Genomic DNA, 135000 nt, shown 5'->3' with positions numbered 1-135000 from the left:
TTAAAAGATTTTAATGGTTACTACTTTAGAAATATTAAAATTGACGTTAGGGTGTAGCTTACGTAAGGGTGTAGTTTACATTAGGGTGTAACGTACGTTATAGTGTAACTTACGTTAGGGTGTAGTTAATTGCTTTAAAAATGTTGATATTCCTTTTTTTTACACTAAAATACTTTCGAGTGAGAGTGCGAAAAAATATACAAAGATCGTATTTAATTGTTTTTAATATTGCATGTTTTTATAATGAATGTAATTTGTAGTCATTTTTATCTCATTTTTCCAACTATTGCCTAAAAATTTTTCAAAATAATTTTGAAAGACATCTTCGAACTGCTTTTTATATTTCATTCAGAGCAAAAGTATTGATTTTGACTGCAAATAGCATTATTTTACTTTTTATAAGCTAAATAAAATTATAAGTGAAGGAGGAAGGGGCTGATAAATTTTCATAGTGTTGCTTGTGAATATAGCAACTGAAATCAAAACTGTAATTGATAAAACAAACTTAAATACTTATTTTTAAATACATATTGCAATAATTCTCTATTTCAAAAACGAAAGTAATAGTTATGGACATTCAAAGCTTATTTCATAAAATCGATTCAAATGAAAATGTCCTACAGAATTTTCAAAACACTGACGGTGAGAGAAAAAAGGAAAAATTACAAATCCAAGAAAAAAAATTCAAGCATTCAAACAAAATTGTTATTAACGAAAAATTTATTTGGTCGAAATTTTGATTTTATCTATAAAATTATAAATTTAATTGATAATTAATATTTAGATTATTTTCTAAATATCAATTAAATTTGATACCTACAACTGACACATACAAAGACAGTTTTAAAAAACTTTTGTCAATCGCTTTTTTGCTTTTTAGCCCTACTCTTTACTTCTGTTAACTGCAAACTTTACTTTCTGTTAACTTCAAAGTTAGTTACATCATCATCATATATCATCATATATATATTTTGAAAAATAATTTCATGGATTTTTACAAATAGTAATTCTACTAAACTTAAGTAAACACCAAAAATATAGATCTTTATATATATATAATTAGTAATAATTGTAAAAACAGTAATTATAACATTAAATATAATACTTATAGTAATAAAAAAGAACCACAATAATAATAAAAAAAACAACAACAATAACAATTATAATAGTAATTATAATAACAATAATAATCAAAATAATAAGTGACTTGTTTTTATAAACACAATAGTTAAATATAAATATATACATAACAAAATTAATGGTTTCTCGCACCCTTGTTTAGAGTAAATTTGTTTATATATATATATATATATATATATATATATATATATATATATATATATATATATATATATATATACATTTTGTTGCATTTAATATATATATATATATAATTTTTGTTGCATTTAATATATATATATATATATATATATATATATATATATATATATATATATATATATATATATATATATATATATATATATATATAATACTTTAAAATGCGATTTATATTTTATATTTCTATATGAATAAAGTTAACTTCTCCCTTAGCTATACTACAATGCAAAAATGATAGAATGCCCGTATAAGTGTTGGGGTGCATAATATTACGCATGCTCTGATAAAAGACACGCCTAAGTGAGATTTGGCAAGGTTTGTGTAGAAAGTTTATGCATCTCCTTCATCCGTTGAAAGCGAATGCCTATTTATGTAATTGTGGAACAATTTCATTTTTGGTGCAACCTGGAATTCTATTCTTTAGAAATGTATTCTCGAAATATACTCGTGGAAATATATAAAACAGAGGTACTGAAGGTCACACGCATTTACCGCGTTGCACGTAGTCATAAGTATTCCACACTTAGCATTGGCGACCGCATATATTTTTCGTTCACCTTTTTTTTAAATTATGCGTTCGGGAACTTAAACTGTCGTAATCCCTGTTTTTCCAACACTCCAAATCTTTTTTTTGTGTGGTTATTAAGGTGCTCCCAAAATTCATTACGGTCTTCTCACAGAGCACCGCGGAAGAGCATTTAACAGGAATTCACGCCTCCTTCCTTACCAATTTTGCTCATTGGGTTAGAAATGGCGTCAAACCTCAAGCCTCTTAGTTCCGAGTCAGAACTTTAATACTGCGCCACGGCTGCACCGTCTGATTCAAGTATTGACGAGGCAAATAGTAGAACTTTTGTTACAACACTTGAATATTGGTTTGAAGTATTTCTACAGAGCCGACATTCGTTCGATTGGTGTAGCTTCTGGTTTCTAAAGTAATAACTCCTGGTTTCGTTTTAAAAATTCAGTAAACCAATTTCAGTTCTTAATTACAGTATTAAGATGCAAATACAAATATATACTAAGAAAAAATCTCAAGTGAAGATACCGTTAAAAAGTAAAGAATAAAAAAATGAGATTTCTCTGAAACCACAAATGCTATTTATTTTTTTATTTTTTTATTAGTTAAATGTTACTTCCTTATCTTTAATTGTGTTGATAAACTTTTGTTTACAAGTCAATGATTTTCGAAATGTTTTGGAAACAAATTGAGGTGCGTAAAAATGTTGTGAATTTTTTTTTTTTTCATCGATCTCTTATTGCTTGATTGCTAAATGTACAAATGTCCCAAAATATACAGTCATAGATATTATAAATAAGTTCAAGACAACTCAAAGCTTTGAAAGAAAAACTGGAAGTGGAAGAAAGAAAACTTTCTATAAATCCAAAAAGGTAAAGTTGATTCTCAGTTCAATAGCAAGAAATCCGAACCAGTCACAGTGACATCTAGCAAGAAAAAGACATCGTGTTCTTATATCAAAAAAATACTTATAAATGTAGGAGTTAAAGCATTTCATAAGGAAAATACACCTAACCCAGTGGGCACAGTACGTTTTTAAAACGTTCTTTGGACGTTTTTATTAGGTTTAAACCTTATAAAAACGTCTAAAAAACGTTTTATAAACGTTTTACAAACGTACCGTGTGCACTGGGAAGAGTAACTTAAAAGGGAAAATTAAAATAATTTGATGCGCAAAGAAGGTGGTTAAAATAATGGCGGATAAAAGTATGTGCATAATTGAAGACGACGAAACATATTGCAAGGCGGATTTTTTACAACTTCCTGGTCAATAATTTTACTATGAGAACAAAGAAAAACTTGTCGATAATCAATGTAATTGATTCACCTCCAAAATAGCATACATACAAACATTTGATAATACGCATTCATACACATACATCCATTCATTGTTTTTTTTTCTAATCATAGATTTGGACGACCCTTTCTTTAATAAGATTTTTCCGAACTTTACCGAAAACTTATATGAAGACTCCGAGGTTTATCCGGAATTGAGCCGTACCTCATTTTCGATTTTTTTATACAATATTCTTTTAAAAGTTGTTCCGTTGCTTTTGAAAAAAAAATTCAATGAACCTAAAGTGTACTGATTGCTTTTAAACTTTCCATCAGCAGATGTTCAGGCTTCCACTATTTTTTTGTGCAGTGTTGACCTATTAAGTCTACATATTTCGGTAACTTCTCGTTCACTAAGAGTTTAATTTCGGACGTCCTTAACTGCTCTGACCATTGGTTCTGGTGACCATCGACCATTTTTTTGACTCTACCATAAAATAGTTTACGGTTTCTTGGTAAAAACATAAGAACTAATTGATTTAATTTTTAACATCTTTATATAAGATTATAAAAAATAACTTGATTACCTCTTAGTACAGTATACTTTAATTGTATGCGAACAACAAGCTTTACCGTTAAACAGGATCGGCAAAAACTTGGGTTTTGAGCAAAAACTCAATTAAGCTGGACTTTTGGGTACACTTTTGGGTTATTTCTACAGTTTGTTATAAATCTTTAGTAACAAAGTTTGAATAATTTATAGTTATTCAAAAGCTATTTTTCATTTTTTACAGGTAAATTGTCTCAAACAGTTGCTTAACTAATAATCAAATGGAATTTTTTTTTCTAATAAAGAGCTTTTTTGAAATAGAGTTATCATTTTAAAATTTTAGTTATATTTAAAATATTAAGTGATCAACCAAATAGAGCAATTATTATTACATTAATTGTTATTATTGAAACGAGAGCATAAGTATAAAAAATAGATAGATGTTGAAAAAAGAAAAAAGGAAGCGCTAATAATTCCGCTGAAGTATTTAGCAATATTTCAGTTTTAGAGTCAAGGCTATCTACATCTTCAGCATCAAATAAGTCTAACTAGTCATAAAATAATGCGCAAGACTGTTTAAGGTGTGTTAATGATTCTTGTTATTCGTAAATTGTTTAGTCAAACGCAGTATTGCCAACACATTTAAGAATTCTCAATTCACACTAGGCATATTCATTAACTTGTCAAAGGCTTTTGATACTGCTAATCATCATATTTTAATTAAAAAACTAGAGAGCTATGGTATAAAAGAAAAAACCCTAAATTGGTTCAAAGCTGCCTAAGTAATCGCAAACGTTTGTTTATAATAAAGAACCTTCATCGCAAATAATAACAAATATAACATGTGGTGTCCCCCAAGGGTCCATACTTGGGCCACTGTTAATTTTATTATAAATAAATAAATGATCTTTACAAAGCTTCTAACTTAACGACCGTAAATTTTGCGGATGATACGAATTTAAATGATACCAAACTTAATTTCTCTCTCTCGGCATCAGAAACACGTAGCTCGCATAATTCATTTTGCAAATCGTTTTTCAAGCTCGACACCGCTTCTTATAAAAATGAAAGTTTTAAATATACATGAACTAAATATTTTTAATGTTTTATGTTTTATGTTTAAATGTAGAGAAAATGTATCTCCTAGTGTATTTATATATCTCTATAATTTGAAACCTAAAAACAAATATGAACTTCGTTGTAGTAAAAATATTCAAGAGCCATTTTGCATAACAAAAATTGACCCGTTTTGTATTTCTTATCGTGGTCCATTTCTCTGGAATAAAAAAGTATTACCTAACTTTGATTTTTCTTTCAAGTGGTCTTTTTCTTCCTTTAAAAAGAAATTAAAAGAAATAATATTTCAACGCAAAACATATTCATCTATTTTTGGTATTTCAAGTTAATATGATTTAATACATATTTTTGTTTACTGTATAAAGAATATAATTTATACAACTTATATTTAATACTTTATATTATAATATTATTCAATATTGAGAATGTTATATACCTATATTATAAAATATTATGTTAAAACTTGTTTAACATTTGAAGAGTTTTACAACGCATATGTAATTTTTTAATGTACGAATTATTTTTATATAGATTGTAAAGGGCTTCATGATAAGATCATGTGATCTTCTGGAAGTCCTACCACTAATATATTCATTGTAAATTTACCTTGTTCATATCATTCTGGAAAAAAATTACAAAAAAAAAAAAACTACACTGACGGTGCAACGGCAAACATCCATTTCTAAATTTGTTACTACAACAACTAGTAATCAAAAGACTAAATTGGATTTGAAAGTTGCAAGGGTTTCCCAGTTGCAAAAAATTACATGTAATCAAATTTAAATAAAAAAAAGATGTAGAACTTTTGTTCAAGTTTACTACCTTAGTCAATGAATAACTTTTCACCTCACGGTCAAGCACTTCTAGATTGATTGACAATGAAATCACATCAGTATTTATTAAAGGATACATTTAACATAATCAACTTGGTAAGCAGATCTAAATACCTTTGTAACAATTGAAATACTTTCTATAATATTCAATGATTGGTTCACTCTGCGTATTTGGACCAGCACCCGCCTAACAAGAAACTCTAATAATGGTCAGTTAAGCATCCAAAAATATAATAAAAAATATTACAGGAAATCTTACTTCATAAACTCGGTAATAAAAAAATAAAATTGTTTACTAACCTAAATAAATACTAGCCCTTTTCATAGCTTTATTTAATTTAAATAGCATTTTTCAAATTTAAGGAACTTTTGAAAAAACTGTCCCTCACTATCATTTTTTTTCTTTTTTTTTTGTTAAAAAATGCAAAGTACTTAAAAAAGTAAAAATAAAAAATAAAAATATAACTATAACAAGAATATAACAAAATAAATATACTTAAATTTGTAGATAAAACAAATATCAAAATAACATGCGGTAAATGCCGCTTGCCATTTTTCCAAATCGGAAAGCGACAATTACGACATTTAATCTCAAGCATTATTTACCGGCACTTACCGCTGAAGCGGTAATTAATTATAATATAGTCATATATTTTATTAATTATATATTATTTATATATATAAGTAATTATAGATATAATTTTATTTTAAAGTATATTTTAATTAAATATATAAAAATTATTGCAATATAATTATATATACAATAATTATATATATAACTATTTAAATTATTTTCTTACCGCTCAAGCGGCAAATAATCCTGAGATTAATTGCCAGCAGCGCGAGTAATGAAGCAATTTATATGTAACTAATATATCTCGTCAGTGATATGGTAGTAAGGAAAAAACAATTTAAATTATGTAAAGTAATATTTGTTTATTCTATTTATTTTTATAAATTATTTTCCAGTATTGATAAAAAAACGAAGATCGTTTTTTATATAGTACATTGCTTGCCCAAACCAAAATCCTTAGTCGATGAATCTACACTTTATACACGTCTAATCTAGGCAGTTTCGTGTGGTGGCCCTATTATTTAACTGACTAAATTTGGTCTCTAAAGTTGGAAGCTTATTTCGCTTTTTTGCAGCTTACACACTGCACGCTTGAGAAATAAATTAAATTAAATATATATGCGAGTGACAGTATAAAAAACTCTTTTTTCTGTTAACTTGAGAAGGAAAGTCAAACAGCTTATATGAACCGTTTTCATAAAATTTTGAAAGGTAATTTTACAGTTTACAGAGCAAAAATAAATAGATAAGTTTCATAAGCGCAATACTTATGTTTACAATAAAAAAATTTAGTCATCTTTAGAAATAGTTATGTAACGTGTATAAAAAAATATAAAAAAACAACCTTAGCAAGTTAGTTTAATTAGCAATAATAAAATTTTACTTCGCCAATACTGCACTTCACAATTCTGCACTTCACAATACTGCACTTCACAATACTGCACTTCACAATACTGCACTTTTGGCTTGCACATACACACCGGGTGATGACCTACTATCGATAGTTTTTAACATTTAGAAATTAGTCTTAAAAAAAGAATAAATTACCTGGCTGTGATGGCGTTTCCAGTAATATAGTCATCTCAAACAAACAGTGACATTACAAAACTTTATTGTGACAGACATTGTAATACTACAAACTATAAGTTTGGTAAATTTTGTAGTGCTTGATATACATATATATATATATATATATATATATATATATATATATATATATATATATATATATATATATATATATATATATATATATATATATGTATATATATATATATATATATATATATATATATATATATATATATATATATATATATATATATATATATATATATATATATATATATATATATATATATATATATTAGGGGTGTATTGATGTATCGGTATGAACCATGGTATAAACCATATTTATTAAAATAACCCAGAAGGAAAAAAAAGGCTAAAGACTCAAAAATAAAACCAGATTTAAAGCAGATTTCCTTAAGTAAACCAGAAAAAAAATTTCAAGCAAAACTTAAAAAATCAAAAACTATATTTGAGAAACTTGGCTTGAAAGAAACCCAGATGGTTACTCTGCTTTCCACAAGGAAAAGTCATTGTAATTTTTTTGGCGCCAAATAAATAACATTTTATTCTTAATAATTTATACGCACTTTAAAACAATTTAACCTTGTTAAATCAACTCATTTTTACGCCGACACCTTTTCATTTTAACGCTAAAACCATTTTCTTAAAAAGTACGAATTTATTTTGGCTTCAACACCTATTATATGACCATGAGCACCTATATAGTTGTTTATATATATTTATATATAAGTTAAGTATGTTATACTACCATTTTATTAAGCGTGGAACAAGCTTTCATGCTTCGCTTTTTAACGAATTTTTAACTTTATCTAATAAGCGTTTTGAATTTGTAGTAATGTAATTGATATTAAATAAACGTAGTTGAGCCTGTTAAATTAGTTGCTGAGCCTTTTAAGGATTGTACGAGCGTTTAATGTAACAAGTGTCTTTGGTGATATAAGTTAAAAAGTAACACAAGATTACTAGTGCTGCAACACTTTTTTAAGGAACAATGTATTTTTTAAAATTTTAAAAATTATAATTTTCAAGTTACAAACTTAAGTGTTAACTAAACCATTCAAAAAAAATCATCAAAAATATTCAAAACCATTAAATTTTTTATATATAACTTTATGTAAAGTTTGGCGTACGATTCAAGCTTTATAAGTATACGTTGATTAAACCTTGATTAAAGGTTCAATATTGACTATTAATAGTCAATATTGAAAACGTTTAATCGACGTTCAATTAAAGGGTTTTAATTTACGTGTATTAAAAATATTTTAATGTATACGTTTATTAAATATTGAGCAAACATTTATATATTGACTTTGTTAGCATGGACGTTGGCAACTTTTTTAGACTGGGGAAGGGAGGGGAGGGTTAGGGGTTTAAGTAAAAGTTAAAGTTAAAAAAAATTTTAAACATACGAAGGTTTAAACGTTTATATAGGAGATCTGTGTATAAAAATGCAGTAGTAGCGGTTGTTAAAAGGCTAGCAAAGGATGTGTTCTCTACAGTAGAGGCTTTATTATTACTTCTTTCTATGCAAAAATGGTAGTATCATCAACTTAGATAAGTTGATAAGACATTAGTTCTTGATTAGAAAGAAGTAATAGTGCAGTGCGTATCTATCTTTTCCGATTATTCCTTTAGTCGTTTAAGTCTCTTCACTTCCGTACAAGACATTTTCTGTTTTAAAGACTTATCTCTAAAGTAAATCATCGGAAACATTGTTATGAAACTTTACTACAATTATGACAAACCTCTTTTGAGTCTGAAACTTAGAAATTTAAAAATTTTGCATAAAATTTAAATTGCTTTAAGAAATGCGAATACAAACGTTTTTATAACGATTTAGGGTCATTAAAATGAAAGAACGTAAGAGCAAAAAAAGTTCTAGTAGCATTTCACAACTTTAAGATAAAAATTTTAAGAAAAATGAATTTAATATATTTGAATATATATAAAAAAATACAATTATTATTATAAAATTTCTAATAAAGTATTAATTTAAGTTATTAAAAAAAAATGGCGGTCAATAAAGTCTTATATATTAAACTTATATTTTCCCAGTAAACTTAATCTTTTTTCCAGTAACTTATTTCCAGTACAAAACTTTTTTTTCCGGTAGAATTAACTAGTAAGATTAAGTGTTAGTATCAGATTACTAAAATTTAGACAGATGTCCAGTAAAAAACTAAAGCTTATGTAGAAGAAGTAGGTACACATATTCCTTTCTATTTTACAACTGTCTAAGTATAGTATTTTGTATTATATAGGTTCGCGCATATTTGATTATATTGCGTTAAAAAAGTCTAACCAGTTGAAATTTGTCGTTTTATTCAAGAATCGCCCCTCTTGACATCATGATCTTGGGTTAGAGAGTCTAAACAACTTGAATTTGTCGTTTTATTTAAGATTTATCCCTGGTAACCTTGCCTAAAAATTATCCATTTTACTTTTAGTATCATGATTCTGGGTTAAGAAATCTACTTAATTGAAATTTGTGGTTTTGTTAATAGTTATTCCGTTGCGATCTTGTCCGAAAGAATTAACTTTTGACAATGTGATTTTGTGTTAAAAAATCTAACCAGTAGAAATTTGTCGTTTTATTCAAGAGTCGCCCCTCTTAACATCATGATTTTGGGTTAAGGAATCTAGCCAACTGGAATTAACCCAAAATCATGATGTTAAAAATAAAAATGATAATTTTTAGGCAAGGGTACCAAGAAGAAGTCTTAAATAAAAACGACAAATTCCAGTGGACTAGATTCCTTAACTCAACATTAGACTTTTTAACGCAAAATCACAATGTCAGCAGTTAAATTTTTCAGGCCAGATCGCTATAGAATAATGATGAACAAAACGAGAAATTCCAGTTGGCTAGATTCCTTAACCCAAAATCATGATGTCAAGAGAGGCGACTCTTGAATAAAACGACAAATTTCTACTGGTTAGATTTTTTAACACAAAATCACATTGTCAAAAGTTAATTCTTTCGGACAAGATCGCAACGGAATAACTATTAACAAAACGACAAATTTCAATTAAGTAGATTTCTTAACCCAGAATCATGATACTAAAAGTAAAATGGATAATTTTTAGGCAAGGTTACCAGGGATAAATCTTAAATAAAACGACAAATTAAAGTTGTTTAGATTCTCTAACCCAAGATCATGATGTCAAGAGGGGCGATTCTTGAATAAAACGACAAATTTCAACTGGTTAGACTTTTTTAACGCAATATAATCAAATATGCGCGAACCTATATAATACAAAATACTATACTTAGACAGTTGTAAAATAGAAAGGAATATGTGTACCTACTTCTTCTACATAAGCTTTAGTTTTTTACTGGACATCTGTCTAAATTTTAGTAATCTGATACTAACACTTAATCTTACTAGTTAATTCTTCCTTACTTCTCTCAGGCTATTACGGCTCAAAGTGTTCCAACCAGTACACGAGCCCTGTTCGTGTACGAAATTATACACAAATATATATATATATATATATATATATATATATATATATATATATATATATATATATATATATATATATATATATATATATATATATATATATATATATAGGAAATTTTATTATACTAGAACTGATATTAAATTAATGGAAAAAAAGTATTATCTACTGGAAATTAAGTTAATTACTGGCGGTTTATTTACTTACAGGAGATTTATTATTTTCTACTGAAAATACTTTTTTTTTTACTGGAATTGGTCGAAAGTGAAACCGTGAAAAAAGCTATTTTTTACTGTTCATTTAAATTGTTGCCAAAAAAAATCATTAACTTAAATTAAGTTAATTTAATGCAACGTTGGTCATTTCGAAAATGAAAATCAAAATCAATCTGTATAACATAAAAACATAGAATATAGGAAAAAAATAGATATAGAAAAAAAATTACATAGAATATTATATATATATATATATATATATATATATATATATATATATATATATATATATATATATATATATATATATATATATATATATATATATATATTATATAGAAAAATTATAGAGAATAGAAAAAAAATGGATTTAGAAAAAAATGAATATAGAAAAAAAATTAACTTCTTTTCGCTTTTAAACTTAACTTTAAACTTTATAGGACCTGCTACATTTTAAATCATTACCTGCTGATTTAACATTGCCACCAACCTTCTAAAGTTATCATGAATTATTAAAGTTTAACCTTATTCATGAATTTGGGATAATAATGCAGAACATTAATTAATACTTTTAATTGATTACAACTATAAACCTAAACATAAAAATTGCTACTAGAACACAATGATATAATTAATTGATTTAGACCTTTATGCAAAATAAAAAATAAATGTTTGAGATTCAAGTAATTACTAGTTTATGAAATGAGTAACAAAACAAAGTTATAGAAAACTTTAATTTCCTTATTATTTGTATATAACTAATCAGTTGGAAACAATGTTACAGATATTAAATTAAAATGTTTCTATATCAGATTCAAATTTACTAAAACATATTTAGACTTGGAAAAGATAAAATTTACAAAAGAAAAGTTGTAATAAAGTAAAAACTGTATAAATTGTAAAAATACGTATTTCCATTATAAAAGAAAATGTTGGTAACTGATGTTCCAATAAGTCCAATAGAGTTATATTCATGCATTTACATACATATTTATTAAAAAGAGTTCTACTTTTTCATCAACATTGATGCTTTATCAAACTTTGGTATGTTCCTTATATGCTGTTCCACTACTTGGAAAAGGCACTGCTTTTGATTTTCATCCCGTGTTAGACTTTGATTAAAGTCAGTAACTAGTTTAACTGACCTTTCCGCTAAATCGTTGACAAAGTTTAGGTCCTTTAATATCCTAAATATGTAGTTAAATTTATAATTTTTTGACCATTCATTGGGGTATAGTAAAAGCTACTTAGTATTCACCTTCAAAAGATCAAAAAGAAGCCTGGAATTTTTTCCAATTAGAGAGCTCACTTTCACGTTTTGATTCATTTGTGGCATTACTGGCACTCCAGTTTCAATATTTTTGTCGTTTATTTTTTTCAGAATTGTTGAAGCAATTTTCTTTTTTTCATGGGTAGACTCAGATCCTGAAAAGAGGGCAAAGGGTGCAACTTCTTCACTTAGGTACCATAGGTGTCTTGATTGAGCTATCAAAGCTGCTTCTGCTACTCCTGGGTCAATTTTTTTAAACATTTGCATGTTCTTCCAAAACTGTAGGTTGTTGATAGGAGCATCTATGGCGTTTGAAGATGTCAACCAAACTTTTACATAGAATAAACTTGTAAATAGGCAAAAGCGATGCAGTTTCTGAATCATATTTTTATCATAACCTAAGTACTCACTGAATGCATACATTTTAGCTGCATATAGAATGTTTGCCATCCATCTAGCGTGATGGAAAGCTTCTGGATTAAGCCATTGTTCTCCCTTTTTCACATTTTTCTCACCAAGGAGTAACAACGTGACATAAATGCATTCCCTATAATCATTTCTTATAAATGTATGTTCTTGGAGGGACAGTTTAAGAAAACTTATCATATCTTCTTTGTGGATTTCAACGAACGTTCATTTACGTCCAGCAATTAAAAGTTGTCATTCTTTTAAGGGATTGTGTCCCAAGAGTTCTTTAATTTTAGAAATTCTATATTAGTCGGGCCTGTCGTTGGGCCAAACAGGTGTTTCCATACGGACGACAAAATAATCTCAAAGATATGGTGGCGACATGGTAAATAAAACAGCTTAGAATTCAACTTTTTTTCTAGAATGGCAGAAACTCCATTTTTCTATCCTGAGTTGGAAGCTGTGGTATCAAATACCATACCGATAATAGATATGTTCAACTCCAAGTCTTCAATGAGATCAAAGCTTGTCTCTGCTTGGACTAATCCTATCCCATTCATGATTTTTGGAATGCCCAGCAACTTTCCTTCTACATAATTTGGTGCACCTGCAACTAAAACTGCCAATCGTTCCCCATCCCCTTCATAATTTTTCTATCCCAATGAATTGTTAGACAGTCCGGCTTGATAAAGTCAGATTTGATATTTTTCGCAATGTCTTGGCGATTATATTTACTGGCATTATAGGAACTTGTCTTTGATAGTATAACACTACTACAGGAAGCACCTCCTTCTGTCGCAATAGCACCCAAAAATGCTGTTCTTTGTCCCAAGGACAAGTTCAGCCTATCAGCGGTTTGGCAAATGTTTGGATTCAAGAATGGATTTTTTGGCAATAGTAGCTGAACCTTATTTTCAGTATCGGTTATTTGATTATTTTTCAAGGTTTTCTTTTGATCACTTTGCATTTTTTTCAAAAGTATTTCACTGATGCTTGCTTCATTTGAGGATGAATCGCAATCTTGATTTGCTTCACTTTCGGACCAACTTAAATGTTTAATATTTGAATTATTTAGGCCTTTTTTTACCAATGTTGCCCTCTTTTGCTCTGTTTTGGTTTGTTCATCTTTTATTGTTAGTTTCTTTGCGTATTGATTATCTGGTGTTCCCAGTTTTTCTCTTTTGTTATCTTTGATCGCAATTAAAAACTTAATGTCTTCTCTTTTTTGTCTATCGTTCCGTAGTCTGTCTTCCCGAATGGTTTCTTCCGCGTTAATGTGAGCAATCAAAACATAGTTTTCAAGCATTGCTACAAAATTATTTTGTTTAGTTTCATTTGATTTTTGGCCTTTTCTTTTTTGAACGTTCCTGTATTCATCGTGCAATTTAGTTATTTTTTCTTTGACCTTTCCTTTGGGTTTCAATACCGGTCTTATGCCAGACTTCTAGAACTGCTTCACATACTGCATCAGCAACAATTGAATTTGATTTTATTGATTTCTCAGTTTTAAAATCACAGTTCTTAAGGTAAAAAAATAATTTCAAAATATCCCCATTAGTAGGAATAATTGTTTGGCTTAAATCAATAGAATTTTCTATCAACCAAATATTTTGTAACTGTTGTCTTCTTTTCGATATTGTTGATTCAGCCATGTCTAAAGCAATCACCAATCATATACTAACAATATAGTTAAGGTATATATATGTTTTATTCATTTATATTATAATATTTATATTATACATATAAATTGTATTCATATTAGGTAGTTGTTTAAACTATATTAAGATAAAACTAAACCCATCCAAAGGAAACAAACGTAACATTAAACCCATTTTTGGATTCAACAACGAGGGGATTGAGTGAAAATGTCAATTCATGTTATAACACGATTTTGCCACATACAATCCTGTTAATTACTATACAATTCACTAACAATATAATATATATATATATTCAACTTACAATTAATTCTGTTGATATATATATATATGTTTGTTTAGTGTTTACCAACTTAAAATGTATGGTATAAAAAATTACATTAAATATAGGCTTTTATATGGTAAAAAACCATTAAAATACATAAATTTTATTAATTCTAGTGCATGGTGGCAACCTTAAACATTAATTCAGGCTTAAAAAAATTTAGCAATATGTTTATATAAACAACAGAAATGGGAAAATTGCCAGGGAGCAGAAAAAATTGAAAAAAAAATTTTCTCGATTGAATTACGGAACGTCCTAAGCACCATGTTATAATATATATATTTTTAATATACATATATTTTTTTAATATATATATATTTATTTAAATTTTTTCCAAGAGTAAAAAGTATAAAATTAGAAATAAGATGAATCTTTACAAAAATTTTAACATTAAAATATCATCTTAATTAATAAGTAATACCATAATCATCTTAATTAATAAGTAAAACCATAAATAAATTAGATAAAACAGACAAACAAACAAACAAACAAATGAAAAATACAAACAAAAAAACGAAAACAAAAAAAAAAGAACTCAAAAGTTAAAAAAAAAATGTGATTAATGATAATGATTAATGCCAGTAATTATTTAATTTAGTTTTTGAACTTACTGGGTCATTAAATTTTAGATTAACTCTTAAATTGAAATTAATTAAAAATATTTTATTTTACTAATCTGTTTTAAAAGAAACAAGATAAATCAACGCCTGTGTGTAATAAACATAGCTTTGATTTAATTTTTAGCTAATTAAGCGAAAAATTATTCTCGGCAACGTTGTCAAAATCGAGAGCCATTTTTGTGAAAAAGTTTTTCAAATATTGTTGCCAATGATTGGATAACTTTTCCACAAAAATGCCCAGCAATTTTAAATTGAATAAGAACTCAGTTTTGAATAAGATTTTGGTACAACAAGGTTGTTTATGGAAAATCTATATGGAGAATTGTCATGGAGAATTCTATAAAAGGTTCAAAATTTTTTTATAGAAAAGCGAACGTAGAGAATCGGTTCCAATTGTTTACAATTATTTGCGGCATTTTTATTTTTAGTTTAATTGCAAAATATTTTTCTTAACATATTTATAAAACGAAATTTTTTATAAATGTTGTAAGGTTGTTTATAAATACATTTATTTAATTAAATGCCCTCCAAGCCCCCACTTTTCTACCGCCATGGTTAGTCAATATTCCAAAAGTTTAATCAACGTTCTAATAAACGTATACATCAAAAGGTTTGAAAAGTAAATCTAAATAAATTGTCTAGTTTTAATTAATACTTTTTAACCAAATTTCGATTAAACATTGATAAATTCTGGACGACTCTGTATTTACTGGGTAAATAAATAGCAACAGGATGTTCAAAGTAAACAAACCAAAATATAAAACCATAAAACAAAATATTGATTCATCGCAAACAATATTTTGTCATAAAATTTTCTTTTTAAAAAAACAATAACATATTGAAAGAAATGAATCAGAATGTTATCTTTGTAATTTTTTTAGCATTATTAAGTATCTGCATTGTAATCATCAATAGTTTGTGTATTTACGTTATTTCAACTTCTAAATGTCTCCTTAGAAACCCACCGACACTCCTAATTGCAAACCTTATAACAATACACTTGACACAAGGAGTAGTAGTTTTGCCTTTATACGCTGTATTTCAAGTTTACGGTGAGAATGGATGGCTTTGCGATACATATCGCTTTACCTATATGCTCACATTCTACGGTTCTTGTATTAGCGTCGTTTTATTAGCAACTGATAGACTGCTCGCTATCAAAATGTTATCAAACTACCAGGCTACAGTCACAAGAGCTCGTGTTATAAAGTTAATCATATTTTGTTGGTTATATGTCATGGGACTTTGTCTTATTCCATTTATTCCTATGAAAAAAGCAAAAACAGTTCTTCTGACTACTCAGTGCAATTACAATCAGCCACAATATTGGTCCATTTTAATGCTAATTGTAAATACATTGATTGCTTACATTTTTATTGTATCAACCTATGCGCTGGTCAGACAAAAATTAAATAAAATGAGTACTTTTTTAGCTGAATCCAGCAGCAAAAATCGTAGCCAAGCAAAAAACTTATTTAAAGTTCCAAAAACTACCCGTATAGTGTTGGGATTGGTTTTGTGTTACGCAATTACCTGGGCACCAACAATTATTTACTTGCTCATACAGCATTTAGAAATAGCGCCGAATATTTTTAATAAAAACTATTATCAATCAAATATTGGAACGCTGGTTTCATTTTGTGTTAAGTATATCAATTTTTTTGACGCTATTGCTGCACCTTTTATATACTGCTTTAATCACAACGAATTTTATTCAAAACTTAAAAAAAAAGTTATTATGAGAGTTCCAAAGAAAAAAAGTGAGATTGGGTTAAGAAATATACATTCTTTGTCTATAACGCAAGAACAGCCGTTTAAAACAAGTTAGTTTAACAACTTATTTTGCTCTCAATTTTTTTACCATTTGTTTTTTGAAAAAATATCTGATTTAAAAGCATCAATAAACATAAATAGTGCACCACATAAAATGAGTAAAAGAAGAAAATTAATAGTTTGCTTTGTTTTCTGTTGTTTGTTTTTTTTTTTCTTATATAAAAATTCATTATAATTTATTAATTGTTTGATGGAGACAAGAAATCTTTTAGTGAAAAGCTATCCGTTATGTATGTAATGTTTTTTTTTTTTTTTAACTTTCAGGTGATTTAATGACGACAGAATAAAATGAAAGATCAATTTTGATAATATACTTTGAAATTTATAAAAAATTTTAAATGATATTTTCCAAAATATAAGTTCAACGATATGGAAAGCGGTGCGAAAATCTTACGCGTTCAGTAAAGTGTGTAAACAGTGCGCACTTTAAAAAAAGTTTTTTTTGATTATGTAAAAATTACGTTTTCATCTCGTTAAAAGTAATTCTAAATCCTTTTTAAAGCTTTAGGTCATATTCTAAACTCAGATTAATCAATAAACCAAGCAAAACTCGAAATTTTACATATATTTACCTTTTTTTTTAATACTGCCTCTATCATATATACTATACTATACATACATACACTTATATAAATTACACGAAATGGGCGTGCTTCGTAAGCCTATCAATAGCTAGCCGACGAGTATTGATGGGATTACGGAAGGAAGCTAACTAGCGCGACGGCAAGAAGAATAATGCCTTGTTGTAATTATTATTATAGTTGACTAAACTTTGCTTTAAGCAATTGACACCGATAGCACTGACAATTTCGTTTAGAAGTGCTCTGAGAGGTGAGGCCAGTTTTAATATATTTTGTCTCATAGTCGAAGATCGTTTTAAGCAGTGTTTTAGAAGCCCGATGCTGGATGCGTTCAATGGAATTTATGTATCTTTTAGGGTGCGGACACCAAGCGTTAACGGTTGAGAAAAACAAACTTGAGATGTGGGGTATATAGGTGGTGGGAAACTTTTTCCATTTTTTGCATCTAAGCTAATGAAAGTGTGTTTTAAGACTCCAATGATATTATTGGTCTAGACAGAGGCAATTTTGTTTTAAGTAGTTGGATATTTGAAACTGTAGTCCTTTTTCGAATATTGTTGACTCCAATTCTATTTTGATGACTTTGCCGTTAGCGTCGTGCGCTACGTGTGAGTGTGAGTAACAAGTTTTTAGCTACAAGGTGCTGCATAATCTCTTCTTTTCCCATTTTTCCCATTATTTTGCATGCTACAGTGGTAATAGAGATCAGCCTGTAGTTTGTTCTGTACAGCCTGGATCTTTTCTTGAAGAAAAAGTTGCGTTACGTTTGCCAAAAACTAGCAGATGTAGAAGTAACTTGAAAAGGTTTCGTTAAATTTAGTGTCTAAACTAGATTCGACGCCAGTGGTTAGATTGATCCAGCCGATATGCCATTTGACGTAGTGGGAACCGACTTTGCTGGTAATTACCAAAACGTTAATATTTTTGTTGACCACGCATAGGAGATAGCTTTCACTACTTCGTCACTGGCCGAAGCGTTGTTGATAGATGGACAGTTGTGTAGTAGAAAATGGCCAATTTTGCTGGCGTTAATGCTTCTTTTGACATATACGCTATATACTCTAGAAAAAATTATTTTGACATATAATTTTTTCTAAAGATGTTGTGGTTTAAAAGGTGCAGATGGTTTGCAAAACCAAGGACGGGTTGACTGCGCCAAAGCAAGTTTGGTGACAATGTTTTGAGAAGTAAATGAAAGCATGTTATTCATTGTAAGTAAAACAGTTATGTGTTGGATTTTTCAACTTTTGCCTGGTTGGTTTCGGCTATTGCGAGAGCTTCTTTCAAGTTGAGAAACGGGTGCTTTTTCTAGCCGCTGACATTGATTTTTTTGATGATGTCAAAAATTTAACTCTGATGGTGCGGATGACAAAAAGAAAGGGCTAACCAAGTTTACCGTTTGCTTTAAGGTCGTTATTGAGCTTGTACTTTTTTTTAATTAATTTGTTGAAAAGCTCTTGTTCTGAAGGAGTTCGATCTGGCCGTATGAATACACTTTTGTATGCCACATTGGAAGCCAAATTTTCCACAATAGTTAAAAAACCGTTCCGAGTTTCATTGGTTTCAAGTTTGATTACAAGAGACGATGGAGCTACTTGAATAAGTGTGGCAGCAGTAAACGAAGTAGATGTATTCGGCGGTGATTTGTTGTTTTTTGGTAGAATTGGCGCGTGAAATGCATCGAACAACTTTGAAAGAAGCAGAGTAGTTTTTATAATGTAAAGATTGTTTTCTATGTTATTTATTATGTAACTTTTTTTTTAAAGCGTTTATGATAATAGATTTATTGGTTGACCCAGTTTTGGCTGATTGAAATGACTGTAGAATTGGTTGAGAGTGTGAAGTGGATGGATAATCTGCCTATAGTTAGCAAGTTGAATTTGCAAGTTTGTGTTTGCTTTTTTAAAAGCTGCAATTTTTTCAATTAGTATTTTTGCTGTTGAGGCAAGATAGCGGATCATAGCATCGCATCTTTTAGATAGATAATCCCCCTAGCCATTTCCAGGACCGACCAATTTTCAATCAGGTCTCTTGGATTTATAGAATGTAGAATAGACTTTATTTTGTACAACTCATTGGCGCACATGTTGAAATGTTACGATTTTAATTCGATACGTTAGCGAGACTCACTGATGTGAAGCTTGAAGTCTATGGTTAGGATAAGTGTTGATGTTGGTTAAATGAATAGTTGGTTAATAGATTGGGTAATATTTAAACTTTTTGTTGTTGTTTTTTGTTTTTATAGTCTTTTGCTTTATTATTATAGTTTTGATTTATAAATAAGTAACCTTTTGATTTTTTACGTTTATTTTTTAAGGCATGTGACACAGACTGTGTAAATTAAATCGAAAAATCTTTTTCCAACAGGGTAATGAAGAAATAGTTACATATTTTCTATCTAGGTAAACCTAGGTAAAAAATACTGCCTCTGAGTATAGTCTCATTTTAAATATATATATATATATATATATATATATATATATATATATATATATATATATATATATATATATATATATATATATATATATATATATTTATATATATATATATACCTCCCTAAAAGTACCTACAATCTACCTAACATTTTATGATTTTTTTTTTTTTATGTAACATCTCCTTGTTTTTATAACTGCCCCCTGCCCCCATCTGATATACACCATTCGCAGACCCTCTCTTTTTATCCGTTTACGTACTTTATGGACAGTCACTAAGTATAATTCTCGTTCCGGTCGGAATTCAAAATTCATACACCTATGACAGATTGAGAACAAGATTGTTTATCGTTTTGGCGAAATCATCACACTCATACACCTATGACAGATTGAGAACAAGATTGTTTATCGTTTTGGCGAAATCATCACACCAAGTATCCACTCTTTGTAATGCTGGCAAAAGAAACATTTTAGCATTTCAACTTTTTTTCCAACTTCTTTTCCAACTTTAAAGGAGCATTTTAGCATTCCAACTTCGTTTTCAACTTCTAGTGCATCAGTGTAATCAATGTTTTAAATAACAGGATTAATTCTAAATTTAAAAAAAGTGATTTAAGTTGTTCCAACATGAACATAACTCTCTTTATTTATGACAATATTAACTTTATGTGAACTTTAATTGGTTAAAAAAAGATAGTTTCGTCTTAATTTAGAATTATATATTTTCTTTTTTTGTCAAACACATTACCTTCCTTAGTTTGAGCAACTTGCTTAGCCAAAAGCCAGCAGTTTTAATCTTCAGCCAGTTTCACTTAGTTGACAAAGTCATTCAGCTTTAGCCATCTTTTATAACTGCTTGCAAGCAAGTTGTATGTTCTAAGCATAGCTTTAACCACAAATTACTAGTTAGTCTTTCCAAGCAGGCACAAGTACGTTTATTGTACGTACAATGTACGTTCAAAACTCGTCCATCCGTCCGTGAACTAAAACAGAACTTTCAAAAATAATTTTGACGTCTTGAACCCAAATAGCGATTAAACTAAAAATATTTATAAAAGCTTAGCCGTATACATAATAAAAATCGTTGCTATCATCTACTATGATTATCATTTTTACTATACTACTACATATATTCTTATATATATACTATTATTAAGGTAGCTGTGAAAATACAAGGACAAAATCTCCTTAATCACAATTGAGCATTTATAAGTCGACATTTAAATATTCTAAACTCTTATTTAGCGGCATCTGTAAGTGCTCTTGAAATATCTTTGTTAAATTTAATTCCAGGTTGCAATAATAAAGATTCACTCAGTTTTTTTTTAAATTGATTGCAAAATAGTACACCAGCATTTAGCAAACCTAAAGGAAAAAAACTGCTACAGGGTACTATGGTCTACCAGCATTTATAATAAAAAAAATTAGATGCAGCTATTTTGCCAAACATAACAGTATTTACTAAAAAAAAGCATTGATCCAAGCTATTTTTCTATAATATGGAAAAAAGCAAATATAATACCAATCTGGAAAAAAAAAAGAATTGAAATTAAAACCAGAGAGTTATAAACCTATTTCAATACTCCTGTATTAGAAAGAATGTTTGAAAAGATAGAAGTTTGAAAACAGTTGTTGTAGTATACAGTTACAGTCTACTTTCTGTGATATGAATAAGACAATTTAGTTTGCTGACGATACTACACACTCTAAGGAAGATTTGGACGTATGCACTAACAAAGAAATTGGTCCATACAACTTATAAAATCAAAGATTTGTATAATGTACAACTTGTACAACTTATAAAATCAAAGACTCTGTACGTCTTGTAGCCTCACGATAAGTTTGTCAAAGAAACAGTTTATAATATTAAAAACCCTAATCTGAATAACCTACGGATGGTAGTAGACGATTGTATAATCAATCCAGTCAAATCAGTTAAATTGTAAGGAGCAACTCTTGATTGGCATTTTATCTTTGGTACTCATATAGATAATGATAAAAAAAGTGTCATCGTATCTTGGGAATTCTTTCGAGAGCCAGTCAGTGCCTAACTAACTCTTCTGAGATTGGCTTATAAATCATTAGTAAGATCTCAGTTTGAGTATTCTAGTGTAATTCTATTATCTGCAGCACCATCACAGTTAAAAAAACTGAACATATTTCAAAAAACTGTATAACGAATTATTTGCGGTGCATACCGAGATGCTTATTCAGCCCTTCTTCTTATTAAATTAAAACTTGTATCTTAGAGCAGGCGTATGTAGTGGTTAGCGCACTTGCCTTAGAAGCTAGAGATCCGTGGTTCAACGCCACCACTGGGCAAGTTTTATAACATCGGTAAAGAAGGAGGCTTCCTTTCTAATGCTCTTTCGCGGTGCCCTGTGATAAGACTATAGGGGCTTCTTGATGTACCTTAAATAAATTTAAAATAATAATAATAATAAACTAGACTCGTTAAAAAATAGAAAAGAAAAGCATGTAGCTGAATTTGTTTGTTCTATTGTAACTAGAAATTATCCTCCAGCTTTTTACGATCTGTTTGAAGATCGTTCTGAGGCGCAAACTTATAAAGAAATTTGCTCTCGTATTAAAATTGGTCAGAGACAATTTTTTGTAACTGGCCATCATATATTCAATAGTAGTTGACCAAGCTCAGAAAAAAAACAGCTACAAAAACACAAAATAATACATAATAACAATCATACAAAATAATAATAATAATAATAATAATAATAATAATAATAACTAAATTTAAAAAAATAATAATTGTTATAATGTTTCAGTGAAAGATTTAACCTTCGAGCAGCGGAAAAAAGACCGTTAACTAAAGTTAAATGAAACTAAATTGTAATCAAGCGCAAAAGAAAAAAAAGATAAGCTATATAGGACCAGAAAATAAAATATATATTTATATATGATAGAACATTCTGTAGAGGCATTGGGATCTTGCTGTTATTGAAAAAAACTTCAACAACAACAACAACTTGTGGAACGGAAGAAGGATCTGGTAATTAAACTATTGCAAATAAAACTCTTAACTAAACGGCACTGTATCCAGTAGGTATGTGATTAAAAAAAATTAAACTTGCATGGTATTAATTTTAAAGATATCATTATAAGCTGGTAATAATTAACAAAATGAGACTACCTTTTTTCTTTTCATTGTCATTTTAAAAAGTTATAAGTATTTTAAACAAGTTGTGACAGTAAATTTAAGAAAGTTGTACCGTAACATGGGGTTACTTTAATTCACTTTATTGCAATTTTTAGATTTAACGATCAATTTTTTCAATTTTTCAAATTTTTTTTTTAATTTTTTTTTTTATTAAAAATATTTTTAAAGACGTCAACCTTTAATTCGAGCTCATTGATTTATAAAATAAATTATTAACAGATATACTTTTTAGTTTTTCAAAATGTGGCATAATATTACCCTGGATTGGTGTTTCTTTAAGCCATGTATACTTGTTGCGCTGTTTTGTTTCATTTACTTACAAATTACTTAAGTAAATACCTTCATAATGTCAAAGCAAATACTTACTTAAAATTTACATCAAGAAATACTTCTGTTTTGTTTAAATAATTGTCCTCAGATCAATTTGAAGCAAAAGAAAAATGGAAATTATAAAGAAAACTTTGTATATTGTATTAATTTTTTCTATTCTTTGCAGAAAAATATCTGTTTATAATAAAAAAATAGCTAAATTGGTAGGTAGGTAACAACTCTATATAAATATTTAATGTTTAAAAATAGTTATTTTAGTCTGATTTAAAGGCACGTAGCCTAGACTTATATTTACTGTTAGATGTTGCACTAGAGATATCACATTTAACTTTTTTTCGTTTCTGGGGTGCTTCTAGGGCATTTTTGATTGATATAATTTCTAATTCTTCTGAGTCAGGACAGATTCCTTTTCCTGGTGGAACATTTAGTTTTAATATTGAAGTTCCAAGGTCTGCACGGTTGTCGTTCAAATGACGGATAAATGCTTGTGAAATAAGGTTTAGATTAACAGATGATCGATCCTGCACCGGCAACCGATTAATAAGAGGTTCTTTATTGCAAGGTTAAACTCCACACTTAGCAAAACCTGATATTAAATTTTCACTTGAAGTGTCTTTTATTAATTCCCACACCTTTTTTTTAGTTGTGATGGAAAAGCATCCTTTTGGAAGCAATGTTGATTTTTTACCTGCAGGTGATTCTTTCCATGAATTCAAAACAGTTTTCCATTTACTTTTTAGTGACCTAAAATAGGCAACATCTAGAGGCTGTGTCAAATGTGACGAGTTAGGAGGTAAACACACAAATACTATGTTAGTTACTTGACACAGATTTAAAACATTCTGACTAATGTGTGATGATAAATTATCCCCAATGAGAACTTTTTTCCAGTTGTTTTTTTTTGTATAGGAAGCAGGTAAGCAGTAAACCACTCCTCAAATGTGACACTATCTAACCATCCATGTTTTGTGCGATTGTACCTAGTTCCATGGGGACCGTTTTCAGTCCACGTTGACCACAGATTTTCTGATCCAGCAGCGTTGCCGCAAAATATGACTAAAATATTGGACTTTGATGAGTTAATTACTGTTTCAGGGTATTTACAACCTCTACGACAAATAATTTTTTTGCGGCCTGGGTCATCACTTAGGTTTGTTTTGTCATAGTTGTATATATTTTCTGCTTGCACATTTGTAACAACTTGGGAGAAGTTTTCAATAAACTCACTTAAGGTTTTTTCGTTAACAGCAGCCCGATTACGTTTTATATTAGCTGCCAACCGCGTGGTGAGCATAAGTTGTCTTTTTAAAAATAGTTTACTCTATTCAAGTCCTGGAAAATTGTTTCAAAACTGTGGAATGGTTTTGTTTTGGGAAGAGAGATAATCCTTTACAATAAATCTAAAATCCAATTCATCAACAAGGAATCCAAACTCAGACACTGCCAAGATGTGAGAAACAAAAGCATATTCTTCCAAAACAGTAAATGTTGTAGGATATCCTGGTTGTAGGATATCCATTGTGTTTTAGCTTTAGTTTACTTTGGATAGTAGTTCTAGATATGTCAAAATGTTTAGATGCTACTCTCTGACTCATTCTGCCTTCATTAAAAGCACTAAGGCACTGTTGGAGCTTCTCTTGAGAATAATCTACATATTTTCTGGAGCCCGGTCTCCTAGAATACATTCTTGGCATTTTCATAAGCTGAAATATAAATCAATCAATATATTTTACCAACAACAAAAATACTGTTTACAGTATAAAATACAGTTTTTGTAAAATTATTACAATACTATTATTATGAATAAAAAATGTAAACGAATTTTTGTGAAGAGCAATTAATATTGCAAATAGCAAGTAAAAACTAATTCAAAGCAGAAACTTAACATGAAGAGCAATGAGTATTGCAAATAGTAATTAAAAACTAATTCAATGCAGAAACTTAACATAATTCAAAAACAGACAAACAACAACAATAAAAAAGTCATTAACATATATTATTAATATATATTATATTAAATGTTTAATATAATATATATTATTAATATATATTATATTAAATGTTAATGACTTTATATGATGATGCAAGGCATAAAGTGTTACGGTAAGTAATTTAACCAAGTTGTGACCATAAATTGTAATTATCAACTTAAATTAATTATAACTTCCATAAAAATAAACCAATTAACATAAATTTGGTATTAATTAACATAAATTTGGTGTTAATTGAAAGCTGAAAAAGTAAGAAGTAGAATTGAAAATTATGTGTATAAAATCCTTTAAATATATTAATTATTAATTAAGTAATATAGAATAATTAAATGATAGAAAAAAGCCAATCAAAAATCATTTTTAGTAGCACGTGACAAATCAAAACTAAAACAGTTACGACATATTAAGGATTCAGAAAAAAAGATTTAACTACCAAAGATGCCAAAATTGGTACCAAAGGTACCAAAATTGCCGGATTTTATAGTATATACAGTTACCCCACTATTTTTGACCACTTAAGCTTTTTTTATAGTTTGAATTTGTTTTAAAAGGACATTAAAGAAGCATATTTTATTTTGTAAAACAATATCTGTAGAATAAAATGTTTACTTTAAATGCGTAAACATTTAAAAACGATTATCCTAACACAAATAAGAAAAAAAAACTTTTTGCGAAATGTTATAAAAAACACAATTATGGATCATGAACAATAGTGACTACAATTATGGATCAGAATAGACATATTTATGGATCAAAAAAGTTTAAACGAATATTGTATTCTTTATTTTAGTTTTTAACTGTAAAACAGTGAAAATTTAGTTTTTAGCAAATTTCTTCTTTTTTTCGCTTTTTCTTATTCTTTTTGTAGTTTTGATGCCTCTCGTTGAATTTTTCAAGCCAATTTTAAATGTGAACATCGGTGATTTTCTAACCAGCTTTTTTGAGAAATGTTATTGTGTCTTCAGTTTTCTGTTCTTCTTCGGTGGTCAAAACAGAATCAGGACCAAGTTTATTAGTCTCGATGATACCAAAAACATTATATCGCAAAGTTGAGTAAAGAATTGCAAACTTTGCAGCAGTTTCTCTGATTTATTTGGTTCTCTTTGCAATTACAACTAATTAAGACAGTTGGTCCAAAATGTAACTCCTCTCTGAAGACTTTGTTTGCTTGCTAGAACCAAAAAACAACATAAAAACTAGTTTCTTCATATTTTGTTTCGAGTGATCCATCAATGTTTACTTCTCATTAGAAAAAACACAAAAATCAAAAAGTTTTATCGTAAAATGAAGTCATTGTATTGGGTTTTCCAGGCCAGATAATTGAAAAACAAGTTGAACATATCTTTTAGCTTTCATTTCTGTCATTTATTACCATTAAAAAGATATGGTTTAAGCAAAAAAACACGTAATTAAAAACTTCGCTTTCTTAGTAGAACAATGACGTTTGAGCTGTTACTTTTTAACAGCTCCTAATATTTTGGCGATTTTCTTCTTTTTTTGAGTGGTAACAATAACAATTACGCATTCTAATTGTGCGTTTTCATTCATTAATTAATAATAAAAACATTTTGAGTGGATTAAAATTAATTTAATAAGCAAAATTTACAATTGAAAATTAGACTGATCCATTTTTGTGGATGATCCATAACTGTGGATGATCCATAATTGTGGATGATCCATAACTGTGGATGATCCATAACTGTGGTAGTTTTTCTTGTTGAAGTTTTAATCATTGTAGAGAATTAATTCTTACTTCGATGTAGAGAACAAACTTTTACAAACTCTTTGTTAGTTTTTTTGATCAACTTTTTTAAATTGACTTAAGTATTATATATTTGTAAATACTTTAAGTATTATATATTTGTAAATACTTTAAGTATTAATAATACTTTATAGCATTTTAAGCTGAAATGAAAAACTAAAATGTAAAGAACATAAAAAACAACTATTTCTTAAACTCTCATTAATTTTATTAATATTAGTAAAGCAGATGATGATTTTAACGCATCTTGAAAAATTTGGAAACACTTTTTTATGCAAATTTTGGCTAACGCAAAACGGAAATTTACGCACCCCTATATCCAGCTTATGAGGGGCTATCCATAAATGATGTCACCATTTTTTAGACAATTTTTGACCCTTTCCCCACCCCTCTTTTGTCACCGGTTGTCCTTTTTTCCTATACGCCCTTAAAAAAGATGTTATAAAATTGGGATCCCCCCCCCCCCTTTCTCTTTCTTAAGCAAAGTTCGTTCTAGATTTACGCATTTTTTACATAAGTTACATTTTTCTATGTTTAAATATTATACAGTAGCTTATTGAGTATTTCCACGTTTGTTTCAGTTGTTTGTTCTTATTGGCCTTTCTAAAAAAAAAATGTTATATTACTCATATTCTATATATTAAATTTAATGAAAGTGTGTCATGGGAACTTGCCTCACTCTTCGTCCATCAAATAATTTTTTAGATAATCGTCAATTGGTATAAATGGAATAGGGCAGTTCAATTCGTCTGAAATAGTCGCATCATTCGGAATATTAAGGTCCTCTGTTTCAATTTCGTCATCATCAAGCCATTTAGCAAAGGCTGTGTTCTGTTCTACCGCAATTACGGCCATTAACTCTCTTTTGCACTTGACAGCAATGCGAACAGGTCTAACTCGCAAAAAGTTAATAGCCATTTGGTTAATAAAATTGGAATGAGTAATGCTGACATGCTTTTTTAACATGAATTCGGAGGCAAAGTACAAGTTACAATGCTTACAGATTCTGTAAGATAAACTTGATTGAGACATAAAAGGCTAACCATTTCTGATCCTTCGAGAAGAGATGACTAGCATCAAGCTCTGTCTTGCCGTTGTGATCAACTAAAATAGAAAACTGCGTCATTCATTTTCCAAGCCCATCTAGTTTGATTTCAGTGCCTGCGTAGAGAGATAGAATGAGCTTGTGCTTTGCGGAGATGACCAAATCATGATCAGAAAGAGAAACTCAATATTCCACATGCATTAATAGAAAACGCTTGTTTGTTAGCAGCGGTAATTCCAATTGGGATCCGAGCTTTATTGTTTTGACTTATAAACCACACATACTTAAGGCCTAAAAAAGAGCAAACTTCTTCCATATTCCTTATAGTTGTTGTACAAAATTGATTACCTACGTGACCAATTCCAAGACGTGCACGTATGTAATTAATTGTAATATGATCAAAACGAATTTTTTTTCTTTAGTTACGATAAATAAAACATTATGTTGACTTCATAAAAACACATGTTTGCCAAGTTTTCCATGTTATCAAAACTAAAACTAACATGACGTCCTTCTCTGATAATCCGGCCATCCCCCTTCCCGTTGTCTTTTTTTGTCCTTTTTATCTTGATCCCCTCCCCCTATTTGCATGACTTCTTTTATGGATGGCCCCTAATAATAATAGTAATAATAACTATATTGATAATATCATGTTATTTCTGTTCATTACTATTTATTATAAATTCACTTTTATTTATCTCTTTTTTTAATTTACTTTCTTCGATTTTTTTTTGCTTGATTTAATTTGTTCTTTTAGGTGTAAATTAGTTGACTAGTTTTTCAACAATATGAATAGCATTTATTGATGAAAGTTTTAAAAGTCATTGAAAACATTTGTTTTTGTTAATCTGAACCCGCATACTTTCTGAAAATGAGAACCTTTGCACGGTCAATGTTGAGAGAATTTTAAAAAGCATTAATAACTTTAAATTTTTCATAACTTTAAAAATTCATGTTGTAAAAGCTTCAGTTAACTTATTTCTCAATTCATTGTCATTTTGCTATAAACATTAAGTTTTTATTCTTAAAGTTGCCATAATGTTACATTTTTACGTAACTTTCCATTTACAGTTTTTACTTACAAAAACAGTCGCACCGAATTTCAGCATAATGATAGGAAACCATGCAGTTAGAAGAGTATCACATTTGTACTGCACCAACAAAAGCTGCTTGTTCTATTCTTTTTTTTTAATGTATAATCTGATTCTCTGGTAGAGGACCTGAAAACAATCTCTTGAGAGATCTGAAGACAATCTCACTAATGAAACACTCCATTACTCACGAAATTGGTTTTGGAGCCGAGGTATGGCGGTATTTAAAAACTTGTTTGTTTTTTCATGCAAAACATGATGAGTAATTAAACACAATCATGCTTTTTATGAATATATTATTTAACTGACTTTATAAGCATTTTGTCTTCATCATTTATGTGCGCATAGTACTTTTTTGATGTTATAAGGTACAATCTAACAGTTACCAACTTTCATGCGGAAATCTGGGGTTTAAAACTCTATGTATTCAGTGATTCATACATGTTTTTATAATATTAAAATAAGTTTAGGATCAACAGTTGGGTCTGGAATTTCTTCTGATATAAAATTATTTTCTGCTATTTATAGTTTACTGTCATTTACAAAATGCAAAAAAATGAATATATGTGGCCAAACGCGTTTTAAAAACTTAATATCTTTCACATAACATATAACTTTGTCTATAGCTCCTTGTTTAAAAATATTACCAAAAAGGCACTTAATTTTATTTTAAATATCTAAAGACATTAATTTTCATTTTAAATATTCAAAATACTAAATTATGCCCGCTATTAGCTCTTTTGTCTAGGTTTAATTTTTTACTAGTTTTTTTGTTTTGGATTGCAAGTAATAGTTATAAATAGATTTGGTTTATATCTTTAATTCTGCCGTTACATGTTCAACGTTTTTTAATTTCTCTTGGACGTAAGAAATATGAAGAAGGTAGCGAAAGTCGAGTAGCCCCGAAGGGTGGGTCACTCCAGACACTTGGTGTACATCTTAAACTATAGAAGCTACGTGATTTTAAATACTATAAAAGCATTATTTGAGTAAAAATATGGCATATGCAAAACACCTATTATAATATGCTAAAGCATTTGCCTGGGAGTGCAAAATATTGTTTCCCACCTCCAGAAGAGCGATGTATCATAATATTTGATTCACATATTAATATACCTAATTTTTATGTAAACTAATAACTTTTTATTGATTAAAGATACACTTTTATTTACAATATTTATTAAAAAAAAGTTCGTTAATACTTTAATTCACTGATTTTAAAACTAATATTGGTGAATGAGGTATGATTAGGTGGTATCGGTCACATGTCTAGATGGTGGTTCCGGACAAATTAATCCGTTTACATATTAAAAATAAGCACATTTTTTATGTAAATAATAATACATTTAACATTATACACAAAATCTCAATAAAAAGACCTAAAAAAATTTTCATTAGTAAAAGTCTGTTTACATTTCTAAATGGCGATATTTTCTTTCGCATTTCTTATAGAACACAGGCAATTTTTTTTTAAATGTGTTGAGATCAGTCTAATTCTAATTAATTAGTTTTCCTTCGCACAGCCTTAAATTAGATAAAAAATTAAAATAGCTTGTTAAGTATAATGAAAATCGTCGCGTAAAAGATCTTAAGATGTCCTACTTCTTTTTTTAACATAAATTTTGCGTTTCGTAAATTGTGGACCATTTCTTATTCAAATAAAAGTTCGTTTTGATTATTTTTGATAAAAGGAAGACTCTGTTATTTAACTTTTACATATGCATCAACATATGCTCAAAAGTTTTTCTACATTTTGAGCATATGTTGATGCGTAGAAAAACATTTATATTTCATCATAAAGTATAAACGTTTTTCTAGCAGCAAGGCTAAAAATATAGTAATGAGACAAAGTAACACAAGGTTTAAGAGTTGTTGCATGGTCAGGGATGTATTGTAGATTTTGCCATTCTGTATCACTTCACATGGAAAAAAAGTTAAACATCATAGGATCTTGATTGGTAGACGTAGATGAAATCATTCTTAAAGGCTGACAACGAGTTTATATAACAATTTCCCGGATGCATGTTCAGCAATAAATTATTTTTATAAACATAGTATTTTATAAAATAAATATTTTATAATGAATTGCAAATTATGGGTATTATGAATATTTTGTTATAAAAAAATTAATACCAAAGTAATGAAATAATAAAGGTCTAAGAAAGTTTTTTCATTTTTTGTTATTTAGATGATATTTTTGATACCTTCCGTTAAAAATTTATCAAAAGTGTAATTATTTGTAAAAGATTAGCCTTAGCTATTATTTAGGATTGACTAAATTCTAATAAATAAATTTTTCAATATTGACCCAACGCCCTTTACTTTGAATACAAATAAAAAACGAAAATATAAAAGAGTTAAAAAATTTTCTTTGTTTATCTCCTACATTAGTTTACAAATATAATTATATATATATATATATATATATATATATATATATATATATATATATATATATATATATATATATATATATTTATATGTATATATAATTATATTTGTAAACTAATGGAGGTACACCACCAACACAACAATCTACTTTTAACTTTCATCAATTTCTTTTCCAAAAGTGCCAACACTCGTTATTACCTTCGTTCCAATAGTAATTTAAACCTGTCTGTCTCTAAAGACCGTTCTCATTATTACGGACATAAATCTATAAAATATCAAAGCATTAAAACTTGGAACAACCTTCCTTATGAACTAAAAACTCTAAATTTATTCTCAACCTTTTAAACCAGTTTATTCAACTTTTTATTAAAAAAATACAGTTAATTTTTTTAATTTCTATAATATATTTTCTTGTCATTACTATTGCTTATTGTTATTTTTATAAATATTTACATTACTATTATTAACTACTTTTAACTATTATTACTAATATTATAGTATATTATTAATAATATTGTGATTACTATTATTTTTATTATTAGTATTATTAACATCGTTATTTTTATGCTATAAAGTTTATTATTGTTATTATATATTGTGAAAATTAGCATTATAATCATTTTAATTTGGTATTATTAATATTAGTAGGTGTTTACTTTATATAAGTAAATTTACTATTTATAAGCATTCTTGAATGTAAATCTTAATTCAGAAAATATTCTAAAAAAAAAATCTTAAAAATTCTATTAAAGTGTGGTGAATTACGTCTTCCAAGATACTAACAACAATTAGCGGTTGTTTCTTAATATAAACATTAATGTATTTGAAATGATGTGGTCTTCGTAGAGGTATGGGAAAATTACGCCAACGTAATTACTTGTAATTAAGTTTATTTATTTTGTGGTTCTAAACTTTATATAAAAAGGGTGATATTTGTAAATAATTTATTCGCAGTCAGATGAAAATAAAATAAAATTGATAAACGAGTGAAATCATTAGTGTCTCAGGGAAAGTATTAAAAATTTTCCCACACTAAAAGGTGGCGACCCTGCCAGGACCTACGAAACCTACGAGTTAGTAAAGAATGGACCAAGAGCGAATTTACCAAAGAGAAGTCAGCATGATAAGAATAAACATTAAAAACATAGAACGCAACACGATTAATGGCGACAAATCAAGCATAATCTTGGCGCTGGACAAAATAACAAATTTATTGGGAAGATTTGAAATGGCAAAGGATGAGCTGACCAGGAAAATGCTTGACGACGGCGAAAGCATCGATTCAGTTGAAGAATGGCTTTCGAAACCAGTAATGGAAGTAGAAGCAGCAATTGAAATCAAAAACAAAATGGTGGACAAGTTGGATTCGATAAATAAAAACGAATGCGTCAGAAAATTTGAGTATGAAAAACAAATAGTGGAACAGCAGTTAACGATTCAAAAAGAAGCAGAACAAGCCTCATTGAGAAAACTTCAAAGCGAAGAAGAATGGTATTTAAAGAAACTAAAAATGAAAGAAACATTGCGTAAATCTCTTGGAAACGAAAACGAAGCTACTAAACAATCTGTCAAACTTCAAAAGTACACAATTACAAAATTTAATGGCGATTATAAAGACTGGTTGCGATTTTGGAATCAATTCACGGTAGAAGTTGACAACTCAAACATATCGAACATCAGCAAATTCAACTACTTGCTGGAACTTGTCGAAGGAAAGCCCAGGGAGGATATACTTGGTTTACCTCATTCGTTGGAAGGATACGATGAAGCTAAACGCATACTACAAGAAACTTACGGAAAAGATATTTGGGTTCACAAAGCATTGATTAAAGATTTGGAAGGATTGACGGCTATACATAGCTCGTACAAAATCAAAGAAGTTCACGACTTTTACAACAAGCTTGCAAGAACTGTACGAACATTGAAAACTATGCAGAAACTACAAACGGCTCAATCATTCGTGTATTCATTGATGGATAAACTTGGACCAGTTCGTGAAATACTTACACAAAACGATGATGGATGGGGAGAATGGGGACTGGAGCAACTTGTCGAAAAGTTGCAAAGGTACATTGAAAGGAATCCGTTGAACTCAACTTTTAACTCAAGCGACGAACAAACAAAGGGCGATAAAAAGAACACGAACGTTCAGTCAAGGCCCTATGAACATCGAAGCACTACGTTTAAACAATACAATGGCAGTCTTTATGACAAAGAAACCAGGGCAACTAGTGGAAAGTATGGATGTGTCTACTGTGGATTACAAAATCACAAAAGCGAAGATTGTACAAAAGTACTAACTGTTGCAAGACGCAGGGAGATTTTAACAAACAAAAGATTATGTTACAACTGCATTGGTTACGGACACTCGGCGGTAAATTGTAAATCAAGAGGATGCAGAAAGTGCAACAAAAAACATCACACGTCCATTTGTCAAGATAGGAACGCAACAATGGATGGTAACATTGAAAATAAAAAAGAAAACATGGGAACGGTGCTTAATGCAAGCACAACTATTCACCCAACAGTGATCGCAAAAGTAAATGGTGAAAAAGTAAGGATAATGTTGGATACGGGTGCTGGAAGTTCCTATATATGTACGAATTTGATAACAAAACTAAAGTTGAAACCTACACGAAAGGAATATAAAAGTATTGAACAGCTCTATGGAACTGTGGACAAGCGTGTGGAAATATATAAGGTTACGCTAGAATCAACGACAATACCGGAATTTAGCATCAAAGTCGAATGCGCCAACGCAGAAAAGGAAACACTCACCTTTTTACCGAATCCGATGATCAAGGATGTTAAGAAGCATTTTGCAAAATTGAGGAGGCTGAAATTTAGCGATGATGAAGGGAGTGACGAACTTCAACCTGTTCACATTATACTCGGTGCGGCTGATTATCAGCGAATAAAAACCACGGAACCGGTAGTTCTCGGAAAAAATCCGGATAAAGATCCCGGAGCCGAATTAACGATGTTGGGATGGACTCTTTCTAGGAGACGAACACAATTTAGTTCAGGTATTGAGAGAAGTTTCTTATTGAACACTGGTCGTGATGAGTTTGAGCAAATGTGTAGTTTAGAAGTACTTGGATTATCGGACACAAATAGTGAGTCAATGTTCCACCAAGACTTCAGCGAAAAACTGCATCAAACCGAAGAAGGTTTCTATGAAACCAGAATGCCGTGGAAAAAGGGTGTTGTTAAACTACCAAATAACAGAAACCTGGCTCTTAAAAGATTGGGAAGTGTGACGACTCGATTGAAAAAACTTAAAAAACTAGAACAGTATAATGAAATAATGATGGAACAGATCAATGAGGGAATATTGGAAATGGCACCAGAAAAACCTACGGGAGAAATTATTCACTACGTTCCTCATCAAGCAGTAGTCAAGGAAAATGCCGAGTCAACAAAAATGAGAATTGTTTATGATTGTTCAGCTAGAAAAGACGCTCAGTCACCTTCATTAAACGACTGTCTAGAAGTGGGACCATCGCTGCAACCATTAATTTTTGACATACTCGTACGAAATCGAATGAATAAACTCTGCGTTTTAGCTGACGTGAAGAAGGCGTTTCTACAAATTCGAATACACGAAATGGATAGAGACGCACAACGCTTAATTTGGTATAAGGACTTGAAGAATATGGAATTAACGGATTTACGATTTACAAGGGTGATTTTTGGTTCAAGTTCAAGCCCTTACATTCTTGGTGCTACCATTAAAAAGCATATATCAAAATACAAGGACATTTATCCTAAAACGGTGCTTGCTTTGGAAGAAGATACTTATGTCGATGATATACAAGCAGGTGGAGAAACGGAAGATGAACTTATCAGGTTTAAAAATGAATCAACGCAAATCTTAATGAAAGCTGGGTTCCAGCTGCACAAATGGCATAGCAACGTGAGCAAATTGGGAAGCAACGCTGAGGGCAAATCAACAAAAATACTTGGGATTCCTTGGAACAAAGAAACGGATCAACTATCGATTGACTTTACTGCTTGCATCAATAGTGGAGATAAAGAAGTGATAACAAAAAGGAAAATGCTATCCGCCATTAACAGTGTTTTTGACGTATTGGGATTTAGTGCACCTATTTTAATCACTGGAAAAATATTATACAGTCGGCTATGCTTGTTAAAACTCGGATGGGATCAACAAATTCCATATGAACTTTCAGAAGAATGGAAGACCTGGATCAAGGCAATACGAATTAAAAGAACTATTTCAATTCCGCGGAGCGTTCTGTCTGAAAGAAGTATTGAAATGGAGCTCCATGGATTTTCAGATGCAAGTAAATCAGCAGTATGTGCATGCATCTACATTGCAGTGAGCCACCGATATTCGAAAACCAGTAACTTACTTGTAGCGAAAGCACGGATCGCACCAAGGGATCTTAGTATTCCTAGACTGGAGCTGGTAGCAGCACACACCTTGAGCAAGTTAATGAATCACGTTAGGAAGACATTGAACAAGTATAATATTATTGAAGTATATCATTGGGTTGACAGTACTGCAGTACTTTATTGGTTAAAAGAAAGGGGCAGTTGGTCACAATTTGTCAGGAACCGAGTTCAACAGATATTATTAAATGGAGAAGTAAAATGGCTTTATGTCCCAACAAAAGAAAACCCAAGTGATCTTGGAACAAGAGGAGTAAGTCCTGAGAAACTAACAAGTTTGTGGTTCAATGGACCTATATGGTTAAAACACAAAGAAAATTGGCCAATTCAACCAGAAATATTTGAAACGCCGAACGCATTATGTGAAACTATTCATTTAAGAGAGAACGTCAGTATGGCAACAGAAGAAATAAAGGGACTTCATATATTTAAGGAAATATTGAGTAAACACAAGTATTGGAAAATCATAAGAATATCATCTTTCGTAAAAAGGTTTATTTACAATTGTCGGAATGAAGAAAAAATAACAGGACCACTGAATGCTGAAGAGATGATAGAAGCGGAGTTGGTGAATCTTAAGTTACTACAAGAAGCTGTTGCGATAAAGTCCAATGTGGAACTTAAACAGGATGAAAAACAGCTTTGGAGGTGTCATGGAAAAGTCTCTGGGTATAATCCAATATTTGTACCAAAAGGTTTTCAACTAACTCTAAAAATTATTGAGTATCATCACGCGAAAACGTTACACGGGGGAGTAGGAGATACAATGAGTAGCATTAGAGAAAGATTTTGGATACCAAATTTGAGAGTTGCTGTAAAGAAGGTCATTCGTGAATGCAATCTATGTAAGAGATATAGAGTGAAACCGCTGTTACCGCCAACAAGAGCAATGTTACCACGTTTTAGAACTGAAAATATCGAACCGTTTACGGTTACAGGTGTTGATTTTGCCGGTCCGCTAAAGTATAAAGCGCAAGGGAAGTTGGTTGAAAAATGTTATGTTGCACTGTTTACATGCGCATGTACAAGAGCTGTCTACCTTAGACTTTGTCATGACCTAACGGCAGGAGAATTTCAGAGAATTTTAAAGGAGTTTGTTGTAAGAAAAGGACCACCACAAATGATGATTAGTGATAACGCAAAAACGTTTGTGGCAACAGGGAAGTGGTTACTAACACTTAAGAAGGATGAAAATCTCGCAAACTATCTTGCTACCACAGCCATAAAATGGAGGTTTAATTTATCAAGAGCGCCGTGGTGGGGAGGTTTGTTTGAAAGATTAATAGGGATAATGAAGAAAAGTTTGTCAAAAACAATTGGGAAAGGCATCCTAAACTTCTTTGAATTGGAAGAAGTATTGCTGGATGTGGAATGCGTTATGAACAATAGACCACTTTGTTATCAAGGTGACCAATTCGATAAGCAAGTATTAACACCAAATGTATTAATGAGGGGTAGACCGGCAGTTTTGCTTGAAGAAGATATCGATTTAATAACAAGGGATGATTGCGCATTACGGAGAATCAAGTTTGTGAAAAGTTGTAAGAATCACTTAAGGAAAAGATGGATGAACGAGTACGTGCACGCAATGGAAGAACGACAACAAGCAAGGGAAAAGAGAGGTAACGTGAAACTCCCAGAGGTCGGAAGTATGGTACTCATAAAAGACGATGTGAAGGACAAGGCTCTTCTCAACATTGGTCGAATTGAAAACAACATTAAAGGGAAGGATGGAGTTATTCGTGGCTTTAAAATACGTCTTGGAAATGGTTATGTAATTGAACGACCAATTCAGTTGGTGTGCGACTTGGAAATGGGGTGTGGGACAGAAAGCGGAATCGAATCGGAAGAGAATTTAGAAACCAAGGCCGAAGAGGATACCTTGAAAAGAGAACCAAGACAGGCGAAATTAAATGCACGACAAATAATCAGTTCCATCATGGAAGACGAGATGGCTGATTAAAGCCGAAGTCTCAGCTTTAATCGGGGGAGTGTGTGGTGAATTACGTCTTCCAAGATACTAACAACAATTAGCGGTTGTTTCTTAATATAAACATTAATGTATTTGAAATGATGTGGTCTTCGTAGAGGTATGGGAAAATTACGCCAACGTAATTACTTGTAATTAAGTTTATTTATTTTGTGGTTCTAAACTTTATATAAAAAGGGTGATATTTGTAAATAATTTATTCGCAGTCAGATGAAAATAAAATAAAATTGATAAACGAGTGAAATCATTAGTGTCTCAGGGAAAGTATTAAAAATTTCCCCACAAAAGTTTCATTTAGATTTTTCTAAAAAAGTGTCACGTGTTTATTTTTAACCATAAAAGTATAATATTTACAATGATACATCAAAAATTTACATAAGATTAGATGTCTATCATATAAATAAAAACTAACCGATGGAGCGACACCTAAAAAACATATTAAATATAACACAGAAAGAATAAACGCAGCATTTCCATTTCTGTGCGTAAATATTTTTTTTTTCTTTCTTTCTTTGTTTTTAATATTAGAAGTATACTGCTATTGCTCATTGAAAATATTTGACGTATGAGTTGTAGAGATATTTGACGTATGAGTTGTAGAGATATTTGACGTATGAGTTGTAGAGTTATTTGACGTATGAGTTGTAGAGATATTTGACGTATGAGTTGTAGAGATATTTGACGTATGAGTTGTAGAGTTATATGACGTATGAGTTGTAGAGATATTTGACGTATGAGTTGTAGAGATATTTGACGTATGAGTTGTAGAGTTATTTGACGTATGAGTTGTAGAGATATTTGACGTATGAGTTGTAGAGATATTTGGCGCATGAGTTGTAGAGATATTTGACGTATGAGTTGTAGAGTTATTTGACGTATGAGTTGTAGAGATATTTGACGTATGAGTTGTAGAGATATTTGACGTATGAGTTGTAGAGATATTTGACGTATGAGTTGTAGAGATATTTGACGTATGAGTTGTAGAGATATTTGACGCATGAGTTGTAGAGATATTTGACGTATGAGTTGTAGAGATATTTGACGTATGAGTTGTAGAGATATTTGACGTATGAGTTGTAGAGATATTTGACGTATGAGTTGTAGAGATATTTGACGTATGAGTTGTAGAGATATTTGACGCATGAGTTGTAGAGATATTTGACGTATGAGTTGCAGAGATATAACAATTTACTTGAAATACTCACAATTTATTTTCAAAAAACTAATAATATGAAATTGAAAAATTTGCAACTTCCGTGAGAGACTTCCGTGAGAGACTTCCGTGCGTGACCATATCTAAACTTCATTTTAAAGATTGCTGTGACTTTATGATATATAGTACAATCATGTAACTTTCTAGAAGTCTTTATTAATATATAAAATATTATTTAAAAAACTTTACTCCTAAAACTTATATTTTCCGAGGAATTAAAGTTTATTTATCTAGTAATTAAAATTTACATTTTTCTGTTCCGTGTGTGATTCCATTTCAAACGTAATTTATTCTTTGTTAACTTTACTAATAAATACGATTCTTTGTTTACAAAATATTTATATAGATTATAATTAAATGAGAGTAAATTGGAGATTGCTAGTTATTATAAAACCTTTGTTTTTTCGAATTAACAGTGAGTAACAATACTAAAATAAAAATAATAATATATAAAAATAATAGAAACTTTTTTTTTTAATAATAATTTTTTTTTAAATAATAATTGCAACATAAATAATGATAAATTAAAAAAAAATATTTGCAAAAATAACTGTAGTATATTTTATAAAAACATTTTATAATTATAAACTATATATTTAAAGATTGATCAGCGGAGTTATGGAGTGAGAAAAATCATTGATATATGTCAAAAACAGTTGAGACGCAAAAACAGAACCCTGTCATAAACCATATTTTACAACTTTTTTTCTAGATTGAAAACTATAAATTGATGGAGACTGGGTATAATTTATTTTATAAATAATGAAACATAGAAATTCGATTTAGTTTTAAAAAATTCACATTTTTTTACTAGTTGTACGTTTACCTTCCTTACATCAACACATACAAACCCACTGTCGGTCATTTTAGTAATATGCTTTTCCACATCTTTAACATTAAAGATTTAAACAGTCGTGCTTTTTATTGAAAGTTGGGAAATTACAATGGGAACTGTTTTTAAACTACGTTAAGAGCCATCAAAGAATAGCCACCAAGATAAGTTTTATTTTTGACAGAATTATAAAATAACTTCGAATAATAAACTGCTGGAGACCCGAGTAATCCTTAATACTCAAAACCTTTTCAAATGTATATACTACTTTTGAATATAACTTTTTAAATCTTTTCAAAAAGTTATATTCAAAAGTATCACTTTTTGAACTTAAATTTTTGGAAAAAAATATCAAAGTTATTTTTAAAAACCAAAACTTATTAAAACTTATCTTGGATTAACAAGACAACGAGGGTTAATATGCGGAGATGCCATACGATGATGTTATTTATGCGAAAACCACAATGTTTATATTAACTTTGTCTTGAAGCTAATCTAGTTTTTATTGTTTGTGTTTTTCTTTTTTCTTTCATTTTTTGCATCTGGTTATCAACGTACTCAAAACGAAATAACGAGGAAAAAATTAGAACAGTTTTTTGTTATAAAAGTAATTTTTTTTTGCAGTTATAAAAGTAATTTTTTTTGTAGTTATAAAAGTAATTTTTTTTTGTAGTTATAAAAGTAATTTTTTTTTATGTTGCTCTTTTTCTTTTTATATCTCCACATTTAATTAAAAAATTTGAGAGGAAAATTGAATAAATATATATATATATATATATATATATATATATATATATATATATATATATATATATATATATATATATATATATATATATATATATATATATATATATATATAAAAGCCCCTCTAAATAAATTTTTTATGCTTTCAAGATTGATAATAAATAAAAAAATAAACAAAAAAGTTCCTTTATAAACATGTTTAATAAGCATATATATTTTCAAATATCTACGTGTAAACAATTCACTTGTCATCTGTTCAAGTTAAGAGTTTGATTAATTTAGTTTCTAACTTTAATTTCAAACAGTTAAGTTTATTAAAGCCATACTTTTTTAGGAGTCTGAGTTTCAAAGTTCATAATTTATATATTGAATTTAGTTTGTTTAAATGATTTATGTAATATCTTTTTTTTCTTTTCTAACAATCAGATTTTTAAATCTTAAGCAAATAATTTAAGAAAAAATTATTTGCCTAAAAGTTGTTAGGCGGTATTGATTTAATATACTAAAGTATATAAGATGTTGGAAAATATAAAATATAGATATGTACTAAACATAGTAATAAATGTTAAACTATCTATAAACATTTCTTGAAACAATTGTTGTAAAAATAACCAAAATTTTAATTAAATGTTAAAATAATAGTTATACCATTACATGCAAATTATCTATACAATTTTATTTTGTCGCATTGAATGACAATATTACGTGACAACAGGTGTGTATTTTTTGTTAGGCAGGTATAACACATGTTGTATGTTTGGTATGTTTGGTATACAAAAGTCATTTTATTGAAGAGAAATGAACCTAAAAGTAATTCATACAATTTTTTTGGTTGTTTTATCTATTTGCATTGTGATTATTAATGGCGCATGTATTTATGTTATTTCAACTTCAAAACAACTTTTGCGAAATCCCTCTATAATACTGATTTTAAATATCATACTGATACATTTTTTTCAAGGAGTAATAGTAATGCCTTTATATAGTATCGAACTTTTCAATGGGCATGGTTTAGTTTGTGGAGCTTACCGATTCACATCAATGCTTGCCTTTTATGGATCTTGTTTAAGTGTTTTATTATTGAGTTTAGACAGATTGCTTGCTATTAAAATGTTAACAGCTTACCATGTTAATATTACAAAACGTCGCGTTTTAAAATTAATTACATTGTGCTGGACGTATATTGTAGGACTTTGTCTTATTCCTTTCTTTCCCTTAGCAAAAAAAACTTCAAACATTGTTAAATGTAGCTATAACCAACCTAAACTTTGGTCAGTTTTGATGCTTGTTATTAACGCGTTACTTGTTTACATTTTTATTATTTTTAGCTATATTTTAGTCAGGCAAAAATTAAGAAAAACTAGTATATTATTAAGAGAATCAACCAATAGTAGAAAATCTGGTATGAATCAAGATAAATGTTCAAAACTGTTTAAAATTTCAAAAACAACATATGTAATACTATGGCTGGTGTTATGTTATGCGATAACCTGGGCACCAACTATTGTTTATGTGCTTGTACAACGTTTAAGTCTTGCTCCATCTATTTTCAATAAACACTATTATAAATCGCAAATTGGAGCAGCAATCACCTTTTATGTCAAGTACATTAACTTTTTTGATGGAATAATTTCACCTATCATTTTTTGCTATAATATTCGCGCGTTTCGATTGAAATTTAAAAAAATAAATTTAAAATGGAGTAAATCATCAAACAATAGCCAAGTGAAGTTTGGAAATTAATACATGTATAATTTTAGTAACTCTCCTTCTTTCACAGCATTATATATTATACATAATGCTGTTAAATTTATTGTCAAATAAGTCAAATATTGTATAATATTAAAGGTTTGAAATACTCTTTAAAAAATAGAATACTTTATGATTTTATGATAAGAATTTTGCAGTAATGTTCATTAATATAATGATTGAGTATTTGAAGGTAAAAATAAAAAAATTAGCCCCTAAGTCTGACTGACGCAATGTGCACATGCGTTATTTAGGAACAAAGGAGTTTATGAGTTATTTAAAAGTTAGAGCGCTATATAAATATTTGAAGACCACAGGAGAAAAAGAGCATATACCACATTTTCTAATTATTTGAGTTATGTCCCCTACTATATAAACACAAGCCTGAAGGTTAGTACAATAGCAAAACTCAACCCAAAAAAAGACCTATGTAATGCTACAGAAACACCTAAAGAAAAGACATACAGGGGAAAAATTCAGACTTCCAGAGACAATATTTAATTTATCTCAAAAGTGGAAATGTGTGACATGTGCCTTTTTACCTCTGTAGTCTTTATTTTATAATTAATATGTAATTCAGTAAAAGACTTTTAATGATAACCATGTAAATAATTATTACAATTGGTTTTAACTTTTTATTAATTGCTTTGTTAATATATATATATATATATATATATATATATATATATATATATATATATATATATATATATATATATATATATATATATATATATATATATTAGTAGAAAATCACTTAACAAAATTTTTTTCATTTAACACTGTTTCATCAATAAAGACTCATCAGAAATTAATGATCAAATAAATAAAACTTCAATTTACACCAAAAATTAAATTACAGGAAGTCGCAAATGTCTTTACTACTGTAAATTTTCACACATTTGTGGAATTTGCTGACACTATTATAGAAAGAATTCTTTGGAAATGAATACTTATGTTTTTTTAGTAAAATATTTTAAAAAAGGGGAACTTAATGTAATTATTATTTGAGTCCACTTATTTTTATATTTTTTTTGGAGAAACTTATTTTATATTTTAATATAAAATTGCTCTGTTCTTTTAAGAACATTGAGCACTCCATTTTGTAGAACACATTTTAAAGTTGTAAAAAATGTATATATAATATATATATATATATATATATATATATATATATATATATATATATATATATATATATATATATATATATATATATATTATTTAAGTAAAATAAAAAACACTTTTTAGTTTGAAATACATTTTTCGAACTTACAAAATTCATCATCAGTTTAAAATGAACAATATAAAATTTTTCAATATATAGGTTACAAAGTAATTAAAAACCAATTAAAAATTGCTGTTAAAAAAAAAAAAAGAATTTTTATAATACATAATTAAACTAAAAAATATAATACAAAGGAAATAATAAAAATACATTCAAATTTAAAGTTAACATTCATTACACTAAAGGTAATGTACAATAAAGGACAGGGTGTTAATATAAATTAGATTAGAACAATTCAATATCTCTGTGCCTAACTTGTTTGTTTAACTCAGGGTTCTGCCATTTTATATAGAGACTTTCTTTAGTTTTTAATTCAGTTTTCCTATTGGCAGAATCCAGAATGGTAACACATTCCGCAGTTGCTTTATTAAACAATCAATTCAAATTTTTAAATTTTTCAACATATTAAATCCAATTAAATTGGATTTAATATGTTGAAATATATGTGATTTTTTATCTTCCTTTAAATGTTTATCAATTCGTTGAGAAATGTGTCGGACAGTTCGCCCTATGTAACAAACATTACAGTTTGCACAATTAAATTTATAAACAAAGTTAGATTTTAAATTTCTAGAAATAATATCTTTTAAGGTAAAAAAATGTTGAATTTTTAGTAGAAGTAAATGCCAATTTTATGATAAATTTCTCTTTGCAAAACAGCTTTATTAACTCCTATATTTTGTTTTGAGCGTTTAAAGATCGTACACCAATATAGAGTAATTTAAAATATTTACATTCATATTTAGGTTTTTTTTGACTGAACCTTTTGAAAAACCTAAATATGAATGCGCTGCGTTCTCCTACATAAAAAATGGGACAATGACAGCCATATAATAATACAGTCGACTCTCGATATCTCGAATACTTGATATCTCAAACTTATCTCGAACTTTTTTTGGCAGTCCCATTGACATAACGCATTTGTTTAGCCTAAAATCTTCTCGATATCTCAAACCTTAATATCTTAAGGTGGCACACAACTGAAAAAAAGCAAGTTTTTTGAAAAAAATCAATTTTTAGATTTTTGGGTATTTTGATTCTATAACCATTCCTTGAACATATAAAAAAAAAATTAGTCTCAAAAATGATATAAAAGTTGATTTAATATCATTTTAGTAGATGACACTTGAAAATAAATTCCCTAACAACGCCTTAGCAACCATCAGTCATAGGAGTTTTTCTGAATTCAAAACAGTAAAACACCATCACAAACTTGGTTTTAATTTGTTATACGCAGACTCTTGTTAGTTTTCAGTTTTAAAAGTCATAATTCAAAATTTTATTTACGAACAAGAGTGTTTTTAATCTGTTAATGTTAGTCTTTTATACTGTAACTTTTCTCTCATTTTATACCAAATAATTTAAAAATTGATTTCAATTTAGTTGGAATAAAGTTGTTTTTAAATGAATAAACAAGGAAATAAAACTAAACAAAATTTATCAAGAAGGATAAAACGAAAATGGAATGGTGTTGTTGGAAATAAAAAATCATCTTCTTCTTACATCTTATCATCGACGATGACATCATCCACAACTCAAGCAGCAAGTAGCTGTTCTAGTGAAAGGAAAATCAAACCCAACTACTCGAATACATTTGATTCTGTAAAAGATAACTATTTTGTTTTTATTAATTTTTCAATTCTTAAAGAACTTATAGCTAAAACTGCATGCAACAACTGCTTTCAGCCATTACTTTTAACAGATGTTGATTCCAGTAGAAAAGGATTTGCACATTTGTTTCAATTAAAATGTGAACACTGTGATTATGTTAAAAGATTTAATTCATCAAACAAATCAATAAATGCTAAATTTGATGCAGTAACAGCTAACTCACCATATGATGTTAGCGATTCCACGGCTTAACAAAAAACATTTGACGTTTGACAAAAAACACGTAATTTTCATAAACTTTGCTCTCTTATATCTTTTTGTATGGTTAAGCTAGCGCCTTGAAAAAATTTTTTGCATCAGTTAGTGTTACTCAATCTCTTTCCAACCATATATAGAAAGTACTAAGCTTTGTATGGCTTCATTTATATATTACCCATATCTTGAGACCACTTTTCATAAAAAAACTTGCCGCGGGAACGTTTTTTTAAAACGAAGCTTTTGAAGGTAAGGATTCCTTAGAACTTAAACACATCTAATTTTTATGAAACTTTCCATATTTATTAAGAAAAGGACGAGGAATCTAATGGAATCTGGACGTTTTTTAACATTTATACAAAAAATTTTAGTTCTCAGCGTTTAAAAACTTCAAGGTTGATTTATATAGAAAAAAAAATGTTTTTGAAAAACGTCCAGGTGGAAATTGCAAGTTTAGCCTTTCCTCTATTTAAAACAAGTCTTTATTTAAGTTTATCTAAAGAATTGGTACTAAGGATTTGCATATATAAATTATGTGTATATATATATGCTTTTCTTCGCGTATTTAATGACGTTATCTGTTTTGATTTTTGCGTTTGTTTTGGTTAAATAATGAAAATTATATTGAAAGTGAAAGTGTAATTCTTAAAATTTTAATCAAATGAAAATAAATCTTTTACTTTTTCCCAGGTAAAAGGTCTGCATTCTTCAAGAAAGTTAAAATCTTGATTTTTACTATTTTAACTACAGGTTGCTCTTATTTAAACTGTTTTTTTTAAAACAAAAACCTAAAAATAGTATTCAACAGAAGCTTACGAAAATGGAGTTGTGTAAGAAATTCTTTATTTCTTTTTATATTTGCCTCTATTTGTTTTTTGATTAAATACTATGAAATCTTGTAATAATTATTTTAATTCCTTTTTTTTAGGTGTTGACATTAACAGTAGTCTCACCAAAATGGTTGCTCCATCTATAAGTCAAGAAAGTAAGTCAAAATTATAAATTAGGAATACTGTAGCACAACTTTTTTTCATTTTAATAATTCTATTTATTGAAACCAAAGTAATCCACCCCTTATTTTTCTTTATGTCACTTAAATTAAGTTTACTTTTAATTTTAGTCTCTGACACTGTTTTGGATTATCTAAATATTAATGGAGGCATTGTATCCCTCAAAAATCCAGATTTGGTTTTAACCAATCGCCATTTTTTACAAATTTGTAAAGAAAAAGAAAAATTTAACTTGACATGGCCGAATCTTTCAGTATTTTTTACATCCTTGTTTAAATACCCTATATCTAGAGTTATGCTGATCAAGTGCCTTCAAAAGTCAAAAGATTTCATTGCAAAATTAAATCGTGCCAAAAATTTTGATTTAACAAAGTATTTTTTAAGCTCTGCTTTATCTTTTATTGGTGCTTTTCCGGATGTTGTTGATTTGTCACCTTCTGATGCTTGTTCTACCCCAACTTCTATCCACAATAGTGAAATTGTTCCAAATCAAATTACTGTTTTTGTATCTTCTGATTTAAACTTGCAAATTGCTAATGATGATTTTTTGTGTTCTGTTACCCCAAACTCTGTTGTATACACCTCTTTAGGAAATGATTCTGAAAATTTTCTTCTTGATGCACAAGTTAATGAAGTGAATCTGCCAGTTTCCAGTTTGGATAAAAAACTACCTATATTATCAGATGATTTGACCTATCAAATAAAAAAATACAAACAGAGAATTAATCATCTTAAATTACAAAATAGACAAATTAATAAAAGATGTAATGAATACAAAAGAAAATATCAAGCAATCTTGTCGAAATATAATGTCAGAAATGTCAATAAAAGAGAAGTTAGAAAGGATTGTAGGGTTAACCAATTGTTGCAAAAAATATTAGATTAGAAAAAGAAATTGATTTGGCTAGAAAACGTTCACAATCAGATCGACAAAAGGCATGGTATTTTAAGAAAAAAATTGAAAACACTGTTTTGAAAACATCTGATGAAACGAATGATTCAATCTTAATGGAGAGTTTAAATTACTTTGAAAATCTTTCAGAAGAGCTGAAGGAAAGAGTTGACTTTTTTGAAAAAAATGTAATTGATGTTTTTGAAGGAGGTAGATATAATGATGAAATTCGTTCAGTATATTATGACCTTTTAAGTAAAAATGTTTCTGTTAACAATGTTGAATCTGTTATCAGAACTGTACTACAAAAAATGGCTGGAATTTCATGTGGCACACTTCCAAAAAAATCTTTTGCTGCTGAATTTTTTAGTGAAATGAACCTTTTATCAAAAGCTCAGGTTAGAGAGGCTATATTGAATAGTACACACAATGTTCTTCATACAGATGGCACAAAGTATAATTTTAGAGAGATTGGTAGTTTTCAAGTCACAACGTCATCTGGAAGCTACACGTTTGGGATAGAAGATATGTTTTCAGGTGAGGCACAATCTTATTTTGGAGAGCTAAAAAATTTACTCACTGATATGTCTCAAATATTTTCTCCTGAAAAGGAAAACTATGAGGATGATCTTCGGAAGCTTATTTTTTCGTTCAAATCTTTGATGACAGATCGCACCATAGTTAATTCAAGTTTTTTTAAGCAATTTAAACATTGGAGAGAAGCAATTTTACCTTTTGTTGTTGAAAACTATGATCGACTTCCTTTAAATGAAAAATTAAAAATTTCTCAAATGCATCATGTTTTTTGTGGCTTACATGTTATCCATAATTTAGGAATATATGCAGAAAAAGCAATCATAGAATGGGAAAAAGTGGTTGAGCAGGAAGATAGTATTCATGGTGGTTTTATAAATTCTCAAAACTCACGTACCTTTGATATTTTGTATGAACTTTCAAAACTTACAAGCTATAGACATGGCGATCAACGGAACGGGAAAGCTGATGAATGGAGGGCATTTTTGCGTAAAAAGTTTTCAAAAAATTTTATGGTTTCATTTCTGCATCATCGGTTTAACATTATATTTTTACTTGGTGGAGCAACATATTTTCATAAAGATCATCTTAAAGAATTTGTTTTTAATCTTGATGGTTCAAATTTCCTTCGTGAATCAATTAGGCATGATATTGACAACATAATTTTTCATGCTTCAACCAGAGCTCTGGGAATTTTTAATAAACTGATATCAGGACCTCTTTTTCGTATTATTGAAGAAGAAGGTCATATTTTTTCTTTGAATACTGTTTGGTCGCAAATGTTTAATTATTTTGTTTCTTGTTCTTCTGATGCATCAATAATGTTAAGTGGTTCTACATTTTTTGATGTCAAATATCTCACTAAGGATGAATTGTTTGATTGTTTGTTTTCTAACTGTATTGACCCACTTTTGGATGCCTTAACCCAAGAATGTCTTGAAGTTATATGTTGTTCGTGTTCGGTTATGATCCAGAGTCAGTTAAGAGACCAATTGCCTGGAGGGAAATATCACAATCCAGATGTTGATGTCCTTGAGGAAACTCAAAACTGTCCGCGTACTAATGTTGTGTCTGAACGTGACTTTGCTTCTTATGACTGCAGGTTAAAAATGAAACCTAACATGACAACAGTAGCTGCAGCTGGTGTCATCATGTATGTAATTTGTTTGGTCATCTAGAGCGGTGTTTGCGCACCCACAATTCTTTATATGTATATTTGATTTCTGTTGGACCTCTGCAGCCATGGCAACATACTGGTAAGTCATGCTTTCTATTTTTGCGCTGATGTACCGTTAATATATGTATCCTTTTGTTTAGGTATTTGTGAGTCATATGTATATTTTTGTAGGTGCATCTACAAGCCATTATACGAATACCTGTCTTCTGTTCACCTCTGCAGCGGTGTTGATCTACCGATACGTAATTATTTGTATGTTTGTGTTTACGCACCTGTAAGTCATTATATGTATGTTTGTGTTTATGTACCTGTCAGTCATTTTGTGTATGTTTGTGCTCTGTTGGACCTCTGGAGCGGTGTTGACTCACCCTTAAGTCACTATATGTACGTTTTTGTTTATGTACCGGTTAGTCATTATGTGTATGTTTGTGTTCTGTTGGACCTCTGGAGCGGTGTTGACGCACCCGTAAGTCACTATATGTATGTTTGTGTTTATGTACCCGTCAGTCATTATGTGTATGTTTGTGTTCTGTTGGTGTTGACGCACCCGTAAGTCACTATATGTATGTTTGTGTTTATGTACCCATCAGTCATTATGTGTATGTTTGTGTTCTGTTGGACCTCTGGAGCGGTGTTGACGCACCCGTAAGTCACTATATGTATGTTTGTGTTTATGTACCCGTCAGTCATTATGATGTATGTTGTTGTGATGTTATTGTTGTGATGTTTTGTGTTGATAGACAACTTGGCTTACCTTCTCGATGGTGTCTATTGTTAAAAATGATTATTAGTTTGTTTCGTTACTGAAACTTGCTACTTCTAATCATTCACTAAAAGCCAAGAAATAAGTTTTATAATAAAAACATTTTTTTATGTTATTTTCATTTTTTTTATCTTAGGCGTTTTCATAGGTTCACATAAACAATCTTAAAGAGTAAGTTTCTTATTTTATACTTATTTAGTTTTAAATGTTTTTAATATATATGTATTTTTAAAATGAATTAACAAAATATTTTTAACACGTTTTTGTGTACCTGTGTTTCTAATAATAATATTTTTACATTTTTAGATATAATTTCTGCTGTTATACCTGCCTATTGCAGTTGTAAGTACTCCAAATTTCAGAAAGTTCATTTGCTGTAAGTTATTTTCAATAAAAATTCAAATTTAACTTCATTGAAGAATCTTCTGTCTGTTAAATAGGTCATTCTGAATAATCCCTTACGCAGTAATTTACTGACTGGTCTGTAAGTTATAATATAAATTTAAAATGATGTATTATTTGGATTCCATGATTCGTTTATGCATATTTGCATGGTGTAATTATAACATAACCATAAATTTTATTTTCCAAAACTATGTAAATTAGTAAAAATCCTCAGTCTGTAAAATAGACAATTCTGATTAATCTCGTCAGATGAATAAAAATGGGACCATTATGAAAAACTTCGAGTCAAATTTAATAACGGTTGAAAAATATCAAATATATTCATAGTCGGTATGCCCAGTTGGTTTGTGTAGCCCTTTTGCAGTAATTTACTGAACGGTCTGTAAATTATGCAATGATTTCAAAATGATGTACTATTTGGATTCCATGGTTCCTTTATGCACATTTGTATGGTGTTATTATAATATAACCCCAAATTTTATTTTCTAAAACTAGGTAAATAAGTGAAAACCCTCAGTCTGTAAAATAGATGATTCTGGTAAATCTCGTCAGTTGAACAAAAAAATTTTGGGGTATTTTATTTTCTTATAGTTGTTGGATCACTATGGAAAATTTAAAGTCAAATGTAATAATGGTTTAAAAGTTATTCTAAAGTTAATATGACATCAAAACTAAGTAAATAAGTTAAAACCCACAGTCTGTAAAATAGACAAATCTGGACAATCCCGACTGAATTAAATAAAAATATTTTGGTATTTTATTTTCTTATAGTTGGTGAATCAATATGGAAAATTTCAAGTCAAATGTAATAACGGTTCAAGAGTTATTCAAGAGTCAATATGACACCAAAACTAAGTAAATAAGTAAAAACCCTCAGTCTGTAAAATAGACAGTTCTGGGCAATCCCGACAGAATTAAAAAAAAATTTTTTTGTATTTTATTTTCTTATAGTTGTTGAATCATTACGTAAAATTTCAAGTCAAATGTAATAACGGTTCAAAAGTTATTCAAAAGTCAATATGATCCAAAAATGCTCTCTTTTTCGGTGCCATAACGCTGCAAATTTTCCATACTTAAGCCCTATACCTTTCGTCAAAAAATCATTGATTTTTGCACTACAAAAAACTCAATAACTTTGGATCCGCTTAACTTCAAAGGTCGAATGACCCCTCATTTTTTAAGTCAGGTCAAGCTCTATACGATGATATAAATTATATATGTTTTTTTAGATTATAAAAAAATCGTCTGGAATGGCTAATGATGTTAATATTCGTGCAATAATAGCTTTTCGAGAAGTAGGCTGTGGTTATGGAGCTATAAAAACATTTTCATCTTGCATGAACTTAAAATGTATATCTGAAAATGGATTTCAAAAATTAAACAAAACTATTATGGTAGCTTATAAAAGTGCTTCAGAGAAAAGTATGTTATTAGCGACTAAGGACTCTAAAAAAGTTGACATTGCTCAGGATATACCATGTGTAAGAGTTTCAATTGATGGTACATGGCAGAAACGCGGTCACAATTCATTGCACGGTGTAGTTACTGCGATTTCTGGGGATAAATGCATTGATATTGAAGTTTTGTCTAAGTACTGCATGGGCTGTAAAATGTGGAACAGTAAAAAAGGAACTCCAGAATATCAGTGTTGGATAATTGATCATCAATGTGAAATAAATCACAAATCTTCGTCTGGAAGTATGGAGTCTGCAGGAGCAGTAACAATTTTTAATCGCTCGGTTAAAAAAAATAATGTAATTTATAAAGAGTTTCTAGGTGATGGAGACACTTCTTCATTCAAAGATGTCAAAAACTCAAACCCTTACCAGGATTTTGACATCACTCCAATAAAACTTGAATGTGTAGGTCATGTGCAAAAAAGATTGGGTACACGACTTAGAAATTTAGTCAAAGCACACAAAGGCACTAAAACACCTTTATCAGGTAGAGGTAACCTAACAGAAAAATGTATAAATTCTATGCAAAACTATTATGGCATGGCCATTCGTCAAAATGTCAACAACTTGTATGCTATGAAAAAGGCAGTTTATGCTATTTTATTTCATTTTACCAACTTTGAAAACCAGCAAATGCAACATCAGTTTTGCCCAAGAGGATTGGCAAGTTGGTGCAAATATTGGGCTCTAAATAATACAAATTACAAATCAAAATCATGTATACCTATCTGGATTAAGAATCTTATTTTACCAATCATCAAGGATCTTCAGGCTGATGATCTTCTAATTAAATGTTTGCATGGAACGACGCAAAATGCCAATGAAGCATTAAATTCTATTATATGGTCTCGCGTACCAAAGCACACATTTGTTAGTAAGTCTACAATTGAAATGGGAACATACTCAGCAGTGCTGCATTATAATGATGGTGCTAATGGTGTATTAGAAGTTTTAAAATACTTTGGCTTGAGTGGAATTGTTACATTAGCTTCGTCAAGTAAAGTTGACAAAACCAGAATTCGACATATGAAGTCAAAGTCAACGGATAAAAGTAAAATGCAGAGAAAAAAAATAAGAGCAGTTAAAAAAGGTTTCATAGACGATCAGCAAATAAAAGAAACAACTGATAGTTACATCTCTGGTGGATTTTGATAATTTTTATGTTGTTATATATTTTTTTCTTATTTTTGCTTTTTTCTCAATATGTATTTTTTTAAACTTTGAAACACATTTTCTCATTAACAAAACAGAATTACATAATACAATTTTCAGGATTTGTTTATCATAATATAATACTTCATTTAACCCTCAGAATTTTCATAAAAAGTTATAGAAAGTGAAATATTGATGTTTATAGTGCTGAATTTATTGATATTTCATATATATATTAGGTGATTTTGTTAGAAATGCAATATTTCATGAAATAATTTAAATTATAAAAATTCCCACGGTCAAACAGGGTGAAATATGATTAGGAAGCTATGTTCAAAATTTTAGTTTCAGTAGTTGAGGCAAAATTAAGTTATTAGGTTTTGAAGATTTACTAAAAACACATGTTTTACAACCCATTTTTGGCCATTATGGATAATAAAATTAATTAAAAAAAAAAATTATCTGTTTTTTATTTTATTTTAATATAAAATAATTGTCATTAAAAAAAAAAAAATCAAAATTTTGATTATTTACAAAAAAACTTGTTTTCAGTTGTGTGCCACCTTAAACTTTTTGGTATCTCGAACAATATTTTCGGTCCACAGGGCCATTTTCTCTCGTTATCTCGAACTTTTTAACATTTTTTTTTTTCAAGAAATTTTTTAATAACATTTAATTTCCAATTTTTAAAAAGTACTGTTATGAAATTTTTAAAAATTCGATTTTTTTTTTATGAATTGAACTTCTGAAAAGCATCTCTTAAACAGATTTATCTATTATTTTTGTCTAACGCAATAACATGCCGCTTGTTAAGCGAAAACTCACAAATAAATCTATAATAGAAGAAATGCAAGGCATTAAAAGACCTGGAGACAGGGATGTCTAACGAGGTTGCCCAAAAGTATGGTGTCCCAAAGGACACATTATCAACCTGGGTTAACAATAAGTAAATAATCTCACTCGAAAAAAATGGCACAAAATCTAAACGGATGAAACTTCGTAGTGGTAATTTCGAAAATGTAGACAAGCTATATTCACGTGATTTGTTGCAAAAAGAAGTCAACAAGTACCAATTGATGGTACCATACTGAAAGAAATAGCAAATAAAGAGTAGGACTTTATAGCATCTGATTGTTGGTTTCATAGTTGGAAAGAAAGGTCAGTTAAATTTTGTCAAATCTTTTTCAATTTAAATATAAACAAATAAGCATATATATGTTTATATATAATTTATTGAATTTTCCAAACATGTAATTAAAATTCAATTATTCTGTTCCTATTTTTAGGAACGTCATCAGCTTTAAAATAATCTCAGGCAAAAGTGCCACCACGATAAATGATATAACTGTGTATCAAAGCTGTCAATAAACTAACCCCTGCCAAAATATCTTTACTTCAAGCAATTATAGATCTTATTTCTTCATGGTGTGTCGAAGGAGACTATCATCAATTGCTTTAAAAAAGCTGGTTTCAGCAAAACAAACAAGAGTATTAAAGAAGCTGATGGTGATCATCCTTTTAAATTTTTGACAGAAGAAATTAACCGTTTGTGAGATTTAGGTCCTAGCGCCGTCCAAGAAAATCTCTCAGCGGAATCTTACATTGGTTTAGGTTGCGATGTAGTAACCATTGGTTTACTTGCCACTCATGCTGAAATTATTGCTCAGATTTTAGACCCTAATTTTAAAAACGACGATAATGAAGTTGAAGGTAGCGTTGACGAATTGATTTTTGACGTCAAAGCTCTGCCACGCCTATCGGATATTCAAACAGAAAATGCTTTTGAAACAATTCAAGACGTTTTGCTATGTACAACTCAAACTACGATTCAAAACGCTTTGTTATACAGTTTAAAATTCGATTCAAAACGCTTCGCTTTACAATTCAAAATTCGATTCAAAACGCTTTGCTATACAGTTCAAAACTCGGTTCAAAACGCTTCGCTTTACAGTTCGAAATTCGATTCAAAACGCTTTGCTCTACAGTTCAAAATTCGATTCAAAACGCTTCGCTCTACAGTTCAAAATTCGATTCAAAACGCTTTGCTTTAAATACATAAATGATGTACAATCCTAAGAAACTAAAACTTGAGGATTTAATGAAGATGGAAAAGATGGATAATTTGAAGCAATACCAGCTAACAGATTTTTTCTAAAAGTTGTAGTTTTTGTTGTTAATGATTTTTGTCAGAAAAATGAATTGCTTTTTTAATGAAAGTTGAGCAAGTTTACTTATTTTCAACCCCTTTCTTGATATCTTAAACTCTCGATATCTCGAACTTTTTTTCCGGTTCTCTTAGTGTTCGAGATATCGAGAGTTAACTCTATCTTTTTTTTTTTTAACAGAAAAGCTTATACGTGTTTCGTACTTTAAAAAGGCATTGAAAATACTAATTAAATTCTAAATTGCATTTCTTTACAAAATAAGTATTTAAAATACTTTACAACGCTGGTATCAACAATGCTAAGACAAACTTAGAGAACCTTTGCCAACGCCGGTTCCGAGTATCAATCTATAATGAAAGAGTTCAGTGAAAAAAAGCACAAACACTCTGGTGATTTCTTCCAAAGATAATAATGATTTTGAAGCATCTTGCTTATAAGAACATAATTATTTAAACTTATTTTTCTTATTTCTCTTGCTTATAAGAATTATTAAAACTTAAGATTGTCACACTTAACGACAATTCAAAAGCTAACTTACTTGATGACTCAGTGCATTAAAAAAAAAAAAAAAAAAAAAAACAGTGCCTGAAAATTTACTGCTTGTTATGTATCATGGTTAATAATATTCAAGTTGAACAAGTTTTTAGCGGAAAACCACAGTACTTTATTTATCAATTTATTTTAGTCAAAACAAAAAACCTATTTTAAGTAAAATAAACCTTTTTTGACTAAAGAATATTTTTTTAAACATTATTTGGGTTTCATACGATTCCTGAGTTTTCAATTCCTGTGAAACCAAATTTTTTGTCTTTTGACCCGTTTCTAAACATTTTTGTGAGCATGTTTAATTATTTGCCACTAGTTTATAACTTACAAATTTTACATGAAGAAAAATTCATGTCAAATTACGCTTTGAAATCAGTATTTTTCCATAGAAAATGAGTTTTACTCAATTTGAACCAATATGAAAAACTTTTAATGATGTTTTAAAAATACAATTAAACTAATGCTTTTTTTAAAAAAATGCTAAATCGTACTCAATTCACAAAAAAACAGATTAAAATTTAAAAAAATCTTTTTCTTCCTCTTCTTACGAAAAGACGAGTGAGCTTCTCAATGTTTATCATGTATAACTCATGTATAGTTTTAACAAGTCTAAAAATTTCCCCTAGACATTTAAAGTTGAATAAAACAATAGCCTAGCTGTACATCAAGCAATTATAACAACAAAGTAAGTCAATATTTTTATTTTTCCGTTACGAAATAAAAACATTGACACGGCAAAAAGAAAGCAACACTTTTATGAATAACAACAACTTTAATAAAAAAATATTTTTTATCTAAGTAACTCTTAATTTTGGCAAAGTAATCAAATCGTAACGTTTATAGATATGAGAAGGTTATGATTTAAATGAAAATCTTGACAAGTTCTTAAGTATATTTGATTTTTTTAATAATTAGAAACTTTAAATTATTTTAAATTAAAACTTCACTCAAAATATTAGAAAATTTAAATTATTTCAATTACAACTATTTATTTAAGTATCATTTAGCTTAAAAGTTTTTTGATAAATTTACGGTAAAGTGAGTGTATACAATAAACATGTTAAATTCAATATAATTTTTAATATTTAGGCGTCAAATTTAAGAATGAATGCAAAACTGGTATATGCAATACTTTTGGCAGTTTTAAGCGTTTTTATAGTACTTATCAATTCCTTATGTGTCAACGTTATTATGACGTCAAAGCGTCTCTTGCAAAACCCACCAACGCTTTTGATTGCAAATCTTATTGTAGTTCATTTGATCCAAGGATTGTTTGTGGTACCTTTATACGCAATTGATATGTTTTATGTAAATAGATGGGCTTGTGATTTTTATCGGTTTACTTCTATGCTTACATTTTATGGATCATGCATCGGCGTTGCTTTACTTAGCATTGATAGATTGCTAGCTATCAAAATGTTAACATCATATCACCTTACTGTTACCAAAACCCGTGTTATAAAGTTAATTATATTTAGTTGGATATATGTAGGTGGACTTTGTTTAATTCCGTTTGTTCCATTAAAAATGGCTAAGCCTATCCTTCTAACAAAACAGTGTAGCTACAATCAACCTAAAATATGGTCCATTTTAATGCTTGTGATTAATGCATTTTTGATTTACCTATTTGTTGTATTTTCTTACGTTTTAATCCGTCGAAAGTTAATCAAAATATGTGTCTTTTTAAACAAATTAACCATTAACAATCAGTATGTTGCTAGTATCAAATCAACAAAGTCGATAAATTTTTCTAAAACTACTTTACTAGTCTTGTGGTTAGTTTTGTGTTACGCAATCACCTGGGCACCGACAATTATTTACTTGCTCGTTCAACATTTTGAGCTGGCTCCATCTTTTTTTAATGAAAAGTTCTATAAATCGAATATAGGCGAAATACTTACTTTTTTTGTGAAATATGTTAACTTCATTGATGCAATCATTGCTCCCATCATATATTGCTTCAATCATCAAGAATTTCAATTAAAACTTAAAGCTAAAGTTAGGAAACTTTCGAAGAAGAAAAAGAAGAATTGTATTGCTAGCGAGAGTGATATAGATTTAAAAAATATTTCTTTATCAACAATAGCTCAAAGCTGCAACGCTTCAACAAATTCAGTTCTGCAATAAAGTAATTTTATTTATGATTGATACAGCATAGTTATAATTGATACAGCTTAATTAAAACTGGTAGAACATAATTATTAGTTTTCAAAGATTATTTAACTGAGTTAACATGATGCTTTTAAGAGAGCATTGTGCAGTCAGCATAAGTAAGATTTACTAAGTTGTAACTAGAATTGCATCATTTGATTACCAACATTATCAACTTTTGTTTTTTAACAACTGTTGTTTTTTTTTATAACTAAAACAATTCTAATGGCTCTTAGTTAAGCAAAGTCTTTTAAAATTTCAAATAAATATTTAGCTCCATTGTGTTAACTTGATAATATTGGTTACTGGTTATTAATAGATGTCGAAAATCGTTACTAGAGGTCATCAATAACCAGCAGAAGTCATCAACTATAAATAGTGGTTCTTCAACTATAAGTTGTAGTGTTTTTTTAAACTTCAAACGTCTGTTACTAATGAAGCTGACGCAAAGCTGTATAGATTCCTAATCCTTTTGGCAATACAGTTGAATGCTGAATAACTGCTGTATTATTATCCTTTGCATTAGTATACTTATATTTTATTTGTCTATTTATTTTTACTTTTATTTGAATTTTATGATATGTTTTGCTAAACAATTTCTCATATCCGAAGAAATATTTGACTTAGCATAGAGATAACAACCAATAGTCATTAAGATTAACCCAATGTAGCGTCCACTATCGACCAACATTTTTGCGTACTAATGTACTATTCATACACTATTGAACTGATTTGAACAATTTATTACATAATAGTCTAGGCTTTTTTTTGTACTTACAATATCATGAAGTTAATCATTCTAGTCCTCAGATTTATTATTATAAATTTAAATTATATTTGTACTAAACTCGGTACAGGATAGTGTTATTATTCAGTGGCCTTGGTCTTGATTTTGCTTAAGTCCTTGAAACAGTTTTCTATCTTTTTTCATAATTTGGAAACTGGAAAAGGAAATAGAAATAGTAGAGAAAAAAATCAATTAAAAAAAATATATATATATATACTTTTAATTGATTTTTTTCTCTACTATTTCTATTTCCTTTTCCGGTTTCCGAATTATATATATATATATATATATATATATATATATATATATATATATATATATATATATATATATATATATATATATATATATATATATATATATATATATATATATATATATATATATATATATATATATATATATATATATATATATATATATAGATAGATAGATAGATAGATAGATAGATAGATAGATATATTGGTATCATTTAGCAGGAACTACGACACGAAGGCACGAGGACCTTTTTTTTATTTTTAGGAGTATTCTAAATATAGTAGACTTTTTTTAAGAATTGACGATTGTGCCCTCCCCCTCCCCCTCACTTCAGAACCCGTGTCGTCGGCCCTGTATAGAGTTGGCATTGAACATGGTTTCTCAATTTTGCATTGAATATAATATAATAACCCTTTATTATTGCATTTGAACTTCTTACGTTACACCTGAAAGAGCAATTTTACTTTGGAATTTGTTGATGACTTGGTGCATATCAGGACTTGCAAATATGCTTTTTTTTTAAGCTTTCGTTTTAGGTTAGAAATAAAACAGTCTTGTTTAAACCAGAAACTTTAAATGTTGGTAGAACATTGTTTACCTTCTCTTTCAGTTTTTCAAAAAATATTTCTCTTTTTAAATATAATTTCTGTAGTTGCAGGAATAGCACACAACAACTAATACCAAAGTCCTACATACATTTTTTAGGAGCAGTAAAAAAAATCCCGGCTTAGCAAACCTGATTAAAGTTATTTGACATAAAGAAATATATATATTATATATGTATATGTATATATATATATATATATATATATATATATATATATATATATATATATATATATATATATATATATATATATATATATATGCATATATATTATATCGAAATATATATTTAATCGAAATACCATTAAAATAAGCTACTCATGTATGCCAAACATTAAGTCCATCATTAATTCGCACAATCGCAGGATATTATATAGCGAAGATAAAGATGAGGGGAAAACATGCAACTGTGCCAACAAATCCATCTGTCCCAAGATCAATCAGTGCTTGTCGAAGAACATCGTTTATCAAGCCACCGTGTCGTCAAATAAACCTGACAACAAAGAAAAAGTATATTTTGGCTTATGTGAAACTCCATTCAAATTTAGGTATGCTAATCACCTAAAATTTTTCAGCATTAATAAATATAAAAATGATACCGAGTTGTCTAAAGAAATTTGGGACATAAAAGACAAAATGATTGCACCCTTAATTAAGTGGAAAATTGTAAAACATTGCAATCATTATAACGCTTCGTCAAAAATTTTAACATAAAAAGGTGATTACTTGTTAAATAAACGAATTGAGTTGATTTCAAAATGCAGGCACACGAATAAACTCCTCTTATCTTTTTTTGACGCCGGTGATAAGTAGGGTTTCTCATTTCCCGTAAATTAAGCATCCCGGGATTCCCGGTGTGTAACTTATTTATCCCGGGATTTACCGGTATAATTTTTGATATAAAAACAAGCGGTTTCTGACAAATTTACTATTTTAAATAAAATTATTACTATTTAAAATAAATTCTGACAAATTTACTATTTTAAATAAAATTATTACTATTTAAAATAAAATATTGCTTTAAAAAACATAAGCAATCAATTGATTTATCACTTAATCGTGAACGAATTTTTCCCATAAATAGACCCGCGGCAGAAAAAGCTCTTTCTGATTCAATTGATGTCGGCTTGATGGTCAGTAATGTGGAGTATATTCTTTCTAAACTTTTGCTACGTTTTCCAGTTGCCTCAAAAAGTTTGATTTCTTTTGTGAGGTTTTTTAAATTGCTAATGTCTTCTAGAGCTGCTTTTTCTATTTGTTTGACATTACAAATAGTCGCATCCAATTTTTGTTCAAGTGTCAAAATACTTTTGCCTAATAAATTTGGAGCAACAGGTTGAGGTATTGACGGGTCAGAAACCATGCTTTCATTATTACGACTCACTTCAAATATTTCATTATTTGATGAACTAGTGCTAGCATGCTCTATGTACAACCTGGTATAATTTTTTTTTGCTGTGGCTTTTAATGCATGTTTGGACGGTAAGAGTAGTTTGGAGTTGATATTTGATTTCTGATTATAACTAATTGGTTTGTTTAAAAATTTTAGTTGTCCAATTAAATTGGCATTTCTGTGTTCTTCAACTCTCTGCTGCACAGATTGAAGCAGTCAGTGACGGATTTACCATATGCGAGGCCATAGGCAAGTTTTCTATTATATTAGTTGAGTTTTTAATTCTTGTGTTCTATTGTGGATATTTATTAGAACGTAACGAAGCAAAAAACGCACATAGGTTTTAAATGTACATCAAGTATTTTTTTATTTTAGTTGAAGATGCACTAATAAGACTACTCAAAATGCGATATCATTTATTTTTTTCGCAGATTTTAGGAGGATCGATTACATTGACTTAAAACTTAACCTTTCTGACTTTTAAAGACGCAAACTCGTCAATTAAATCAGAACAGTCCAAGGACCGACTTATTTTATTTTCAATGGAAATTAAAGCTAATGCAGATAAGCGGTCTTGACCCATAGTGGAACGTAAATAGTTTTTTATGAGTTTTAATTTGGAAAATGACCTCTCTGCGCTTGCCACTGAAATAGGGGAAGTTAGTAAAATTCGTAGGGCAATAAATAAATTTGGAAAAATTTAGATTAAAGAATTTGCCGTAATATACTTCAAAATTTCCAGTGCATCTTTCGATTCCGCCGAAGCTTCCATTCTTAAAAATGTATTTATTTCCGAGTATAACTCTTCATGGTTCACGTCCGATTCTTCTGTACTAGGATTTCTCAGTGATATTTCTAAATTTTTACAATCATTCAACAATTCATTCGCATCTAAACTTCGCATTTTTTCGGTACGGGTTAAAAAACCTAATATTTTGTTGTATGAATCAAGCATTTTGAATCTTTCATTTAAGCTTACTAATGCAACATCAATTATTGCATTAAAAAAATCTACTTTATATTTAGACTTTCCATTTAGAGGTGTATCAGTTCCTTCATATTAAAAAAAACGTCGTTTTCGGCTAAGCCGCACTTGAGGGAATACTGGCTCAGTACCTAATTTTATAGCTATTTCTTCAGATTTTTTAATAATCGCTTCAAATGATTCATCACTTCTGAATTCAGAAACCGCTACAACAAATACCCGGAACCAGCATAACATCCCATCACTGCTCAGATTATGTCTTGTGCAACAGTAAAAATGTAAAGACAATATTATATAAAATAAATAAACAAACAAACAAAAAGTCATTCAGTTAGGAGGATGGAAAAACAGAAAAAGCCTTTGAGACGTGTAGGTGTATATGGGCAAAGATATATTTTTCACAGTCATTATCAATGTATATGAGACTAGAAACCGCATACTCTTTCATATGGTTGCCAGGCATTATGTATAACGCAAAAAAAAATTGCTACATACATAATAATAGATGTATATGTAAAGTTGATATTTTGTAAAAATACTGTTTATAAAAATACTGTACGCATACATTATATTGAATTTTAATAAATGAGTTTCGTTGTTTATATTTATTGTACTAAGAAAATTTTTTTATATTACTTGTACTAAGAAAAAAAAATGCGAGGCCACCGGCAAATGCCTGCTTTGCCTGTGCTTAAAACCGCCGCTGGAAGCAGTTTATTAGCTATCAAATTTTTTTTCTCCGCCTAATTGTCCAAAATGAATATCATTACACCTTCTGCATCAAGTAGAGTAGCATCATTTCTACCAAGTGTTTCTATTCCAACTTTTATCGGTTGCAGAAAAATTGTTATTGCGTTCATAATCGCATATTCATCTTCGAAGATATTCAGAACTTCTTTTAAATCGATCATTGCTTTTAGTATACATGTTTTTTACTTTAAGGAATCTTTCTTTAGTTCCCAATCTTTCTAGCATTGCAACAAGACTATTCCACCTTGTTTTGACATCTAATATCAGCTTCAGTTCTTTATGAAACATAGATTTTACGTAGATTTGTAAAACGTCATTTTTAAGAGATGATTTGCAGAACATTCAAACCACTTTTCGAACCTTCTGAATTGTTAAGGCTATATTTACACTATTTTGTAAATCATCAATAAACGTAACACCTTTGTGCTGTATGACTCATCATTACAGACAAATACATCATCAAACTCATCGCAATCAATCAAACTTTCATTGGAATCTTGCAACTTCAATTCAATATATTTTGCTGAAGAGTTTGACTTTTTGTAAAGAACATTACATACTGCCAAAGAAAGTCCGTAGGCATAACACAGCTGCTGTTCAATACCACTTCGCCGTCCAAATTTTTTCATTACGGATGCTCCGTCAGTGACACTAGCTATGATGTGCTTTTTAACTAATAAATTGAAATCTAACAGTTTATTTTCAACCAGATCAATAATTTTTTTCTGCAGGAAGTGATCCAGCTATCGGAGTCAATCCCAGGCTCCAAAACTTTGTTAATAAGTGTAAACTTACATTTAAATAACGTTGATTTTTTAAAGACGTATATTCGTCTAACGGTAAAGAAAATCGCAACCCGCTAGATATTTCTTCTGTTATCTCTAAAACCACAGTTTGTTTAGCTAAATCATATTGTTTTTTTATCATACTCATAACATGGGATGGATTTTTTGGTAATAACATGCCTTTTTCAGACAATGATTTTCTAATAAGTTCACTTTTTGTTACAATTTTCTCAATAGTCTGCTGTTTAACAAACAATGTGATTTTCTTTTGCACAATTTTAATTTCCGAAACAGTATCTTCATGTAGACGCTTTATATTTAAATCCAAATCCTTATGTGCGTTTTTCAAATGACGAAGGTTTGAGAAACCCTAGTATAAAACTTAAAGTAGTAAAGAAAAAGTTGTTTTTTCTTCGTTAATATATATATATATATATATATATATATATATAGAGAGAGAGAGAGAGAGAGAGAGAGAGAGAGAGAGAGAGAGATAGATAGATAGATAGATAGATAGATATATAGATATAAAGGGCCACCGCGTGGGGGGGGGGGGTTACTGGGTACTTTTACCCGGGTGCAGGATCAGAAGGGGCGCACACATCACAATAATTTTTTTTACTTTAATAAAATAGATACACAGGGCTTTAAAGAAAAACCCCTAATTTTATAATATAAGTTTATTGTAACAATACACTTGACACATATTTTAAAATTAGGAGTTTAAGAATTGTTACCTCAGCAATACAGCATTATCCGAACTCATATGCGGAAGTCTGAGACTAGTCAAAACCTTTTCGGGAAAATACTCATAATGGCTGCTTTGTCTATAAAAAAACACATACATACATAAAATAGCTTTAATACTTGAATTATTCTGTTTTGTAAATACAAAACATGTTCAGTTTCTGTTTTCAGGAAAAAGATTTTAGTTGTCAAAACAGAAAAAATTGCAGCAAATAGGACAGCAAATGAGCAAAAAAATAAGCGTACACTCAAAGATTGCGGTATACGAGCTAAAAAAAAAAAAGGAGATGGGGATAGGCCTGTTGTTTCCAGATTGATTATTACAAATTCCTCCAAGACACGTCAAGCTTTTGAAATAGTAATTTCATTAGTCTAAACATAATCTTCTTTTTCATATATCTCTCACATTTTCAATAGGATGGCTTTGCAAATGAGTCTTATGAAAATATTTTGAGCTCAGAAGAAGCACTGCCTCCTTCAAGTAGCACAATATCGGCAACAAGAGTTGAAAATGGAAACAATTTATTGGTAAATTTTGCTTTGCGAAGATTCTTTTAATAATCATTTTGAGCTTGTGTAAGTAATATACTTATTTAAATATTTATTTGAAATATTAGTATAATGATAAGATGGTTGAGGCAATTACTACAAACGATCCTGCTTTGTGGGCTGAAAATATGTCTAAAGTAGGACGTGATGCAGTTGTTCTTCTGACAAAGCTGACAAAGTAAAAAGCCACCAAAACAGTTCTCACCATCGAGACTATTACGTTAGGTGAAAAACAGCGCTGGAAAGCATGGAAAATCAGTGTGAGATTGATTCAAGTCTAGAAAAATTGATAAGAAATGAGGCAGCTAGGTGGCGTGAAATTCTGCGGTGCATCTTAGATGTAATTCTCTTCTTAGCATCACGCAATCTTAGCTTTAGAGGTATATTTATGAACGTTAATTGATATATTTATATTTACAATTTATTTTCTCTGTACTCTAGTTAAACAGAAAGTCGTAATTTATATGTGTTATTATAATCCTTGTTTTAGGCTCATCAAAAAGGATTGGTGATAACGATAACCGCAACTTTCTTGCGATTCTAGAGCTACTCGCAAAGCACTACAAGACTCTTCAGTTATACCTCAAAGAAGTTTCTCGCAGCCAACAAGAAAACAAATTTAAAAAAAAATTAAATTGTTGTTCATTATTTGGGTTGGAGTTCTCAAAATGAATTTATCAAAGAGTGTGGAAGATTTATCTGCGGTGCCATTATTAAAGAGGCTCATATGGCAATTTACTATTCCATTCTTGTCGATGAAACGCCTGACGTCTCTCAAACTGAGCAAATTGCCTTTGTTCTCCACTTTGTCTACTATGGTATTGATAAAAGATGGGTAGTTAAGGAGCGTTTTCTTAGGGTCTAAAATATTGAAAAAAGGAAAGGTGCAGTTATTGCCAAGCTAATTATAGATGTCTTGGAGCAAAACGACATCGATCTGAAGAACTGTCAAGGTTAAGGATACGACAATGGTGTCAACATGTCTGGTGTGTACAAAGGAGTACTAGCAATCATTCTTCAGAGAAATTCTCAAGCTTTCTAAATACCATGCAGCGCTCATAACCTTAACCTTGCTGGTGTTCACTCCCTTGAATCTTCTGTAGAAATGAAGAACAATTTTGGCCGGATTCAGTTACTCTACAATCTTTTTAGTGGAAGCCCTATACGATGGAAAATCTTGACCGAGACGACTGGTTTGTCTCTTCATCAAACCTCGCAAACCCGATGGAGTGCACGCATTAAGGCTGTAAAGCCGTTGGTTAAGCGACCCTGAGAGATTCTACTTTCTCTGCAGAAACTTCAGGATTTTTATTTAACTGGAGATCTTTTGAATGACATAAAATCTTTAGAGAAATGGACTCAGTCATTTGAGTTTATTATCATGACAACCTTCTGGTTCAAAGCACTTCAAGCAATAAACTATGTCATCGTGTCATTTCAATCAGAATATATTACTCTAGATGATGAGATGAAACTTATGAGGACTCTTATTGAGTATCTTACTAGATTTAGTTCTTCTTGGCCCGAACAAGCACATTTGGTTGTCTCCGGTCTAGCAAGCTATGGATTTCAGTCAAAATTAGTTCAAAAAAGGACAAGGAAGAGGAAATCGTTTTACGAAGAAGCAAGGAACAAAGTTCATTTCTACGAAAACAATGAAAAGCAGTTTGAGGTGAATGCGTTCGACACCGATCTCGATACTTTAGTTCAACAAATGAGAGACAGATTTCAAGCTGCAGTAAAGACGACGAACAGTTTCTCGTTCCTTTGGCTCTCAGAATCAAATAGTAGGTTGAGTGAAGAAAATGAAGTTGAACCACCTCTATTCAAGACTTTAGGTGTATGTCTTCCTTGCTCTTACCCATATTGCTCATCTTCGTCGTATAACTAAAAATTAAAAAAAGGAATAATAAGTACCTTTTTTTGTAAAAACTAAAAAGGTTTTGGATTCATAAGTAAATTAAAGAAAAATGACTCAAAAATTCTAAATCAACAATGAAATAAGTAATATTCAATAAAAATAGTTTAATAAAAATTAATTAAAACTATTTAAAACACCAATTTACCTGCTCTAAATTCTGATAGGTAACATTTCCTTGGCGTTTTTTCTTTGCTTTTTCTTTTTCCAAGCCAGCCAGATCACTGAATGAGAACTAATTATGTGACGCCTCATACCACTGGTATTTCCATCTGTAAGCTTGGAGACATGGCCACAGTTGTAATGTTGTACTTTGCAAAAACTTTCTCAATGCCATTCTCGATGACTCTTTCCTCAGTAAAGTGCTTCCATATTTCTGTCCTTGGACGAACCATGTTGTCAGACTAAAAGTACAAAATCAAATATCACTATCAAAATCAAAAAAAAATTTTCCCGTACAATAGTTAAATACGTCCGATCGTTAAACAGTTCCAGGAACTACAAAAGAAAACTTGCACTTTCTCGGAAAATGATAATAAACAATAAATTAACAAAATAAACAACAAATTATAAAAATATATAATGACAAAGTGTTTTCTTACCTGATTCTTTGTAAAAAAAGATGATAATATTGTTGAACAACAAAAAAATATTATATATTTAATATAATTTGAACTAATTTCATTAAACTTTTAAAGTTTTTAGCTCTTAACTCTATTTACATTGCAAAAAAAAAACAAAAAAAAATTACAATTCAGCTGTCGCGCGCGTTGATTCCCAGTAGGCAAAGCGACGTGATAAAAACGTGAATTTCACGTTACTTTTGGCACGTGACATTTAGGTGACTTTTTGGTCCCCATGAAATGACCAATTCACGTGATTTATGGACGTGTTTTTCACGTTACTTTTGGCACCCGATATTTAGGTAACTTTTTGGTCTCCATGAACTGTCTAAAAGACGTGCTTTTTACGTTAATTTTGGCACGTAATATTTAAGTAATAATTATATTTTATAAAAACGAAGTGTTTGGATTCGTGTAAAGAAAAAAAACTTATCGTCAAGAAAATATTTAATACGTATTAAATTACATGGTTTTATTAGTCAGTATATTAGTTCTTGGCATAAACATTTTGAATTTGTAATAAAAGCTGCACTTTTGTTAAAATATCCTCCTTATATCCAATAAGTAATTTTTTTTTTTTTTTTTTTTTTTTTTTTTTTTTTATTACATTATAAATAAGCATTTCGTTACAATATTTAAAGTACAAATATATAATAATAAAAACATATATATATATATATATATATATATATATATATATATATATATATATATATATATATATATATATATATATATATATAATAATCGTTATTAAATAATAAAAGAACGCGGGAACTCGTAGAAGACTATACGGTCTTGTCGTCAAGATAAGAAATAAGTTAACGAAGTAAGAAACTTAAAATATTCCGTTACAAATACAAGATACATTATTATATATTACAATTGTTAATGATGCATATATAATTTTTATAAATCAATAGTTAAATAGGGGGTAAAAAGGAAGATCACTAAAAAAAAAAAATATATCAAAAGTATATTGTTACATCTTCAATTGTAAAAATGAGTTCTTTAAGCTTTCGTTTAAAAGAAAAGTAGTTACTTTGATGAATAAAATCCTTAGTGAAATTTTTTAAAACTATTTTATTCCATAAGAATGGTCCGCGATAATCAATACAAAATTTAAAAAGATTTGTTTGAAAAATGGGCTGCTTTATAAAATTATCATTCCGCAAAATGTATTTATTTTTATCTTTCGATGAATACAAATTATGGAAAGAAATAGGGGAGGAATTGGTTTTACATTTAAACATAAAACAAAGAATATTAAAAATGTTAAGCTCATATATATTAAAAACTTTCATTTCAAATAATAGAGGCTTGGCATGAGTATAACGGTCTTTAAAATATATGAGACGTGCTACATGCTTCTGGTGACAATAAAGAGGTTTAAGTTTAATTTTCTTTGTACTACCCCAAGCAATGTTTGCATAGTTTATGTGACAATGAATAAATGAGTGATATAACTGTACTAAAGTACGTTTATTTAAAACATTTCTTGCTTTGTACAATATTCCTATACTTTTTGAAATTTTACTTGATAAGTTTTTAATGTGACTTTTCCATGTAAGATTTTCATCTATACAAACACCTAGAAAGTTGGTTACTGTTACTTGTTTAATTTGTATATAGTCAATAACAAGATGAGGCATGTTAATTGGCAGTTTATGTTTTTTGATAAGAGGATGGAAAAGAACCCATTTAGTTTTATCAATGTTAAGAGATAATTTGTTAGTCTTAAACCAGTCAGATATTTTAATTAACTCGATGTTCAAGCAACTAAATAAAGTAGGAATGCTTTTGTGTGACATGAATAAATTGGTGTCATCAGCAAACATAATTGTTATTAAATCCGAGGCTTTGTATAAATCATTAATATAAATAAGGAAAAGAATATGGATCCTTGAGGAACTCCACATGTAATATTTAACCAATTTGATGATAATGTTTCATCGGCGTAAACAAATTGTTTGCGATTAGTTCAATAACTTTTTAACAATTTTAAAACATTGCCTGTTATACCACAACATTTTAATTTTTTTGCAAGAATTTTATGATTAATGGTATCAAACGCTTTCGCTAAATCAATAAATACTCCCAATGTGAATTTAGAATTATTAAATGAGTCTGATATACTTCTTGTAAGCTGAATAATTGCATGCTCTGTTGAATTATTTTTTTTAAATCCATATTGCATGTTATATAATAAATTGTTTGATAAAAGGTGATTGTATATTCTGTTGTACAAAATTCTTTCTAAAATTTTAGAAAAAACAGAGAGGATAGAAATTGGACGATAGTGTTTAACATTAGTTTTTTCTCCTTCTTTAAATATAGGAATAATTTTTGCTATTTTTAAATCATCAGGAAAAACTCCCTGATTAATAGAGCATTTAAAAATTTGGAAAAGTATGTCTTTTAAAACGTCAAAACAGTTTATAATAACGTTCCCATTGACATCATCTGGACCAACTGCTTTATTTGACTTTAACAATTTATAAGCACTTTCAAACTCTTCAAAAGACAAATCAAAAAAATTTAGATACGAGTTTAGAGGGTCATATGTTGCCTTAAATGATTTTTTAGGGTTTGGAATTATTTCGGCTAGGTTTTGTCCTACAGATACAAAATATTTATTAAATTCGGAAGCAATTGTTTTTTGATCAAGAATAAAATTATCATCTACTTTATTAACTGAGGGCAAAGATTGCGATGTATTTTTAGTGTTACCCGTAATTTCGTTTATTAGTTGCCAAGTGCGTTTAGAGTTTAATTTGTATTTTTCAAGTAAATTAGTGTAATATATTAATTTTGAATTTTTTCTTAGGCGTTCAAATAGTCTTACGTAATTTTTATAATTGGTCTTACTCTCAGTTGTTTTCAATTTTAAATATTTAATATAAAGTTTTTGTTTAATTTTAGATGATTTTAGAATACCTTTAGTAATCCATGGCGATTTAATTTTTTTATGTTTGTAATTTATTTCTACTTTGGGAAAATTGATGTCATAAATTTCATAAAAAAATTTTAAAAAAAGATTTATATATTAAATTAATGTCTTCAGAAAAGTGAATAATGTCCCAATTAACTAAAGAAAGTTGATATTTAAAAGATTCTAGGTTTTTATTATGAAAAAGTCGTTTTTTAAATGATTTTTTTTCATTATATAAAATTTTCGCATAAATATCTATTGAAAAGAAAATAGGGAAATGATCAGATATGTCACTTTTAATAATGCCTTTTTTAAGCGAATTATTAAAAATATCATTGGTTATAATGTTATCAATTAAGGAAGTTGTTGTTTGAGTAATTCTTGTTGGTTTGTTTATTAGAATAAGTAATAAGTACAAAGTCATAGATCTGCAACGATCGATCCACAAAGAGCGCACTTCAAACTTAATCTAACGAATCAGTTGATAAATTCTCCCATAAAAGCACGCTTCAAACATAATCTAAGGAATCAGTCGATATTTTCTCCTATAAGAGTACGCATAGAACTTTATCTAATGAATCAGATTTAGCTGAAAAGAAACGAATAAAAGCTTAAATAATAATATGATTATTTAATAATTATCTTAAATCACAAACTTTTAAAACAAATCTTACTTGGTAAGTTGCCAATCATTTTGGCAACAAGATTATCTAGTTGTTTTCTTTTATCTAAACCATTAAATAATTTTAAGAAAACAATACTACATACAATGTAGAAAAATAAAAAAACTCATTTGTCTTCTAATTTTATACTCTTATTGCTAAAAAATAAATAAGGGTTTAATAAAAAAAAGACATAACAAAAAAGTCGACAGATAAATAAAAAAAGTACAAAATAAAAAATACAAGTCTAAAAAAATATTGTTTATCTATATATATATATATATATATATATATATATATATATATATATATATATATATATATATATATATATATATATATATATATATCTAATATCTGTCTATAGATAAATATATATCTATATATAAAGTTAATAACTGATGCGCGTGATTAGAAAAAGACATGTACTCACCTTATGTGATAACATCTAATTAAATAATTTGTTTTCTTTATTTTTCATCTTCTTATATTTGCACTTGTTTCTGCATTAACTTGTTCATACATTATCTCACTAGATGCAAAGGTGACAGCCCATGAGGATTATCTTACTAGGATTATCTTACTACTTACAGCCCATGAGGATTATCTTACTACTTACAAAATGATATTCCTAGGCAAAAACATAACAATACCATTGGATCTTCCTAGTCAATAATATTTTATACAGAACTTATCATTTTTCATGTAACTTAATAAATTTAATAATAAATAAGTTATAATAACTTATTTATTATTAAATTAATTACATCGACAAATTTGACAGTCTAAAATATTATATAATAGGGTAGAAAAAAAAAGTATACCTTGTATTAGGGTTTGATCTTTTGCGTGTTGCAATATGAGAATTATCTGCCATAACGTTACACGATTTTGAATTAAGCTTTGTAATATATTTATTAAACCTAAATTGATAAAACTTAGATATAAAATAATATAATATGTTTAGATAAAATATTATAAATGTGACATTTTATTTTTTTCAAAAATGCATTGCGATGTTATAAGATATCTTATACCCTGATACTTTTTTTATTATTATAAAACTACAATACAAAATAATTATATTATTATAAAAGTATAATAAAAAGTAATTACCATAATGAATATATAAACTACATATTTCATATAATCATTACATTTAAAAAATTTGGAAAATTGTTTGCAGAAAATATCCTGAAAAAATTCAGAATATTTTCCCCCTAATTTTTCCCTTAATTTTGCATTCAGCCAAGTTGTTTCTCAATTTTTTAAAAACTTTTCTTAATTTTTGTTTGAATGATGACTAAAACAACATAAAAACAAATAGATGACAATAATATATACTTTAACTTGCATGTATGGAAAACTTTTTGGATATTTGGAAAAAGATAAATTTCAGAAAAATATCTGGTATTCCAGGAACATCCCCAAAAAAATAATCCCTGAAACTAAATTATAAAAATATAGTAAACAAAATAAAGAATATCTTTCCAAGTTTCTAATCATAGGTTTTTATTGAGAATAAAAAAAGTTCAAAAATACACAATATTTTGGCAACGTAACTTTCATGTTTCAATCAAGTAAAATTGTAACCTGGACGAGGTCACCTAAAATATAGATGATTGAAACGTGAAGAAGGAAACTGAATAAGAGCATGCATCAAACTTTATCTAATGAATAAGTCGATATTTTCTCCAATAATAGCTAGCAACACCAAATTTAGCTAAAAAGAAACAAACAAAAACTTAAATAATAATATGATTATTAAATAATTATCTAAAATCACATATTTTTAACACAAGTTTTACATGGTGAGACACCAACTGTTTTGGCAACAAGATTTTTTGGTGTTGCTATTTCTTTGATCTAAATCATGAAACAATTTTTAAAAAGGCAATGCTATATTTGAGAGAAACTTGCTTTACATATTGGAAGGTTGTCAACATTGAAAGATAAGTGTAATGCAGTTTCAAATACAATAGCATCATAATCATCTTTTTGTGGGGAAAACATTGAACAAATCCGCGTTAATAACCTGTTTTATATTGTACATAATAACAATAGTAATAAAAGTCATACAATATATACAATAATAATTTCATAAATACAATTCAAATATATCTATTAATCATATAATATTTAAATAATATAAAAAAATGAAATAAAAAGGTATTAACCTTTTTTAACAAGTAAAGCACAAGATCAAGATGTCATATATTACAAAAAGATAAAGTATATAATAATAATATATACATATATCAGTAATAAATAACATAACACATTTGTTTATTGATATTATCTTGGGTAAATTTTTTAACCTTGTTGATAAAAACCAAATAATAGAAGAAAATCTATTTTTGGTTTTTATCTAATCGACTCTTGAGCAATAATGTATCCAGAAGTTCTAGGGACATTATTATTGCTCAAGAATCAAGAATAAGTTCTGCTAGAACGTATAATTTGTCCATGTAGCTTACTTAATTTGATATTAAATTCGTTATAACATAACTTATTTTGTACTAAATTAAGTAAGCACCATAATGGACAAATTCGCCAGTCTAAAATATTATATCATAAAGTAGAAAAAAAGCATACCTTGTATTTGAGTTTAATCTTATTTGTGTGGCAAATAGGAACGCTTGGTACTAATTTATTTAACTTAATTTGATGCAATTTGGATATTAGATATTACAACTTAAAATATATTGGACTATTTAGTTCTGTTTTAAATGCATTGCGTTATAAGATATTATATTGACCAATTTTTTTTTTTAATTATGATTAAACTACAATAAAAATTAATTTTAACGAAGCTGGTATTTAAAACTGGCCTTAACACTTTTTTAGGCTAATGGTTAAGTTGGAAAATTGAACTAAGTAATAAAAAACCATTTAAGTGTTTATTTTTATTTTCATTTTTTTTGTGAGGGAATTTCCGACTTATTTGAAAAATTTTTCTTTTTTATCAGAAAAATTAAAAAAAACTATTTTATAATCAATTGATAGTTTCATGTAGTTTTAAATAAAAGATATATGTGTTTTATCATAAAATATATTAAGTCGTGTACAATAAACTAATTGTTCATGAACTTAAAGAAAACATCCACAAAGTAATAGTTAATTCGACGCACGGAAATGAAAAAGTTGACCACAGTGCAGCTGGTTGTTTGACGCACAGAAACGAGTAAGATTTTTTTTAGAGTTTTGATTTAGTTCATTGTTTTTATTTATTGATATATTTTTTGATCTTTTTAATTATTCGTTAAAAATGACTTCGCATTTTGAAAATTTAAAATCTTTTGAGGGTAACTTTTTAAATAACCTGTCTGAAGAAAATATAAATATTTTTCAAGAAAACCAAATGAACTTAATTGACACACCATATATTGACCCCTTTGATTTTAAAATAATAAACGATCATTGTTCTTTTTTAGTTTTGCATATAAACATTAAAAGCATACTTCAAAATTTTGAGAAACTAAATGAATTTTTAAATATTATAAATTACACGTTCGACGTCTTAGCTCTTTCAGAGACTTGGCATGATTTTAAAAATTCTCTTGAATTAAATTCTACTTTTAATTTGCCATCTTATAAGCTTATTAGTCAAACAAGAGGAAGTAGAAAAAAAGGTGGAGGGTTAGGGCTTTATGTCGCAAAAAAGCATGAATTTGAGGTAAAAAACATACTATGCTTCTCAAACGATAATTATGAAAGCCTTTTCATTGAAATTATAAATAAAAAATATCGAAATATTTTAATTGGATGCGTTTATCGTCCACCAAGTGGTAAAATTAAATCATTTGAAACTTTTATCAAAAATACAATTGAAAAAATAAATAAAGAAAATAAAACTTTATACTTTATTGGAGACATGAACCTTGATGCTCTAACTTATTCAAAGTCTCCGAAAACAAAATCCTTTTTTGATATGCTTCTTAAATTTAATGTCTTGTCAGCAATTAATAAGCCAACACGAGTGTCAAAAACCTCGGCAACGGCAATAAACAAGATTTTAATTAATAATTATCTGGAAATGGAATTTGAAACCGGGATATTTATGACTGGTATTAGCATCACTTTCCGATATTTATGAAAGTAAGAAATTTAAAAACCATGTCTGATTGTGAACCAAAAGTTATAAATTTGAAAAAACGCAATCTTAAAACAAGTAATACTAATGAATCATCAATTAGACTAAAACAAGAAAAGTTGTCCAACGTGTATAGATGTCATGACACTAACGAAGCTTTAAATAGTTTTTAGATATATTCCCAGATTGCTTTAATGAAACCTGCCCACAAGAGAACATACAAATTAAGACAAAAGCAGTTGTCCGTGGATGTATAAATCCGTGGATGTATAAATCACTGATAAAGTGCTCAAAAAAGAAGAAAAAAACTCTATAAAAAATTTAAAAAAAATAAAAATACTGAAAATGAGATAAATTACAAAAATTATAAATATTTTTACCAAAATCTTATCAAAAAGGCTAAAAATTAATACTACAGTAATCAAATCATTAAATGCAAATCTGATAATAAGAAAACGTGGTCAATCATTAATGAGATAACGGGAAGGAAAAAAAATAATTCAACTTCTTTACCAAACAGAATTAATATTACCAACACTGACATATTTGTAAAAAACAAATCTCAGAAGAATTTAACAAATATTTCATAAATATTGGTCCTAGTATTGCTAATAAAATAAGTCCAACATCTGATTTATTTAAAAACTACCTAAAACCCGCAAATAACGCTATCATGTATGATAATGTATTCAACTATAAAGAATTCAAAGTAGCCTTTTCCTTTTTAAAAAAAAAGAAAGCACCAGGGTTTGATGAAATAACTAGCGATTTAGTTATCTTCAATAAAATCAGTCTAAGCAGACCTCTGATCCGTATACTTAAGCTCTCAATAACATCGGGGATTTTCCCTGATGTACTTAAATTAGGAAAAGCAGTTCTTATTTTTAAATGTAATGAACATTCAGACATAACCAATTATAGACCTATATCAATACTTTTTGTATTTTCAAAACTTTTTGAACGTGTAATTTATAATAGAATCTATAATCACTTCACTAAAAACAAATTATTTTACCCAAACCAGTTAGGATGCAATCATTGAATTAGTTAATCAAATAACTGATGATTTTAAACAAAACAAATTTACTCTCGGAGTATTTATTGACTTATCAAAAGCTTTTGACAATGTTGACCATTACATCCTATTAGATAAAATAACGCACTATGGTATAATTAATAAAACTTACAATTGGATTTAAAGTTATCTTGCCAATAGAAAACAATACGTGTGTAATATACAATCTGGAGTTTTAAATGCTTTATGTGGAGTCCTCCAATGATCTATCCTTGATCCACACCTATTTTTAATTGATATTAAATTGATTTAAGTTTTTAATAAAAAAGGAAATTTTTAAAATTTGAGAATCATTTGTGCTTAAAGGGATCACCAAGTAATTTTACTTTATTTAGTATTTATTTTATTTCATCTTCTTTTTGATTTACTGATTAGCGCAGCAGTTTTATGCCCATTAGGGTTTTTAATTTAATAACTATATTTTATTGAAAATGTATAAAGGGGCTTTATGAAAAGATTGCCATGACGTATTGTCATTTTCATCTTCTTTGAGCCCCGGTCTGTTTAACTCTTTATTTTATAAAGATCATTGTAAAAAATAAAAGTTTTTATTTTTTATTGTATATATAAAAACGGTGCTTGTTGACAAGAATTTACTGTCTTCTTTGTTCAACGGACATATTTTTTCTTTCTTGTATATATATTTGGATAATTTATTGTTAAAAAGCAAAATTACATAAGGCACAATAATTTTTCAGAAGCAATGGTTTTTTAGAAATTTATGGCATATTAACAATGTTAATATTAACATTTAACAAAACATAAAACGTAAAAATGTTATGTGTGCACTACTAAGACAATTTGCAATCCAGTTGCATCTTGCTGTTTTAACAGTTTTTTTAGTTGCATGTTGCTGTTTTGACTACTAATAATACTTATTGTGCCAGTTATGTACAATGGCATATCATTTTTCATTAAATAGTAGACATGTGCACGTAAATAATAAGTATCCACAGAAGAATCATTTCAATTTATAGTATGCGAAGTTAAAAAATATTGTCTTGAATGTTTTTAGTGCAACAGATATCAAAATTTTCTGTCCTTTTTTAAGAAGACTTAGCTTTATTAGTTGAAGTTTGTTTTACTTAAATTGACACCTTTTTCCACTTTTTTTTGTCTATGACACTCAATCCATCATTTTATCTAGAACAGCTATGCTGTTTTATGAAGTGTAATGTATTTCTTATAAAACTTATGACTGTGATATAAGTTTATATTGGTATTGGAAAAAAATTTGAAGGAGGTTTTTGTTGGTAAATGATCCTAGAGCATTTTAAAAAATACTTTTTTTTGATTTTAATGTCGACAAGATAAAATGATGGATTGAGTGTCATAGACAAAAAAAAGTGGAAAAAGATGTCGATTTAAGTAAAACTAACTTCAACTAATAAAGCCATATTATGACATTTTATAAATCTGTTGTGGCCATACTTCTATAACCTGAGAAATGTTGACTAATTGATAAAAAACTGGTTTAATGGTCGTCTAGTTGCAAAAAAATCCCCCCCCCCTCCTCCCTTAATAACGTGATTTTTCACAAATTACATGAGGACACATAAAGCTTATTTCCAACCCATTTATGAACAGCCACAAAAATAAATAAAACTAATTGTAAATTATATTTAGCATTTATAAACTACATATCATTGAAGTGGATCAATAAAAGTAATTATTTACAGCAAGTTAGTTTTAACGCTTTACAGGTCATTCTTTCCAATAAATTTCACATTTGCATATTACCATTTTTTTGAACTTTGAAGGAGGTCTTCCATCAATTTAACGCTTCGTTCAGCAATGATGTTTGTTCTTGGAATATGAACTACACTATCTTCTTTGCTCCAGTGTTTCATATAGCACTTTAAAGCAGATGTACACTTAATTTTAGTCAATGCATCAAGCATATAGTCATATGATTTATCATCAAATAATTGTTTGGTGAACCAAAGTTTTTTCCATAGATTTGCATTACAAGTTGCTGTACTTTCACACCTCCATGTTGGTATAAGAAAATAGGCAAGAAGAACATATGATGCTCGAACTGTGCAAAGGAGAAAGCTCGTGCCAAATTTTTGGTACGCTTAATTTTTGGTAATTTTTTATGATTCTTGAAGTAACTAAAAGCTTCACATAACTCATAAAGGAATTTGAAGTCATCTTGTCATCCTAAGTTTATGTAATGATTAGGCTCAGCTTCAAATGTGTAATTTTTTTGAAGTTTTTTATAATTTTCGGTTAAGTCCTTCACAAATTTATAACCAAAACCAGGACTTGTTGATTTACAATTTACAAAATGATCCAAAACGTGTTTTTAAAGAAGATCCAGTATATGATGATGACATCCTAAATATTGTGGTTTAGTAAAGCCTCTGGCTTCCATTTCATTTTGTATTTTTACAACTATACCATTTAATCTTACTGTGTTTATTGCTGTTGTGGCACATATAATCATTGAAATACATTTCCATGCATCAAAATCATTAGGCAATTTTTTAAAAACTTTAAAAATATCATTGGATTTTCCACTTTCACATTTAACAATTCCTAAGTTAATTTTCCTTTTCTCATTTTGAAGTATCACAACTTGGTATTCAGTCTTGTTTATTTTCTTTCCATCAAAATGTAGGCAGAATTGTTCTTCTTGTACCATTTTAGCAACAATTTTCTTCATGCTTTGCCCTTGCCTTATAGTTGATCTCCATATTCCTGTCTGGCTTGGAGTTTCTATTTCAATACCTTTTTCAAATAACTTTCTACAGATTATAGCCGATTTATTCGTAATTAAAGATTCCGTTATCACAAGATTAGATGCTAACTTTGTTCTATTACATACTCTCTTTCTTGATTTTTTTAATTCCACTGGTTTATAATTGTCTTGTGAATCTAAATCTGAACCACTTTCTTCTGATGCAGTTGAACTGCTAACTGGAGAATTATTTGCTTGTAGAAGTTGTATATTTTGCATAACAAACTCTGAATTTTAAAGGTAATGTAATGACACTTGTGTGTTAGTACTGTGACCTACTTCTCCTGAACTTAATAGTTGTATGTTATAAAATTTTTTGTCTTCCAGACTAAGCCATATGCCCTTAATATTGGTGATGTCAAAAAGATCTCCAAAAACAGAGCATTCTTCTTTTTTGCCAGGCTTTTTAAGATACTTGTCATGTTTTTCTATAACCTTTTCAATTTTTCTTTTAACTGATTTTTTAGAAATACTTGGAAAGTTGAGTTTGTTCCATAATTTACTTATTTCGACAGCAATTAACTTTACTCTTTCTTTTCTGCTTTTTTCAATTGATGCCAAGTAGTTGTAACATCCAATAATATATAATATGTTAGTAATGTTCTATGTTTTAATATTATTTTAATAAAAATACTTTTCTTTAAAAATTTACTGTATAAATATAAAATTAATTAAAAAAGACATTGAAATGGGTAAAGACAAAAGAAATGAGTAAAACATAAAACACATTAGTATTAACTATTTTCTGTATTTGTGTAATGTGTCAGTTCAGACCAACATATTACACAAGCACATAAAATAGTTTTACTTAGGTGTGTTTTATGCTTTATAGCAAATTTAAAAATCAAATACTTCCATAATAGTCATAAAAACAACAATATTTTTATAGCATAACTTAATTGTGGGTGGGTGGGGGACATTTTTTAACTATATTCAATATTACTATGAAATTTTAGGATTAACTATCAATTTCTCAGGTTTTAAAACTATGGCCAAATAAAACTGTGACAAAAGTTAAAAAAATCATTACCCTATATATATATATATATATATATATATATATATATATATATATATATATATATATATATATATATATATATATAGATAGATAGATAGATAGATAGATAGATAGATAGATAGATAGATAGATAGATAGATAGATAGATAGATATATAGATATATATATATAGATATATATATATATATATATATATATAGATATATATATACATATATATATATATATAATATATATATATATATATATATATATATATATATATATATATATATATATATATATATATATATATATATATATATATATATATATATTCTGCCTACATTTTGATGGAAAGAAAATAAACAAGACTGAATACCAAGTTGTGATGAGAAATGAGAAAAGGAAAATTAACTTAAGAATTGTTAAATGTGAAAGTTTCTTCAACAATTTGTTTCGCCATCAGTTGGCTCTTCAGGAAGCTTAAGCCAATCAGGTTTGCTTCCTGATGAGACTACTGATGCGAAACAAATTGTTAAAGAAAGTTAGATAAGTGTTTTTACTAATTTATATATATATATATATATATATATATACATATATATATATATATACATATATATATAAATATATATATATATATATATATATATATATATATATATATATATATATATATATATATATATATATATATGTATATATATATATATATGTATATATATATATATATATATATATATATATATATATATATATATATATATATATATATATATATATATATAAATATATCGATTATGCGATTTAAAAAATCGCATTTAATGGCACGCGGTTTATTTAATATAAATTGAATCAATTGAATCCGAAAAGCGATTTGCTCAATAGAAATCGCTTCGTAATTTATCGCATAAGCAATTTTTACAAAAATTACTGATACTTTTGCGGTTTTTTGCAATTTGTCGGATTTACGGCATATAATTTTGTTTAACAATGTTGATGTTTTGGCATGGTGAAAAAATAATGCTATAGAACTATCATTACATGCTAGCCAAGCCTTCTTATCAATCACAACTGGAATAACCTCAACTCTCAAATTTCAAAGCCAAAAAAACGTAAGCCACTCAACCTTCACAAAACCTTTCATTTTCTCGGCTTGGTTCCGAGCCTCTACCATCAATATCAAAACCTGCTTTTAAGAGAAGGTCCAGAAGGATACGATGTCAATGAGGCAAAGCTTTTTACATACAAAAATAAGAAAAACTTTAGTTGTAACACATTCTGTGAGTTAATAGATAAAATCAGTTTTGAAATTAAGCATCCATATCTACAGAGATTTACATCCTTCATGACTTCCGCAACTGGTTGAAAATTTATATGATAGACATCATTCTCTTCATAAAATTTATTAAAATAAATAAACTTTTGTTGTTTTTTTGTATTAACAGACTAAATAAACCCCTATTCTAACTTTTTTTGAGTTAGTAACTCGGATTTTTTGCGATTTTTCTATTAATCACAAGAATAACGATAAGTATGAAATTTAACGGCTAAATTGGATTTCTAGAACTTATGGAAATATTAGACGATAATAGCAATTTTTGCAACAAATAGCAATTTCTTGATAAAGTTGCAGTATATTGTAATAATAACGATAAAAACGCAATTTAATTGTAATCGCTTCACCTTTTGCTGTAAGTAAATTGAAAAAAGATGCACAATAATGCTGTACTTTGACCTCGATACGTTTTCTTTAGCCTGCCAAGCATTCGGTTGCCAGCTGATGCAGCCGTGAAGAATTGTTTTTTAACCTTCAGATCGTTAGTCATAACAACGCCTAGGTTCTGCGCCCCGTGTGCATGACTTTGCACTTCTATGGTTTGTTAAATATATATTTAATTGTTAAACATATATATTTGCAGTTCTATGGTTCTGAGGCCGGCTGGTAGTCAGGTTTCCGAACTCTGTGGTAGCTCTCAGAGAGGCTGATTCCATTAACAGCTAAAAAATATCAAAGTATTAACAGTGCCATGTTGTGCATGAATGGTGTCCCTGTTTGTACTTTTGGTGTGCATTGCGGAGGCCACATTTGGAGCCCTTTGTTACGGCTTAGGGTTTATCAGTAGTAATGAGGCAATTGCTTGGGCTATTAAACAGTGTTCTGAGTACTATCTATGCTTTGAGTCAAGTTCTTCAATCTAAATTTATCCATATTTTTCAGCAAAACAAATTCCATATTTTTCAGCAAAACAATTCTCCAGAAAACAGACGTTAGTTTATTACTGCTAGAAACCATTGTAAAAAGGTTTTGTCTAACGCCAAATCCCGCTATTCTCAGGTCATAAAATCTCGTATCTCATCTCAAAAATTAGGCCCTCGTGACTTCTAGAGAATCTTTAATAGTATCAACAACAAGGGCAAATCTGTAATTCCACGTCTTTTGTATGGTTCAGACTTTGTCACCTCACCTAAAGACAAAGCTGAATTGTTTGCAAAAAACTTTTCATCGATATCATCTCTTGATTCCACTAGTTGCTGATATTGTCAACAAACAGGTTGATCGATTGCTTGACATTCGTATCCCTCCAGCTTCTGTATCTAAAGAGATTTCCTGCCTAGACTGTTCTACAGCTTGTGGCCCGAAAACATACCTGTTATTGTCTTGCAGAAATGTTCTCCGGAGCTGTCGTCTATACTCTCAAAACTATTCAACAAGTGCTTATCAGAGTCTTGTTTTCCAGCCTGCTAAAAAGCGGCATCCGTGATCTTTATTTTTAAAAATTCTGGAGAGCGATCTGATTCGTCTAACTACCGTCCCATAAGTCTTCTTCCTATCTAAAGCAAGGTTTTTGAATCTTTAATTAACAAACACTAAATTTCTCATCTAATAACTTACTTTCTGACCATCAATATGGATTTTGATCTTTTCGTTCTACAGCTGATTTGCTATCAGTAATAACTGATAGGTTTTATCGTGCATTAGATAGAGGTGGAGAGGTTAAGGTCATCGCTCTTGACATTTCAAAAGCTTTTGATAAAGTTTGGCATGCTGGTCTTCTCCAAATGCTTTCTTCTTATGGTGTATCCGGCAACATCTTTAAGATTATTGAATCCTTCTTTTCCAATCGTAGTATAAAAGTTGTCCTCGATGGACAGCACTCTTCCTCTTATTCTGTAACTTCAGGGATTCCTCAAGGTTCTATCTTTGGCCCTATACTCTTTTTAATTTACATTAACGATCTTCCAGATATTCTCACATCTAAGGTGCCATTGTTTGCTGATGATACTACCATTTATTCTTGTCGTGATAAGAAACCAACACCCTCTGATTGCTTGGAGGGGGCATTTGAGCTTGAAAAGAATCTCACTTCTGCTACAGCATGGGGCTCACAGTGGCTGGTGAACTTTAATTCAGATAAAACTCAATTTTTTTCAGCCAATCGTTATCGCAATAATTTAGATCTTCCTATATTTATGAACGGTGATGTACTCGATGAGTCATCCACTCTTCATCTTCTACGATTAACTCTTACTTCCAATCTTTCTTGGAAACCATATATCAAATCAGTTGCAAAATTAGCATCTGCTAAGGTTGCATCTCTTTATCGAGCTCGTCACTTTCTTACTTTGGATTCTATTCACAAAATTTTGGAATATTCACAATATTGGAATAAAAACGCATTGTAAACATAGTTGGACCTGCTATTGCAGCCAACCTCCAACCATTATCACATCGTCGTTATGTTGCTTCTCTTTCTCTTTTCTACAAATACTATAATGGGCACTGCTCTAAAGAGCTAGCGTCTCTTGTTCCATCTACTAAAATTCATTCTCGTGTTACTCGTCATTCAATTAAGTGTCATCCTTTTTCTGTGACTGTTCCTAAGTGCTCAAAAAACGCTTATTCGTGTAGTTTTTTTCCTCGAACATCAGTACTTTGGAATTCGCTTCCTTCATTATGTTTTCCTGATTCATATAATATGCAATCCTTTAAGTCGTCCGTCAATCGTTATCTTGCTCTGCAATCTTCATTTTTTCTTTTTTAGTAACTTCCAACTTTAATTAGTGGCTGCTTGCAGCCTTGTTGGAAGCGAAGATGTTAAAAAAAAAAAAAAAAACATTAACATTAAAAGACAGGAGCTATGTGTGCGACCACTTTTCTGCTTCGTTGATGTTGGCTTGGAGTTTTATGATGTCATGGTTAAATTTGATAACTCCGATTATTTTACAGTCATCTGAATACATTTTAAATTGTTAATGTAGGTAATTTATATGAGTGGTTCAAGAACCGATCCTTCAGGTACACCGCTAGAGACTGTTTTCTAATCAGATTTATTGTTACCATTGGTTAAATGGCGTAGGTGGTCAATTAGCCAGCTTTTGATCTATTTGTGTAAGTTGTCAGACACTCCGTAAAAATTCAGCTTGTACAGCAGACGTCGGGGTGGAACTTTGTTGGTAGCTTTTACATAGCTTGTGAATACTATATCGGGTAAGTAACCTGTGCGTAAAGCTATAGTCAGGATGTCGCAAGGTTTAATAAGGTTTGTGGCGCAACCTTTTTTTTTGAAACCCGTGTTGAGCAGAGCTAATGAGTTTATTTTTATTCAGATGGTCATAAATGTGTCAGTGTACAAGGCTTTCCTTAACCTTGCAAGACACAGAAGTGCATGAGATAGGTCGATAGTTTGAGGTGTTCGACTTGATGCGGTTGTGCGTTTCTTGTTTGCTTTTATTTTTTGGGTTATGTCTGCTATTGCTTACCAGTTCCTCTTTGTAAGCAAGAACTGTAGTTTAATTAGCTTTTTTACTGCTTCGCTTGCATATTTATGTTGTTGGCGTAGAATTGGCTTGTTTGTTCGGCTAGCTGCAATAAATTTGCCGGAGTTTTTCAGAGTTTGCATTTCAATTTGAGAGCGTTTGTCACATCTTTGGTTTTGTTTGATATAACAGGAAAATACTTTTTGAGATCTTACTTTTAAAATATTTAATATGGAACTTTCATGACAATTTTCATCTAAAAGCATTCCCAGAATGTTTATATTCAATTCCCTTTTAATTATTATGTTATTGATTAAAAGATTGAGCAATTTAAGAGGAACATTATTGGCGTTACTAGGTTTATGGAATAGGATAAATTTATTTTATCTACATTTAATGAAAGTTGGTTACTTAAAAACCACTCGTTGATCTTACTTAAATTTCCGTTAAAAATTTTTTGGATAAATCAATAAAAACCCCAATTGTATTGCAACCACTATTAAATCCATTTTATATATGTTTACCCAATTCAATTATTGCATGGTTAGTGGAATGTTTTTTTTAAAACCATATTGATTACAGTATAAAGTTTTAATTTTAGTAAAATATTTATTAAGTCTGTTTTACATAATGCGTTCAGTTAGTTTAAAAAATCATGGCAAGACTTAAATAGGTCTGTAGTTTGAAATATTAGTCTCATTACCAGATTTGTAAATAGGTATTACTTTTGCAATTTTTAATTTATCTGGAATATGAGACATTAAAAATATGGAGTAAAGTTTGGTCAATACTCGCTTGATAATGGTGCGGTTGAGTTGATCAATTTTTGTGTAAGAACAGTTAAGTCGTGGTAGATGAAAAATGTGGTGTATTCGACTTAATTCGCTGCAACTTGGAAAAACAAGCAGGACAGTTTCAGTAGGTGGTTGCGGTCAATTTCGTAAGGAAATGTGGTGACTATTGGTCCTTTTTTGGTTGAGTTACCGGCAGATTCATGAGAAGAAGAAAGCAAAGCACTTTCTTTGTTAGCACCGATAAGTTCAAGTACCTTGTTAATTTCAGTTTAATTGTGTTGCTTTTGGTTATTCTGGTCGGATAAGGTTGATTTGCTTATTCCATGGATGACTATATTCTTTGATCGTTTTCGATTTCTTTCGATTCTTTGGCAATAATGCTAATCATGTCAATTTGTTGTTGGTCTTTTTTGGGAACTTTAGAGTTCTTTCTGACAACTTAGTTCCACATGGTGGTTGTTAGTGTTGTACCTGCTTGTGTGTGCCGTGTTGTGCAGTAATGGCTTTCATGTTTGCATTTGCTATGTCCTGGGTGTTCATGATGGAGTTCATGTTTGCTAGTTCAGTCTTCTGGTTATATGCTTATATGACGTTTAACGACTGTGACTCTTGCGGTGAATGCGTCTATTTATTTTGAGAGCTTGTTACGGAGAGTAGCTAGCTGGGAGTTAACTGTTGTACTGAATATAGCAGTGAGCTTACGGTTTGTTTTATTTTTCTTAATACGCAAGAAACTTCTGAAGAAATAGTTTGTTTTATATTTTTAGGATAATTATTTTATAAAATTTTAATGATGATATATTTATGATATTTTTGAATATTTGCAGTTTAATTATTTTGATGCCGTAATTCATTTTTTTTAAATATATTTATGTATAATAATAAGATGTGAGTATACTTATGTATACTTATTAACACAAAGAAAACTATTAGTTTTTTTGTGTTTTTTCCATGTATCATATCTGGTACAAGCTAATATTTAGAGTTTATGTTCTTATAATCATAAAAATTTTAAATATACCGAAATAATCAATTAAAAGTAGTATTTTAATTTAAAATACTACTTTTAATTGATGGCATATAAATTTTTGCCGATAGGTCACACGCGAGCAGGGAATGCCTAAGGAAAAATAAAATCCATTACAATAAAAGGAAAATTATTTTTTGAACAAAACATATTTAGACAGTTGTCAAGACAAAAATATATAAATTTATACCAATACAAACAAAAAAAAGAAATTTTTGGAGCGGTTAAATTTTATGTATATACAATAAGGTTTTGGTTATGAGAAAATTTTTGAATTTCAATATACTACTTTTTGATGCGCGTAAAAATGTGGTACATTTGTCTAAAAGTGTTAAAAATATCAGCCTGATTAGATCCCTTTTGTGAGAAGTGATCATATGAAAGTTTTAAACTGATTTTTTTCTTATAATACAGGTGAGGATCTATAATTTCAAATAAAATGGGTAGTTACGATTTTTTTTTTTTTGTGTGGTAGAAAGTGCGAAAAACGTAAAAAAAAAAAAAATTTTCAGCTTAAATTATTAGAATGGTAAAATACTTTATTTAAGACTTTTAATTTTAAATTTGATCAATTATTCTATAATAATCATGTCATAAAACCAATTCTATATTAGACTATAAAAAAATTAAATAAAGTACTTATTTACCTAGAAGTTTTTCTCCAGAAACCAAAAGAAATTTATACAATTGAAGTTTATGAATCGAATTGATTATGGTTTATGGTAGAACTAATCTTTTTTCTTTTCTTTTTATTATAAAGTACATTAGTTTTATTTGTTTTTTATACATTTTTGTAGGATTTATGTAGGAAAAAAAATAAAAAACAGAGATGAAGAAAGAAATCTTAGATCAAGAAAAAAAGCATTTTTTCTTATTGGAGAAACTAAACCACCAAAATCAGGTAATTTTTATTTCACTCAAATAAATTGCTAAATAATCTTATTAGTATACAAATGTACTTTATGTTTCCAATGATAATGATATAGTTTTATCAAAATCATTTTTATATACCGCAAAGTATATTAAATGAGAAATATAAAAGGAGAAAAGAAATAAATTTTATAAAAACTTCTAAATATGTTTTAGTAGTAGTGCTGCCATTGTAGCATTTGTTAGTGAAAACTATCAGTATAAAGATGTGATGAATTTCCTTGAGGACTATGAAACCAAAAAATATATTGGAAGATTGTGCTTTGATACAATTTCAGTAATACTTATACTAAAAAGGGTTTACTTCTTAGAATTAAAAATAATCTAGATATCAATCTTTTGTTTCTAGCTTAAAGACATCATGAACCAGAGCTGAAGATTGTTCACTTGGAATGATGTGACACAAAAAAAAGATTTCTGGACCAGACAATTCTTTATTTAAAAAACTAAAAGATACATTATAAACTCTTGATTTTTATTATGATACAAGTGATGTTAAAAAAATATTTTAGGATTAGACAAAAGGAACTATTATTGCAATTTTTTGTTTTTTGAGTCGTCATCTCCATAATAAACTTTTTATAATATTTTTTAGTTAAGATGTGACGGGAGCAGGCACAAGACAAGTCTTTTCCTCAAGCCCCATTGTTTCATTTACATTTAAAACAAATAATAAGCTATCAAATAAAAAAAAAATTTCTCATTAAAATAATATTAAATACTTTTAAATAAAAGTGTTACTTTTTTTTTTTTTCCTGAATACAATACAACTTAAAATTTAAAAAAAAAAAATTTAAGGATAAGTAATGATGTTAAGGGTGATGTCGCTTTTTAACAAAAGCAAAAGTTGAAAAATAAAAGAGAATAAAATAAAAATTAAAAATAAAATAGTATTTGAGATAATCATAATCAAGTAACTGTTTTTTTAAGATACTTTTGAAATTTTGAATTGAAATTTTAGCTTTACCATTATTTAGGAGAAATGAGCTCCACGAATGTGGTCCTCGCTAAGTAATCGAGAATTCAGATTGTTTTAATAAAGTTTTTGGTACCTGATAATGAAGCAGCGAATGCTTTGTTGCATATTTATGATCTATACTAAAGAAAAGATCTTCAAAAATATTTAACAGCATATGATATTTTAATCTAAACATGAATAACAGAATGTTATAAACATTCAGCATTCCAAGCGTTCTAAGCATAGGATCGGCACTGTTGTATTTATTAGCATTTAATATAAGGCGGCTTCCTTGTTTTTTTTTTAGATACTCGTTTATCTTGACTTATAAGTGCTTGCCCAGGCAATGTTATAATAACTATTATTGTTATGAATAAATGAAAAGTAAATAGATTTTAAACTATTTTTATCCAACATGTATCTAGTTTTATACGTAATTCCAATACTTTTTGAAATTTTATTTTCTATCAGATTAATGTGCTTTTTCCAACTTATTCTCTCATCAATTCAAACGCATAAGAATTTAACATGTCCGTTGCAACTTCGTTTTTTCTATTGAAATTTCCGGGAGTTTTAAGGACAACGTGTCATATTTAGAAGGCTTTAGAGAGAGTTTGTTGGATTTAAACCATCCATCGAAGTTACCAAGTTCAAAATTCATAGTGGTAAAGATTGTCTTAATGTTAGAGTGGGTATAAAAACTTGAGTATCGTTAACTAAAAGATTGATGTTTAGTATACTAGATGATAAGTAAATATTGTTAATATAAATAATAAACAATAAAGATCCTAGATTCGATCCCTGTGGAACTCCACAGGTAATGTTTTATTTTTTTTATTTTTTTTTATTTTGTTGTTGCTATTTTGGTGCTTCAAGAAGACCTAACGGTCTTGTCACAGAGCTCCGCGGAAGCGCATTTAACTAGGAAGTTCATGCCTCCTTCCTTACCGTGTCCTTCCTTATATGTCCAGAGTTTGTTAACCACTGTGCCACGGCCACATATTTTTTCTAATTTAGTGTAGGTTTTGTCATAAGATTGTTTGCGATTTTTAAGATAGGAACAAAACCATTTAAAATTATTGTTTTTGACTCTATAACTTTTAAGTTTATGCAGAAGAATATAATGGTCCACAGTCGAGGCTTTTGAGAGGTCAGTAGACACTCCAAGAGTATATTAATTTTTTTCAAACCATTTAAAAATTTCTTTAACTAATTTAATTACTCCATGTTCTGCTGAGTGTCCTTCTCTAAATCCGTTCTGATTATTATTTAGAACTTGGTGAGTTGTAAGATAGTTGTAAAGCCTATTATGTATCATTCGCTTTAGAGTTTTAAAAAAACACGGGAGAATTGAAATAGGTCTATAATTAGGTAACTTTGAGATATCACCATCTTTAAATATTGGAACCATTTTAGTTAGTTTAAAGAGGTCATTTTTAAATGAAAAATAAAAAATAATAAGTAAGAGATATTCAATAATATCAGAAATTCCTTTCACAACTCTAGGGTTTATACCATCAAGACCTGCGCTTTTTTTTTGTTTATATTAAATATTTATATTAAAAGCAAACCGAAGTTCGTCAGGCGATACCTTAAGCTCATCCATTCTTTTAGATATGATTTTAAAAAAATAACTTTCCTGGAGTTATTTTGTTTGCTAGTTTATTACCCAAGTTTATGAAAAAATTATTAAAACTGTCTGCAATATTTTTTTTCTCATTAGTTATTGTTCTTTCATCCTCAGTATATAAATATTTTGCTAAAGTATTACTACGAGTTTTCCATGGACTTTGTAGACCTTTAAGCTTGGTTTTGATTTCCCTCATCGGAAACGCTTTGTCGTACGCATTAAAGAACTCGCAATAAAAAAATTCATAGGCTGTATTAGTACTTTTGCAATTATGTAGTTGATTCCAATTTACTTTGAGTAAATAATTTCTAAATCCCTTAATATTAAATTTAGTAATCTGCCTTTTTATTTCCGTTAGTACTTTGCTTTTTTTTTTTCGTGTTTATAAAAATCAGATATAAAAATACTAGAAAGTGGTCGCTTGAATCGCTTTTTATGATTCTAATTTGAATGTTGTAAAAAGTTTTAGTAAAAATATTATCAATAATTCGGTTTGAAGAGTTACGCGAGCAATTGAGTCTCCTTATTTCTGCAATGATAACATCAAAAGTGAAAAAGTTTTTAGAGGTAGTAGAAAATAATTTCCTGAGCTAGTCGTTGCTTATTTGTCTCCTGGAATTGTAAAAATAAGGAAAACCAGGAGCTCTCCATAATGCATGGTTCCTTTGAAAAGCCTTATATTATCTCATATTGCAACTCCTTTCAAATTAAATTTATTCAGGACGATAAACTGTTTTTAGATAAAATTAACATCATGGCAGAATTCATAAAATGTTTTTATGCGAAACGGTATTTGCAATCTGCAAATGCCGTATTTGGATTATAAATACCTATCTGTTTACTTTACCGATACATAAAGTGCATCTATACAAAAATATTTGTGCCAAACCAGATGCAGTCGAAGAAGTATTATAATTACTTACTAAAGTATTATTAAAAAACAAACCTGGAATCTCAATTCTACAATTGTTCCAATTTTCATATTTGATGTTTGATAGAATAGGGTTGAATAATCAAAAGGTTAGAGACTGAAGTAGCCATAAAACATCATTTATATATACGTAGCTATTAAACATTATTTATAATAATGTTTTATTGCTACATATATATAAATACTTATTTATTTTAAAAGCTAAGTTTCTTATCATAAATTTCATTTCTTTTTGTATAAAGTTGAAAATTTTTTAAACTCTTATAAAATTACATGTTGCCCAAAAAATATTATTAAAAATGTTTAGTAGCTACATGTATATATGTTTAAATCCTTAATGCACTTTGCAGTATATAAAAATGATATTTATGATGTCTATGAGCAGAACCCATAGTGCAGTGGTTAGCGCGCTTGCCTCAGATGCAAGAAATCCGTGGTTCAACGCCACCTCTGAGCAAGTTTTATAATATTGGTAAGGAAGGAAGCGTGAACTTTCTTTCAAATAATCTTCCGCGAAGTTCTGTTATAAGACCGTAAGGACGTTTCGGAAAATAAAAAGAATTAGAAAAGAAAACAATATTGATAAAACTATTGCATTATCATTTGATAAAGTAGATTAAATGTGTTTACAAATAAGAATATACAGCAATTTGTTTGAGTAAAATAAAAAGTTGCCAGATGATGCTGGTTTAGCTTCTCCAAAGAGAAAAAATTAATCTTGTTTCTTCACCTAAGTTCTCTTTCTTCATCTCTGTTTTTAATTTTTTTATTATTTATAATAAACCTTTATAAATGTATAAAAATAAAACAAATGTACTAAATGTACTAAAAAATAAAACAAATGTACTAAAAACAAAAAAAAAAAGAATGATTAATTCAAACGAACCATAATCTTTAAATTCGTAAATCGATTTACGAATTTGAAGTTTATGGTTCGTTTGAATCGTAAATCGATTTACGAAACCAATCGTAATCGAATTAGGAATGGTTCGTTTGAATTAATCTTGTTTTGTTTTTTTTATAAATAAAAAAATTAAATAATTTCAAATATTAAAAAAAAAAAAATTTTAATTAAATACTTTTTTTTTGGTGTAGTCTTATATAGAATTGGTATTATGACATAAGTATTATAAAATAATTAAATAAATTCAAAATAAAAAGTCTTCAATAAATTTTACTATTCTAATAATTTAAGCTAAAAAGTTCCCTTTTTACACGTTTTTAACACTTTTTACCACACAAAAAATAGCAAAAGCAGTTTTATTTTATCATTTTCTATCACAAACACTATCCATTTTATTTGAAAATATAGATCCATACCTGTATTATGAAAAAATATCAGTTCAAAGTTTTAATATTATCACTTCCCCCAAGGTATCCGAGTATATACATTTTTTTTGCTTTTTTCGACCGTTTTTAAAAATTAAATGGACACTGGAGGAGGGACAAAAGTGATCCAATCAGGCTAATATTTTTCCAAAGTCATTATTAACATCAATGTCCCACATTTCAAGGGGTAGTGCATTGAAATTCAAAAATTTCCTCAAAGCAAGTACCCCAATATACAATTGTATATATTTACAATTTAACCGCTTTACAAATTATAAAAATTGATATATATAATGTGACAATTTAACACCTATTTATAGATCTTGTGACAAATATATTTTATATATTTGTCAAAAAAAAAAAAAGTATATTTGCCACTTCAACTCTACAAAGCAGTTTGTAAAGACGAGAACACCATTAGAATGAAAAACAAATAAAAATTTTTGGAACACGAAAAAAGTTTAAAAAACATTTTTTTCATGATTTTGTATTTTTTTATACATTCATATTACTGAAACTACTTGTATACAATAATATTATTTTTATTTCATTCTATTACTTGTATACAATAATATTATTTTTATTTCATTCTATTACTTGTATACAATAATATTATTTTTATTTCATTCTATTACTTGTATACAATAATATTATTTTTATTTCATTCTATTACTTGTATACAATAATATTATTTTTATTTCATTTTATTACTTGTATACAATAATATTATTTTTATTTCATTCTATTACTTGTATACAATAATATTATTTTTATTTCATTCTATTACTTGTATACAATAATATTATTTTTATTTCATTCCATTACTTGTATACAATAATATTATTTTTATTTCATTCTATTACTTGTATACAATAATATTATTTTTATTTCATTCTATTACTTGTATACAATAATATTATTTTTATTTCATTCTATTACTTGTATACAATAATGTTATTTTTATTTCATTCTATTACTTGTATACAATAATATCATTTTTATTTCATTTTATTACTTGTATACAATAATATCATTTTTATTTCATTTTATTACTTGTATACAATAATATTATTTTTATTTCATTCTATTACTTGTATACAATAATATTATTTTTATTTCATTCTATTACTTGTATACAATAATATTATTTTTATTTCATTCTATTACTTGTATACAATAATATTATTTTTATTTCATTCTATTACTTGTATACAATAATATTATTTTTATTTCATTCTATTACTTGTATACAATAATATTATTTTTATTTCATTCTATTACTTGTATACAATAATATTATTTTTATTTCATTCTATTACTTGTATACAATAATATTATTTTTATTTCATTCTATTACTTTTATGTTTGCTACTGTTTAAGGTTCATAAATGTTTTTGATTTAATCCATCAATTTTGTTTCACTTGAGGCATCAAACTTTTTTCTAAATTATTTTAAGTGCCTGTAACACAAAGGATTTGTTCTGATATTTTGTTACTTTTTTTTTAGAATTGATTACTATCAAGTTTTAAAAATTTTATTCATGTACACGGTAATAAAATTTTATATATAACAACTTATGAACATGCTGTTCGTATACAGAATAAAAAGTTTTATACGGTTATAAGAGCATAAAAAAAAATCTGTGTGAGATATTGAAAAAAACATTGTTTAAATCAATTATTTTTCTCTTTCATATATTTCCATATAGCCTATGTAAAGATTGCCTAGGGTAATGCCAATAAATCTAAACTGGAACCCTTTTATCGTTAACAGAAGCTTGTTTTATAAGTTTTATAGTTTTGTTCATGCCAAGCTTTAATTATTTAAAATGAAAATTCTTGATATTTATCAGCTGAATGTTTTTAATATACTTTGTTCTCATTTCCTGCTTTTTTTTCATAATTTATATACCTTGAAAGATAAAAATAAAAACAATATTAAAATTGATAATTTACTTTGTAAATAACCAAAATCTCTGACTAATTTTGGAAAACCGTGTGTTTTATTTCGTGACGCTTTTCATATAAAAAACATAGAAAACATTTTAAATTTTTCCTTAAACGGAATTATCTTTCTCATTTAAGAAAAAAATAAAAGAAATTGTTTTATCTTTTAAAGACGTATCTTCCTAATGGTCTTGTCACAGAACACCACTGATGTTTACGCCTTATTCTTTACAGATATCGCAAATATGTCCATAACTAGCATTGAATCCAAGACTTTTCAAATCAAAAGCAAAAATTCTAACCACTGCGCCACAAGTTCTAATATTTGGTATACAACCACACTTTAGGTATTCATATCTCCAAAAAGTACTTTTATGATTAAATGTAGAAGTATCAAATTGAATTTTGTCATATTAATTTAATTTATAATTTTTTATAAGATTTAAGCATAATTAATATATGAATATTATTTATCATTTTTGTGACCCATCAATTTACCGAATAATATTGTACAAAATTGTTCCATGAGGGATGGGCAAGTGGGAACTTGTTTGTGTATTTATTTATCAATAAGAAAATAATTTACATTTGTAATTTATAAAAACAAATATTTACATGACTGGGGATAGAAGAAGACAAACTTAGTCTTATCACCAAGTTTAGCTACTGCGAAGAATCAAATTATGCATTTTATGGTTTGTATGATGGATCATCAATCTTTTTTTTTTTCATATTTAATCTAATAATGTTTATGCATTAATAATTTTAAACTTAATTGCAATTTTTTAAGTATTGTAATATCTTTCGTTTTTTTTATTTAAGGTGATGATCTTTATGGATTATTTTATGTTTCTCGACGATAAGCCTCTGTTCTTGAAAAAATTTAATGCTTGTATTTTTATTATTAAAATTATTATTATTATTACTATTGTTATTATTATTATTATTATTATTTTTATTATTATTATTGACTATTTTATTGTGCAACAATGCAGGAATGAATATTTAAAAAACGCACAAAAAAAAAAGACAAATATATTAGGAGTTATATAGCAAGATAAATAGATAAAAAAAAAAATCTTCGAAAAGCTACTTTTTTAAGTATGATAGGCAATAAAAATACTGAAAAACAACAGTATTGGCAAATGCATAATGAAAAAGTGATTGATCAATTTTATAAAAAAACAATATATATACAGATGACAAATTAAAGTTGTGCAAAACTAAAAATGCTTTAAAAAAAAACAACTCTCACTTCCCTCTCATACCCATACACAAACATGCAAAAAAATGTTTAAATATAAAAACTGCCCTTGAAATTCCACAATGGTGAGCTTAAAAATCAGTAAAATTAACATCAATATTAAAAAAATGTTTTTAGAAATATTTAAAAAAATATTTGAATTTTTAAATCAAGATATATGTTGTTATATCAATTACAGCACCAATATACTAATCATACCTAAAAATGAATTCGAATTAAGTTTTGAAACATTTCTTTTAATTACATTTAATTTTATAAATGTGGTGCGTTTCTGCCACTTGTTTTAGGATACTATAAAATTTTGGACAAAGACAAGATGTCTTTGTCCAAAATTTTATGGTATCCTAAATCGAATTATGGCAAGGATTAAGTCTTTCTAACAAAATTTCTAACACGCATATCCCAAAGCTATGATATTGGCCATAATACTCTAGATTGGACAAATGTTCTTTAAACAAAGAAATTTTTAGAAGAAACTTTCTATTTTATTATTTTGCTATGATTTAAAATGTTAGCAAACCTATTTCTATAATTAATTTATCAACATATACTCGCAAAGATTTTACGCGCGTCTCATCAACAGACTGCTAAAATAATTAACAAAGAATATTAATCACAAAAGGCGCGCAGAAAAATTGTGAATATTTATTTTACAAGTTGCAAATATAAGATGAAGTAAATATGTATACACACGTACATATATAGAACGAGACACCAACATTTATCGTTTATTGTATTGATTGTGTAGCGTGCATTAATGGACGCTTTTATTTTATCATCACCCCATCTGTCTGTTCATTGTTTTATTATCTCTATCTCTATTTTTAAATCTGTTTTTGTTTTATTTGTTAATAGCTTTTATAGATTGTTTTATTTGAAATTAAAACGAGTTTAAAAATTAATTTATAATTTTTATATGATAAAAAAAATTGCAATAGTTTATTACAAGCTGTAAATATAAAATAATGATTTTAAATTGTAGCAGAAACTGTGGAAAGCACTGTGGTAAAAACTACGGAAAAGACTGGAAACTATGGAAGGGATGAGTCGAAAACTAATTCGCATTGTTATTCTTATAATACTAGCTGTCTTAATTTCTGTGATCAATACCATATGCCTTCAAATTATTTTGGCTTCAAAGCGTCTTCTTCGAAGCCCAACAACCCTACTTATAACAAACTTTATTGCTATCCATTTAATTCAAGGAGTAGTGGTGTTACCATTGTACGCTTTAACTCAACATTTTAGAAAAGTGGTTTGGTTGCATGATAGTTATCAATTTATGTATAAGTTAACCTTTTATGGAAATTGCCTCGCTGTGTTACTGCTGAGCATCGATAGGTTACTAGCCATTAAGTTGCTGACGTCATACTTTGTAACAGTTACGAAAAGCAGAGTTAAAAAGTTGATTATTGTATGTTGGACGTATGTTTTTGTTTTGTGTCTAATTCCATTTTTTCCATCACAAAAGTCAAACACAGCTCTTGATAAAATGCTCTTGATAAAATATAATTACAATGCCCCACAAGTTTGGTCAATCTTCATGTTAATTTTGAATACTCTGATACCGTACGTAGTTGTAATTGGAATATATGTGGTGATTAATCAAAAAATTCATAAGTTAGTTAAATCATCTATAAAAAGGTCTAGTGTATCAGATAAAAGAACTTCAAGTCATGATCCATCCCATAATAAAGAATCCAGAAACGCATTGCAGACTACTTTACTTGTTCTGAAGTTACTTCTTTGCAGTGCAATTACGTGGTTTCCAAAAGCAGTTTACGTTGTTATTCGATGTTTCTACCCGTCTCATTTATCCCAAGACGTCTATGGCTCCGGATTCGAAAGAAATATTTTGTTTTCAGTAAACTTTGTGAGCATTTTAAACGCCTTAATTGCTCCGCTTATATATTTTTTTTACCATAAAGGTCACCGACTTCGATTTAAAAGCATTATGACTTTTTGTTCCGGGCACAATGGGGTAGATCCTAACTATTGGCATAGCTCGCAAATAAGATAAACACTTTGTAAACTTTTTAAACATTTAAGCATTTTTTTTTTTTTTTTTAATTCAGTTTTAAATTGAAATTTATTTTTTATTTTTTTTATAATGACAATTTGAATCTTTGAAATTTTTTGTTTTACTCTGCCATATGAATATATGTGTGTGTGCGTGTGTGTGTGTGTGTGTGTGTGGGGGGGGGGGGGGGTATAATGAGTACTAATAATAACTCAATCAGGGCCGTCCCAAGGAGATCTTAAAGGGAGGGGGGGTAATGTATTAGTTTTTTGCCGAGTTCGGCCTAGAAAAAAATTTTGACGACTAAGATTTGTAAAAAAAAAAAAAAGCTCCTTGCTGGCTAACATTTTCTGACTGGGGTTAGACACCCCACTACACCCCCCCCCTCCCTCAAGACGGCCCTGAATTCAATATGTTATCTAATGATTATTTAAGACTTATTTATTTTTATAAAAAGTTTAAAAACATCTACTCAAACCCCCCTTCCCCCCTACTTTCTCCCCTCCAGATTGAAATATATAAATCACTTTTTCACATATATGCCAAACATAAAACATTAAAAATATTGTAAATATCGTATTAATAAAATAATATTTTGAGAGCGAAAATTATTTTGCAAAACTATATTGTTTATATCAAGCCTCAAAAGGAAATAAAGCAAATTTTTTCTGTACATTCCTACGCTATTATTTATTAGCATAATTTATGTTACTAAAATAAATAAGTACTAAAATTAGAACTTTTTCGAATGTTAGTTTGAGCTTTTAAAAAAAACTCTTGTGTTTTTAGAAAATTTATTGCTTGCATCGTTAATATATGTCAAACTATTTGTTTGCCATTTGATTAGGATATATTTAAATTTTTTTACTATTTTTTCTTATCTTCATCTATATTATGCAATAACTAAACATCATTGAAATCTTTTTTATTTTCAAATTCATTTTTAAGTTCACGGAGACCCCTTTGCGTTAATTTTTAATATTTAAGTTAAAATGAAAATTAATATTATCTTTAATCGTAATTGCTACTTAAACGATTGGTAATATTTCTTTAATTTTTTTTGAAAAATGTTGTAAACTACCTTTTTTAAGGCCATTTATACTTATTTGCATCAATTATTAATGAAAACTTTTTGTTTGCGTGAGACTGCTGTTACATTTATTCATGAAACTTAGATGTTGGTAGATATTGACTTCATATATATTCATCATTTTCATGTTTCTCGATAAAGATTTAGAAGTTTAGCATGTTTACGGTTTAATATTACCAAAAATGATTTCAAACATATTTTTGCAAACTAAATATTTTTGGTTTTTTCAAGTTTTGTAGATTGACCAAGTAGTACTTGGTACTTAGTAATTAGTACTTTTGTACTTAGTACTCGGCAGGTACTGTTGCTTTAATTTATTGCAATTAGAGCTCTTTAACTTTAAAGAAGATATTGCTTCGGAAGTTTGTTTTTTTTATTGTAACGTTTCAGTGCTGCTTTTTCAATTCCATATTTTAAATCTACCGAATTATATGCTATAAAAGCTAGTAACATGGTTTGTCCAGTTTTGAATGACATCATTAATTGTAAGTTTCATTTAATTGCAAACCAAACTAAAAGTAATATTATCATAACAATTTCATTTTCACGGTATACAAATAACATTCAAATATGTAGCATACAATTTTGTTTGATAAAAATATAATATAAATATTTTCTTTAATATATGTTTAATAAAAGTAATACATATATATATTAGTTTTATTTAATATTTGCATTAAACAAAATTATATGTACTTGAATGGTATTTACATACAATGAAATTGTAATTATATATTACTTTTAGTTCAGTTTGCAACAAAGTCAAAGCTACAACTAATGATGTCTTTTTAAATTGGGCAATATAAATACACACATATATGTCAAACATGCACAATATATATTTTTACACAAAACTACACGCATATAAATGTGTGTATTTGTCTGTAGAAAGCATTATTAAGATGATACATCCTTGAATAATATTCATTTTTTTGATTTTTCGCAAACAAACTTTTTCGATTTTTTAAAACCAAAGAATTCAAAACAGACACTTATAAAAAATAAATTTATAAATGCTTAAAAAAGTACTTTATTTTAAAGTTGTGAAGTTTTTGGTCCCTCACAACGCTTATAGCAACCATGCATGGGCGTCCGCAAGATTTTTTGATGTTCCAGATAGGACACTTTCACACATTGTGCAAATTCAAAGCTTAACTTGATACACCCCTCTCATTCTGGGGGGGTTGGAAAATTTGCATTGTCATTACTTTTGTTATTTACAATATTCTTCTACGAAATTTAAAATCTGTCGATAAATTTAAATTTAATTTTAGATAGTAGAGTTGAAAATTTTACTACATCAGGCACTAAAAGAAGCCATAATTCAATTATAAATGATTCGGAATGCTATATTTTTATGAATACTGATATTCGAATATAGAAATGCAAAATGCAAAAAACTACAAGTTAAGCATGGCATTTCTGCAACGAAAGAATTTGCACATATGATTTTTATTTGTTGCTAGAGATCTCAGGAAAAAAAGTTCTATAGAATTTCTATAAACTTTTGAAACATATGGCTTTTAGAAATTCTATAGAAATCTATGGAGCTTTTATAGAATCTCTGTTAATTTCTATAGAAATTCCTATAGAGTTTTTTTTTCTACATAAAAGTTTCATAGCAATTGCTATAGAAATTAATTGACATTCTAAAGAAGTTCTATTAAATTTCTATAGGCCATGTTTCAAAAGTTTATAGAAACTCTATAGAACTTTTTTTCCTGAGATATGATTGGTCAAAAGAGTTTTTTACTTCCAATAAAAAATTATAAATGAGGATTATATTATTATTAAATGAGGATTATATTATTATTTATAAGTAGGGGAGAGAAAAATTCAATGTTAATATTAGAACAACAGTGACATTTTGAGAAATCGGCAAAGGTCTAACCAGTATGAAAACATTTTGTAGCGTTTTATGCTACATGCTGTATATACATGCTACATGCTATATATACATGCTACATGCATTCTTGTGATGCTACTACATCAATGTTAGTAGCATCACAAGAATGCATGGAAAACAATATTTAAATTGATTTGCCTATGTTTGTGAAAGACGATACAATAAGGAGTGTAACTGTTAGTGTAGACGATACATGGCAGAAACCCGGATATTATTCTTTAAATTCTTTAAATAGCGCGTTGACTGTTGTTTCTAACGGAAATATCCAATCACTGTCCGAAAACTGTAAAAGATACAAGTTCTGGGAGTCAAATTAAAGAATCTCTAGCCAATAATATTTGGCTTCTCATAACTGTATCATTAACCATAAAGTAAGTGGAGGAGCAATGGAGTCGGTGCGCTTACAATTTTTAAACGTTCTGTCAAAATAAACAAGTTATGATACACTATATACAAAGGTGATAGTTATAGTAAATCATTTAAAGTTATATTCAATCCAGATCTATATCCTGGATATAAAATTGTAAAGAGTGAATGAATTAGACATGTTCAGAAAAGGGTTGGATTACGATTGAGAGCACTTAAAATGAGTCACACGGGAAAACTGTGGTCGTAAACGACTAACTGGCAAGGAAAGAATGATTAATAAAGTGATAAACACGCTTCAAAATTATTATGGCATAGCCATTCGTCAAAATAAAGGTGATATATAACGCATGAAAAAGAGTATTGCTACACTGATACATCATAGTTCAGCAAACAATGATCCTTAAGACCGTCATAAATTTTGCACTCGTACTATTGAATCTTGGTGTAAGTACGAATTTGATGAATTAAACAATGCTTCTAAATACAAAGACAGTATATCTTTACCAAAGTCTATAAGTAATTTGGTTAAACTAACATTTTCTTGGAAAGATCTTGACTCTTTCCAAGAAAATGTTAAGACAATCTTTTAGAGAGAAATTTTTCGATAGGGAGACTCAAAATGTTAATGTGGCGTTGCTCAATATTCTATGGACCCGTGCTCCAAAAACTGTTTATGTTGGTAGAAATATAATTGAGATTGCTTTAGCATCAGCAGTTTTTTATTTTGGAAGTTTTTAAAACTTAAATATTAGTATTCATATAGTTCAATTACAAAGTTTAACTGAAAAAAGACATATTGCGTATTAATCAAGTAAATAAAAAGTCAAGCGACTCAGGAAAAATATAAAAAAAAAGTTTAGAGCTAACAGAAAGGGACTTAAAGAATAATGAAGAAGAGGGTGACATATATGGAAAAGGAGACTTTTGAATCATTTTTATATATTTTTTATTTGTTTTAAAAGTTAACATCTTCGATAAGTTTTTATAAAATTTAATTAAGTTGAAACATCTGGTATAGTATGTAAACTTATCCTTTTAAATTTCTTAATATTAAATTACAATATTTCTTGGGGTTATATATACCCTCGTCATTCAAGTAATATAAAAAAACCGTTAAAAAAACAAACAAATAATAAAACTTTTATGTAATGTGATCTTGCGTCTTAAATAAGAAAAATAAGGTTTCCAAAACGACGATAAGACGTAATCACCGTCGTCTTCATTCAAACCGCCTTCATTTGGAGAACACTGATGAAAATGTATTTTCTAGGGCTCTCTCACTTTTCTCTTAAAAATCTCTACTTTAACCGTGCAATATTTTTAATATTACATTTTTCTTTATTTTCTGTTTTTACAAATTGGTTTACTGTCGAAGATAGTAAATTATGTACTATACCAATGGTTTTAAAAGTTTGCACAAATGCTTCTGAGATTATTGTTTACGTTCTGACATAAAAAAAATTAATTTAAATTATTGCTTGAGTTATTTCAAAAAACTGCCCTTTATTTACATTTAATTAAAAGTTAAAGATATCCTTAACGATTATGGGTAAATATTATTGAAATGATTTTTTATTTTTTTTTTTATAGATTTTATAGCCTTAACATTTTTATAAATATACCACCTTAACATCATTACAGACGTTAAATAAAAGTTAAAATATAAATCAATGTTTATTTTACTGAACAAATGAGCGCAGTGTAACTAAAAGAATTTTATTTTAGTTAATAATTAATTTAAGTAAATTAATTATTAACTTATATAAAAAAAAGACAACAAAAAGAAAATATTCAGAACTCTTTTTAGTGGAACATGTGTTGATAATTTTAAAAATAGTCGTAAACATAAATTCGGAGCAAGATGACACGTTCGTCATAACATACGCCCAACACGATCTACAAAATAATTCAAAACAATTTATAAAAAAGTTATTATTGACTACTGCTACTTGTGCAGCTTTGATACTGAAAAATGTCTCAAGTCTCAAAATAATGTCAAATAAGATTCATTTTTGCCATTATTGGAGAACCTTTATAAAGTTTTGACTTAAGAAAAAAAATGATTAATAATATAGAGTATATAAAGCTGGTATATATATAATATAATATGTATAATATAGTATAATGCGAGTAAAACCGATTACCGAACAATAAAAATCAAGTAACTTTATTATTTTTTTAAATTTTTAAATTATTTTTTTAAATAAAATAGAAAATACCAAAAAAGCACATTATTCATTAATTTTTTTTTCTTTAATTGTGCTTGGAAATATGAAAACCAAAAGAAAGAAAAAAATGATGCTTCTGGCAGAAATTTTGTTAAAACCGATCAATATAAAATACATTTAACAAATTTAACATTTTATAGATCTAAATGTATATACTTTTATATACTTTTTATATAGCATACAGACATATGCTATATATTTTTTATATAGCATACAGAAATAATAAAAGATTTAAGTTTTACAATTTTTACAACAACAAAAATCTGAACCCATTACAAATTTTGTTGGGTTGCAGAGTCAAGTATTGCAATTTTGGTTCTCGCATGACATCATGTCAGAATGTAATACTTTTTTACACTTTCTGCATTTAATAACTTTTCTTCTTTAGGCTGAAGGTGATGTAATCGGTTCTATATTTTGAGTTATTTCTTTTTCTGCATGGTTTGGCAGTTGCATTATGAGTTTGCTGATGGTTTTATGTTTTTTAGCTTGCTTTTCAACTAATTTGAGTTGCTTAACTTCTTTTTTTGATCTGCAACACCGTGTTCTGAAATACATTAACCAACAATTTTTGGAATATTAGGTAACATCGATTTTTTTTACATGCGACTGAGTTTTTTCTTGAAAAAAATTCTTTAGCTCATTTTCCATTTCAATTTTCATTCATGTAGTGTTCCGTACTTTTTGAACCTCGAAGCGGCTGTAGCTTGGTTCAGAAGATTATGCTAAAGGCTTTATTGTTGGCAATGGCGTTGAAGACGTCAGTTGATTAAACGTTTTGAAGATAACTAATGCCTGTTGATTGATTTTGTTTTTGTTAAGTGAAAATAACCCAGTATATTCAAAACTAGCGTTCAAACGTGTAAAACGCTTTCCGCTCTCATACACCTGTTCGAGCAATGGAGGAAAATTTTCTTTATCTAAGTTTTTTCATTTTGTGTCTTTGTAATATTTGGTAAGAACTGACTTCAACACATGCTTAACATGGTAATAGACACCTCTATCCAGTGACTTAAGAATATGAGTTGAATGGCCCGGTAGACAAATCAAAATCATATTGTTTTCTCGACATAGCAATAAAGGTGTTAAACTGGCGTGAGACGTATGTCCATCAAGGTATAAAATATGAGTACCACTAATAGCTTGACATTCTGATATACTCTCCCTTCAACCACTCGATAAGTGTGTCATGCTCCATCTAATCAGATTAGAAATTGAGTATTTTGTGCCAGTTGGACCACCTAAAGCTCACTCAGCTTTAAAGTTTCGTTTCGCTTTTATACCACGAATGCTGGTGTAAAGTATCCATAAACATTACAGCAGTTGTTTACTGCATAATGGATTTTTTCATTGTTACTAGTGAGTTTCAAAACAAGCTTTGCACCTTCTCGACATACTACAGTTGCTTTGCCTTAATCACCACAGAAACCCATTTCATTGCAATTCCAAATGTGACAACCAAAAGTTATACCAGGCAACTGATATTGGTTAGTGACAACTTCAAAATAATTATCAATTATTTCTTGCGTACAAGAAGTTGCTCTGGTAGATGCTAAACTATGAGTTTTTCTTGAGAAAATTTCTTTAGACCATCGGTTTTTAAATGCATCCCAGGAAAAAAAGTTTTATAGAATTTCTATAAACTTTTGGAACATATGGTCTATAGAAACTCTATAGAATTCTATAAAATTTCAATAGAATCTCTGTTAATTTCCATAAAAATTCCATTAGAACTTTTTTTTCTACTTTTTATTTTATAGAAAATAAAGTTTTATAGCAACTTCTATAAAAATTGATAGACATTCTATAGAAATTTTATAGAATTTTATAGAATTTCTATAGACCATATGTTTCAAAAGTTTATAGAAATTCTATAAAACTTTTTTTCCTGGGAAAAGACCAGTCTTTGCCAGGCCTGCCGTTTTTAAATAGGCTTGATTGATTTATACGAAGGTAACCGCATACGTAGTCCTTAACATCATTTTGTGTTAAACCATAACCCCAGTCATATAGGAACTTAAACACATGCACCATCAATGACTCTGTTTGCTGTGGGAGTACGGTTGTTAATCCTGATCCCGTGAAGCTTGTTGTTCTTGTTCTTGCGACCTATTAGTATTGAGAATGGAATGCTATACTTGAATGCAGCTTTTTTGATTGAAGTAATTTTTTTTATATCATTTAACGCTGCTCCTAATCTTCTTCATTGTATGATTTTTTTTTTTGTTGTCATCTTGAAAGTGAATAATTAATAAATATCATTGAGTTATTTTTGTAAAACAACTTTATAACGGAAAAACCCGAAACTAACACATGAGAAAATCTAAAAATTTATTTCACATAGGTATCTAATTTAAAAACTCACATACTACTTAATGCCTTCATTTAAAGTAAATAGTTAATGATCGGTTTTACCGGAAAACAACTTAATACCAATTTTTCTTATTTTTTTGTCTAATTTTTAATTATAAAGCGAAAAATAAAAAATATGTAATCGATATTAAAATAAAATTTTCTTCAAGATAGGTGTAAAATTATTTTAAACGAATAATGGTTCCCGAGTTATATGTTAAATTTTTTAGCTTTAATATATTTTAAAATTAAATATATTAAAGCCAAAATTAAATATTGAAAATTTTATTCGTTGTCAAAAACTAAATCATATATTGTAAGAGAAAAAATGCTTTTAATAGGATAATTTGCATTGTAATCACATAGCCAGACATTTTTTTCTGCTGTTTCTCCAAAATAATTTTTGTTATGTTTTCCCGTAAAGTTGTAATAAAATACAAATAAATAGAAGGGATTTAACTTAGTCAAGTAATGATTGAGCCACGACTCTGTATGATTGAATTTTGAATTATTTTTAGAGCATTTTTTAATTTTGTTGCTAAACTTTTTAATAGTTAAATTTACACAATGAAGCGTTAAATCACTTTTTAAATCACCTAGTTAAGCGATATTGGTAAGGAAGAAAGCGTGAAGAAACTTCCTACTTAAATACTTTTGCGCGGTGCTCTGTGATAAGACTGTAAGGAATTCTATGAGCACCTTGATAACTACAGAGAAAAAAAAACCTCTCAGTTTCATAGAATACTCACATTTGGCGTTTATCCATTAGCAATTTTATTATTACCTTTACACTTCGTAATTGTACAAATCTTTATCAAGGCGTATGCCGAACAGGGTAGAAATACCAATGGCTTTCAAAGCAACACTCTTATATAAACACATTGATTTAATCAAAAGAATTTTCTATTTCAAACTCGAAAGACGCTAGTTACAAATCATGCGCAACGAATGCACAAAACGAGAAATCGTTTATATTTCGAATATTTTAAAAAACATAAGATATCATATTTAACAAGAAGATTTTCTCTACAAATTGAAAAGAACTTGGAGCAAAATGCATTTTTTAAGGCAAACTTATGTGTTTTAAAATGGAAATTTTTTACTTTGATCTGTCAAGTTTTATTTTTAAAAATCAAGTCCACTATTTTGTTAAGAAAAAAATCCTCAAAAGAGACAGCAAAGAAAGTAATTTTGCTTTTAGGTAAGTACTTTTCACCAATGTTTGTTTAAAAACTAATTTTTAGCATTCTAACAACTTAACATATTTTATCTATATATCTAATTCTATTTTTATTTAATGACTTTAAGTATTGTTTAAAAGGTGATATTAATTGTTGACAACTTTTGTTAAGTAATAAAGTTCTCAAATAAAATTTATCCGTGGCCACATGTTTTCGTGGTAAAGAGTCATGTGACCCTCATATTGCTTTTTTTCGTGACAATAAAATTTTGTTTATTTATTATGTTAAAACTTGTTTTTAATTTTGGCATTAGGTATAATAGTGTACAATAAGAAGTTTTGTAATACATGTTTATTAAAAAGACTTTACAGCAGCAAATTTTTTAGCTGCTTACAAGCAGTTCAAAAATACGCGAAAATTGTAAGTGCGAGTTAACGTCAAACCCACGTCAATGCAAAATTGTGTTTGTCAAAACTAGGAGTGTAACAGAAGTGTATTGGAGGTATAATTGTGATTTAAAATTTACTTTATCAGAAACAACTCAAATTGTAAAATAGAAGATATGTTTTAAAAATACTACGGAGCTTCGACTCGTTCACCTTAAGGTCATAAGTTTCTTTGATTTTCTACGGCTCGAATAATTTTAAATCGAAAGTTATAGCACCTAAATTTTGGACGTAGGGCATTCCATCGAACTTGAGAGTGGTAATTCAAGACACTTTTTTATTATTATTGAAAAGTAAAGCTAAAACATTTATCAAAATTTGTTAACAACTTGTGAATTGAAAAAAATAGATTATAAATTCTGGCTCCGATAAATCTCCATTACACCTTCGTTAAATCCCTATTAGAAACAAGTGGCAGAAACTTGCCTAGAAAGTGCAAAGATAAAGATGGAAGACGTCTAACTTAATGCTGAATGACGAAAAATTAAAGAGGAAATAAAAAAACAAATGTATTAGTCATAATAGAAAAGTAATCCCCCCTCCCCCAATTTTTTATCCACCTGGATAAAGTTTTTATCCAGGTGGATAAAAACTTTACGAAATGCCTTTTCCAGAGCATAATGGTAACATTCAAAACAATAATCAGAAATTATTTCTGTATCTAAAATATGTATAAGTGAAATACCAGCAGGGCAATATGGGCAGCTTACGTATTTAGATAACGCGCTGCTTAAGTATTTACGAAAGCCGATAATAAAAACAATTATTTTCGGGTAGTACCCAGGACTTTTTCATAGTTTACATAAAGTTATAGTGAAGTTGTAAATTACGAAGATATGCTAACAGCAAGTCATCTTGCATATTGCATCATTAAGGCATTTTTTTTTTTTTACTATCCAGCTTGAGACCAATGCAACTGAAACCAGATTTATTTTTTGTACCAAACCACGAGGTTAATTAATTACAAAAGCCAAAACTCAAATAAAATTTTGTAAAGCGCGCAAGTAAGTTGAGTGTTAATTGAGAGTTTGGCGCTTGGAAAATAATATGTAACATATTTTTTTAGCGATTTTTTAGTTGTGACGTAAAAACTTTTGTCATTGACTTTGATGGTTTCAATGATATTTTTGTAATAAAAAGGAACTTTGTTTCGTAGGTTTTTTTTCAAAATTAATCAGATCAAGTGATAATTTTTTTATCATTCAAATTGATTAGTTTTAACACTTTTTTAGGCGGTTATCAAAAAAAGATAAAACAGTTTTGGATGAAACAGCTTCTTTGAATTTTTGTTAATTGGTTAGCCGTTGGCTACAATTTATTTAAATCTATCCAACGCAGCTTATTTTTATAATTTTTCAATTTCTTTTTTTATTTTGTTGGTGCTGTTGCGATGGAGATTTTTGCAGCTAATTTTTTTCATTTGGTTGTTTTTTACATTTTAAAAAGTACTGTGGGCGATTTTTCGCCCTATTTTGCAGTGGTATCTTTAATTGTTAGAACACGCCCTCGTTGCAGAGAAGCCGTTTAAGCTCTGAATTGAAGTTTACAAAGTGATAGCAATAAACTTAGTCCGCATTTTGCTTAACTGCCAATAGCCTGGTATTGAGATATTTTGCTATTTTGGTTTTCAAATTTAAGAATACAGCCAAGGGTATTGTGTTTTGGACATTTACAGTTGTTTTAAGATATTAATGGCTCATTAATTATCTCTATTTTATTTCTAAATCTTTTGTCTGGTTTTTTAGGGATCGTCCATAAATTACGCAATGCTAAATTTAATAGACAATACCAATAAGTTCGTTAACTAAATCTTTAACTAAATCAAATAATAAAATACCGCTTTAACTTCGATGAAAATTCCCGCTTAAAAAAAAAGAAATCCTACTTCTGCTTTTTAAATGAATTTAGCGTTGTGTAATTTATGGACGATCCCTTATAGATAAATTTCTGTTACTCCCGCGTGCAAGTTATTTGTTGAAAAAAATATTTTTTCGGTGGATTATTAGCATAAATTATTCTTAAGTTCAAATTTTCAAAACTTAAGCTTACAGAGAGACTCACGCTTTCTTCTTTAGTAGTTCGTTAAAAATTGTTTCTTTATTGTTACGATGGCAATACCTCGCTCTTTCTGATTTTCATTATTCAAAAAAATTTTTTTGGGGTTTTGTGCATAAATTATTTTTATATTGACTTATTGATTACGCGTATGCAAAAAAAAGTTACGAGACTAAAAAAACGCATATTTAAATAGTAACGAAGCTTGCAATATGCTTGTGTAAGCATGTTGCGGTAAAAAGGTGTAGGAAAATTAAAGTGTAGATTAACGTTGGGTTTTTGCTATTTTAAAAATGAAGCTAAATAAAATAGTAAGAAATCAGTTAAAAGATAACAGGTATTGATATTAAAAAACTAGATAACGGGTGATGCGGAAGTTATTGGACAAATCCTAATTTCATTATTTGAGCATAATAATTAGTTTTTGTGGTTTTATGGGTAGGCATAAACGTTCTATAAAATATAAACTTTGTTATTTGAAACACAATTATTAAAATAAGGTTAAATGCAGCTGAACGAGAATCTTTTCGAAAGCGGCTGAAAATGTTTTTTGTAAATAAACCTAATATATGTAAAAAAAAAAATCGTAAATCATTTTGAAAAGAAAGGATTTGCTCGAAGTACAATATATGATAACCTAAAAAGACTTGAAACTGTTCAATCGTTTTCTGATAGAAAACACCCTGGTCGTCCGACTTCCTGGACTAGAGAAAAGAAAGCCGAATTAACGAGACTTGTCAACAATCGAAAAGGGGTCAGTCAGAGAAAAATAGGTATTAAATTCGGTGTAAATCGATCGTAAGTTAAAAAAAATGAATATTAAATATAGAAAACGTGAAAAGACTCCAAAATACGCTATAGAACAACAAATAAAGGCAAAGAAAAGAAGCAGGAAACTAGTTAACCAACTCTATAACACAAAATCGCTTCTAGTCATCGATGACGAAAAATACTTTTGTTTTCCAGGAGACAACATGCCTGGAAATTCTGGATACTACACAAACAACAAAAAGACCAGAAAGTGTTCGTTTTATAGGAAAAGAGAAATTTCCAAAAAAATTATTAATGTGGATAGCCATATCTGACCGTGGTATGTCCGAGCCATTGTTTCGCACTTCCAAGGCTGTAGCGATCAATTCATCAAACTATATTAATGAATGTTTAGAAAAACGACTTCTTCCATTTATTCACAAGTATCATGGAGACTTTAACTATTTATTTTGGCCAGATTTAGCAAGTTCTCATTATTTTAAAGATTCTCTAACATTGGATGGACCAATATGTCTATTACGTTGATAAAGAATCCAATCCCCTAAATGTGCCTCAAGCACGACCAATTGAAAATTTTTAGGAACATTTGGCACAGAAGGTTTACGAGGGAAATTGGCAAGCTTCAACAGAGCAAGTTTTGATTGATCGCATTAAACTAAAACTACAAGAAATTGATTTAAATTTTTTACAGTCGCATATGAAAGGCGTCAGAGCAAAGATACAAACTTTATCATTTAAGTTAAAGATGCTAACTTCATATTTGTTTTTCTCGGAACCAAAAAGTGTAATTTATTGACGTATTCAATGAATGGGTCAATTTCATTGACGTATTCATTGATAGCATCATGATGGAGGCATTTTGTAATTAGGTCTTCCGATTAGATAGGGGAATCTTACAAGTCAGTCTAAAATATCTATCTGTATTCAATCCTTTTGAATATTTTTACGCAAGAGTAGTAACTTATTCTGAATCTCGAAAATATTTCTTTATTTGAACCATTTTTAAATCTAAATATGTGTTACATCAAATAAATCTGCAATACTTTCGTGTTTTGCGTCATTTTCATTAGCATAGTCCACTTTAAATTTAAAGGCAACAAAATATTGTGATGGTGTTTCGTACTAGCTACTTTGCAAGACTCTTCACATTTTTTTCTTGACTTAAAAATTGACCCTGTCTTTTACTGCTAGACTGACAAGTATAATTTTTGACTTGGAGCACTTGTAAGTTTGTGCAGTTTTTCAGTGTTCTATGTACATAATGTGTATGAAAAACTACTCAATGTTGGCTATTAAACTAAAAACTAGTCCATGTTGACTCTTAAATAATTTTGTTTCATAGGCTTTTGAGGGCAATTAGATTGCCATAAAACCAATTGCTGCTTGTGAATTGCTGCTAATGAACTTATTCTTCGTTTTTTTATGCATGATTTTTTTCTTACAGCATCTAAAAAAATTAGTTAAGCATTAAAACACGCATTTTGAATAATAAAGTATTAAATAAACATAGTCTTCATTGATATTTTTTAGGTACAGTACTTAGGAATTTTAATGTCATTTAATGAGTTTCTTATATGTTCATTACTTTATTACTATGTAAGTTGGGCAAAACAAAGCCTGTTTATATTAATCAACCTGCAGCAATTGTGCAGTATCACTAGAACTATTATTCTAGCAGAAATTTGAAAAAAAAAAATTAAGTTTAGGTTTAAGATTAAGTCAACTGCCAACAATATTATCGTAATGTTTACAAAGGAACTGGTCATTGTAGTCCTAAAAAATATCATATCATCAGCAAAAATAAAGAAAAATTTGACATCTTAAGTAAGTGAAAGGGTATTTTATGACATCTTAAGTAAGTGAAAGGGTAAGTTAAAATTGACTTGCGAAGTTGCAGCCAAGAAACCGTTATTAAATGACAAGCTGCGTCCACAAAGAATAGCATTTTGAAAGAAATACAAGAAGGCAGTGAAGTGAAGTGCTATTCAGTGATGAACCATGATTATTCGATTTGGTAGTTGGTATCATTAGGTTTGTTGTCTTACCTAATGATACCAGCCTATAGTTTTGGGAAAACTAAACAAATTTTGTTGCAAAGTTCTTTTTTCTGCATTTGAACGTAGTGACTGCATTTTATACCTCAAGATACACCTTTGAATCCAGCAAAATATCTGAAAACATTTGAAAACAAGGTTTGCAATACAATGCAAACACATCAATGTACCACATTCCAACAAGATGCAGCTCCGTACCATACAGCATGTTTATCAAAACAAAAACAAAAAAAAGATAAAGAGGTAAAAAAGCCTTCACCGTACTTAAATATAATAGTAACTCAATAAATTATGGTAAATCCTTGCACATATCAAATTCTCTTGTTAGCAAGGCTTTTACTTCTACTTCCCTCAAAAAAAATGGTCGCTCCAACTCGTTTGTATTTTCTTTCTTTTTTCACAAAAGTTAAAACTCAAATGACAATTAACTGAAAATAATTTAGTGCTTGACAATAACTTCCTTACAGTTAACGTACGCTAAGATAGAATACTTTGAAAATTTTGGACTTGAAAAAGACTGAAAAAAGGCTATTACGTCTTGATTCTCATGTCAGCGTAGCAGGCCAGTCCTTGTGCGCTAACTGCTTTTTAACAGCTTCATTACTAGCCAAAAAGTTTTTGCAAGCCAAAATAAGACTCCGCTACACTTGATCTTAGCTCTTTTGCCAAATGAAGCTATCAAACTGATACTTTTTTTATCACTTTAACTGGAGATCATTAAAACAAGAATTAAGCAAGGTGGGGTTAGTGGTTTACTGCAGTATAAACTCCAGCATTGTTTGACAACTGATAAGGTTCAAGATAAGGTTTTTAACGTTTAACGTTCGTAAGGAATCAATTTAAGATTTGCAAAAAAGTAAACTAAAGCGCAACTGCGTCTTGAACCTCTATCGCAGACCAGACCTCATGTCATACATGCTTGCTAACAAGTCTATTACAAGCCGAAATGCAGTTAGTAGCCGAAAACAAAACATAAATTTTCAATTGATTTTAGAAATTCGGCCGATAAGCAATCAAACAGATGCTTCAATTGGAAATACGTATTTTTGCATTAGCAAAAATGCGTATGGCCAAACGCAAATCTGTTTTATTTGTGCTAAGTAATCCAAAATGGAATAAATAAAAATACATTTTATATATGACAAAAAATACTTATAAAAGCGTTTTAGTGCTGAAATATATGTATAAGAGTTTTAAATACTCACGTTTATTAAGTGAGCAACATTTAGAGCTTTTTTATGCATCATTTCTAACAACATTATTTCTGTCTTTCAACCTTTTACTTTCTACTTTCTAAGCTTGTAAGATAGCCATTGTAAGATAGCTTGTAAGATAGCCATTAGGCTCTGAAAATTGTCGCTGATGCAATGTATAAGTTTGAACCCAACACACAACCCTTTATAACTCTGGTTACAATGGGTCTGTACAGAAAAAATAAAAGCCTTGATGTTTTTATTGTGGTTAGCAAATCTATTGATATGTGTTGAGTAAACACTCCTAAAGTGTTTATGATTTCACTTTAAATAGGTATCTGTTATCAATATTTGTAGAAAAATGGGCTAATTGGTTGTAGCACTGTGTTGCATTAGGGCTGTCCATTAATTACGTCAACAATTTTTTGGTAATTTTTACCTCCCCCCTCCCCTTGTTAACAACTTGTCAAACTTTTAGAGATTCCTATAAAATTACGTCAACAATTAACTTACGTTTACAATTAATTAATTGAAAAGGTAAAAAAAATAGTTTCATTCAACTTATCGAAGAACTGCAATTCAGTATTATGTCATTAATAAAAAAATCGTTCCAGTTATAGAATCTAAAAGTACAAAGAGAATCATTAAAAACTTTGATGGAGGAGAGTATTCCTCAATGTTTTCCGAAATTCTTACTATGATAAAGAAATCGCAACTATTGAAATTTTTGATAAGATCTTCAAGATTTTTTTTAGCTAAACAAGTTTATATTTTTAAGTTGTTATATTACGATTAATAATTGCAAACTTAAAAAATATTTATATAAATAATCTGAAAGTTATGAAAAAAAAAGTAAATATATATATATATATATATATATATATATATATATATATATATATATATATTGTTTTTGCATGGATAACGTTAGGATTTAGGTAATTTGGGATAACGGTAGTAACCAACGTGCCCGTCAACACACCTACTCCTAGATAAATATTATCAATTAAATATTTATCATAATATTTTTATCATAATTTATGTACAGTGAAGAGTCGCAAAACGTGAATGTACCAATCCTCCTTACTTTAACTTTAGATCTAATCCAATTCCACATTATAACATAGAAATTTTCACATCAAATGTTTATACCAGGGTCAGCAACCTGCTTGCGAGCAGCAGGTTGCCGACCCTGGTATAAACATTTGATGTGTCAGCTATTTTTAAAGCACAATACGGTTTAAAAAAAGTAGAACTTGGAAAATGTAATTAAAATACTAAACTTGGGTGAGTATGTAACACAAGACTACAAACGTTGCCTATTTTTTTTTTTTTTAAGTTTAGTTTACTTAATATTAGTGGTCAATAATTTAAAACATTTACAACACTCCTTAATAAATTTATAGACTTTTGAAAAATCTTGAATGTTCGCTATGTTCAAATTAACAACAAAGATGTGCTGCATCAGGCACCTCTATACTAACAGTCTTAAGATACTTGTGCACATCTGCGACACAAGTACCATACTTTAAGAACATAATAGAATACTGGAAACATTTGTGAAGAAAGTTTATTTCCAGTTATCGCTTAAAAAATTCTCTTTTAACTAATTTAAATGTTCATCTAGTAGATTTTTGAAAGTATTGACGGAAGTCGCGGCAATTACTATTTGCAGCAGGGTATTCCACTGTAAAACAACACGGTTTAAGAAGAGTTTCTCTTTTTGCATGCAATTGAGTACTCTTTGTTGTGCAAGTCTTTGATTATGACCACGCATAATATACTTTGACAACGAATGACGATTGAATAATACGTGAAAGTTTATTTCATCAAATTCATGCATGAACTTAAACAACAGAATGAAATCACCTCTAATACTTCTTTCTTCGATTGTCATAAGACCTAACATAACTCATTGCTGCTCGGCGGTGCGATGATTAATCTCAGAAATGGTTTTTGTAGCACAGTTTTGAACTTTTTCTAGCGCTTCTATGTCTGCCTGTTGGTAAGGTGATTAGGCTTGAATAGCGTATTCTAGGTGAGGACGAATATGCGTGGTATACGCTTCTTTCCACACTGAAAAACTACGCCTGCGAAATATTTTTTTCAGCATCTCTTAGGAGCGGTTTGTGTTGGTCGCAGCTGCTAAAACTTGAGCATTACATTTAAGATCATTTTATATAAGAACTCCAAGATCTCTCTCTAAATGAGCAACTTTGATTGCAAGTGGCAGGCCGTCTGATCTGACATGTAGCAGTCTTGTTTTGATATCTTTTTTCTTGGTCAGTATGCATGACTAGTAACTAAGTATGCATGACTAATAACGAAGTAACTAAATTTATTTAAAAAAGTAACGTTGTTAACGTCAACTTTTCTTGACCTCCCCCTTTCCCTAGTCAATAATTTCCAGACCCCTCCTCCTCCTATTTTTTTGACGTAATTAATGGATAGCCCCATTTAATAAAAGATTGACTTCGATATTGAAACTAAAAAAATTGATGCATACAAAGACTATTGACCTGAGTTAAAAAATAAACTGATGTATTATTACGTCATTTTTTTATAACAAAGTTTGAATGGTACGTAGCATGTTTCTACTTATAAATCAACATATTAAAATATAAAGTTTGTATATTAATTAATTTATATATGTTAATCTTGTAAAAGTACATTTTGTAAAAAATGTTTATACCCAATAAAGTATTGCACATCTTGTGTAATATTTAGCACAATATTTAAGAATTATTGGTTGATAAAGTAAAAAATGTAGCAAAAAAGTACTTTGATAAAGAATTTTATGTTGAGTAAGGACCAAAAAAAGTTTAGTTGACATGTTTTCGATACTTGCTCGTCGAAACCAGTTGGTTTATATGTCCGTCGAAACCAATTTGTTTTCTATACTTACCCGTTATAACTCGTTAGTTAATATGTTTTTGATACTTACCCTTCGACACGTGTTATTTGATATGTTTTAAGTACTTTCACGACAAAATCACTCAATATATGCACTCTATGTAGATTTATAGAACATTTTTTTAAACTTTTTTAAATTTTTTAGTACCTTTCAATTTTATTTGGATTCAACATACAGTTAGTTATCGATGACTTTAAATATTTGATTTTACAACAAAGTTTGTTTGAATTTTCGTTATCTTTTACTTTGTTTTTCTTTTTTTGTTAAATAAACAACTTTATTAATTCAAATATAGCTCGAAATATTGCATTACATGACTTTATTTACACAATACATAAACATGATCGTGTTTTTATTTTTTTCAAATTAAGTAAGTTTAATCGTACTTATGGATACTAATTGCATAAAATCACTCTTGTTTGAAGTAACATAATTCTCGTTTGGATAACGGTGTATTCAAATTATTATTACTGATGAATGGTAAGTTTATAAAACTATTAAATTTCAAAAAACTAGTTTTAATTTATTTTTTACAACTACTGAAGTTTTTGAATATTTTATTTCGGTTTGTAATTTTAAAACATCTTTGTTCACCACTTGGATTTAATATGCTCTTTTAACTATTCATTTAACTGCTCAACCTGCTCAAGATGGGCAACCTGGTCTAGGATGTATAGGGTAGGGTGAAACTAGTTAAGTATAGAGACAAGATGGGCAACCTGGTCTAGGATGTATAGGGTAGGGTGGAACTAGTTAAGTATAGAGACAAGATGGGCAACCTGGTCTAGGATGTATAGGGTAGGGTGGAACTAGTTAAGTATAGAGACAAGATGGGCAAAATATCTCAAGAAACTGCGCTTTGTACGTCAATATACTTCATAGATAAAAGATGATCAAAATGGTAACGCATTGAGCAATGATAGGTTGTTTGACGATAGGTAAGTGAAATACATGAGTGTTTTATCAATATTGAAACAAAAAGTAAAAATTTATACATGTTAATTTTTTAATAGACGTTTATAAACTTTATATATGAGATCATTTAAGTGTTTATACTTGACCCATTTATTAGATTTTTAATTTAAATAGGTCATTTGTTTCTATATCCTACAACTTTCTCAACTACCTAACTAATAAGTCACCTTGTCTTGGAGTAATGGGGTAAGTTAAGCAAGACAAGTTTAGCAAGATTGAATAAAATAAGCATAAGCAAGATTGAATAAAATAAACAACATTTTTGTTAAGTAAACATTTAAAGTCTAATATATATATATACATATATATATATATATATATATATATATATATATATATATATATATATATATATATATATATATATATATATATATATATATATATATATATATATATATATTAGACCCTAAAATGTTTACATATATATGTATATATATACATATTTTTCGTCATTAAAAAAAGAATACAATGCCGTTTTATATAAATAAAATCTACTTCACCGAGGCTACAAGAAGACAATATTTGTCTTACCACTACGCCCCGAATTACATTAAAACACTAGTTTTTAAATAAGGCTCAAAACAAGATTACTTCTTAAAATCATTTTTATTTAATATTATAAAAATTATTAGATTATCATAACGTATTAAATTATAATGGTTTTATTTTATCTAAATCTTCATTTTGAAACAAATTCTTATTTACGTAATTAAAACATACATTGTACACAGGCTTATTATTAACGATAGTTTATTTAAATTCCATCTTAACAATGAGCTGTTCAACCTGACTCATGGGGTATGTGTTAAACTTTAAACAATCTAATAAATGTTCTTTTTTTTCAACCAATTATTACCAGATCAAGTCATCTTTTTTAGTAGCGAACAATTATGTAAATCCAAATCCACAAGTCAGACTTAGTGAAAATTGTTTAAGTAGCTTCATCCTACTTTTTACTGAGATTGGTTGCTATCTATTACACATTTGAGGCACTCCAAATGGACCTAATGGCCCTGTCAAAAAGCGCTGTGAAATATCATTTAATAAACGCTGCTTTTCTAACCGCCTAGGCTGAGAAACATCAAACATCGGATTTTTAATTCTTAAGTATGCTACTCTACCATTTCGGCCCAATTTCATATCGTTTTATTATAACATGATCTACAACATTATGTACGTCAGAAGATACTTAACGTCATTCAAAAATGAATCAAGTTATATTTCTTTTTACTTAAAAATTCATGTTAATGTATATTCATTTTTTTATTAAACTTTTACAAACTCATTTATAATTAAAAGCTAAACAATAAAATGAATCGTAAGGAGAACTGTTGAAAATGTTAAAATAAAATAAAAAGCGTGAAATTTTTGTAACTTTAAAAAATCCTAAACTTTTTTTGTTTGTTTTATTTAAAAATAAGGATCTAATAAAGTGTTATACTCGAGTGAATAATATTTAGATAAACTGTTTACTTAAGCAACTTTTATAGCATGATTTAATATCATTAAGAGAAAAAGTTTACACTTAGTTAATGGCGTTGCGTTTTGTTTAAAAAACGCGATGAAAAATGAAAGCTTCAAAATCGAGTTGATTTAAACTCCACAGTGTTTCAAACACAAACATTGAAAACTTTTAAAATGATGGGTAAGAATTAAATTTTTGCTTTTGATTTAACAACTTGTTTGGTATTTAAAATTTCATGCTATGATCAATATGTCTGTACCTTACATATTGGATTTCACATATAAACAATCAACAAGAAACTTTTAAAAACCAGCAAATACGTACACTTAAGCACTCTGATTTCATCATTTATTGAAAAAGAAAAAAAGCTTTCGAAAAATATTAACTAGTCTAATAATCTGTTAAACGTATGCAACATCTTAATGCTCACATTTTTTTTGCTCACATTTTTTTTTGTTCTCTTTGATGCTGCTTGTCTTTTATGCTATGTAGATTTTTTCTTATTTATTTAGTTTATTAAAACTCTTTTGCATTTATATCCATATTTATACGTGTTTACATTTATTATCATTTTTATTTTTATAATTACTATTACTATTATTATTATTATTATTATTTAAAATAAATTGTGACTATTATTACTACTTTATATATATATATATATATATATATATATATATATATATATATATATATATATATATATATATAAACACACACACACACTCTATAAAAAACGAGAAAAAAAAGCCGTCCAATTGATTTTTAAAAATGTACAGAAAATTTCAGTTTATTTTCTTTGTAATGAGGTCCTAGGTTTGTGTAAATGTGGATTGTGTAGTATTTGATTAGACTGTCAAAATGAAATCCAAGTAGAGCTTCTAATTCTCGAACAAATATGTTGAATATTAAATATTTGTTGAGTGTAACGTAATTTATTACCAGCACATTACGATATAAATGTTCATAATTTTACCGCTTATTTTTTTTCATTTTAATAGGCGTGAGTGTTGTTGGAATAATGCTATTAATAACATTAATTGTGGGACTTTTTTCGCCATTTACAGCTTTTTCACTTTCACAAGGTAATTTTTTTGTTTTTTTGTTTTTGCAACTTTTTGTTATCGAGGAAATATCAAGAAGAAAATATATTTCCAATTGTCTTGGACGTATAAGCTTAACTTCAAAATGAAATTTTATTTTTAAAATTTAATATTTCTCTCCTAAACATTGTATTTATATAACAAAAGGTGTTACATGCTTTTATTACATAGCATATTTATGCCATAATGCATTGCTTTTTAAAAAAGCACGTTTGAACGTATAAATACTAGAAAATTCGTTGATTTTGCTGTACATAAATGTTTTATGTTTAACGTTAAAACTTAAAGGTTTTGCATAATTTGCAGATGGCTGAAATCCTTTTTTATTCTTTTGAAAATATTAAAATACTTAAAAATATAGAAAATGAAAAGTCAGATGGAATATATGATTATTTTGAATGTTATTGTATAATTTCCATTTAATTTCCATCAACTAAAAGCGACATAAATAATAAAAAAAAACATTTGGAGATACCCAACTTATTTAGCAATAAAGCTAATATGAAATGGTAAACATCCGCAAACTTTTTGTGACTTCAGATTAAAGTTTATCATGAAAACTTTAAATAAACATTAAAAAAATTCAAAGTTGTCCGTTTTGTTTATAAAGCAAAACTGTCCTTAAATAGAAATTTCTAAAATCTATAGATTTAGTCATATTTTTCATTTATACTTATTTTTATATACTTTTATATATTCAAAGACTGTCTGTTACATTTAAAATAACCTTTTACCTTGCCTAATTTGCTATATAGTATTTTTTTAAATGTTTTAATATATTCGCGAGAAAAAACAAACATCTTAGCCATCTGCAAAAAGTATAAAATTTATCAAGTTTAACGTTAAACAAAAATCTCTTATTTAGTGAGGTTTTTCAGTTAAACTGTTAAGCTTTTTATTATTGTTTTTTGAGTGTACATATTGTTTTCCAGTTTTATTTCCAAACAAATGCAATTTTTATTTTTTATAACAATGCTTTAAAAATAAAAATAAATTTAAAAAAAAAAGACTTTACTTCAAAAATCAAAAGAATGAATTTTGTCTTAAATATACTATGTTACGTAACAACGCCATTAACTCAATGTGGTCGCGCCAAGGTGTTGTACACCTTAGCATAATCAAATTTTTTTTGACCAGCCTCCTTAGTTTCTTAATTTCTTTAGTATTCTTGACTCTGCCCTACCACCGTAAAAAGTTACGTACAGTTTTTGTTACATGTTTGAAACCCGCGAAAACAAAAATAAAATGATGTCAAAAATAAGGTCTCAATTCCAGTTAAATTAACTATTGCTATTTATCGAAACGCTAATTAGGAGATTTTATTTTTATTTTAGGAAACCGTTAATTAAGTTTTTATTAGTATTATATTATATTAAGATTCCAATTGTGAAACTCGTAATATAAGACATTTTTAAAGTTTACTTTAAAACCTCATAAAACACGTGTTAAACTCCAATAAAAATCAACGTTTTTGGATTTACACCTGGATGGTGACAAACCAGTGTCAATACTGGTTTTATTTCCAGTGTTTCCAAAAAAAGTGAAACTAGATGGGCCGACTGAGACGTTTAATCTTTTTTTGTGAGCGGTTTTTGAAGTGGGTGGCACAGTCATCAATTTTTAAAAAAATTCCTCAATATCTTGAAATTTTGAGAAAAACATATCTATGGCTTCTGGCGTCGGCCATTATATGTTTTTACCTAAGCAAAAAGGGTTAAAAACTTAAGTTACAGTGCCCATTGTAACTAAAATTTATATTAAAATAAAATCATCTTAAATTTTTTCACTGTTTACATTAAGTTATGTGATTTTTCATGCCAAAAAATTAATATCCGGATGCCAATTTATCAGCCATATCTAGCCAAATATAGATATATTGGCTTTTCCGGTATCCGGTCGCTGTAACAAAGTCTAATCCGGCATATTGTATATATTAAAAAATATTTTTATTATATTTTACAACCATAGTTATTATTTAGTGAAAACGAGGCAGTAATCTAAAAATCAAAAGAAATCAACGTCTTTCAAAAATTCATATCGGCTAAAACACAATTTTTGAATAGTGGAGTTTTTGGTGTAACTTAACGACGGCAAAATATATATAGATATATTATATTTATATATTATTATATAGAAATAATACAAATAAAGTTTTTGTCGTGTAAGCATTATTTGTATAAGCGTACAAATAATAACTTCCTATTTTATATGTATATATTTATATCATTAGGGTGTAAGCTAGCCTAATGGCACCGCGCATACCGCGGAATTTCAAATAGGTTTAAAATTCCCAAAATTCAATGACCTTTTTTTTTTTTTAAAGTAGTAGGACTTTAAAGTAGTTTTTTAAATAAAACTCCCATTATTTAAAGAACAATAACAATAAATATTCCCAAAAACGCGGTAAAAAATATTTTCCTAGCTAACACCCTGATCCTATGGATACATTTTTTTATAATTATTAAAAATAAGTATATAATAACAGTTGCCATTCACAATACTTTTTTTTGCCGACATATTTGTATATGATTACGACGGTTGTATAGAGGCTCTAGACAACCATGACAACCATGTTAATTATGTATAAATATGTATAATATCTATAATAGAGCTTAAAAAAATGAGGGGTCTTTCAACTTTAGAAGTTAAGTGGATCCGAAGTTATTGCATTTTTTGTGCTAGAAAAACTGAATAAATAAAATAAGAAAACATCAAAAATCAAGCGCAAAAACCAAAACAAACGATACGTTAAGGAAAAAGAGGCATTATATAGATAATTTCTACACAAAAATCCTAAATACCATTTCTTCAATAAAACATAAATAAATACTTGCTTTGAATAGAAGGAAAGGCTATACTTGCTTTTTTCACAGGACATCTTAGGCCGGGTGAATAAAAAAGAGCAACTGCTTTTACTCAGTAATTAACCAGCTTTATGTGAATAAAAATTACTAAGTAAATTGCTTAATTTTTCGTGAATAAAAATTTGTGCAAAACTGCTGAAGTTTTTGTCCGCGTAAAACTGACCAATTACTGAGTAAAAGCAATTGCTTTTTTTATTCACCCGGCCTATTATTTTATTTTTTTATTCACCCGGCCTATTATACCTATTATACATGTCTTGAGAAAACTTGCCGCGGAAACGAAGTTTTGAAGGTAAGGACTCTAAGGTACCAAAACACATCAAACATGTTTGAAAATTTCCATATATATTTAAAAAAGGATGAGGAGTCTAATTGAATGGGGGGGGGGGACCTTTTTAACATTTAAACATAAGATCTTAGTTCTTAGCGTTTAAAAAATTTATGGTCAATTTATTAAAATAAATAACACTTTTTTAAAAAGAGACCGGGTGAATAAAAAAAATGCAATTGCTTTTACTCAGTAGTTGGTCAGTTTTACGCGGATAAAAACTTCAGCAGTTTTGCACAAATTTTTATTCACGAAAAATTAAGCAATTTACTTAGTAATTGCTCAGCTTAAATGAATAAAAACTAAACCAAAATTGCTGAAATTTTTATTCACGTAAAGCTGACCAATTTTTAAGTAAAAGCAATTGCTCATTTTTATTCACCCGGCCTAATGTAAAGCCAAATAAAGCTAAGTACTTTCTAAACAAGGTTGGAAAGAAGTTGAGTCAAACTAATTGATGCAGTAGTATTTTATTTTATTGCAAACCCTTAAATCATAATTTAAGGGTTTTACTAATTTAACTATTGATAATTATCAGTAATTAAATTAGTAATTCAAAAATTAATGATCATATAGTAATTAGAACTGCTTACGGTCTTTTAAACGATAACTCAAATGAGTAACACCAAACATTCAAAGTAATATTAATAGCAACAATAAAGTTTATAATATAACAGTATTAAAGAACATTTACAATATAATATAATATAACAATATTAAAGAATATTTACGATAAGCGGATAAAATAAAAATAATAATAACAATAGTAATAACAATATTAAAATAGCAATAATAACAATTAGGAAGAACACGTTGAAGCAAATTCTGTCCTGCTACAACTTCTGTCTAGCTATATTATAGTCTATATTATGTTCTATAATATAGAGCAGGACAGTTGTTGACAGAGTTAGTTGTTATTCGTTAACTGTTACAAACTTTATTATAAAATAGCCAAGAAATTGATTGGACTACTATCAAAAAACTTTTTTTTAAAAGAAATTTTAAATATTAGCGGAATATTTACTTATAATACAATAAGTTAAACCAAGGAGGTATAACAGCTTAGCTTAGATATAATAGTTTACCTAAGCTATTATACCTCCTTGGTTTAACTTTGAGTAAAAGTTTTTTTATTAGCTTACTTTTTACTTTTTATTGTTATCATTGCTAATATAATTATTATAATTACTATTTTTAATATTATTATAAGTTATAAAACATCAAAAACAGCATGGTACTAATTTTTCTTTTTTATGATATTTCGGTCTAATTTGTATAGACCATCATCAGCCGTAAAATACCAATTTAAAGGCCGTTACAATATAAGGTTTTTAAAATAAAGAAGCCAATATAATGACGACGTCAATAAAAATTGGTTTGTTGATTGATCAAATTGTTTTTATGATTTTCTTAAACAATTATTTGAAGGAACTTTTACCCCGTTATCCCTGTTAAGCAGTACCCGGTATTGTTTAACCTCTTGAGATGTTTGCGCATAGTTAATTTCAAGCGATTCCCTTATTTTTCTTTCATGATAGTTGTTATTTATAGATAAAGTTTTTGGGTGAAGCCAGTCGAATATCCCATGGCATTCTTTGCAATGCTCAGTTGCTCCAGAAGTATGCCAATTGCCATTCATGCTATTAGTTCGGTGTTCTATGCTTCTTTGCAAATTTCTCTTTTTTGTTTCCCAGATATAAATTCCCCCACACGAACACGCAAGTTTGTACACCCCCAAACAGTTTAACAGGGGATAACGGCGTAAAAGCTTAACAGGGATTATTTTATTGACGTCATTTTTGTAATGGCTTCTTTACTTTTTTTAAATTATAAATCGTAATGGTTTTTAAATTGGTATTTTACGTCTGATGATGGTCTATACAAATTAGACCAAAATATCACAAAAAGAAAAATTAATTACAACGATGCTGTTTGTGATGTTTTATAACTTATTATAAAACTACCTACTACAAGAAATATCGCTTAAACACTCATTATTATTGTTATTTTTATCTGTAAGCCAGAAAAGGAAAAATTAAGTAGAGTCACAATCTGCGAAATACAGGTCGGTATTGGGCAATGCCGACTCCTAATCCGACCTATCTTTGCCTTACGACGGCTGTTTTTCTTTTAGCGCGGTTATTATTTTATTAAGTTTTAAACTTTAGTATTAATTTATTTTATTTGTTAAAACCGTTCATTTATATTTTTTTACATTTTTTACATTTATATTTACGATTTTTTAAATATTATTTGGGATCAGAAAATTTATTAGATTACTTATGTTAAACACGTGTTAATTAAAAAACATTTGACTTTCTAATAAATTTGATTCAAGTTTTTCATTAAGGATTTAAAAACGCGATAATTTTAAACAAAGGAAACTCAAAAAATTGCACGGAAACATTGCTTATAAATAAGAAAAAACAACTACAGTAGCGGACAAAACATGGTTGACAAACTCAAATTTAGAACAAAAGTTCATCATAAACTAAAAAAAAACTAATAAAACAATTGAACATATTGTTTTTATGTAGTTTATTACGTTGTTAACAAAATTTAAAACTTTAAATTTTGTTAACAACATAATAAACTAAAAATTTTACTATGATTCAAAATTTTTGAATCATACTAAAAATCACTAAAAAAGTTTCATAACGCATTTTCCCTAACAAACTACATTTTTCATTGGACAAAACAAGGTCGACATTCAAAAAATCAACTGAAAATTCAAAAAACTTCAAAAATTAACTTATTATTTTTCGAAAAATTTTTAATTAACTTAATATTTGGTAGGATCTTCTTTACTTTTAATTACTGCTTTCATTTTTAGAGGCATAGACTCAATTAATGAGTCAGCAATTCTCATATCAATCTCTCGCCAGGCCTTCTAAATTTGTTCAAATAATTCCTCACTGGTCTTCACATTTGCACGCTCAATCTTATTGTCAATTATTTGCCAGAATTTTTTTACGGGGTTCAAGTCAGGACTTTGTGCAGGCCACTTCATTATGGTGATATTCTTCTCCTTGAACCATTGTTTTACAATTTTTGACGTATGTTTGGGATCATTGTCCTGTTGAAAAATTCATTTTAGGGGCATCTCCCATTCAGCATGTGGTAACATAACATCTTCCATTATATCTTTGTAAACAAAGCTGTCCATAATTCCATTATTTTTGTGAAAAGGACCAGTTCCTAGAGCGGAGAAACAACCTCAAACCATAGAAGACGTTCCATGCTTAACACTCTTCTTGGTATGTTATCTGATGTTCTTTAGTATTGAATCTGGTGTTCTTTGGTCTCCAGACTCGCTTCTTGTCGTCGCTTCCAAAAAGGTTATATTTTGATTCATCACTAAAAAGTATGTTTTTCCACAGGTCCAATTTTACAGTCCAATTTTAGTGTGCTTTGGCAAACGCAAGTCTTAGCCTTCTATATTTAAAAGAAGTTAGTAGTTTCTTGGCAGGCATTTGAGGAAACAATTTTGCATCGTTAACTCTTCGTCGCACAGTTGGATTAGAGATTTGTAGTTCAAGTTTTTCGGTTAATTTTGTGGATGACAAAAATGGATCTTTTTTAAGCTCTTTAACAATTATTTGACCTAGTCTTTGTGATGTTTTTCTTGGACGTCCGCCCCGATGATTTGTTTTATAGCAGTCACGAGACCCAAATGATTTGACAGTTTTGCTTACAGTCGATTTATCTATATTATATTTTCTACAAATTTTAGCTTGACGTTTTCCACTTTTAAAATCTTTATTCATATTTTCACGTAAAACATTTCCTAATTTGTTGTAAGTCATTATAAGTTGCAATTTACGCCATATATCACGAGTTAAATCTATTTTTAGTTTAATTGAAAAAAAATTGGTCAGACGTTCCAAAATCTATTTTATTATTTTAGAGTAATATTATGATAAAAGTGAAACAAAAGAATACGGTAAATTGAATAAAGACAATGAAATCTTATAAAAAAAGCATCGTTTTCATTTGTCCACCTTGTTTTGTCTAAGGAAAAATGTAGTTTGTTAGGGAAAATGTTATACATTTTTTTGTGATTCTTAGTATGATTCAAACGTTTTAAATTTTGTTCAGAACATAATAAACTATTTAAAAATTAATATGTACAATTGTTTTACTAATTTTTTAGTTTTTGATCATCTTTAAACATAAAAGTATATATATATATATATATATATATACATATACATACACACATATATATATATATATATATATATATATATATATATATATATATATATATATATATATATATATATATATATATATATATTTCTACAAAGATATTATAAAACTTATAATAAGATATTAAAATAGCATAAGTTTTCAATAACAACATATTTAAATGAAAAATAAAAGTCAGAAGATCCAAAAAAAAAAAAAAAAATAAGTTATGACTTTTTCACAAAAAAAAAAACAAACAAAAAAAGTAGATGAAAACCTATTCAGTTTATATATTTTTTTATTATTTTATAATCAAATTTTTTTATTATTTTATAATCAAATTTTAAAATAAATATTTCAAATTTTAAAATAAATATTTTAGATCGAAATTTTTTCCTAATAAGAAACGTTTACATACTATTTTGAATTGTTCAAAAGATATGTTTTGAAGAATGTTATTTTTATTAATTTTTTGAAAAAATTCATTCCATAGAAATGCTCCACGATATTGAATTTGGAATGAACTGAGTTTGAAATAGAATCTTGGAACTACAAAATTATCATTTGAAAAATTTGTGGGGTACTTATGAGAAATTTTAGTAAAGTAAGAGTGAAATATATTAGGCGACAAACCATGTTTAGATTTAAACATGAACAGCATTACTTGATATATGTTAAGTTTATAGACATTGAGTGCATTAAGTTCCATTAAGAAAGGCTCTCCATGAGCAGTTCTCTTAATGCCAAAAATAATTTTGCATGCAATTTTTTGTTTACTATAAATTTTTTTAAGCTTTCCATAGTTGCTACTTCCCCATGCAATATTGCAATAGGATAGATAACTATGTATAAATGAAAAATATATAATTTTTAAAGACTTGATATTAAGAAATGGTTTAACTCTATATAGAACAGAAATATTTTTGGAAATTTTATTTTCAATAGATTTAATATGAGATTTCCATGATATATTTTCATCTAATATTATTCCCAGGAAGTTTACATTTGATTCTCTTTTAATAACCGAATTATTCATAAAGAGATTGGGTAATTTTAGAGGGAGGTGATCACTCTTACTAGGTTTATGAAACAACAAAAATTTAGTTTTCAGTACATTTAATGAAAGTTTATTACAAATAATCCAATCATTAACTTTTATTAGTTCTTCATTAAATATTTTAAAAAGATCTTTTATATTTTTATTTGAGTAAAAAAGATTAGAGTCGTCAGCAAACAAAATAAGATTTAAAGTCTTTGAAGCTAAATATAAATCGTTAATGTACAACAAAAATAATAGTGGTCCTAGGATGGATCCCTGGGGAACACCACAAGTTATAACTTTGTTTCCTGTTTCATTTTCTTTATACACTATGTATTGTTTCCTGTTTGACAGGTAATTTTTAAACCAGAGTAGGTTATTGTTTAATACTCCATAGAGTTCTAGTTTTTCTATAAGTATGTCATGGTCAACTGTGTCAAATGCTTTTGACAGATCAATAAAAACTCCTAGTGTATAACAATCATTATTGAACCCATCGGATATATAATTTATTAAATCGATTACTGCATGATCCGTTGAATGATTTTTTTTGAATCCAAATTGTTTATTATACAGTATTTTGTTTTTGGTTAAATATATATTAAGCCTATTATACATAATACGTTCTAACAATTTTGAAAAGCATGGTAAGACAGAAATAGGTCTATAATTTGACATAATTGTGTTATCGCCAGTTTTAAAAATAGGTGATATTTTAGCAATTTTTAATTTCTCTGGTACAATACCGGATTGTATTGAAAGGTTAAAAATATGAAACAAAGATGGTTCTATGATATCGAAGATTGCTTTAACTACGTTCACGCTAATTTGATCAATCCCAGCGGATTTATTATTTTTCAGACTATTGTACGCATTACGCACCTCAGTTATATTTAAACTAACTTCTTTCATAGATATATTGGTTGGTTTTATATAGGATTTAAAATTTGTGGTGTTTTTTGGGATTTTACTTGCTAAATTTGGGCCAACTTCAAGGAAATAGTCGTTGAGCTTTTCAACGATGGTTTCTTTATTACTGATCATTTCCCCATCAATTATGAGTTTTTGTGGCAAATTATTGTTAGAACATCTTTTTTTACCAATTATCTGGTTAATCACATTCCAAGTTTTTTGAGTGTTTCCTTGTGTTTTTTTTAGCATCTTAGCATAATAAATTCTTTTAGAGTGTTTCTTTGTTTTTTCAAATAAACTTTTATAATTTTTGTAATTTATTTCATTTGTGAATGATTTATGTTTTAGATATTTTTCATAAAGTTTTTGTTTTCTCTTAGATGATTTAAGTAAACCTTTGGTCATCCAAGGGCTTAAAAGTGATTTTGAATTTAAAACTATTTTTTTTAGTGGAAATGCCAAATCGTAATATTTACAAAACTGCGCCAAAAAAAGATCATACGCCTTATTTGCCTCTTGTGATTGTAATATAAGGTCCCAATCAATTTTTTCTGATAAGAGATTTCGAAAGTGCAACAGGGAGTTTTCATTGATCTGTCGCATTTGGATTGTAGATTTTAAAGCACAATGATTATCAGTTATATTATTTGTAATTAAGAATATTGGGAAATGATCTGTTATGTCAGTTTTGATTATACCAGATTCTAGGAGGCAATTATGAATATTATTAGTAAATATATTATCAAGTAATGTTGATGAAGTGTTAGTTATTCTGGTTGATTTGCTTATTGTTGGAATTATATCATGTTGAATTAAGGTATTTAAAAAGTATTGAACATTTACATTTGAAGAATGATTTAACAAGTTTATATTGTAGTCACCAGTTAAGTAAACGTGTTTCTTTGTTACGTTGGTGTTGCTTAAAAAATTTTTTAAATAAGATTTAAATATTTTAAAATTCCCACCTGGCTTTCTATAAATAGAATTAATGATAATATTTTTGGTTGCTTTATTTGTTATTTCGATGCACAACGACTCATAATCTGTATCATTAACATTGACGTCATTACGCAATATAAAGTTAATAGATTTGTGAATAAAGATACTTACACCGCCACCAACGTGGGTTTTACGAGGTTGGTGAATTGATACGTAGTTATTTAATTCATAATTGCAATTTTTTTCATTGCTTTTTAACCACGTTTCCGTGAGACTAATTATTTTAAAATCGTGGTTTAGATCATGCAATAATAGTTTTAGATTATCAAAGTTTTTATTAATACTTCGAATGTTTAGATTTAAAATTGAAAAATTATTTATTTTTTTACTAAAAAATTGAGTAGATTCACGGACTGAATAGTATTCACTTACAATGTTTTTTTCATTGAAATAGTCATCAAAGCTGCTATTTTCCTTATTAAAGTTAAATAAAAAGTTGTCATCCATTTTGAAAAGAAAAAATAATAAAATAATTTCGTAATCACGAAAATAAGATATTAAAAAATTAAAATACTAGGATATTAAATTATTACTTTTCCTTGAAGCCCAATCGCGTATGATCAGCTTATCATACGAGATGGTTGCAAACTTTCCTGCCGCTCGTTCGATTTTCATCTGTTCCCGTAGATTCTTCCTAATTTGCACTGTCTCAGCGCAAAAATCTTCATTGATATAGATATTTTTACCTTTAAGATTAGTGGTCTTTTTAAGAATATCGATTTTATCCTTAAAGTCCAGAAGTTTTATAATTATTGTTCTTGGTTTAACTGAGTTTTTTTGGCCAGTTCTGTGTGCCCTTTCTATTTTAATGCCTTTTAGACCTAAATAATTTTCAAAAATTTTATTTACCTTCATTTCGCTGTCTTCCCAGCTTTCCCCATCGTTTTCTTTAACTCCGTCAATTCTCAGATTGTTCCGCCGAGATCGATCTTCCATTTCTCTTAGTTTGCCTCTAATTTTAATAAATGCTGATTCGTTACTTTGAATTGCGCTTGTTGTTATACACTTCTCTTGTGAATTAACGACAGACCTAATTTTTTCATCTATTAAGTGTTCGTGAAAACTTAGACTCACTTTAATATCTTCAACCTCTTTTTTTATTGTTTTGATCTGTTTACAATTTTCTTTAATATTTGATTCAACATTATCTAATCGCTCGTATAATATTTTTGTGCTACTACTTATAATGTTTAACACATTCTTTTCTTGTTGTTTTATCATGCTTTCAGTTTCTTTTTTAAACTCCTTAAACATTTTTTTCATCATTTTCTCTATTTGATCGATTGTAACTGCCATAATAAATATATCGAGTATATATATATAATAATAAAATAATAATATTATATATTTTATAATAAAATAATATCTAATACGAAATAACTTTTTGGCTTTATAAAAACGTCTTGCTTGCTCAATGTTCAATGTGCGAAAAAAGTAAATTTGAGTTTGTCCACCATGTTTTGTCGGATAATGTATATTAAAAATTATTTTTTATAGGTTTCCTTTTTCCTCCTCCACGTTTTTTTAAAGGGTCAGATCATTTACATAAAGTTACAAGTTCATACTATGCTACAATTTCAAAGAGTGTTTTTTTTTAATTAAAAAATGGAAAGCAAATACTCTAGGGGAAGTAAATTCATATTCCCTGTAGAGGTTAGAACAACTGGATGTAAAGTGTAAACGGGTGTAAACTGTCTACTCAATTTTTGAAAAATTTGCCGTTAACAAAATCTTCATCTACAGCATATAAACTAAATTTGTATTTCTAAACTGTAAAAGATGTAATAAGTAAACCATGCTTTTTTTTTGTTTGTTAAAAAGCAACTTTAAAATAAACAAATCACTAATTTATAAATTTGCTGTATACTTACATAAAGCTTAATTGCTACATTCGTTAGAATATTTCCTAAAGCTATTCTATTATAAGGCAACGCTTTAATCATAACACCTTTCGTAACTGAAAGCAAAAAATCCAAATAAACTTTTTGCCGACCAGACGTCAGCTTAAAACGGCACTCTTGTGCCGACCTGAATTTCTTCAAGTTTCGCAGGCTGGAGCCACACTAGGCAACGTAATCGTGATTTTTATAAATGCTACCAATGGGAATAAACTTGGCCATGTTTATAAATCAGACAATGTACATTTAGTTATGTCGATGTACATTTAAGTTAATGAGATTGTTCTAAAATTAGCATTTTACTTTTAAAAATTATTTTTAAGGAAGGAGAACGTTGACTAGTGCCATCAACTGCTGCCTACATGTGTGGGGATTTCCATTTCTGTGCGTGATTTTTTGTTTTTCTTTGTTTTAGCAATTAAAAGCTGTGACAATATGCATACTATTATGATTTTCTTAAAAAGCATTTATAACAAAAATATTTTTATCATATTTTAGGCTACCTGAATAAATTAAATATATATATTTTGATCTTTTTTTTTTTTTTTTTTGCGTAATAATATTGCTACAGTTTGAAAATAAACAACAATTTTCAAAATGCTATACTTTAGCTAGAAATAATTGATAACTGCCATTTCTTATTAAAAATATACTAAATGTAAGTCGTAGAGATATAATATTTCACTTAAAATACTCACAAGCAATTTATTTTCTTAAAAATATCTGCATGAAATTAATAAATTCGCAACTTTTGTGCGCGACTTCCACGCGTGATTATTCCTGAACTGCATTTAAACGATTGCTGTAACTCTATGATACATAGTGCAACCCTGTAACTTTCTGGAAAGCTTTACTAATGTTTAAAACGTCATTTTAAAAAATATATATAACGCTAAAACTTATACTTTATGAGGAATTAAAGTTTATTTATCTAGTAACCAAAATTTGAGTTTTTCTGTTCTGTGCATGATTCTGTTTCAAACTTAATTTATTCTTTGTTAACATTACTAATGTATACCATCTTTTGTTAACAAAACATTTATATAGGTTAGAATTAAATGAGAGCAAATTTAAGATCGCCAGTTTTATTATTATGAAAATAATAGACAAAATATATTTTCCGTGCGTGATTTTTTGGAAATGCCTTGCTCAAACATTTCATAATTTTGAGTTAACCAGCCACATTTTAGTATAGTCCTTGTAGCCTTGTTTGATAACTTTTCTAAAATATTAAAGTTGTTATTCACATCATGAAAAATAGGTGCAACATTATTTAAAATAAGGAGCGGCTACGCCATAACTGCTCTTTAAAACCATAACTTATGGTTTTAAAGATTAATTTTTTTATCCGTTGAGTTAAATACTAGCTTATTCTAGCAAGGTATCCAACATACTTGATGTATATATAATATGTTTAATAAAATTATTTTGGTAATCTATATGAATGCTTATATGTTTCACGCAATCGCTAAATTCAACTATTATATCGTCCAAGATTACTTTTACATTACGTAGTGTATATTTTTACGTAACAGTTCTGATTTGGGGTTAACGTTCTTTAAGAATGAATCAAAATGAGTTAATGCTTTTTATAAATAATAATAATAATAAAACACAGACCGGAAAAATATTTGTAAATATTTTAACCAGTATAAAATGATAATGACATCTTAAGTCTGTGTTTTATAATCATACTTTGGATCATCCTAAAGAATGCTAACCTTTGATTTGATTTTCAAAATATTTCTTATTTTAAAATTTACAATAAGCATTGAATAGAATATTGTGTATTTAACTTAATTTTGTTTCAGCCATTAACAAACTACTTATATTAAAAGTAGTTTGTTGATGTTAATTTAAATTTTTATTAATATACTTAAAAATTTTTAAGTAAATTATAAAAATTTATTGCGTATACCCTTAACATTCTTTGTGTTTATTATTTTAAAAAAAATTTGTTTTATAATGTGTTTATTTATTGTTGCCATAATCTACTGAAACATTACAAATATATAATTGATTATATGCTGAAATACTTTAATATCCAGTAAATGATATTTTAAAAGTACCTAATATTAATTACTTTTAATATTATAATATTAACAATGTTTGCTTACCTAACAAAGTTTTTGTTTACTCTAACTTATGATACTCATTTTACATTAATTTTACATGAAATTTACAGGGCAAATATTGTAGTAGATATTATTAAAATGTTTACGTTTACTACTGTGTCTGATTCATTTTAAATTATTAAAATGAAAGAACTTTTTTGCTATTAGTAATCTTCATGTGAGATGCCTACTCAAGTCTTAACCTTCAGTCTGAAGCCCTTATCCAACTATGTTTCAGCATGACCTAATCAATAATAATTTTATGCATGTCTAGATATGCAGTTAAAGATATGTACTTATACTTCTGGTTTAAGTCAACAACTGAAGGTTAGAGATTTGGAAAATAGTACCTATGAATGATTTAGCATGGCAAAGAAAATTTTTTTAAGTTCTTTAAATTATTGGTAACAAATAATAACCCATTTATTCTAAATGTTATGTGGTCCAGCTCTAAGACTTAAACTTTTTTTTTTAAATAGCCAATTTATTTGTGTTACTTTTTCTTTGAATTTAGAAAATTTACCAAAAATCACCTCATTTCAGTGCAATGTTGTTGATGTTCCTGGAATTAAGAAGTCTAAAAGGTTGGAGCTTGAATGTATTGCTACCGGTAAACCAGAACCAGATATTGAGTTTCAATTAAATGGTGCAAATTTAATTAATGGATCAAGAGTAACCCAAATTTCTAAAAATAAAATTATAATAGATGATGTTACATACCAAAATGATGATGGGAAATATAAATGTGTTGCAATTAATGATTATGGAAGGGTGTTTACTGAAAATGAAGTTAAAGTAAAAAGTATGTGTTTTTTTATGGTTTATATAAGTAATGGTTTG

The 135000-nt window shown here is 28.5% G+C and overlaps 6 protein-coding genes and 1 long non-coding RNA gene across 11 annotated transcripts in view; 6 read left to right on the top strand and 1 right to left on the bottom strand.

The window, feature by feature from the left end:
- Window positions 1-32941: 32941 nt before the first annotated feature.
- Window positions 32942-38236, top strand: LOC136090993 (uncharacterized). The gene has a single exon (XM_065817976.1). It carries the CDS (start codon window positions 32942-32944, stop codon window positions 38234-38236), a length of 5295 nt encoding a protein of 1764 aa, XP_065674048.1.
- Window positions 38237-46648: 8412 nt separating this feature from the next.
- Window positions 46649-49661, top strand: LOC136090562 (uncharacterized). The gene is made up of 3 exons (XM_065817351.1): window positions 46649-46788; window positions 46887-46943; window positions 47079-49661. Exon 3 carries the CDS (start codon window positions 47977-47979, stop codon window positions 49570-49572), a length of 1596 nt encoding a protein of 531 aa, XP_065673423.1. The 5' UTR covers window positions 46649-46788; window positions 46887-46943; window positions 47079-47976; the 3' UTR covers window positions 49573-49661.
- Window positions 49619-53461, top strand: LOC136090563 (uncharacterized). Its single transcript, XM_065817352.1, has 5 exons — window positions 49619-49650; window positions 49743-49823; window positions 50471-50505; window positions 50641-50710; window positions 51969-53461. Exon 5 carries the CDS (start codon window positions 51990-51992, stop codon window positions 53346-53348), a length of 1359 nt encoding a protein of 452 aa, XP_065673424.1. The 5' UTR covers window positions 49619-49650; window positions 49743-49823; window positions 50471-50505; window positions 50641-50710; window positions 51969-51989; the 3' UTR covers window positions 53349-53461.
- A 3347-nt stretch (window positions 53462-56808) lies between these two features.
- On the top strand, window positions 56809-58759 carry LOC136090500 (melanopsin-like). Its single transcript, XM_065817206.1, has 2 exons — window positions 56809-56948; window positions 57149-58759. Exon 2 carries the CDS (start codon window positions 57164-57166, stop codon window positions 58184-58186), a length of 1023 nt encoding a protein of 340 aa, XP_065673278.1. The 5' UTR covers window positions 56809-56948; window positions 57149-57163; the 3' UTR covers window positions 58187-58759.
- Window positions 58760-62731: 3972 nt separating this feature from the next.
- On the bottom strand, window positions 62732-67735 carry LOC136090536 (uncharacterized). 2 transcript variants are annotated; one of them, XR_010643476.1, is made up of 4 exons: window positions 67591-67735; window positions 67137-67392; window positions 64512-66957; window positions 62732-64144 (listed from the first exon to the last, which is right to left on the bottom strand). It is a non-coding gene; the product is annotated as an uncharacterized LOC136090536 (long non-coding RNA). The 2 variants fall into 2 exon arrangements; XR_010643475.1 differs by lacking the exon at window positions 67591-67735 and having other exon boundaries at window positions 67137-67436.
- A 6573-nt stretch (window positions 67736-74308) lies between these two features.
- Window positions 74309-97816, top strand: LOC105844387 (trace amine-associated receptor 2). Of its 3 annotated transcripts, XR_010643546.1 has the most exons (3): window positions 74309-74389; window positions 87499-87602; window positions 87981-88165. XR_010643546.1 is itself a non-coding variant. In XM_065817387.1 (2 exons), the coding sequence occupies exon 2, from the start codon at window positions 96724-96726 to the stop codon at window positions 97708-97710; it is 987 nt and encodes a 328-aa protein (XP_065673459.1). In that variant the 5' UTR covers window positions 74310-74389; window positions 96673-96723; the 3' UTR covers window positions 97711-97816. The 3 variants fall into 3 exon arrangements, 2 of the variants coding, with proteins under 2 accessions (XP_065673459.1, XP_065673460.1); XM_065817387.1 differs by lacking the exons at window positions 87499-87602; window positions 87981-88165 and adding an exon at window positions 96673-97816 and having other exon boundaries at window positions 74310-74389; XM_065817388.1 differs by lacking the exons at window positions 74309-74389; window positions 87499-87602; window positions 87981-88165 and adding exons at window positions 94570-94773; window positions 96673-97816.
- An 18774-nt stretch (window positions 97817-116590) lies between these two features.
- LOC100214422 (contactin-3) overlaps window positions 116591-135000 on the top strand; it is a 34331-nt gene continuing 15921 nt past the window's right edge. The window contains exons 1-3 of one of the 2 annotated variants that reach the window (XM_065818161.1): window positions 116591-116749; window positions 119714-119797; window positions 134675-134962. In XM_065818161.1, the coding sequence (XP_065674233.1) occupies window positions 116743-116749; window positions 119714-119797; window positions 134675-134962 (379 nt within the window). In that variant the 5' untranslated portion in view covers window positions 116591-116742. Of the gene's footprint in view, window positions 116750-118581; window positions 118893-119713; window positions 119798-134674; window positions 134963-135000 lie in introns of those variants that run through there. The other variant, XM_065818162.1, reaches the window with a different exon arrangement.

The sequence above is a fragment of the Hydra vulgaris genome, chromosome 14 (assembly GCF_038396675.1).
Source record: "Hydra vulgaris chromosome 14, alternate assembly HydraT2T_AEP".
Lineage (NCBI taxonomy): Eukaryota > Metazoa > Cnidaria > Hydrozoa > Anthoathecata > Hydridae > Hydra > Hydra vulgaris.
Note: the sequence above shows the minus strand (reverse complement) of the source record. Positions and strands in the feature narration are given on the sequence as shown.

What these genes read in the sequence shown, in the direction of transcription:
- LOC136090993 (XM_065817976.1), top strand. Translation starts at nt 32,942, where the DNA reads ATGGACCAAGAGCGAATTTACCAAAGAGAAGTCAGCATGATAAGAATA.
- LOC136090562 (XM_065817351.1), top strand. Translation starts at nt 47,977, where the DNA reads ATGGAGAGTTTAAATTACTTTGAAAATCTTTCAGAAGAGCTGAAGGAA.
- LOC136090563 (XM_065817352.1), top strand. Translation starts at nt 51,990, where the DNA reads ATGGCTAATGATGTTAATATTCGTGCAATAATAGCTTTTCGAGAAGTA.
- LOC136090500 (XM_065817206.1), top strand. Translation starts at nt 57,164, where the DNA reads ATGAATGCAAAACTGGTATATGCAATACTTTTGGCAGTTTTAAGCGTT.
- LOC105844387 (XM_065817387.1), top strand. Translation starts at nt 96,724, where the DNA reads ATGGAAGGGATGAGTCGAAAACTAATTCGCATTGTTATTCTTATAATA.